This window comes from Homalodisca vitripennis, chromosome 7 (assembly GCF_021130785.1).
Source record: "Homalodisca vitripennis isolate AUS2020 chromosome 7, UT_GWSS_2.1, whole genome shotgun sequence".
NCBI lineage: Eukaryota > Metazoa > Arthropoda > Insecta > Hemiptera > Cicadellidae > Homalodisca > Homalodisca vitripennis.
In genome coordinates, this window is record NC_060213.1 from 88,088,560 (window position 1) to 88,232,738 (window position 144,179).

The 144,179-nt window shown below is 33.6% G+C and overlaps 7 protein-coding genes across 7 annotated transcripts; 4 read left to right on the forward strand and 3 right to left on the reverse strand.

The window, feature by feature from the left end:
* The first annotated feature begins 232 nt into the window (after nucleotides 1–232).
* Nucleotides 233–61,516, forward strand: LOC124366034 (nuclear cap-binding protein subunit 1). The gene is made up of 17 exons (XM_046822238.1): nucleotides 233–397; nucleotides 4,211–4,299; nucleotides 5,795–5,980; nucleotides 6,781–6,960; nucleotides 12,632–12,823; nucleotides 18,729–18,944; nucleotides 19,373–19,470; nucleotides 19,990–20,161; nucleotides 21,969–22,036; nucleotides 24,120–24,257; nucleotides 25,463–25,566; nucleotides 54,270–54,514; nucleotides 54,759–54,937; nucleotides 56,121–56,385; nucleotides 56,999–57,112; nucleotides 60,135–60,254; nucleotides 61,275–61,516. Exons 1-16 carry the CDS (start codon nucleotides 358–360, stop codon nucleotides 60,246–60,248), a joined length of 2,400 nt encoding a protein of 799 aa, XP_046678194.1. The 5' UTR covers nucleotides 233–357; the 3' UTR covers nucleotides 60,249–60,254; nucleotides 61,275–61,516.
* Nucleotides 28,703–40,485, reverse strand: LOC124366035. Its single transcript, XM_046822239.1, has 2 exons — nucleotides 40,333–40,485; nucleotides 28,703–30,246 (listed from the first exon to the last, which is right to left on the reverse strand). The coding sequence occupies exons 1-2, from the start codon at nucleotides 40,345–40,347 to the stop codon at nucleotides 29,212–29,214; spliced, it is 1,050 nt and encodes a 349-aa protein (XP_046678195.1). The 5' UTR covers nucleotides 40,348–40,485; the 3' UTR covers nucleotides 28,703–29,211.
* Nucleotides 61,517–63,613: 2,097 nt separating the features above from the next.
* Nucleotides 63,614–66,195, reverse strand: LOC124366568. Its single transcript, XM_046823161.1, has 2 exons — nucleotides 66,026–66,195; nucleotides 63,614–63,898 (listed from the first exon to the last, which is right to left on the reverse strand). Exons 1-2 carry the CDS (start codon nucleotides 66,122–66,124, stop codon nucleotides 63,662–63,664), a joined length of 336 nt encoding a protein of 111 aa, XP_046679117.1. The 5' UTR covers nucleotides 66,125–66,195; the 3' UTR covers nucleotides 63,614–63,661.
* A 15,167-nt stretch (nucleotides 66,196–81,362) lies between these two features.
* Nucleotides 81,363–82,582, forward strand: LOC124366799. The gene has a single exon (XM_046823401.1). The coding sequence runs from the start codon at nucleotides 81,749–81,751 to the stop codon at nucleotides 82,580–82,582; it is 834 nt and encodes a 277-aa protein (XP_046679357.1). The 5' UTR covers nucleotides 81,363–81,748.
* Nucleotides 82,583–83,721: 1,139 nt separating this feature from the next.
* LOC124366800 (uncharacterized membrane protein C14C4.07-like) lies at nucleotides 83,722–84,574 on the forward strand. Its single transcript, XM_046823402.1, has one exon. It carries the CDS (start codon nucleotides 83,741–83,743, stop codon nucleotides 84,572–84,574), a length of 834 nt encoding a protein of 277 aa, XP_046679358.1. The 5' UTR covers nucleotides 83,722–83,740.
* A 1,021-nt stretch (nucleotides 84,575–85,595) lies between these two features.
* On the forward strand, nucleotides 85,596–111,068 carry LOC124366036 (proton-coupled folate transporter-like). The gene is made up of 6 exons (XM_046822241.1): nucleotides 85,596–86,583; nucleotides 105,377–105,478; nucleotides 108,301–108,438; nucleotides 108,881–108,964; nucleotides 109,050–109,206; nucleotides 110,812–111,068. The coding sequence occupies exons 1-6, from the start codon at nucleotides 85,764–85,766 to the stop codon at nucleotides 110,876–110,878; spliced, it is 1,368 nt and encodes a 455-aa protein (XP_046678197.1). The 5' UTR covers nucleotides 85,596–85,763; the 3' UTR covers nucleotides 110,879–111,068.
* Nucleotides 111,069–118,978: 7,910 nt separating this feature from the next.
* LOC124366569 (loricrin) lies at nucleotides 118,979–126,180 on the reverse strand. Its single transcript, XM_046823162.1, has 2 exons — nucleotides 126,133–126,180; nucleotides 118,979–119,847 (listed from the first exon to the last, which is right to left on the reverse strand). The coding sequence occupies exons 1-2, from the start codon at nucleotides 126,148–126,150 to the stop codon at nucleotides 119,239–119,241; spliced, it is 627 nt and encodes a 208-aa protein (XP_046679118.1). The 5' UTR covers nucleotides 126,151–126,180; the 3' UTR covers nucleotides 118,979–119,238.
* Between the last annotated feature and the right edge of the window lie 17,999 nt (nucleotides 126,181–144,179).

A 144,179-nucleotide genomic window follows, 5' to 3' on the forward strand; every position in this document is an offset into this window, starting at 1 on the left:
ACAATTTTTAATGATTATATTTGGTGTGTATTATGATAGGTAATATTCGTATTAAAATGAACACTCAATTGAACCTCAATTGAAATTTAATGGAATTGGGTACAGTTTTATTTATGGAATACTACAATACACATTTTACGTAATAAAATAAAACGTGTGTTTTACACATATTCTATAATATATAAGATTTGGTATTAAGACTGCATTGGAGTTTCACAATTGATGAAAAGAAGAAGTTTCAGCAGTATGGCATCTCCCCCATCAGTTTGTTGACGCTCGACGTTGTCTCGTATTATATGCTTGTGTTGTAATTAAGTTAAAGCATTTTCGCGTGTTTTATTCTGTTAAGCATACAAGATGAGTCGGAGAAGACCTCATGAAGATGATGATGGTTACGGTATGTTTTGTGTACAATTTGCAAAAACATATATAGTTAGTTGTAAAATTAGAGGTTAGGTAGGCCATGATAGACCTCATTTCGGTTTTTAGAAATTTATTAAACTAATTAAATCATTTAACTATTAATTATTTTGAGCTACATTTTTACTGTTCAAACCTTATTTATATGAACAACTTTAAACCAAATATTAACATATTTAAATAGTCTACCATTTTTGCAAATGATTGTATGTAGCCTAATGATAGGGCTGAAATATGCAAATTTAACTAGATCTAAAGCATTTTACTTCAGGATAGTTTTGACATCAGATGAAATAAGGAACTAATTTTGGCTCAATGATATCTTAAATCTAAGAAGTGTGAATGTATAACTATCAATTTGGTATTTGTTTTGCCCTATTTAAAAAAAATTTCTGTACGCCTTTTATATTATAGCCTTATCATACTTGTTATCTAACTTGAAGTTTGAATTAATAAGTAGGTCTAAATGTTGGATGAATCTAGGGCCTAATCATTGGATAAATGTACGGGTAGGGTACAATAAGCGGACCCGGTTTTTTATATCGAAGAATGTAATCATCGATACCTAATATTCGCATCTCAAATCCTAGACTATCAATCGATATAAAGTATCTATAGTTCTCAATAACAATCATATGTTTTAAATTAAAATATGAATCTAATATTTACAGTGATCAAACAAATTATTATAACCAATATTAGGAAAACTGAATACGACCATATTTGCTCCTCTCACAGTTACAGTTATTTCTTTCTCACAAATTTCACATAATGGTTTTTTTTCCGCACGAGTCAAACACGTTGAAGTCATGAAAAACATGTCTTATCATCTTTCAATGCAATGCAATCAAAGCAATGTTGTGTAGTTTTCTAAAATTGACTGTCATTTTTAATAATCAAATGTTACTTATATGTAATTGAAATATTACATTAAGAGTATTATTTGAAAGTGTTTACAGCTATTGATATAGCCTAGATTATTTAATTAATTGTTAAAAATAATTAATCAGTATCGATTGATTATATCGATGGTTATGATTAAGTAATATCGTTTGCCAATTTCGATATAAAAAACCGGGTCCGCTTATCGTACCCTACCCAAATGTACAACTATTTCTACTTATACTACCCTATTGAGATGTAGGTGAGTAAGTTAGGTCACTCTGTCCCTCTTAGCTACTTGTTATTACACAATATATATATAGGTTTAGACAAGGTTATCATAAATATGATACTAGTAGTCTAGTACCAAAGTTAAAGATATCTTTTACGAGCACTGACGTGATCTGAGTGAATTTCACTACTATCTCGAGGGATGATTTTTCTTTTTTGCCAGAAGATTTCTGCTAATTAGTGCGTTGTTTGATTTGGAACATGATCTGAGGTCGGGAAAGTACCAATTAGAAATTCCTCTTGCCATTAGTGAGCGTTTCGATGGCGCCACCTCACGCTTCTGGCAAAATAAGAAAAACATCCCTCAAGATAGTATCTAAATTTAAGCTCAGATCACGTGAGCAGCCATTAACTTTTTATATTTATAACATGTATATATGTATTTACCTCCTTATATAGCCAGAATAACAAATAGTAGGTAGGGACATAATGCCCTCTTTCTCACTGATACCGCTTTCTTTTGGAAGGCATAATATAAGAACCGATTGTCATTATGATATGTAATTTTCATAGTAATTTAAGAAGTCTATTCTTTCTAATAATTTATTTTTTTAGGCCCCCAGTAAGAAAAACTCTTCCAAAAATTGTGGTTTATGGATAAAACCAAAGTACCATAAATACACATTTAGGTTTAACACTGTCACTGCAGATCTATCTGCACAGAGTGGTCTACATTGCTCTTAATTACCCAGTAGGTTACGCACAATGGCATTAGCCTTAATTAAGATATTAAATTAAGACATTGTATCAGAATGAACAGAAAATATTTTTCTTTTAAGCACATAAAGCAATTTTAAAGTCTTTATGTGCAAAGAATGAAGAATATTGTTCTCTTTCTCTTTCCTCTTTCAAAATATGGTTAGGTGAGTTTGTCATATTTTTAGCCTTCAAGCATTCATGATTACATCCTCTATCATTTTGCTATTTTCTATTGATAGGCCTAGTATCTTGAAGTATATTTTTGATTCAAAGCTTTCAAGGCAGACTCCCTTCCCAAATAATTTGTTGTATCTTTGGACTTTTATTGGTATTCTCACATAAGATGTAAATTATTCAAAATATCGAGTGTTGAAATTAATTTTCAGTTATAATAGGCATACACCATTTTACAAGTATTAAGGTAAGCTACTAAGATGACTAAAATCACATAAAACAAGACAATACAAGAATTATTGATAAAAAATAGAAAAAGTTACATATAAGAAAAAGAATTTTGGGGTGCACAAGCAAAAAAATCCTAATACTCTATCCTTGCGCTATATATGCGCTCCTGGATAAAGATCAATGTTGTGTGTATACAGTCCTTAGGAACTGTCGTCAGCGGTGCTCAGCGGTGCTCCATGTAGACGGTAATGTAAAAAGGATATAATACTTGCAATTTCTTGGATAAAATTGGTGATATCCATTAAGTGGTCATTAACAATGGCACATGATGAACAGTAACAAACTATTTTGAGTTGGTTAAAATCCACAATGAAAATTTTCTTGGTATTCAGTTCACAAAAGATGTAGATTTCTTCATCAGAATGTTCAATAACTTATGTCTATTCTTGAAGTTCAGTATTACATGAAGAATCAGTGGTATTGTTTAAATTGAAGCTCCTCAAGCCGTCCATGATTGAACAATATGCTGTTATTGCTGTTTGAAAAATTATGTAGAGTATTACCAATCAAAAGTTGCAATTAAATAGAAATCTTCTAAAACACCTATACGTACTGTATAGTAATTGCTGAACAACAAAACGCATAAGTATAATAGAAGTTAGTGATTTGATAGTGTATCTAATTAATAAGATCATCCTTAGAAAAAAATTGGAGTTTGAAAAACCCGGTTAAAAAGTAACAAAAGAGGTATTGCACAAATAAACGGAATGCCCTTTTACTTTATGACTCTAAAACCAATAAAGTTGTTCCTTGGACCAAGAGTAGAAACCTCTAGAATCTGAAGACTATGGGAGGTTTCTATCAGGAATTATTATTATACAGATAGACATTGATACGATCCAAGAAGTTCTTGTCAAGTCCTTAACAAACAATATTTTTACCACCAAAACAACCAAATCTGGTTTAAATTTACACACTATTTATAACATACAACAAATACTAACATAGATTTCACCATGTAGCACGATAAATTTGATACTTGTAAGTAAGTTTATATAGTTCATGTTATGTGGTGCATCTTTGCATAGATATTCTTGAGAGTCTTCTTTTAATATTGTTGTATACACTTTCTTGTTCAAACAATTCTTAAAACATTTTAATTTAGTTTTATAACATGAATAGAGAATGCCATCCAGTGGAATGTGTAACTGTTTTCTTTAATGGTGAAATCAGTTTATACTGTATACACCATTCAGCTTGAGTGGAATATAGGGAACGGTTGAGGAAAACAAATTTCTGGTGGAATCGTGCAGACATGGCAAAATAACAATGTAATGTTATTGTGCTGTATATTTCAGTTTGATAAATTGTGCCCAGTGTATAGATATTCCAGATAAAATGTAATTTAATGTAGATCTTATGTAATCTAAATTTAACAATACCTCTCAAACAAACCTGTAGACCAACCTCTGAAGCATCCACATGTGTGAATACTAAATTTTATGTCTTACAGATAGAGCATACAGAAAGAGAAGGAGGGTTTCAGAAAACCAAGAAATCGAAGATCGACTTGAATCCTTAATATTGCGTGTCGGTGAAAAGGTAAGGAATATAGACCTCATATACTGCTAAATAGATGCAATGATTTGAATACACTGAAAAAATTGCAAAATACCAAGTATCTTATCTTTTAATCGTCTTTCTTCTCTCTTTAGTGCCAGTATTTTCTTAAATGTTTAAGCTTGAGAATTAATGTCAGTACAATTATATAGTAATGTTTTGTTTTATCTAGAAGGCTCAACTTCCCTGATTAATTAAGTTACCTTTACTGTTGCTTTTGGAAACAGTAAGTAAAAAGGAAGGTTTTTGGTGTGAATTACAGTAAATCAGAACAAAAATTGTAATTTACACCAAAAACCTTCCTAGATACAGCTGTGAATGTGATACAGTAAATCAGAAAAAAATTGTATCACATTCACAGCTCAAAGCAAGTGTTTCCACTTCATGCAAAGTTCACAACCTACCTTTTTCTAGCATTTTCTATCAATAGCTCCTTTTACAGTGGCATAATAATGGAATAATAATTTTCTCTAATAAATAAGATAAAGTAAATTACAAAAGTTTATCACTTTAGAATTTTGAACGTGAATAAATTGAAATTATTTCGAACTTACATGTATGATTTTGAACATAAGTGTTCATTATCTAATATTCATTTTCAAAAAATTGCTTTAGTAGTCGGAATTATCTTTCAGCCAGCTAGGTACAGTGGTAGACTTATAAAAGTAATTTTTTAAATCAGCATGTTAAAACATAGATTCCATTTTAACATTTCGTACTATTAAACATTTAAACATAGATTTGTATTAGTATTGTTGTTTTTAGATTTGGAAAGTTGAAATTTGTAGATTTAAAAAGTGTTGGCAATCAAAGATTTAGGTACGTGATACGTAAGCTAAGGAGTTGGTTTCACCATTTACATTATCAAAGCAAATACAATGCAGTGAAAGAAAGAAACACTTTGGGATTCATCTTCACAGTGTTGGGCTGAAAAATTGAAGATCAGCACAGTACTTGTGTTGTAGTGATAGATGTCCTCGTAACTTGCTTATTATTTGTGAGAAACCGTGAGGATCTGCCCTGTGTACTTAACAAACAAAAGTACACAGGCAATCAAGATACAGGACACTCAGTTAGGTTTTTTTTGTTATGTTGATATAAGATTCCTATAGCATATGCCCCAGGCTTGCATAATAAGTTATCTATTAAGATTCTATAAATTCAAGATCATTTCATTATTAATTTTAAACAACTAATTTGTGATAGTAACATGTTTTACCACATTAGAAATGTAATGTTATAAAACAGTTTTCTAACAATGTTGAGATTTAAAGCACAGGGTTTAATTTAGGGTATGTCTTGATTAAAATGAATGTTTCGCATACCAACATCTGCATTGCACAAGTAATTTAAAAATACACGTGTTTTGACATAAGAATTAACTAAATAAATTTTCATATGACTTCTAAAAGATGCATTTAAGTCTGAAGTGGCACACAGATATTTGTACACTGATATTTTTCTTTTTTTTTTTCAGAGCACCTCATCTCTAGAAAGTAATCTTGAAGGACTAGCCAGTGTTTTGGAAGCTGATTTGTCCACCTTTAGGGCCAAAGTCTTGCGCATTCTCACTGATTGCGCAATTAAAATGCCTGAAAAATGCTCTATCTACACTACCCTAGTCGGTCTGCTGAATGCAAAGAATTACAATTTTGGAGGAGAGGTAATTAAATCTATACTTATTAGTAACCTAACATAGAATACCTTTGCTTACTTCTTACCCAAACCAATCCTTGATTATTCAATAACTCTGTTTAGTGGATTAAAAATTATATTCTATTTTATTTTGAAACAGAAAAAGGGCCTATTTTGTCATTCAATTACAAAGAGATTAGATGTGCTTATTTAAAATATACAAATATCTACACTTAGATATCTAGCTTGAATCATCAAAGTGTAGAGGTTTCTTTGAGTCAAAATAATTGTGATACTGTAAGCAAAATCGAATCAGTAATACTATTGTTGGAAATTAATTATGTTAATATAAACCATTTCGAGTATTGAAATTTTGAACTGATTGTTTTTAAGTTTATTATCTTAAAGTTACTAACCGCAAACTTATGGGTATAATTTAATAATAACTATTGTCAAAATACTTATTTAACGTGGCAGAGCAAGTACGTTTGTTCACCAATCTTTATTAAAATGAAGTTATGCTATTGTCGGTTGTACTACCACTCATACTTTGTACAGTTATGCAAATTTCCAATTTGAATATTGAAAGTCTTTTGCTAAATTTGACATTTTCATCTACTCTAATACAAGCTTTGGAGCTTGTATTACAGTATTAAAACAAATTACAGTAGTATTACAAAAGTAACAGCAAACTGGGTGGTTCTTAGTGAAACAAAATCTTAGTCATTGTTGTGGTTCATATAGGAATTAGTAGATCCATATTATTTTAAGTATAGTTTTGACATTGGCACAATAAGAATGAATTGTTTACTTGTTTGTGTTACACAGTTTGTTGAGCACATGGTGCGCACACTTAAGGATTCATTAAAAGCTTGCAATTGGGACGCAGCTCGTTATGCTCTGAGATTTCTGGCAGATCTTGTCAACTGCTACGTCATCGCTGCAAACTCTTTGCTACAGATGCTAGACAACTTATTGGATGTGGCCAAGGAAGATGGTGTGCCCAACGTGAGTACATTTTGGATGTCTAGGAACAAAATAATTTGTCTTGAGATAAGGTAGTCATATAAATATATGTAAATAAATTTTCTGAAGATAAGAAAGTAATTGTTTTACAATATGTATATGGATTAAAAGTTCTGGTAATGCGTGTTTTTAACAAAATATTACAAAAAAGGATATGTAATAAAACATTTCTATAGGCTAATAAAGAAACATGTCACTCCATTCAGCTGTTTTTATATTGGCCTGGTTACAAGATATTCCTAAATACTACTTTAAATGTACATACAATTACTTGTGGTATGATCAAATATACAGGGTGATTCATGAAGTTCTCCCCCTACTTCTACAGCACATTGTACTAGTAAAAATAATGAAAAAATGTTATATAAACATAGGTCCGAAAACGCTTCATTACACGAGTTACAGCTAGCAAAAGATTTCGCCTGAATTCCTGGGTAAAGAGTAAAATCTTCCATACTGAACTTTTGGAAAGGTTAATTAAGTAAGAATATCGTGGATTCTTATGTATTTTTACCTGATAAAGCTAATAAAATAGGTTTCAGAAAACTGTACCTGTAGTAGTTTTTGAGGGATTCAGGGTTAAATGCAAAAAATTGGGGCAAGAACAATGTTTTTTTAAGTTTGATGTACAATAACTTTGTTAAATTGGTAATAAATACATAAAATCAACAAACATAAATAAGTACCAAAAAATCGATTTTATTCAGTATAATACATTACTAGTTTTAAGCAAAAATTAATCAGGTTGGGCCCAACCGTACGCACCTTTTTATAATAGATGTTCGAAAATGAGGCCATCATTATAAATACATTTTGCAGCACGTTTGTGTATTGCTTTTGTTGCGTTTCTTAATTTTGTCAGGACTTCCCTGTATCTGCACAGCCGAATCCATATAATACGGGCAATTAATTCATCATGAGAATTCACTTTTGTCTTGTATACAATGTCTTTCATCCATCCCCAGATGCAAATAATCCAATGGAGATAGATCTGGTGATCTTGGTGGCCAAGAGTGAGGCCCCTCCACGACCAATACAGTGTCCAGGAAAATTGATGATTTAAGTAAGCAGAAACGGCACGTGAAAAGTGGGGAGGTGCTCCGTCATGCTGGAAGTACAAATTTTGTCTGAGATGTAAAGGAACATTCTCTAACAGCTGCGGGCAACTCTTCTTGAAGGAAATGCAAATAAAACTCAGCATTTAGGCGTCCAGGTAATATGAAAGGTCCAATCAGCCGATTGTGCAAAAGGCCACACCAGACATTGACGCTAAATCGGTGTTGAAAGTTCTGTTCTACTACCTCATGTGGATTTTCTTCTGCCCAATGAGTGTTCATTGTGCAAGTTATTGACACCATCCCGAGTGAATTGTGCCTCATCCGTAAACAAAATACGCTTGTAGAGTTGATTATAATATTCAAAAAGTTGCAAAACTCCAAGCGAAGCGGACCATCCCCCTAGCTGTAGATGTTGAACCTTTTGTTTATGAAACGGATATAAAATTTGTTTCGATTAAGTGACCTCCACACCGTTGACTGCGAAACTCCTATCCGCCTAGAAATACGTCGTGTACTTACACCTGGACTGCGATGAACAGCATTAATAACAATATCATCATCAAGTTGGACAGTTGTTCATAATTGGTTCTAGTACTTGGTAGTGATCCTGTTTCCCGAAGAGTACGAAAAGTTCCTGAAATTGTTTTTTGGTATCTGGAATCCTCCTATTAGGGTAACGTAGTTCATATTCTTCTACAGCAGCTCTAGCATTACCATTACAGTAACCCAAAATAAAAACCATATCAGCGTATTCCTCTGATGTAAATAAGTAAGGCATTTTTTTCGCTGAATAAACAATCGAATTATAACTCACAGAAAAATTTCATTTAATAACACGATTCACAGAACCCGATCTCCTGCTGTAGCTTGCAAAACACCACTAATACACAGTTCCTACGTAACAATACAGAATACCATTGTTGATCAGCTGTTATTCGTGCGTTACCAACTTAGAAAATTAATAAAACAAAAAACTGCATTTCGATGATTAGTAAACAATTATGGGAAAATGTTTGCTTCATTTATTTTCAAATATTTGATGTAAATTTTTATTTAAAATAAAATACAACGTAATAAAACATGATATTTTTATTTACAAACAAATTTATTTAACAGTTAATCTTGTTTTCTCAATTTATCTCATCATTAAGGAACAAACATTTTGTTTTTGTTTTATTTTAACTAAATACCGTACGGTATTTCTTTACAGGTAGTAATGTATTATACTGAATAAAATCCGATTTTTTTTGGTACTTATTTCTGTTTTATTTTAGACTTTTGATTATATCAATTTTTTCAGAATTAAATTCTCTACAATTAATGTTTGTTGATTTTATGTATTTATTACCAATTTAACACAGTTATTGTACATCAAACTTAAAAAAAACATTGTTTTCGTGCCCCGATTTTTTGCATTTAACCCTGAATCCCTCAAAAACTACTACAGGTACAGTTCTGAAACCTATTTTATTAGCTTTATGAGGTAAAAATACATAAGAATCCACGATATTTCTTACTTTTTCTTACCTTTCCAAAAGTTCAGTATGGCTTTATTTTACTCTTTACCCAGGAATTCAGGCGAAATCTTTTGCTACCTGTAACTCGCTAACGAAGCGTTTTCGGACCTATGTTTATATAACATTTTTTCATTATTTTTACTAGTACAATGTGGTGTAGAAGTGGGGGGAGAACTTCATGAATCACCCTGTATGTATTTTTTTCTATTTTTATTGTCTCCAGGAAAGGTATTTTAAATAGTTGTCACTTAAATATGTTTTAATAATTATTTAAAAAACCAATTGATCATTGACTGCAACACAAGTAACCACGTTGTAGGAGTAATCAGTTAACCTTTTCAGTGCCAGACATTATCCCTAGAGTATGAGCAAGAAATGCCAGGTATATCTCCATGTGTAGATGCAAGAAGTGCCAAGCAATAATTGGCTTTTTTAGCTGTTCACAAAAAAGATCATAGATTAATTATTTATTGATGAAAATGGATACTTTTTGTTTTGTTTTGCTCATAAATAATCACTTTAAATATAAACATCTATAATAACTTTACTAAATATGTATAACAAAAAAATAAATTAAGGAAAATAATACTTACATACATTTTTTGATGCATTTTTCAGTTTACTGTAAAAATATAATAAGTGAAAAATTCCTCACTCTGTAAGTAGTGTTACTTTTTAAACTTCCACATAGTTTGAAACATATATACAAAAATTTAAACTGTTATCTTTAAAAATAAAGTTTTTAGGATTGGTTTTAGAAATATTGCGAATCTTGATTTTCGCTCATTTCACTAAAAATTGTGTTGCACTTTATAAAAGAAGTGTATTTATACATAAAACTGTATCTGTAACTGTTCTTAAATCCAATTACACAATGAAAAACACTTAGCCTAGTCCTATATATTATACAGTTTTTAGAAAACTAGCTTGAAGATAAAAAAAATTAACACTTGTGAAATGATAAACAATATGGGTGAAGTCCCTTCTTACATGTTTTACAAGAAAAGGTAGCCTTCTTCCTTTTTCCTCCTGCCTGGGTACTTTTTTTTGCTACATACAGAGCATTTCAGTTCTTTTTTATTTGGCAGTTTATCTAAAAACATTGTCCAATTGCCATCACCACCACCGTTACTGGCTTCATTTCTCTGCCGGTTATTTCCAGGTAAATTGTATAGCACAGGCCTCCTTTCCTGGAGGGCCAGCCACTCTGTAGACAGTTCTTCTATAAGTGCCACAGTATATTCTAGCCTAGCAAGAGGTTTGATGATTCCTGTAGGCCTACATTACTTGGTCGACCTCTAGGCCTTTTTTTGTAGGTTAGGCCTAGGTCGTGTTTCAAACCCAAGTTCTACGTCTAGGGCATCATCATCAGATGATTAACAATCATTTTGTAAAGGTCTAAAGGACAAGTAATTTAGTCTAGACCTATCAGTTTGCGATGTTGAGGGCAAATTAGGATCGTAATCCGGATCGCTGTCTGTATTGTCCAAACCTACACTAGGAGACTCATCACTTTCACTCAAACTACTCACAGAACAATCACTCTCATCTTCCAACACTCTCCGTGATACAAATATGATAAAATACTTTTGACCAATTGTTTTTATTAAGGATTGGTCCTTTATAAATATATATATATATATATATATATATATATAACAAAATTGCGTCCGTTAAACCACTTTTTGTATTTTTTAGAATTTTTTTTCTACACGTCCGTGTAGTCGGACATTGCCTCTGCTTGCACATTTTGCGATCGTCCATGTAGTCGGATGTTGGCTCTTCTTGCACATTTCGTCGACGTCCTTCTAGTCGGACGTTGGCACTGAAAGGGTTAATAAAGAATGCATGTATGACATGTTTTTTTATCACAAGTAATGAATTTATTACATTGCTTTGATATAGGATCATTCCATGTCAATTCATCCAGGGACCAGGGGGTGTAACCCACCATCACAGATTTTAATGCAGTTTTGTATGTTTATTCTATCTGTGGATATAAGATAATCTCCAAAATTTGACAGTGCTTCATTGATTAGTTCCCAAGGTGTAAATTTTTGAAGTTTCAAGAAATATTGCTATTTTTGTACTGTTCAAAAATGTTTATAGACTACAATTTTTTTTAGACTATCATTTTACGATTTTTTTCTGAAATGTATATATTACTTTATTACTTTTAAATTTTTTTATATTGCTCAGAATTCATGCTGTTTTTAATTATACAGTTAATTTTTAGACAATAATTTTTCTTTAGGTGCAGATTTAAGTCTAAAGTATAAAAAGCTAATTTTTTTAAAAACCTACATGGCTGTACAAAAGAGTTCATTACTCATTCCTGTCCGCGGATTACTTATGATAAGTATACATAATTAGAATGAGAACCATAAGAGAAATTAAAAATTGTGAAAAGTATCAGTGGAATTTTTAGTGTAGAGGAACTTTTTAGTTATATAGTACTACACTACCAAACATGGCATATTAAATTATTTGTTTTGTGATCCTTAGTAAACATGGTTAGATAAAAGAAGACAATTATTTCTAAAATTATTTACATATAGTATTTACACCAATTAAAAATAAACCAATGCTTAGATCAGTATAAAGAGTCAACGAGAAGAGTTGATTCGATTTGATAAAACTCATAAAAAGTATAAAAAGGCTAAATAATTAATTTTATATAACAACCTTAATAAAACGATGAATAAATGAATAATGAATAAATGATTTATTTCCTAAAAAAAACATAAATATTAGTAGCAAGACAAAATCATATGAGTATTACAAAATGTATATTAACATAATATAAAATTCTGTTATGACAAATCAAATATAATTTTAATAGGAAAATAGGGTCCCAAAGGCAAAGCCTATTATTATGCCAATATTAAGCCAATAATGTTATTATTTAGGAGTCCACTTAGTATTAATAATAGGTATTATAGTATTAATATTAGTTTTTCTATGCTTCTTTAGATGTTTCAAATTTATAATAAATTCCTCCTTAGTCATTGAATTTGTAAGTTGTAAAATGAATTGAAGTGTTAAGAAGTCAGTATAATGAGTATTTATCTGATACAGGTGCGCAAGGACTGGTACGTGTACGCTGTGATGTCCTGCCTGCCATGGGTGGGCCGGGAGCTGTACGAGAAGAAGGAACAGGCTCTGGAGATGCTCATGACCAGTATTGAAGTGTATCTGAACAAGAGAGCGAAGAAGCACCAGGCAGCCTTGCGTGTCTGGAGCAGTGACACTCCTCATCCTCAAGAGGAGGTGGGAGGCTGTTTTGTACATTTTTCACTATGCTTAATAAATAAATATTTCTTGATTTTATTCTATTTTAAATTCTTATTTTTGTCAGCAAAAATATTGTGGGGGTTTAAAAGACTATGGTTTCTTAATACTTTTGCCAGTACATATTTTCTACCTATTGTTGCTAAACCAGTCAGTTATTAATTCTTCTTCTTTTGAGAGTTTGAGGATTATTTTTATTTAAAGCTTTTAGCTTTAAATATTGATGTAATAATAATTGACAAGCAGTATTTCGTATTTTATAGATGAAAGAAATTGATCAGAGCTACGTAACCTGCCATGTTTAAAAGCTTCTTAATATTTGATGAACATTTCTAAAAGATGCATATTTTTTTGGTTGGTTCATTAACTATAAATCTATTATAAATAAATGAATTTTATTTCTTTTAGTAAAAAGAACATAGCAATACATACATGTATACGTTTGAGAAATTAAACTGGCCACTTCACAAGTTGTGTGACCAGCATTGTAAAAAATATATATAAATCACAAATAAGAATCATTACAGTCTAGCATTATTTGAAAGTCTTTGTATCCACCCGTTGTAACATCTAATGGTAAATAATTCTGTTTAAAAAGTATAATACATCATTTAAAGTATAGAGACCATAATTGTGTAAAAACGTAAAGAGTATATATCTATAGTGGGTCATTCCATGTCAATTCAACCAGGGTCATTTCACCAAAACACCTCAGATTTTTATGAAACTTGGTACATTTGTTCTATATATAGAGATTAATAACACCACCAAATTTTAAATTTTTATCTCACATACTTTTTTAGTTATGGCACTTTAAAGTTTTGGTCGTTTCTCAGTTTTCCGAGCATTGGATAGTGCCCAGTAAAAACGTGTATTAGGATAGAAAAAAAAAAATTCTCATTCACTTATTTGGCACCCAATCTTGGTGAAATTTTTAAGGTAGGTTTATATAAGTATAAGGAAGTTAAAAAAAATATATAACATAACCCTAAGCTAAGCATAAAATATTATAAAAAAAAATATTTTTTGAACTTTTACAATTTAAAAAAACGGGAACATGGCTCAGCGTAAAATTAAATATCTCAAAAAGGGAATGAGATAATCAAGAATTTTTCCCCCCCTAAATTATCTATATGAAATGGGCTTTAATTTAATAAAATAAAAGTTTTGTGTATTTTCTTCCTTCTATTTATTGATACCATTGAAAGTGACATTATATTACTTACGAGCAATGTGAAGTTCGCCTGGTTTTCAATAAATGGGTATAGGCTTGTTAAACAAGGATAAATTACATTTTTATGTTTGGAAATCATAATTCACCCTTTCACTGTACTTATTTTAAGGCTTTGAAAGTTAATGAACCATTAGCTTTTCAATTAATTTTATGCACTCTGGTGAGAAATTGATATGTTCTTCAGTCGAGGTTGTGTGGAGGCTCAACCACTGCAAGGATGTGTGGAATCGGACACATCACATATATCATCTCGTTTTGGCCAGTAAAATGAGGGGGATGGTCCTGCTGGATGAAGAAATTTTACTGTAGCGTCTCCATCTTCCTTGGCAACATTTGTTATTATCCCAAAGAACCAAAGATTGTCGTATTTACAAGCAATGTAGCGTGAGGGGTACAAATCTTCTTCTCTTACATTTAAGGCCAACCCTCTCCTTAAATTGTACGTTAGGCTAGGATGTTCATCAGTACTAATTCGCCTTGCTTCTAATGTTCCTGAAGAGTCCAAGGGTCTAAAGTTTGTGAAAAACTTCTGGTACCTGGAAGAGTAATTAAGGTTTTCAAACGTGTTTCAAGCTGTCGGCGAACATCATCTGCGATTCTTTTGAAATGAAATGGAAAATTTATTTTGGATATGTTTGATTTACAAAACTCGTAAAAGGTAGCTGCTGTTTAGTATTTGATCTTGAAGAGGCCTTTGAAGACTTGCTTTTCTCGCCAACCTTTTAAACAGTTCCCCCCAATACCGTCACATTCAGTTTTGCCGTGGCTTGTAGCAAAGAAAGGACCATTGGCCTTTAATTTTGAAGTCTTTTTCATGAAGTGAAAGGTTCATGAAGTTGTATTTGTTCTTGTACTGTCCGGCGCAAACCGTCACTGTAATAGTGAACATCCGTGACATTGGGATAATTTTCCTTGACATACTCTAACAGGGTTTCTTGTATTTTATAAACCATACAAACATCATGATTTAAGTCATCGGAGATTACACAATGTGATGAGACTATTTTTTCCTCGTCAACAACACACATGTTAATAATTACTGGTTGAACAGTACAGGAGTCTGAGGTCCAATGATAACCCTGCACCTCATCTTGAATCACAAATGAGAAATTCTCACTAAAGTCCATTGATATAATGGCTTCGTTTGGCGCACAGTTATCCTTTAAGCTTTTAAAATAGCTGGACTGGCTTTTTTTGCAATATAAGAATGAGGGATCAGTTTTTCTATTTTTGTTGCCAACTCGTCAACAAATTCATCAATAGTTGAAGTTTGTGTTATCATCTGTGTCCTGTCTGTAGCTACCCACTGTTTGAATTCTATTCTATCATCTTCTTCATAGTTTTCAAACTTTGCTTGTAAGAATGTTGTCAGATTGTCTTTTGAGGGACATGTTTTCACATCGCCTTAACATGCAGTTTTGAGTTGGATTTTCACATAAAAGAAGATTTTGTAGATCTTTGTGACTCTCTTCCAGTTGTGCTGCATGTATTAAGAGCAACACATTTTGATGAATAGTACACACACAAACAGAGTGTGTTCCACTAGCACCAGCCCAGAACACACCATTTGGGACGAAGAGTACAAAACTTGGAGAACCCTATTTTTATGTCAGGATGTTCCCTTTTGAAGTTTGCAAATATTTCATTGAGGTTACTTAAAATTAATCTTTTCTTCTCATATTTTTTTTCTTTCCCAGGCTTACTACATCTTTCATACCTGGCAAAACTCTTGATTGCTCGTCGCTTTGATAAAAATTTGTGACCAACTCCACAACTTCAGGACTGAGTTTCTTTCATCTTTCTTGGTTCAGGTTCAGCCAAAAGTCCTTTTTCTTTGTACAATTTTTGTGCCTGTCTAGCAGAATAATCAGACACTTCAAAGGCATCTTTGATTTTTGTTCTCGACCAATTCAGTGATGCTGGAATCGTTAATAGTTGTATTTTCTTTTTTGATGAAAGTTTATTTACTTCACTTTTTATATTCTCAACAAGCAGGTCCATTTCATCTGCTTTTTGTTCAGCTGTTTTTTGCAATTTAGGTATTTTTGGTGGCAACTGAACATCTAAAACTGTTTCAATTTTCTTTTTTACATTTTTGATGCAGTTTTTCTAATTTATTTTGTGCATAACCAATTTTGGAGTTTTCATTCAACGCATGTAAATTTAAGAGGTGAAACAACCAATATCCGTTAAAGAGGAATTTAGAGAATCAATAGCCTCTTCTTTTTGTAACTGAGTTTCAGTTTCAGTCTGCAGTGTTAAAAAGATCATCATCATGTGATTCTTCTTCACAGTCATTTGGAGTAGAGAATATATTTTTTAGAGCAATTGGTGCACAACTTTTCCCCTGGTTTTACCTTTAAACCTTTTGTGATACAGGCCTGACTTTGCTGAATTACTTACAACTCTTAAGCCATTTTTAATGGGTTTCTTATGTTTTTTAAAAGGATCACAACAGACTTTTTGGAGGAATTCGTACTTGGTCAAAAATAAACTCTGTATGATGCAAACAAATGTTAATTATTTTCCTTATCATCTAATTCACTTCTTATTTTAATCAAGTTTGAGATTTTCTTCAGACAAATCACTAACATTTTCTAGCCCTTTTTTTGTAAACATAAGTTAATTTGTGGCATTCTGTCAGTTTTAATAGCCCTATACTACACTTATTGTCCATTTCTAATTGATTTAAAAGCAGGTTAAATTTCTCTTCTTTACAAAATGCATCATAAAACAACGAAAATTTCAAAAATTAAGTTCAAAAATTTGATCTATACAAGTATATGGAATATCATTAATCTTTGTATTAATATTAGGTTTTTTAAAGATTGGCACCTTAGTTAAAACTCAATTCAACACTCAGACACACACACTAACACAATATCATAAATCCAAAGAAAGGTAAACTACACCACTTTATAACCACCACAGCTTATAAACACTGTTACCTCTTGGGACACTAGTAACAGACTGGCTCATAAACTGTCAGATACACTGCCTAGAAAAGCAGCCTGTCATGACATGAAAACCTCGTGTTGCAACTTGCCCAGATTAGGAGGTAGAATATCTGCCTGTTTATTTCTGTAGTCTAATCTATTTAAACATGAATGTTGAAACATTGAACTTAGGTACAGTACTGTGTTAAACTAAGCTTATATAAATATTATAATAATTATAATGTTTATATAGAACATTATAATTATTAAAATGTTAAATTAAAATTATTAAAAATTTTATTTAATTTTCATTTAACAATCTGTAGCCATTGAGACTGGGTACAACCTCGCTTTGATTGTAATTAATATATTGTAACTTGCAATGGCCTTAGTTAATAGAAGGAAGAAAATACACAAAACTTTTTATTTTATTAAATTAAAGCCCACTTCATATAGATAATTTAGGGGGGAAAAAATTCTTGATTATCTCATTCCCTTTTTGAGATATTTAATTTTACGCTGAGCCATGTTCCCGTTTTTTTAAATTGTAAAAAGTTCAAAAAATATTTTTTTTATAATATTTTATGCTTAGCTTAGGTTATGTTATATATTTTTTTTAACTTCCTTATACTTATATAAACCTACCTTGAAAATTTCACCAAGATTGGGTGCCAAATAAGTGAATGAGAATTTTTTTTTCTATCCTATACACGTTTTACTGGGCACTATCCAATGCTCGGAAACTGAGAAACGACCAAACTTTAAAGTGCCATAACTAAAAAAAGTATGTGAGATAAAAATTTAAAATTTGGTGGTGTTATTAATCTCTAATATATAGAACAAATGTACCAAGTTTCATAAAAATCTGAGGTGTTTGGTGAAAAAATTATTTTTTTCTGGTTGAATTGATGTGGAATGACCCTAGTATAAAAATATAAACTGTTATACTTAGAAGCTTGTGAGGTAGCCTATGTCCTTTTGACAATAAAGCCAAGTGATTGTCATCCTGGAAAAATATTTCTCATTTCTTGCATTTTTTATGTGAAGCGGAAGTTGGTTAAAAAATTTCGGAGCCAAGTACTTAAAGGAATGATGGAAAATCGATTTATTTACTTTGGGTAGTTTAAAATATTTACTTTCAAAGCTTCTCGTACTGTAAAGATGATTTGGCATGACGTTTTTTCTATTTCCACTCCGAATAAAAAACAATCTCAGGACCTTAAAAATGAAAAGATACTGGATCGGTAAAATACGCAACTGCTGGTACAAAGGAAAAGAACTTGATAGTTGAGGTTTCTTAAGAATTATACGCAAGAAAAAGTTTTCAGTAGTTCTTAACTTAGCAATTAATGTTTTGTAAGTACCCCCCCCCCCAGCATTTACAAAAAAGGTATTGTTTCCCTTTTTAAGTACCCTTTGAAGTACTGTAGGTCAGTGTGTGGAAGTTAAAAAACAATGTAAGGTGTAATGTTGGCAGAGCACGTACTGATAAAAAGTGCTCCATTATTCTACTCATAATATGACAACTTGCATATTAAATTTATTTGTAATCCAATCAATCGCAGCTAAAAATCCAGCATAATACCTCTAAAGAGCATTCATGAACAAATAAACAAAAAGAAGGTCCTGACCATTACTCATTTTGAACAGTTCACCCTAACTGTCTTCTCCACAATGTAAGTAAATGCACTATTATCACTTAAATTACTTGCAGTATCTGGACTGCCTCTGGGCTCAGATCCGTAAATTACGCTCAGACAACTGGACCGAGAAGCACCTGGTCCGACCTTATTTGGCGTTTGACGGTGTGCTGTGTGAGGCTCTCCAACACAACATCCCCACCATCCTACCGCCACCTCATCACGACAGTCACACATACCCCATGCCCTGGGTCGTGTTTCGGATGTTCGACTACACCGACTGCCCTGAAGTAAGTGTAGCGCAAAATATATTCCAGAAATTTAAAAGTGATTTGATTAAGACTTTTGATATTTTGCTTTTACAGTTGCTTGAACTAACTAACTTTCAACCATAAAAGAGCATGATCGATATGTTTTTTGTTTAGGTCAGTAGATGTCTTTAAAATAAGTTATAATCTCCATCGCCAAAGTCCATTTTGACACCAAAAGTATTTCTAAATTTTAATAAATTTATTAATTAAATTAGATGATTGATTTCTTACATAAGTGACAAGTCACATTGTTGCTATACATTTCTCCAAACTAATCGGGACTTGATTGACAAGAAATGTAATATAGCCAATAATTTTTCTTGCAGCTAGATATAAGATTTAACTATGTGTTAAGAGGACTATGATATTGATGTGTCACATTTGATATATTTAATTATATTTTCAAGGGTCCAGTATTGCCAGGGGCTCACTCAATAGAGAGGTTTCTAATCGAGGAACATCTACATCAAATCGTTGAAATGTCCCATCTTGAGAGAAAAGACTGGTAAGTCCAAGTAAGGTTAAGACAATTTTAATGTAGTAAAAGAAGAAACTGACTGACTTGATAGTTAAGTTTGGACTAAAACATTGAATTGATTAATATTCCCCTCACTTAGACATGTTTTAATTAAGTTTAAAATAAAACATTAAATGAATCTTTATACCCTTCATTCATGTAAAGTTTACATAATTACAGTTTAATCTAGAAAGTGAGATTGATCATTATACAACCCACTCACATGCAGTTTCCCTATTTCAGTTAGTCCTGAAATAAAACATTTTATTGAAATAAAAAGTTAGATTGATCACTCTATACCCCCTCACTCACACGTTTCAATTCAGTTTGAAATAAAACATTAAATTGATGTTTATCCCCTTCATTCATAACAGTTTCCATAATTACAGTTAAGTTTAATCTAAAAAGAGGAATTGATCATTATACCCCCCACTCACATACAGTTTCCCTAAAATGTTAGATTGATCCCTATTCCCCTTTGCTCACATACTGTTTTAATTGTTTCAGTGCTGCTCATTTGTTGGCATTCCCGTATCGGGCCAACATCCCGCTGGACTACTGCATCGTAGAAGTGATCTTCAGCGAGTTGTTCCACCTGCCGACTCCCCGCTACCTGGAAGTCTTCTACGGCTCACTGCTGATAGAGTTGTGCAAGCTAGAACCAGGGACTATGCCTCAGGTAGCTAAACTGGCAGTCTAATTGTTCAGATTAATTGTTCTGCGTACATCCTAAATTGAAGAATTTAAAAAGTATTTAAATAATAATCAATTTTTTTAATGTGCAATTCTTTTTTATAGTTTCTGTACTGCAAAAACGTATAAGTATTAGGACAATTGTTTGTGGTAATAGTATAGAAGCCAAAGGCCAATTTGCATTGTATAAGTCTACAACCTAGTTTTTCTTAAAATTGTTTAAAAAAATATAAAATCAATTTTTTTCAGATCACGGTTTTTAGCTTGATACATACATATGATTAACTGTTAAATATATAAATAAACATTTAATCAGTGTCATTTGACAGACTCTGAAATTTGTAACTATCATTCTCTTTATCTTATATCTAGTTGTCTGACAGTTGTACAACTATTATTTACGTGTTTGACAATTGGTTTTAAGTGTAACTAGCTAGGAAAAATATAATTTGGAAAAATAATCATTACATATGTTTAACCCTCTCAATATCCTCCCATTCAGACTTCCACCAATTTGATGTGGCTCGCGATCTCTCTTAGAATAAATTCCTCTTATAGATTTAAGGAAAATCCAGGTTATGTTCTTATACAGTGCATATTGGCTCTCTGCTCCTGAATTATGAAGACCTTCATTGTTTGGGTCAAGAAGATTTCCATCACTGTTGGTACATTGACTGAACTTATTTTGTCATTTTGAAATACAAAGTTTGGATATTACATCTTAAACTTCATTAATTAATTACAAGGACCCTTCAACAGAAAGTAATCTCCGGTTTGTTATAATTAAAACTAAGAAGTAGATAAAAATATATAATTATGTACATTTGAAACTACACAATTTCTCTATTTTCAACAATTTCCATATAAATTTTATTATTTCTATAATTTATATGCACTAACTTAGAAATTCCTTCTACACAAAACTCTGCCACCTGTGTTGTGAGCCAGCTGGAAACTGTATCTTTGAGTTCCTCAACGTCATGAGTTTTACCACACAGCTTTGATTGTTCTCTGGTCTCCATAATTTATGTACTTAATCCATGTTTCTTAGCCTATTACAGTTCAGTTGAGGAATGATTGTTTTTCTGTCTCATTGCACATGAGAAAGTCAATATCAGAGCTGATTTGATGAGATTGGCTGTTTTGTGATTTTCCAACAGACTTTTCAGAACCCATTGAACACAGAATTGTCAGTAGCCTAACCTTTTTGTCGCTATCTCAGAATAAACCGTCTTGGAAATATGTGAGGATTGATAAAAATTGCTCTGAGATAGTGAATTGTCATTGATTGTGAAGAATCCTTTTGTTGATTTTATCAACAAGTTCATCGGAACCACAGAAAGCATGTCACTTTTAACTTCATCATGGACGTATGTTCGACCATTTTTAAAATATATACCCCATTCCCGAACTACTTCTTCACCTCATTTCATTCCATACACAGTGCAAATTGCTGAATACTGCTTAGATGTGAAAAATTGATAGCACATACTTCGACTTTAATAATAGAAAACTGTTTGAAGAGCTACAGAAAACTAACTAGTACTCGACAACTTTAATTTTACCATGGCAGAATGCCGACTAACACAATGGTCATGCTACCTCTTCCCTTCTCATATTATGAGGTTACTTTGCGAACAGCCCTTATATATTCATTAATGAAATTTCTATGTTTTATTAAGAGATGAGAGTTTTGATAGCATAGAAGATTAAAATAAACATACAAATGGGATATTTCGTACTTACTGGGCACTTTACCATCCAAAATATTTGAAAACTTTTTAATTTTGCAGGTACTTGCACAAGCAACTGAAATACTGTTCCTAAGGATTGATACAATGAACACAAGTTGCTTTGACAGGTAAGTTCATTTTTATATTAATATCACTAGTGTATGCATTTTATACTTATTTAATAATTATAAAAACAAATGTTTATAACTCGATTAATCCTTTTGCACTTGTCAGGCCATTAAGTTTGTCCCTTACTATTGATCTCTCACTCAGCTTGAATGAAATCTCAGTTAGTAGATTCTCAACTCCACTCAACAATTGCGTAACCGTATATGAACTAAATAAATGTTATAATGAAAATACTTTAATTTCACATGTTTGTAAAAATCTTAGAATTTCAACCATTAATTATTAATCTAATCACATCCTGTAGCCTAGTTTAAATTGAATAAATCCGATATCCACAATGCAATGAGATGTAACGAAATTAATGTGGTGTTTTATTGTAACAAATTTGGTAGTTATAAAACTACCTGCTCCATGGCTGTCGTGAATTCGTTGCAACAGTTCAGTGTCCGTTTGGTAAACACCTCTCTTTACAACTATTCTTTATTTTATGAATTTCTTTTTGTGGATTTCATAGTAAATATTTTCTATAGTAAACTGATCATATAAAATTAAAAGAAGGGTTTTTTTCTTTGCCCCAAAACTGCTCTTTACTAGTTGTCACTACTGCAGCATGGTGTGTATAGAATGCATAATTTCACTTGAAACACAAAATCTCAGCATGAAACGGACAGCAATGGCTGCGACTACAGGGTTTCTTCACTGAAAACAAAAGTTCACTCACAGGGTGAAGATTTTGGCCGAACAGAAGTGGTGACACGCTGCCTACAAGAATGTTTATCTAGGCATTCACACTTACCAAACATTCACCAGCGAACAATTGAATGTGTTTTAAGTAAGGAAATATTAGTTAAGTTCCATATTTGGCCAAGAGATTACAGCAGTTTACAGCTACGCTTGGATAAGGATTGATTTTTTTTAGCTGCACAATACAGTGGGCCCCATTTAGGGCCTGATGAGCTGAACGAGAAAATAGCAGGGCCATTAAGAGTGCATTAGTACACAGTTAATTTTAAATTTGTATTACTTTATAACCACACAGTAAAATCAAAATTGCAATAAAATAACTTATTAAACTAGCAAATTTTTGTGTAACAAGTAACTTCTTACATTACTTTCAATAGCCATATTGTTATATTACAGATATATTAAATAATAATTGTATTATTTTATTCCTGTACTACATTTATTATATTTTAATAGCCTAACACAATAATAACACAGTAAAATACAGAAACTGTCTGTAAATGAAAGCATAAACCTGATAATACACATATGCCAACAATGCTTTGACTGACTAAGCTGGCAAAACAGTTGGTAAAATACAATCACCTGATTTTCATATTTCTTTGTCAGAAATAAAAAAAAAAAAAAAAAAAAAAAAAAAAAACAATACTGCAGGTTGATTGATTCATTATAAAATATACAGTACTGTTTAAAATTTCTGGTCATACACTATTCACAGTATTTTCCTATATATACATTTATATACTGTCACTGTGTCTTAACTGTGTTTCAAACAAATCCTCAATAGAAATATAGAGATAGATTTGATATGCCATTTTGTTAGAAGATGCATTCATTGCAACTTTCATCATTAGTTTCTTATTATTATAAATATACTGTATGAGAGTGGTAATAGAAACAAAAAAATATTCCTCTATGTTAAGTATCTTCCACTCATGTTACACAGTGCAAATTTCTGTCAACTTCACACAATCAGCTGTTTATCATGTTACTAAAACATGATAAGGAAAGGGATCATTTTGAAATAGCACTATCTAGTAAAGTAGTTTCGTTCTTAAAATTGAAAACAAGCCCTCATCTGACAACTCCAATATTTATTTTTATTGAAAGTTGGTGACCCAACAATTGATTTGGGTTGTGGTAAGAATAGTGTTGCGCTGTGTGAAATAAAACTGATTCATTGAATTTATTTTAGAAAATATAACATTAATACACCACCACCGATTGTGCCGTCAGATGCTCAAAGTCTTATGTACAAATGTTTTTCATTTTTTGGTGTGAGTAGTTTGTATATAAATTTTTAAAATAGCTCCTTGAAGATTGTGTGATTGTTCCTAGGTTTGTCCATTGGTTCTCGTACCATTTGAGCAACTTCCAGTTCCGCTGGAGCTGGGACGATTGGAACTCTTGTCTGCGGTTGGACCCAGAACTGCCGCCACCCAAGTTCATCAAAGAGGTGTTACTCAAGTCTCTCAGGTTCGTAGATTAGAGTAGAGTTTACATTAGGTAAAGTCAGGATAAAGTATAGTTTTTAATACGATTCCAACTTTGTAAAACGTGCTGTTGCTTGTTGAAATTCCAATTCTAATTAAGAAAGAGTCGAATGAAGGCTTGAAAACTACTGATGATTCATCTACACCATCACAGTGCCAGATTAGAACTGAACGGTTTTGTTATAGAGACTGTACTGTATTAATATTCATTATAGGCCTAAGTATATATTTTTCAATGTAATATATTATAGGTAAAAGAAATAACACCTAAAACTAGAGTTTTTGAATAAATAATTATATTATTATTTTCCCAAAATCATTCAAAATTGTACATTTTTCATGTCCAGTTTTTGGAACATGAACCAAAGTGAAAAAAATTGTTTACATAAAATTTTGCCCTGGTCCTAAAAGAGTTAAAAAGTCAAAAGTTTTTACATTTTAGTTTGAACATTTAATTACAAATCCAACAATACCAAGCTTAAAACGTTAATTCGTTGAGAAATAAAGGAGATAATGTTTTTTTAACCCTCTCTCGGTCGAATTACCGTCAATCGCCTCACGCAGTACTGGATTGTATTGATTGGGCTGCTCAGTTACGAGAGAACACACTTATGTTTATATTATTTTAATAACTTTATTTGAACAAAACTATTATACAGTGTGTTCCAAATTTGATATACACTGAAGGGATCTTGGAAACTATAAGAGATACAGCAAAGACTAAGTGGACAAAGTTGTGTGTAATAACAATTTTAACAAATCATTGTGGTTAGTTCATTTTTTATACTATCGTTCACTCGGTGTGCTTAAATAACTTTTGGTCAAAATTTTATACTGTCACAGCTCTCTTATTAGTACTTATAATGGAATGTTTTTTTTACATGAAGTCTGCATGAAATTTTCTTTAGTTTTTAAATATTATAATGAAAGACTTTTTACAGTAGCTAAGAATATTATGATCACAATCTAACAATTTAATGTTATAATTAGCTCGTTAGAGCAGCTAAAATTAAAACAACCAATCATGGATATCACATAATGACAGTTGATATTGTTTAGTACTCAGCTTTTTAAAAGCGCATTATCTCGCTTATCTCTCAACCGATATTATTAAATCAGTATTTTATTAATTATTATTCCTGTGGAATATCTGTGCTTAATTAAATCGCTGATTTGGAATTTTTCCAGGCTGTCGTACTATCAGAGGATCAGAGAGATCGTCCCAGAAGCATATGAGGCTCTGGTCCCTGCCAAACCAGAACCCCACTACAAGTATGCTGGGGAGGGTGCTGGTAAGTCTGCACAAGTATACTTACTCCTGGATCAAAATGTATTTATATTCAAGTTTGAACATTAACCAGATACTAATCAGTAGAGCTACAATAATGGGAGTAACATTAAAATGTAGCTTTCATTTCCTCTCTTAGGACATGAAGCTTATAAATTGCACTTAGTCCTATAAGAACCTTAGCGCTGCTTCTGGAGTGAGAGGATATTCAGGATTGGTAAGGTTAGGGATTAGGGGCCGCCTCCTATTGAGATCCATGAGGAAGAATTAGGGCACTAAATCTCAAAGTCATGTCTCCCCGGAAGAAGGGGAGGCCAGCTCTGAAACAGCCTCTCCAGTCAAAGTAGGCAGGGGGGTGGCAGACCCTTGTTGAGGCTAGCAAGAATCTCTGAGGTTAGGGAACAAACCCCACCAACTCCAACAGTCATCTCCGACAGTAGGCTAGACCTATCGAATTGCCCTTGAACCTCAGAATCTCGAAATTTGCGGTTGGTTAGTGATGTGCCGCTCCTAGACATCCATAAAGTTGCCCAGATTTAAGTGACACATCGGTTTTTGCTGTGCCCAGTGGTAGGTTCAACTGGAAGGTATAAACCAGCCAGAAGTGATCCCTGCTGGGTTTAAAATTTAGCTTATTCATATGTTTTTAGTCGTTCAAAGCAAAATATTTACAAACAATACCTATTAGTTTTTATGTTGTTTATAACGGAAAAAGATATCGGCTTTTAATGATTTTCAACCAATCAGCAACTTTGAACATTCATAAATTGGTAATTTGTGATCCGATTAAAATCACATTTTTTATAGAAGTTAGGTACAAGTTTACTTTTAACTTGTTTTAATTTTCTTTTGTATTCTGTATAACACTACTCAATTAAATGGAAAATTTATTTTCTTGTGGTTGTTAGTACTGCCAATGAAAGTACTGAGCTATCTGACTCCCTTATTTTACCATTGTGGAGTAACCTATGTACTAAAAATATGTACACTTAACAGAATGAACGATGTATCAGTAGAAACCCAAGTGGAGTAATCTAGCATTACATGGTTGAAAATAATGTAAACTCTGTCTCTGTCTGGCAACATAGAAGTGTGTCTGGCCTTTCACGTCACCAATTCAGTGCATTTATGGCATCTTTGTTTGGTGATTTTTTTTTTAGTAAATAAACCACAAGTGAATGATTAGTTTAGTGGATAATGACAATTAATTTTGTAGACAAATAAAATATTTATTCAATGTGTGTACATGTTTACTCACATAATAATAATAAAATTAGTGTCTACTTACTCTGCTTATTAGCCTTTAAAACAAAATAGTATTTTTCTTTTTTTAGTTTAAAATTTAGTTTAAAATAGATCCAATAAAAATTTTTGGATCTATCTCATCAAATCTGTACATATGTGTACTCTTTCATAATAATGTGTTACAACAGAATTTAATGTTTATAAATATTTTTAATATGTTTTTATGTGATTTGTGTTTGAATCACAAGTTTTCTTCAATATACTGTATTTACTTATTTGTAAAGTATTATTATTACGTTATTAAAGAGAGAATTTTTAAAGTAAGGGTTTTTTTGTTGTTAAAAAACCAAACAATATTAAAAGAAAATTTGCTCTCGGGTTCTACATAATATGTCTTTTCATTTTGTATTTACATGTTTTGTTATTACAGGAGGACATTTTTAAAATAAGGAGTTTTATTTTTTTGTTTAAAACCTAAACAATATAAAAACAGCTCTACATATATTTCATCCTTTTGCCTACATAGTTGCCTTGTTTTGAATTTTAAATTCCTTTTTCAAACTTTTTCGCTGCCTGTTCTGGCAGCCAAGAGTTTACTAGTGTTGTGCAGTAGACTTCTGCATTGATTGTTCCTTGTGGCATGAACCAAAAGGTTTTCCACCAGCAAAACACCATGCCTATAACAAAAAGCTGTTCAGACCTGGGAAATGATGTATTCTTTGAATGGAAAGTTATGAATAATTTATCTTACCGCCCTGACCTTGCCCTAAGCGATTATCACCTTTTGCATCACTTGAAACATCATCTAATTTATTGGCTCGTTATTTGAGACGATGAATAAACTGAATGTGTTTTAAAACTTGAAAAGTGAACAGTGAGTCATTTTTACAGAATCTAATGCCACTATTTGGTAAGGTTGAATTAATAACAACGTAGGATGTTAAATAATTACGTTTATATTACAATATTTATTATAAAATAGTACTATAGTCTTTGTATGCATCTGAAAAGCTATGTCTGCTTGTTATAAGTGGTTTTGCGAGTAGTTTCCCTTCTTTCCCTGCAGCAGTTTTGAAAGAAACAGTTTTTGAGATTCTGTTTGCCACAATCGATACAGAATCTCCTGGGAACGTCAGTAACCTATACTGGATCTTTTGTTGTTTAGATTCTTGCGTCTCTGCATCTATGTTTTGAGGTATTTGTTTCTCCGCTGACGTTTCATTTTTTCTTCCAGTACTTTTTTCTGTGGTGGCTTCAATGGCAAAGAAGCTGTCTGTTAAAGAAGAGAAGAAATCACTGTCATCTGATGATTGGAAGTTTTCAGTTGTTGTCTCGTTGTTTACTTCTGTGATGCCCTCTGTAAAGTAATCGTTCAGAGTAGGGTCTGTTTGGAGGTGTTCTGTTTCAGTGTCTGATGAATTGGTATTTACTTCAGTTTCTGTCAGCTCAAATTCTGATGCGGTCACTCCTGTTGAGTTAAAAGTTGCAAGGATCTCCTTTGGGTTCTCGTTCAGTTCGTGAGGATATTTATTTGTTATTTTTTCTTCACCACTGGTATTTTCAGTCGTAATTTCAAAACCCATGAAAGATGATCTTATTTGATCATTCTCAGTTGTAAATTCTGTAAACAAACCAGCTGTTTCTATTTCCTCCATACCTTCAGTATTTGACTGGGTAGCTTCATTTTTTAAATTGATGTTATTGTTTATCTGTTCCTTAATGGATGGTTTCTTATTTCCCTTTTTGTTTTTTCAAACCAAATATTTCTTTTTGATACTCTGTTGTTGACTGATTAGGTTTTGGTGTTGCTGGAATTTTTGGTTTGATTTTCTCCCCAAAAGCTTTAATAGTTGTTCCATCATTTTCAGTTTCAGAGTCTTCGGGTGCTTTTGTGGGTATTTTTTGAAATAATATTGTTTGAGGTATTTCAGTTGTAGATGGTGTCTTTTTGGTTGTTATTTGAGGAATTTTGGTAGTTGTGGTCACTGGAACTTTGTAAGTTGGTCTTAATCCAACACCAGGATTAGGTTTTATTGGAATTTTAATTGGTGGTTTTGGTGTAACTGTGATTGCTGGCATTGGTGGGATTGTTGATGCAGGGGATGAACTTTCTGTTGTAGTATCTTCAATGGGATTAAAATCTCCAACTATGATCTGGAATGAAGGATTTGTGTTTCCTATCGGTGAATTCATTGGCAATTGCTCGTTAATAGAGTTTGGTGGGTTCAGTTTTGTGTTATGAAAATTTTCGTGAGGAAACTCGGGCATTGGTGATGTGTGCATTAAACCAGATTCACCCTCTGGATGGTAAAACGGATCAAGTTCAGAGTACTTTACAAATTCTGTTGAAGGCTTGAAGTTTTTAGTTGTGGTTGTTGTGTGATGAGGGGCCGCATTTGGTTGCTTATAATAGAGAACATAGCGGGGATCGTAGGAATATTCTGTCCTGTATGGGAGGAGGTGGACTAATTGGTCCTATAGAAGGGAGGAAACCTCTGTACTCCTGTGTTGGATGGTCTAAGTTCTGAGGAGGTGAAATTGACGGAAGGCTGTGTATTATGTGGTGAAACCCATGAGGTCCAGATGTGACAAATGGGCCAGATAAATGGTCAAAGTTGGGAATACTGGGAGGCTTTCTTTGGCCTGTTTCTACAATGATTCCAGGGTGGGGCTTTCTTGGAGGTGAAATAACCCAACCATTCTCTATTTTACCAGATTTTATCGGGGAATTATATAAAATTGATGTCGGCATAATGCGTCCTATACCGAACCCTTTATTTAGACCTGGAAAACGAAAATCCATTCTATCTATGCTTTTAAAATCACCCTTCTTTTTTGGCTGGATTGAAAACCTGTGCCCCTTCTGCCCTTTAAGGGATTTGTATTCAAAGGGATCTGGATTTAATTTTTTAAGCCCGTATTTTGTATTGTACTCATACATGTCTTCTGTTTGGCTACCAGCTACTGTAGGAAGTTTTACTCTAATCCATAAGGTGTAAGGGTTATCGGTTCTACGCACTCGCCATAAAGCTAACAAGGAGTTATTTTCGTTACACTGGTTTCTGAAACATTCAAATGTGGGTTTGTCAGTTTGATGAAATTCAAAATCAGGTTTGGTGCTGCTTTGAGATCTTACTAGTAGAGTTCCTGAGCGTATTTCTTCAGCAACATTCTCCAAAGAGGGATTTTCATCGATAATATACCTGGCCTCGCGGAGATGTCGCCAGAGTCTTTGGTCCCTGTCCAGTCTTCCATCTAGAGTCCCTGAAAAGTCCAGGTGGCGGATGATGCTCTGGTAGGTCGCCTCTCGCAGTGTGTCTTGCCAAAATTGTTGCTGATGAATCAGAGGAGAGAGCGAGTCTGAGCAGCATTTTGGCCGTCCATAAATGTCGAACTTTTGACTCCTGCTCAGTGCAAGTGAGGCGAGAAGAGTTAGAATCTGAAACAAAATTGAATAATTGTTAGATGACGAAATCAGTTATATGTTAGTTGTTTTCCTAGAAATGGTTTGGTTACTAATACAAACACATTTTCAGATCGGAAATGAAACAGTGACAGATGAACTTATATTTTTGGCTCCTTTAATTTGAAGTTGAGCCCAAGCTTTAATAAGTATCTCTCATATAATGTGGCTACGATATAAGAGGTAAGTATTCTCATTGCCTCATCAGGTGTCTTCATCTAGATTACACTTGATCTTGTAGTCTCTGATGTCGAAATGTTGTTTATTTTGAGCTTCTTTGTCACCATCTTCCTTTGAATTCTTCAGATTATTTATTCCAGATTCCAAGAGTGAGGTCTGTGACCACTTCTAATTTGAGATGCTGCATACGCGAAAGGTGAAATGGAGCTAGCAAAAACTCAACATTCGCAGTATCTCTCAAAATGAACATTAACAGAAATTTATAGCTCAGGCCAAATATCACCTTTGCAACTCTACTATTAATTTAGTGACTATTAGTGACAAACAATTTACTATTAGTTTTGTCTGATTAAAACATAACTCATCAGGTTGTAGCAAACATAAGTGTGTACACAATTCTTAAAATGTCATTAAAGTACTAGGTCACAATTAATTTATTGAAATAATAAAAAAAATGTATTTACTAAATAATAATCTTTGTGTCACCGGGCCATGTCTTTCTTTTGTACAACTTTTGAATTTTTGGGTATAATCTTGGCCCAGATAGCAAATTATAGGTTTTAATCCAATAAATTAAATATTTAGTCACTTAAAAACTAGACTCAGATCGTAAAGTAGGCACAAATGAAAATTAGTGTTAAATTATAGGGCTACGTATAGATGTAGTGCTATTATGGATCCTCCCAACAAATTATGTGTAGTGGGTGTGTGAGCCTGTGTTGCAATTTTGTTGTTTACGCTTAAAATTAATGTCAATACAGAGTTATTTTAGTTGTTTCTCTTACTGTCTTCAGCAGTACATATTCTTTTGTAGGGTAATTGTCTAACAGTTTTCCAAAGAAACTTAATTTTTCTTAACAAAGCAATAACATTTATTATAGGTTTGGACCCATTCACCTCATTAAAAAATTGTAAAGCTCTAGAACTAGTTTGTTAAATGAACATTTTGCACTTATTTTTTGACATAGAAAATGCATCCCACTACTTTACAAAATTTCACATGACACGTTTTACATGCAGATAATAAAACAATTTCCCACGTACCAAAAGAAATTCAAATTAAAATACTTACTGCAGTTACTTATTAAAATTGTATTGTACTGTTCATTATGAACACAATTATACCAAATACAGGTAGGTTTACAGTAAAAAACAATGGTTTTATAGATTTTAGAAAAATAGCTTGAAAAACTGGTGAAAACAGCTTGGCGTTTGAGGAAAATATTGAATGCAGTTAGAGGGTTTAGGTCCTTTTTAACATATAGGCCTATTCTTATTTCAAAAATACCTTAGCCTACGTTCCACTGGTTTCTACATTTGTGAAAAATTCCATCTTGGTCCCTAAAGTTGCATTACAGTAAACAAATAGGATTAATTGAAAAAATTAGTTAAATCTAAGCAACAGATCAATGTAAACATGACAGCACAACCATATGTTTAAGTTTTAACCACTATTTTCAATGTTTTCACATTTATAGTCTTGAAATTGTACTGTAAGCTTTATAATAATAATACTTCTTATTTCAGTATTTTCTGTAACCACTGTTAAGCGCAGTGTAAGAAAATATCCAGACAAGAAAAATTTGATTAAAAATATACTTTTAACTTTACATTTGAGCAAATATTAAATAAGCAGTGCTTGGTCGGTACTGTAATGCAGATATCAAACACAAAGCTAGTATCTAGCTTTTACTATTAATTTAAAGAGTGTTATAAAAACCATCTTAGTTGTCTTTTTTACGGAAGTAGGATTCTCAGACCTGTGTACTTATATTTCTTGATAAAGGAAACAAGGCAAAATCAAATATGGCACAAAAAAATACTAAGACCTCAGTAAATTACAATGGCCATAAATATACACATTTTGACATATTTTCTTGATCATAGCAACAAAGCAAACTCAACATTTCAATTTAATTAAAAAAACTTTATTCATTTGGTATACGCACAAATATATATATATATATATATATATATATATATATATATATATATATATATATATATATATATTAATAGTTCAGAATTTTAATTTATGTTCATACTAGATAACAAACAAAAATTAATACTTAAAAAATGGGATATATCACAGAAAATAGAGAAAATTACAAATAAAATTATTACAGTTAAATAGTTACAATTAAATAAGTTGCAATAAACAGTTACAATTTTTACAGTTTTGGGCACAAAACTATGAATTATGGAGTACCCTACTTCCAGAATCATCATATTATAATTAATCAAGGGAATATATGGCCTTGTTGATGAGAAACTTTTAAAATTTAATTTTAAATGTAGTCTCTGACTTAATTTCAATAAGAAAATAGTGATAAGATTTTGATCCAATATACTTCGGGTTTTTTTCAAAAGTTGTAAGATGTAGGGGCTTATTGCTACATTACTATGATTTCTTGTGAAATAGTTGTGATTATCTCCTATCAGTTCCAGTTTCTGAAGTTTGGTTTTGATTGATAAAATAGTTTCAAAAATATACATCCCATTAACCATCACTTTCTCCTTTAAAGTATTCTTTAATGGATGTTCTATTATGAAGATTAAAAAGGATTCTAATGGTTTTTTTCTGCATTTTATAATAGAATTTAGATTATTTACAGAAATGTCTTTGTAAATTGAGAATCTAAAAGATATTATTGAGTGAATGTACGAAAAATAAATAACCATTAAGGTTTTTATTCACACAGGTTTCTCAGTCTAATTAATGTATATAAACCTGATGAAATTTTTAAAAGTATTTTCTCTACAAGAATGTTCCATTTAAGAGTTTTTTTTTATTTCTAAACCCCAAAAATTTAAAACTATCCTTATTTTCAATTATTTTATTACTAATTGTGGTTATAGGATGACATTTGTTTGTAGTTTTCCGAGTTTGAAGATGAATTACATTTGTTTTCTCTGCGTTTAGGAGTAGGTTATTAGAATTTAAAAAGTAATTTAATAAATCTATGTCCGAATTTGTTTTGGTTTCTAGTTCGCCAATAGTGATTATATCCTATATAGCTTTATAAATAAATGAAAAGGTTAGCCATATATAAATCATTTGCAATAGTATACTAATTTAATTTTTCTGTTATAATCAATAAAAAAATTTTGATCCTCTCTAAGAAGAATATTTAAAATTCCGTTGTTTTTCATTTTATTTGTTTATTTGTAATTATCATTACTTTGTTTTATATTATTTTATTAGATGTGTGCAATCAAAATTTTAATCTTAAATTTCTTAAAATATTTGTTTCATTATGAAAAAAAATTGTAGGTATGATATTAAATAAAAATACTAGAATGACATGGTTTGAAAAGTTCAATTCTAACTCTGCTAATTAAAAAACCCAATAAGTGTAAATTTGTAATTAAAAGTAGTTCAGTATTTTTATGTCTTTTTTAAAGTTTAAACCATTTTTTTTTTGTTTTAAAGATTCATAAAAACTAAAATTTACACCATACTAATACAAGATATTTTATTAATATTCCTGTGATTAAATTCATCAAAGAATATTGAAAACTAAACTTTTTATTTAATATTTGATTGTATAAATTTAAGTATCAAACTAAACTTTCTTTCTGCAGTTATCTAAGGATTGCGTAATTTAATATAAAAATAAATTTCTACTGTTTATTTGTTAAATCCAATAATAGTTTATTTATTATCTTGTAGTAAAATATTATTTGTCTTTATTTATTGATTATTGTATATACTCAGTGTGTACATGAATTAAGTAATTCTCATACTAGCGTAACCAATTACAATGACCATTGTGCTTATGGCTGGTTGAACGTAACACAATTACTGATTATGTGACGTGATGTGATGCCGACAACCGGCAACAGTGTTCTGCATGTCATTGTGTCCGGAAGACAATAAATTGACAAAATCAGTATCAGAAAACAACCGAGCTCATCACAAGCGGGGAAGTAAATGACAATGTTGTGAAAGGAATTTTGAACGTATCACAAGAGATGAATCTAGCGATAATTTGTGAAAGGTGTGCTCTTGATGAGGTGACCACTGGCTATTCTCAGAGACACATGATGTAATCCGTAATGGCACATGTTCCAGTTTGTCAAATTAACACCTGGAATGGCTAGTTGACACTCACGGTTGCATGCCTGTCGAGCGGTTGGTGCTTCCTGGAAGGCATTTGGTAACAGAGAAGGTGTGCCCAGGAGGACTCCCGTATATAGTGAGTGGAAAAACTGGACTGATGAAATAACTGGTACTTTTCGCCAGGCACAGATTACCAAGTGAAACTTCCACAAGTGATCGACCTATTTTTATTTTCTTTCGTCTTATTAATAGTCCTAATGTAATTGCCCAGGAATGAAACTGTAATCAGATGAGAATAACAAAATAAGGTAATCGCTTTTGGAAGATATGTAAGGTAATGTGTGCCTATCGAGATATACTAATTTTCATTTCATCAGTTCAGTTTTCCACTCTCTCTACATGGGTTTAAAATCTTTCTAACAAATGCTTTTGAATAAACAAGTTTTACTTGTTTAAAAAATTTGCTTCTTGGATTTAAACAAATTCTGTTAATACAAATAGTATAAATAATAAATATATGATCTCCTGTATCTATAGCAAATTAAAAATTGCGCTGGTTTAAATAAGTGGTGGCTTTTTTTCACCGGGTATATTCCATGTCCTGTTTTGAATACAAGGCAAGTGAAAACGTTTCAGTACCAGTATGAGTCATTGCGGAGTGCCCTGATTGAATGATGACTTGCATTCTATTGATACAATCAATACCTCAATAGCTTTTTCATTTTGAAACATTTATTGTGGAGTCTTTACCTGTTTATCTTATTTATTGAATTGTGATTGAATAGAAATTTCTTATTTATAAATCTGTGTCTACATACAGAGCCTATCAAATTTTAAATAAAATATTTCCAATAAAGTGTTTTTTGATACTATTTGTATACTAACTAATAATTCATACTAATAATGTATGCACTCAAGCTCACTCAGTTTTGTTTTATTGTGGTAGCTTCATTTTCTAATTGATTCAATGCATTTAACTCAATCCAGAAAAAAAGTAGAGTGCATAAATAAAATTTTATTATTGATCAGTTTTATTATTGGCCTTTAAAACACTTGATTTATTTAAGGCCAAGCAAGCAGTTTATTGGTGAGAGATTCAAGGAACAGGTGAGGTATTTCTTGTACCCTTTCTCTGGCCATAGTCTCCCACATTAACATGGATTTCACTGAGCCGACCTTCAAGCCATAGTGTCGACAGTATGCTGTGCTGTTTAGCCCTTTTTGTGATTCCCAGAGATCAACATGTTGATAATTCATGTGACAATACCCTGACCCTGACCCGAGTCAACAAATTGGGTCCCACGGGGATGTCTTATATTCTGCAATGTTATGAATCAGTTATTTCAATTCATTCATTCATATATTTTACTAAAGTGCCTGATATTAAGGAATGAGGTAATCAGTGTAGAAAGGCATATTTATTTATAAGCTTAAGTAAATGAAATACTTCATATCATAATACATTCCAAAAAGTATTCCAAACAAAATTTTAAATGTTTTATAACCATACAAATATTTTGGGTTATTTTCTTCAAACGATTTTACTCAAATTTCTACTCAATTAGTGAAATCTAGGTGTTGAAATTTAATAAAATACCTTTAGAATGTTGTTAACTATTAAGTACTATTTTCAATTTTCATTTGAATATAATACTTAATTTAAAAACAAACACTCCAATAATTATTGAATTTCATTTTTATGATACCTTTTGTGTTAAAGGAACACATCATCAGGTCCATATAACTGAAATAAAAGTGGTTAAAGTAAGATTAAAACAAATGTAGTGCTGAAATAAAAATATATGTCATTAAAAATACACAGAGATAAAAATTAAAAGACGAGGAAGTATGTCTACTGTATATGAAAAAATTAACATTTAATTAGAATTAAGGCAGTAATGGTGAATTTTGGAAAGGCCCAGGTTTATTACTTACTAAATCATTTTGGTTCTTCTGTATTACAAATTTTTCAAAAGCATCAAAAAATTTTTTATTTTGGATTTCTTTTAATAATTTTACTTGTGAAAAGTAGTGTCCGGTAAAGTGTATGTTTTGCTTTGGCCGATCTTTCTTCTTTTTGATATTTCAGACATGCCTTATGTTCCTTGAGTTTCTTTTTTATCTTTCTTTTTGTTTGGCCAATGGCAATTATTGCTATTGTTATTTACAAATCCAACAATAAATAAGAAAGTATGGAATATTAGCCGTCGTCGTGAACGTGTTAAGTTCTGTTGCAACTTAGTTCAAATTATATGTGTGCTTCTTAGAAGATTACAATTTGGAATTAAATAAATAGGAATTTAAACAAACAAAATAGACCCTAACAAACTTCATTATGTGTAAACTTAATTGTTTGTGTAAAGTCAAATTTTTATAATACAAATAAAAGTGTGTATAACCACTTAAATTTAAAAACAAAATACAGGAAATAGCAAGAAAATATTTTGTTTTCTCCATCCTTTAAATTAATAAAAAGGGAATACTCCGTTTTGTTTATTTCAAAGATTCTTGAATAATGGATTTTACTGTAAATATTGAATTTGGTAGATGTAGCAAAAGAATAAAGATTAGAAAAGTGTGTGGTTACCTTTTTGTATGAGTTTATTTTGCTGTTTATATCTGCAGTTTATGCCATGTAGGAACCACATGTTCAAGGACTCCTTGATCAAAATGACTGCAATTCTCCCTTTCACCTCTATAGGGCACAGTACAGTAAGTCAGCCCTTCTAACCTTTAGCTCAGAAACCTTCCTACAAGCCGTGACACTATTATATTATTCACAAGAGGAAGCGAAGCACTATAGTATTGTGACCAATGTTGCATTGTTGAAAAATTCAACAACTATAGCATTTTAATTACATCCAAATTCAACGTTTATGGTTATATTCAGTACAAAGAAATAGATTGAAACAAAATTAAAAATCACAAAGAAATATTAATTGAAATGTGAAGCTCATGATATACTTAGCATTTTACGAAGAATCAATTCAGACAGATACTTCCAATTGATCAAAGATAGTTTAGTTCCAGTTTCATTAATACTCTTTAAAAAGTAGTAAAGCCCTTATTCAGGCAAATCATTAATTTTTTTACAAGAGAAAGTTATAGACAACCACAAAACATTGCCATACAATTGAAACTCTCCGTTCCTATACACTATATTAGAACTAGAATTCGTATAAAATGTGGGAAATATAATAACAATTAAAACTATCTATTCCTGTATGCTATATTAAGAAATTGAATTCATTTAAAATATGGTAAATATATTAATGTATGTAAAGTTATTGAAACAAGTTTTTCCACATGTTTAAAAAAAACAATTTGGCAAATTTTGTGAGCTAAAAGAATCATACTGCCCTCCCACTCTCCCAAATTGTTTTACATTTAGCATTCAAAATAATATCACTTTCTTCCTCCCCCATATAATAAATTTTATTTCAAAAATGAAGAATTCAGAAATAATTGTCAACATTTGTTTTGTGATTCACAACCGAAATCAAAATCATTTTTGACCAGGAATAAATTTAGTGAGACCCCAAAGGGCCTCCATCCCTAAATCAGCAGCTAAAACTAAAAACAATTGCTCCTATCTAACTATTTTACTAATAACAATAAATATTAAACTAAATTATACATGTCATGCATATATTTGTGGTAATATCTGTGGTAGGGTACAAGAAAATTGTACCAAAACAATTTGGAGCATTTAAATAGACACAAAAATGTTTTTAAATAGAATTGTTACATCATTTTTTATTGAATTAAATGAATAAAGCATTGGTGTATTAGAGAGGAAAGTGTCTTCTTAATCCATCATTTGCTATTATTCCATAGCAAAAGCTATTAATTAACTCAATAACCAATGGGAGCATGAGATGATGTACATTTGTTATAAGTATTTTAAATAATCGGGACTCCTGATTTAGGTCTCCTTATTGTTATGTGCTATATTGGTTACTGAAATCCAAACCAGGTGTCCAAAAGCCTCCCTTTCTTTTTATTGACAGAAATATATAAACTGACGTAATAAATAATTCATGCATTCATACATCTTGGTTGAATTTTACAACGTAGACGCCATTTTAAAGACCCTTGTAAAAAAGAACCAGAACCAGAGGTCTCTATCTCAATTTAGTGGCGGCCTGTCAAAATTTAATTAAAAATTTCCTTCCGGCTCAGTGGAAGAAGTAGATGGATTTTGTGACAAGTGAAAAAAATATTAATAGTTTATTCTCATAGAATTATATGTACTCAATACCATGAAAATCGTTTGAGTTTCAAAAAAGGTGTTTATAACGAGAAATGAAGAAGATGTTATAAGCAGTCCAGAACACATTTCTTTTTTCTCAAGATTCATAATTAACTGAGTTTGAATGTTATTAAAGTTTGAATGCTTACCATAATGGAATAAAACAACCTAAGAAAATGATGAACGAACTTAGTCAAGATATTTATGAGATCAACTTCTGTACAAAGTTTGAACTTGTTATCGCCGGTTCTTGGTAAATCTAAGTCTGTGGTACCTGTAGTTTGCTACTTGTAAGATTTATTATAATAATTAAGGCTAAAATATAATTAAATCCAGTGTTAGTCCTGGGGTGGCAAGGAGCCTTGTAAATTTTTCCAGGTAGCCTTTTGATGTCTTAATTGATTATCTGGTACGGTAATTGATTATCTTGAAAACTGTTCGACATACAAAAAAAATTGTTAATTACAAAATTTCGAGTATATGTTTCAAGCATTCCACATTACTTTTTTTCTAGGTGCACGAACAATGGAGTTGTGAATTTGGTTAAAGTTTTAATAGGGAGTGTTTTTTTACCTCAGGGTGTCATGTTTCGTGAGATTATGCAGAAATTTTTATTAAGTGCTACCATGAGAACATTTGTAATAGGCTGATTTTGCATTTAAAATCTACATAAAATACACTGAAAATCAAAACACATAAATGAATTACACATAAAGATTAAAATTCTAGAGTTGTTTGGTGGTGTGGAAGTCTTTGTGGCAACTGTTATATTCCAGTGTAAAGACATCAAAAGGCTACCTGGAAAAACTTACAAGGCTCCTTGCCACCCCAGGACTAACACTGGATTAGGAACCCCAATTTAATTACATTTTAGCCTTAATTATTATATTAAATCTTACAAGTAGAACTAGAGGTACCCCAGACTTAAACCGTCAGTCATACAATTGTTATGTAGAAATATTTTACTTAACTAAAAAAATAAATACTATTTATAATAGCACAACTATAAATAAACTGTTATGGTTTTCCTTAACCAAAATTTTATAGTACATTTGTTTATTAGTTTTCATTATTGCAATATATGCTGTATTTTCTTATGACCATATGTCCCATAAAATTTTATTTAGTTATAAGTGAGTTTTTACTACCTATTTTGTACATATCTTAGTAACTCAAACAATAACAGCAGTTGTTATAAACAAAAGAAAATCACAACAGCATCAACTTTGTGGTTGTAAATTTTGAAAAGCATTTATTAAATATAAAATTGACAGCCTAAACTAAATTGTAAAAGATCAATTAATTATAATTAATGTGGTACTGTGTAACTGGTATTTGTAAAAAAAAAGAAATTAGTATCATATGTTTACTCCTATACATACACATTTAAATTAATTTTGAAAAATTATTTTTATTAAAAAATTTATTTAAAAATTACAAAATTTTTTACTAGAGTATGAGTTGAAAATAATTTTAAAATTTAAATTAATGTACTTTATAACGGACTTTATTAATACTTAAACTGCACTTGATTAGCTAGGCAACATGCCGGATTGACTCGACTCACCTGTGCTGTGTACATTGTGGTGGTAATGGCCGCGCCCGCCGAACTCTGTGGCTGGAGTGGTCGGCCACATACACTCGCACTCACTCGCACAATGGAGGAAAGTGTCTGCCTGTCCGTCCGTCCGTCCGTCTGACAGGGTTTCCTAGTTTATGTCTCCTGTGGCTCCTTATCAGATATCCTCTCCCCGGCCGTCTCTTATCACCTCGTGATAGGTTAGTTGCTCCTACTCATCGTTTATCGCATTGCCTCTGCACAGGTGGAAACGGCTCGGCGATACGCGTTATCTACCGTCTTGGAGAGGGTGATCGATTGAGAGATTTATCCATCGACGCGATTTCTCTATTGGCTTCCGTTGGAATTGTTTCTTTTCATAATGCGTCTCGTATAATATGTGCAACAAAATTTTGAAGAAAAAACAATCCTGCGCCGGAAAGCGAAGCCCCCGTTACTAAACTGCTAATCAACAATGCATAAAGTTTTGGATTGAGCAAACTAATTATAAAGTTGGAGAAAACTAATTTCTTGTCTTATTTGACACGAAGTACTCGCATTTCAATCACTACACTGAAAAGCACACCGACCAATACGGATAACTTTTAATTTTGCAAGGCTATCTTCTCCAGACACATCACAAAATTAAACTGAAGAAGATAGCCTTGCTATCGAAAGGCCTAACAAAATTAAAAGTTATCCGTATTGGTTGGTGTGTTTTTCAGTGTAGTGATTGAATTAAGAATAGCCGATACAAGCTCCATCTTCATCATTACTTGCATATTGATAAAATCTCATATTCCTCGAATGGACAAAAACTGACAAGAGTAATCTGATCAACAATTTTTGAAAATTAAATAAATAAATTAGTCATTTTAACAGCTCGTTTTTTTCTAAAACAAAGGTCGGATATTGCATGATATGGCTATGTAATTTTGGGGATTTCATAACGTATAATATAAGCTTCATTCTATTTGTAGAATTACTCCGAACTTAAAGTAGAAAATGCCTCTGCAGTTTATATTAACCTCGGTAATTTCAGACCTCTATTGGATTTTGTACAACAACTCAAAAGTGTTGCCGCTAGGAGCAATTGAAAAATCAGTTAAGATTGTTGTTATGTATTGTAAGTAGAATACAATGTACAGAATATTATTCCCTGTTTTACCTACTTAAGCTATCCTACCGAATATAAGGTTATTTAATTTACCTTAAATAACCTTATACATGACCTATCCAGCAAGCAAATAAATAACGTAATCTAACCTAATCTAATCGGATTTATCCATAGTTAACCAATTCTACCATATTTTTCGTGATCATAATTATGTCTCCTGTAGCAAATTGGTATTGTTCTCCCATCCACCATCGTATCGATGTCCCTCTAACGTTTACTTAACGCTGGGAGATTAAATTAAACGTTTGGTTTAAGAATTAACTCCTTACATGAAAACTAAGGTGTTAATGTCGTGGCTTACATTGACAGTACTGGCCAAAGGAAATTTGTAAAATAACTTGTTAGTATTTTAAAACTGTCTACGTGTTATGAACTAAACTGGACATTTTTACATCTTGGGTGCTTAATTCTATATTTTAGTATTTGACTTCCGAAGAAGAGAGAAGTTCTTGAAAAGTCGTGTCTCATTCTTAGTTTTTATATAAGGAAAATAATCGTAGTCCTGGTATCCTTTTAAAATCCCTCGTAAATAATTAACTTTAAAAAAGAAGGCAAAAGTGGTTCTGGATAGCGATTAAAATTACTCTTGGAACTTTATGAAATGTTTAAAATGACACGGGCATACTACATAATGGTATTTGGCTATTTCAAAAAACCGTAATTTTTAAACACAAAATGTAAAATTTACGGACTAATGCTAAAAATTGGCTCAGACGTACACTTTGGTAATAAAAAAGGATATGTACGTCGTCTAAATGTAGCGCTATCTGTTCCATTGTTATTTATTTTTTTAATTTCAAACTCTTAGCCCGTTTAAGATAACTTCCGCAAAACCAAAAATGGTAGAAAATGTTTTTATCACTTCACGAGGAAATACAATATGTAATGTGGGACATCAAGACAGTTTTTTTTTACTAGAATCAAACAAAATTGATAATAATAAAAAAACATACCATTTCTCTAATAATCAAGAATATACTGTAAGAACTTCATATATATATATATATATATATATATATATATATATATATATATATATATATATATATATATATGCAACAGCTTTTATTTGGGTCTTATAGGACCCCTAAATTATATATTAAATGCCCTACATACCACAATTTTTATACAGTATACTGACAAATATATATTTAGTTTCTTCAGAATAGGTTAGTTTTTATCCTGGTCCCCAACCCAACCTCCCTAAACACTACCCTTTTTTATTTGTTTAAGTCTTAAATGGACCAAAAATTTGTTCAGAAATCTTTAAAACACTTTCATCCGAAAATGTAGTGCAATCCCTTTAGTACCGTAGTCTATTAATCGTGAAATTAATAGTATAATTATTATTTAAATTTCCCCCTAAATGTAGGTCTGGTACATTACACAGACCTCGACCTCAATGGTCCATTCCTAACTGAAATCACGAACTGGACCAAAAAGTCAACCAGAACCGATGTGACACGCCTTCGTACAGACGGCCGTGTTTGCGCGACGGCGGGAATCCGACCTCCCGTCCAGTACGGCGGACAGACAGCTGATCACGATTTCCCGCCAAATTTAGTAAAAATGGCGGGCAGAACGGATTTCTCCCGCGAGAGAGCCGCGGCCGCGTGATGTCACCTGCGCCGCATTAACATGTGACAGACGCAATGGGCAGTTAGCGACTTCTGTGACCGGGAGGGTCCGGTCCACGACTGGTGTCATGCCACAACCGTATTAGCGATGGTCACCATTCAAGTACTCTCGGACACGGCTCGGCTGTTACGTCAAACACGGGGCCCGCTATCCGCGTCGATTATCACAATCGCCAGCCACTCTTGTGTACATTTGTCATATCAACTCGGTTTCCAAATTCGCGCCCGGCCATTCGTGATTCCACAACCTCGGCTGAAATAATTTATACTCCAGTTAAATTTTATGTAATACTAGCAGTTACCCGCGGCTTCGCACGCTTTTTCTTAGGGTTTGCACCTATAAGAGCAATTCTGGTTCGAGTTAATTATATTTCCGACGCCAATTTTGATTCTTTGTTTGAAGTTTATTTTTCACGATGGAAGGATTGTGAAGGAAACAGGATTTTTTCGGACATTTGAAGAATTCGCACCTGAAGAAGAGATCAGATTGCAGATCTCGAAACGTAGTGTTACTGATTTTTTTGTTTCACTGAACGATGGCAAATGTCCGAAAAAAATTCTGTTTCCTTCGCCAAGGTTGACTTTGCTTCTTCCCACGATCAAGAAAATATGTTAAAAGTGTATATTTTGGTAATTTTAATTTACTCCGGTCTTGGTTTTTTTTATTCCAAAGCTGCTTTTTTTCTCTCTCCTGATCAAGAAAATATATATAAACTATATAAATACACAGTTCTGAGAAGCCCACTTTTGTCAAAAGACAACTTATGGTCTCATAACAGTCCTTAAAATGTATGTAAAAGTTAGACTACATTGTTTCTTATATCTGCATTGCTAGCAGTTACCCGCTACTTTGCACGCAATTTAGTAGCAGGCGTTGCACGTGGGTGATCACTGTTGGTTCGAGTAAATTATACTTCCGACGCCAATGTTGAGTTTGCTTTGTTCATTGTTGCCTAGATCAAGAAAATATCTCAAAAAGTTTATAATTATGGCCATTGTAATTTACATCGTTCGTAGTATGTTTTACTTCATAGTTGATTTTGTTTTGTTTTCCGATCAAGAAAATATACATCGCATATTAGAGAAGCCTATGTCTGTCAAAAAATAACTAAGATGGGTTGTATAAAAGTTGTATACAATGTATACAAGTTTTTAAATTTATAATAAAAGCTTTTAATACTTTAGAGAATGTACAGCTGGAATTGGTACATTATTTCAAAGGAACTGCCCACCGAAATTTCATCTAACACTGTTCTTTTCGACTGTTTCAAAGGGAGTCTTTAGAGTCAAATTCTGACCTTGTAATGTTTTAGGACATTTTCTAAGGTAGATTAGTACTTACCTAATTGCTGAAAACTAAATTCTTCGTCCTTAATAAAAATCTACTCTTTACACAATTTACTGGCTATAAATAAACAAATAAAAAATAAATAATCAATGTTTACACAGAACAGTTGATTACATTTGACAGGCTCATTCAATTAATGTTACACAACTTTAGAGACCAAGATGGCATTTTGTGCTACTTTAACGACCAGTTGGGCTCGGAGGGGTTTTCGAAATAAGAATAATATATTCATCCCAGGAACCGGAACAATGTTAATGTAAAATTTCAGTACAGTCGATTGAGTAGTTAAAGCGAGAAAACTAAACAAAACAAACAAGGCACTTTATCATTTATAATATTATTAGGATCCGAGAACCTGACATATTTCGGTTGTGTTTTCATTTATTTATTTATTGCGATTAACTATTAAAATGCATGGTTTTTGTTTTCCTGTGTGTTTTTTTTTTTTTTTTTTTTTTTTTTTTTCACTTTGGGTGGCTAACACTTCGACTCCAGGAAGTGTTGCAAGTGGTGAACTCTGAATTTCTGCCTAAACATTTTGCCTCTTGTATCTTACGAAATAACTTTCAGATAGGGTGTTTCATATTTTCACAGGAAACCAATGTCACCACCATCCTAGCACGGCATCACACCAATAAAGCTATTTGAAAACAGAAATGATTTGATTATTTTCAAAACGTTTTGTGAACTGATACCCACTGGAAAGTAAACCCGTCTAGTACGCTTAGTGAAGTTTTTGTCGACTGTGTATTCTTTTATTAGATAGGGGGGGACAATGGACGTCTCGGCATCTCGCAGCGAGACGACGGTCGCGGCTAAACGGAGGAGAAAAACGGGGAGAAAGTAAAGTACACTCGTGGGAGGCGGAGACCACTGCACGCTTCGTACGCTACATAGATGTATTAGTGTCGGTGCATCGTATGTACGGCACCCGTATTCAAAACTTACTTTAGACGAGTCAATTTCGAGTGTCACTGGGTAATATTTTAATAATTTAAGCGTAATTGAAAAAAATCTTTCTCCGCACATTTTCCAAACAGTCATGATCATAGAAAAAATTGAATGTATATATAGACCCTCGGTAACACAAAAACTGAGTTTGTAACGTAAATGATCTCCATTGTGGACTTCTTAATAAAAAAAACTGGCTGCATTATACGTGTTCAACATTAAAGATGTCTGTGACAAAACTGTCGTTTGGGACATAGATAATCCACATTGTGGACCTCTAAAAAAAATTAAAAACTGGCCTTAGCGTACGTGGTCAACATTGAGGAGAATCGTTGTAACAAAGCTTTGTTTGGAGCATAGATGGCCATGTGAAGGGACATGTGGTGGGTGCTCAAAATGGACCAGTCAGGAGCATAGTCTAAGCCTAAATAGGGACAGAAAGCAAAAGAATTCCATGGAAGCTAACCCATGGAAGGACTCAAAGTGGATTATCATGAGTGAACTAGTCGCGCGTGTTAGTCTATCAAGTAGTTAAGCTCGCTTAAGAGTATGCTTAGTTGCTTTTATGACTGTAGGTAGAGGAACGACCCTTACTTTTACCCTCTAAAGACCAATGTTAGTCCCCAAACACGTTTACACCCTTATTTTTGCCCATAGAATTATGGGAACTGTCTCATTTTTAGATACGTTTAATACGCATCCAAACTCTTTTTAATATGTCTTGTGAACTGTATATATTTTCTAAATATTCAAACGGTAAAGTATAAAGAGGGTTAAGCTTGTTTTATGAAAAAAATCAATAACAATATGGAAACATAATATAAAAAGGTGTTTGGATGCCATTGATTATATCATTTCAAATGAGACATCCAATATTTTGCGATTAAAAATTAGATCGTAGAAGTGTACAGCTTGCTCTTAATTGGGAAATTCTGTATAGATTGACAGTTTTATAGCTTTAGAAAGCAGGGTCATTTTCTGGACTGAGGTATTTAATTAACCACAATGGGCTCATTGATAGCACGTAATATTACTTTCGATTTACAATTTTGTGCTTGGTGAGGGAATAATATTTTGTTATAGAACCTTTACAATACGATCTAGTGAGAGTTTACAACGTGAAGAACTAACATGCTTTAGAATTTCAACTTTGTTTACCCAAATTATAGTATGAGATGTTTAAATGTATCTACGCTCGTTTCCGCCCTTAACCACTTGTAGCCTTTTTCAAATTACTTAGTCCTCTTAGAGATGGTCCTAGCTCACAGGTTTTACTTAACTGTGGTCTGAACAAACAACGTCTGATAGAACACGCATGACACGTGTGATGATCGCATTTAACACTCGTTGTCAACATGAATGTTGTGCAACAAAAGTTGGTGTAAATTAATTTGGTAACTAAACCAGTGTTATTTGTATATTTAACATTATTTTGTTCATGTACATCTGTTAGTCACCTTTTTCAAGATTTCGACAATTAATAGAAGTAGTAATGTAGGAACCGAGATTCAATGTACAAGCACACCACCTGATTTTCGATAGACAAATTTCCCATAAGGAAATCTCAGATTACCAACCGTCTTGACACGCAAATATGTTTCATTGGTGTCAGCTAACATACAGACACATAAAATTGCTACTTTATCTAGTTGTCTGATATTAATATAACTATTATTTATATGTCTGGCGGTTAGTCTGAAATGTATTTAACTAGGAAAATCATAATTTGAAAAAATTGTAATTTAATATTTTTTAACATTTTTGGTATCCTCTCATTTCGAGCTTCGTCAAAATTAGCAGGTGGACACGCGGAAAGATTGCCCTCACAAATAAATAGGGTTCTTCTTTGGACCAAGGGAAACTTTTGTACCAGGTTGCCAAGTATCTGAAGTTATGAACAGGTATAAACAGTTATAGGACGAATGAACGATACGTTTTAAAGGTCATATTGGGTAACTTTAGAAGTGTGTAACTTGTTCTGCAAGTTCAGATCACGTGAACGCCCGCAAGCACGGACTGAGTTCACGCAATAATAAGCTACAAAATGAGTTGTTCCAAAAGCTACGCCTGATTCGGAGGAAATCGCTGATTTGTTCCAAATCGATGTACAATACACCAATGTAGATTACTACAACGCCGAATATTCGTGTACATGACACAGCGGTGGATGGGTGGATGATCAGATGCAACTGTGAAAGGAAAGGTGGATAGGGATTGTTCCCAACATTGTCCCGGTTTCAAGGACACGTCAGCATTGGTGCCGACAAATATCGGCAAAATGCTTTGATCTTTACCGACAACTTTTGGGTGTTGTGTGCTATCCGAGAAACTGTCATATGTAGACAACAATACTCTACAGTTTCTCTGAAAGAAGTCAGTTTCACTGACAGCATTAGTTGCCACCTCTGTTGCTTTAGTTCCTACTGAGGCTGTGGTTTCCTAGACGCGTAATAGATGCGCTGCAGCTTAGATATGCTGCGGGTTATACCTCGGTCGGAAACGCAGCAGCCGCCGTCCAGTGGTTTCCTAGACTGCTTAGAATACATACGGTTGTGCGTAACATAACGTCAACGAACAAATTTCTGGCGGCTGCACTAATGCTATACAGTGATTTAGATCATGACATGGATATTGTGGTATTACAGCTTTGAAAAAGCGTGAATAGTGCAGTGAGATGTTGAAAAGAAGAGACAGTGAAGGTGTTTACAATTTGACTAAACATTTAATAGACAATGAAATTAAGTGTATTCACATCAATTGGAATCAAAAGACCCAAGAGTTCTGGGATCGTTGGCAGTTTCAAAACTGTGTAGCGTAGGTATCGATGGGAAACATGTCCGAATTTTACCTTCTGACAAGTCTGGAAGTCTTTTTCATAATTTTAAAGGATTTTTCTCAAGCGTTCTTTTTATTATGGTTTATGCTAACTGCAAATTTCTCCTCATTGATGTTGGATCCTATGGAAAGGAAGGAGATGCAGGAATCTTCCAAAAGTCAGTAATAGGATCTAAGGTGTCAAACGGCGAATATTTCCCTCCACCAAAACATTTGCCAGCATCAGACATCAAGCTTCCTCATGTTATTGTCGGTGATGAAGCATTCAGACTGGATAAACATGTGATGAAACCTTTCACCCAGAAACAAGCTGTGGCAGACTCCTCAAAGAGGAACTACAATTACGCCCTGTGCAGAGCCCGAAAGTAACGGAAAGTGCATTTGGAATCGTGTGTGTTGTGTTTAGAGTCTTTTTTACCCCAATTAATTTGAAACCTGAGACAGTAGATTTGGTCATATTTGTGTGTTGTTGCCTCCACAACATGTTAAAGAACAAGTTCATTGCTAACAACCCCCCAAACTCCTACACATGTCGTTGTGGATGAGGTCCCAACAAAGAACGTGATACCATTGGTTGGAACCGGCGGATTTGCCAAATCTGATGGTTTTAAAGTGAGGAGTATGTTCATGGAATATTTCAACAGTATTTATTACAAAAATACGTACAAGAATGGCAAAAACACAAGAAAACTACAAAGTGACGAACTTATGAGGGCCTCAAGGATGTTTTAGTTATAGTAGCAAACATGTTAATTTACAATGTAAAAAATATAATTATATGAACAAGTTCCTGATTTATTCAGCGAAATTCCTACTTCTTTCATATGACGTCCTTCTTTATATTACTTTTATAATCAGGATGACTAAACTTCCATAATATTTCGTTAGAAGAGACCAATTCAATCAACTCTTCGTCGTCAGTGTTTGAAATTTTTACCTTCTCGGCGACATTTCCCTCCAATTCTCATTTTGATATTGCACAATACATGTCTGTTACGCAGCGTATCTCAGAGTGCTCTGAAAGCAGTAAGCCAAATACGCAGCTATTGATGCGCGCGTACTTGATACGTTGCCTGGGAAACCGCTTATACGATACTCCATAAGACAAGTGTGCTGCGTCTTAGATACGCATACGCAGCGCATCTATTACGCGTCTAGGAAACCACAGCCTGAGTCAGGAGTGCAAGTCTCTGGGTATCGCGCTGCGTATCTGAGCAGGGCCGTACCTAAAGTTTTATTTCGGGGGAGGTAATAGAATTTACGTACATCATAACTATTGCATGTGACATACACAGTGTGGTGTGTGCTGTGCCAGTATTAATTCACAATTACAATGATTATTGCGAATTTATAATGTTTATAAATTAGAATAATTCATTCACTGTTCGAATTCACAAATTCATTCAATGCCATAGATGATACAATAAAAATTTGTGTAAAAGAAGTTTAATTTATTATATTCTTTTAACTTTTATATTTATTTTTTTCAATTTTACGTAATTTTAGCAATGCTTATCATTCTTATCCAATATTGTGAACAGACTGAACTGTACAAACATAGTAAGCCTAAACATGCAAGTACATTTAATTATACAATTTTTTTATATCATGTACAGGTAGCTGAGCTTCGGCAATTTTATCCCAAGAAGCTTATCAAGATTTGTAGACTGAACCACAGATTTGTTAACTGATTATTACGGATTGATATTCCCTTGGCTGTTTTACGGAATTGCATTTAGGAGACATATAACTACTCTCGTAGTATTGCCAATTAGGGATTGCAGCTGAAGGGCCAGGTAGTTGCTTTGCACGCACGCACCTCCACACTCACAAGCGCAGAGGGATGGAGAAAGTCTAGCCATCTGCCGTCACGGATTATTCAGTGACATCTTACACTCAAGACTAAGCAATTTTAGTGTATTGTACAGTGTTTAGTGTAATTTGTCTTATTTGATGTTAGTAATCTATACACACTAATCAAGTTACCATAAAATTACCAATAACAAAAATCTGGGTTTGATTTGGGATGTGCACTAGGTAAGAAATAAAGCTGAAATACATCCGGTCCTAATACCCTGTAATTGTGTATGGGGGGGAAGTGGTTGTATGTGTCGGTGTAAAACTACTTGAGCTCCAGCCGCAGTAACAATTTGCTAACAGTACAAAACACGCTTTGTTTTCAAACTACAAAATAGGGAGTTATAGTCATATTTGCAAGCCCTTGCCGTTTCTCCTGCAGGTCCCTCTTGTGTTCTGTTCGTTTGGGATAACACGAGCCTCTTCCGTACTGCGTCTCGGCCGCAATATTACTGTTTGAAGAACAACAGTAAGGTTGACATACCTCCACGTAAAACCACTTAAAGTTAGTTCTCATACAGCGGAGTAAAATGTTCTAACTCTCTAAGGTGTGAGATCGGACTCCGGTGTGACCCTGTTCACAATAAGTTCAAAAACAAGTAGAAATCCTGCTTCTGGAACGGCTAAGTTATGGCGTGGAAGAGTCCTGTCTCACTTAAGTCTGCTTGCTTTAGATGTTTATTTAAGGGGCTAGGTTATTGGTTAGTTTCTGTTATTGCACGACGTGCAATTATTGTGATTACACTGTATTTGTGCTATCGAACAATAAAGAATCGCTTGACTTTTGAGTTTAAATCGTCTTCTGGAACGGCTAAGTTATGGCGTGGAAGAGTCCTGTCTCACTTCAGTCTGCGTGCTTTAGATGTTTATTTAAGGGGCTAGGTTATTGGTTAGTTTCTGTTATTGCACGACGTGTAATTATGGTGATTACACTGTATTTGTGCTATCGAACAATAAAGAATCGCTTGACTTTTGAGTTTAAATCGTCTTCTGGAACGGCTAAGTTATGGCGTGGAAGAGTCCTGTCTCACTTCAGTCTGCTTGCTTTAGATGTTTATTTAAGGGGCTAGGTTATTGGTTAGTTTCTGGTATTGCACGACGTGTAATTGTTGTGATTACACTGTATTTGTGCTATCGAACAATAAAGAATCGCTTGACTTTTGAGTTTAAATCGTTATTCTGTTCTTATATCAAACCGAGTTAGCCAATCGGACCTGATTATCTTGGTGTGGACCTACCGTTACCCTTAGCCATACATAATTGACGGTATAAGAAAACAGGTCATTGCATTTCTCTTATAGGTTTAAAGCCAGGCTAAGTTCCATTACAGGAAAGATTTTGACATTGGCTCAGAGACCGAAACAAGTCAAGTGTGGCTTCCGTTATCGATAATTGAGTCGTCCGGAGATTGAATTGTTCACGGGGATACAGGAGACTTCCTTCGCTCGCGCTCTCTCTCCTGTAGTCGCGGTTCAGGGTCGCTCCACCTGTCTGCTGCAGCATGCTTGGGTCACTGCTCTGGCCGGATTCAGCAACTGAGTGAATCTTGTACAATGTGAAATTTACAAGAAATCTACTGTACACTGTGTAAAATTTAAGAATTTTAAATTTGGTCATGAATATTACACTGCTAACAGATTGAACTATTCATGTAAATATGATTGTATTTGCAACTTCGTATGAAATATGTTATTATTTTCATTTTAAATGCAATTATTTTAAAAGAATTTTTATCTCTGAAATCTTTCAAAACATTCTCATTTATATCCATCTAAAATTTTGGTATTGGAAAGTTTAATTATAAACTCCACTGAGTTCAGAAATCAAGCATTTGAAAGGTAAATTTTAATAGTTTTGCAGTTAAATTTTATGTTGTAATGATCCTTTCCAAACAAATTTTAGTTCAAGAATTAAGTCGATTTATAAAAAAGCAGTGTATTACAAAACATACATGTTCCGCTTGTGCCTGGTTGTTAGTATGAGATCATATCTCGATTTGATTAAAATGGACTTGTGCCAAAAAGCTTAACTCTAACTGACAAATTCTAAATAACAAACATGTAAATAATTAAACTACGATGGTATTAATACTATACCTGTATTTATTGAGCAGTAGTTAAAAACCCAATGGAATCTATCAGTAGTTTGGACAAACGATAGGAATAAATCTTCTCGACAAAATCTGAGGGAGGCTCTACTAATGTGCAAATAGTGCTTCGCTCTACTCGATTAAAATGTGAATAATAGATTTTTTTATAGATATACATTTCTTTCTCTACAATTTAGTTTCTAGTTGGGAGTACCAAGGAGAACGTTTTGTTCTAACGCCAATAAAACTTGTTTTAGCACAACAAAATCCAAAATAGACTAGCTGAACTGTTGCAACTTAACTCATTTTCTTTTGGTGGCTAAAGGACTTCGGAACTACCGTTACCAGTTACCGGATAGGTGGTTTGCTTGTGACAGAGAAACTCATAGAAGCCGTCCATGCGTAGTCGGTGTAGTTATTTTTTTCTGCTGTACACCACAGAAGAGAATGTTGGGTAAACTGTACGGAGGAGCCGAACCGAGTGCAGATGAGACCGGTGAGATTATCGTCGCGGGACCCGACCCCAGTATCCCGGGGGTTGCGCCACGCCGTGTCGCCAGTTGCGCTGCGCAGTATCCGCGGGTCAAGGCGCCTGCGCAGTGCGCTCTTGTCACGGTCACAGACTACACGTGGGACAGGCGCTACGGACCTGCGCCCGGCACCTCGCCAATTAGGATCAATTATATTGTTAACGAAGTTAGTCCGCGGAGGGGATTATTTCACTGGTGGGAGGCGAAAGGAAAACAATACTAAATGTTTATCGTTATTAACTCGGCAGACTGTAATGAGGCAACAAAAATTAATTAGAGGAGCTAAGTGTCTATTTTTGTGCAGTAATTCCTCTTAAAGGAAACTTTTTTACTGTATGTACTACTGAGACAGTAACTTTATGTATGTATTTAATTAAAGGATGAAAAGTGCTAACATAGTTAACAACAATATAAATTCTACCTACTTGGAAAATACATTAGGGGCAGTATTAGAAAAAATTGGGACCATGGACAAAAAACCAAGGACTATGTAGCTTGTATCCTCAGACTAATAACAATGAATCTGATTGATTTCTATTATGTATTTAAAGGGGTTTTTTACATCCACTGTTATAAAATACAAGTTTTTATGTCATACTTATTGTTTGTTATCTATATTTCAATAAACAATTTTGAATGAACAATAGAAAAAATACTGTGTTTATTGACAAATTTCCACTTTTTTAAAAGTCAGAAAAGTTTGGAAAACTAAAAATGTTAGAAATGGTTTTATGGATGATTTAATGCTTTATTCCTTTGTATATATTTACATTCCGAATACTTGTTTTCGAAATGGCATGCAAATATTTTTATATCAATTTTTAGAGTCATTGACAAAATATTAAGAACAAAATATTACACTCATAATGAAGAAAAACATTCGTAGAATAATTTATTTCAAACATACTACAATTTGGTATTTTAAAAACAAATAATTAATAAATACTTAAGTTGCCTATTGTTATGGTATGTGCAATTGTGTTAAAAAATACAATATTCTTAAGATTATTAAGAAACGATAACATTCCTTTAGAATAATCCATATTTTGTTCTCTCTTTTTTAGTAAGTTTTTGATTTGTTTACAGTTTGTTTAAAAAAAAATCCTTTTATAGAATATTTTCATTACATGATTGTATATGCAGAGAAAAGTCTTGCAGCTCTTATGAGATAGTTTGAAGTTTTTATTAATAAGTTAATATAAAATGGATTGCAATTATACTCTGTAATTCTGTGTTACCAATAGTGATTTTTATTTCTGTATTATCTTAAACATAGTTGAAATAGCTTGACACAAGAAAAACGTGTATATAGTATTTAGATCAAGAGAGTTATTTGAATTTTTATGACATTTGCCTAAGCCAAACTATGAATATGTTAATATTATTTATAATGTGTGTTTAATATGTCATGAATAATAAATAAAATAAAATTAATGAGTTTGAATTATTAGTGTGTTTAAATAAATATTATTTATCTTAAAAACTTTTTACATTCAGTAAAAGAGATGACAAACTGTTACAGCTGCTCTTCCTGGCACACAGACAGCCACTCAGCTCATAAATATCCTGAGGCAGAAGGCATCAGCGGAGGAAGTGCTGACACTGCTGAAGGATCTGCCGAACCCTCGTGAAGATGATGAGACACTCCCTGACTCACGCTTCAACCCGCTCAAGATCGACGTGTTTGTGCAGACACTGCTCCACCTGGGTGCCAAGAGCTTCAGTCATTCATTTGCCGCCATCTCCAAGTACCACTATGTCTTCAAGGTAGGTCTTGCTAATGATCATTTAATTATCTTATATTGTAGATCCAGGATGAGGTTGAAATAGTCATTTTCAATTTCTTAAAATCAATTTTAAATAAAAAGTTTAATTTTTCCTCCATCCACATCCAGGCAACTACTAGGGACGATTTTGGTATTGACTTTGGAGTTTTAAGATTTAGTGAGGAACTGATCATTTAGTGATTTTACATGGTTTTCAAAGTGTTAAATGTTCTGTTGGTGCACAGATTCTGGCAGAAAGTGAGGAGGCCCAGATCTGTATCTTACGCAGTCTGTACGAGCTGTGGCGAGACCACCAACAAATGATGTGCGTCCTCATCGACAAGATGCTCAAGACACAAATTCTCGAGTGCTCTGCAGTTGCCAACTGGATTTTCTCTAAAGAGATGACAGCTGAATTTACAAAGTGAGTGGTGACAATAAAATTATTAAGATTTGAGCCAAAATGTGTCAGGATTGCTACTTAATTAAGCTACCAGCATTTACGTGTTCTTTTTGATGAGTTTAACAATATGGTATGAATAAAATACTCAGTAACTATACAGATAAAAGTGACATTAACAACTAAAATTTTATACAAAGTTACAGGAATTGAGCAAATATATTTTGATATGTTGGTCTTAAAAACCACCACTGCCAACATGAAGTAGAATATTTACATTCTTTGCAGATGATTCGTAAGATGCACATAATATGTGGCATTTGATATATTTTAGTTTTGACAAACACACCTGAGCTAATGCTTGCATAATTTTGTTGGTATCAGATGTAAATAGAAACTTATAATACAATTGAAACTTATAGTTTTTACTATGATATTTTTATTTGTAATTCTATCAGTGTTTTCCATTGACTGGTTAGTTGTTCCGAGATTTATTTTGATTTTTAACTGTTTGAGCGTTACACCCAATGTGGTAGCAGCAGGAAGTAAGGTTCCTTGTCTCTAAAGGCATTTATAGACCATATACAACATTTTAATGTCAATCACTGCATGCACCAATGTATAAATATTCTAAAGTATTAAAACGTTTGTTTTATTAACTTGTATTTCCATTAATTGAATTTTTATTGAGGTTTTCTACTGGTAACCCATCAATGTGACATGTTAACCTCACCCTCCAGTACACAAAACAAGAAAATGGGCGGTAATTTGTGGTAAAGAACAATCTATTTAGCATTTCATGCTGCCAAGTAGGTCTATGGCGTAATAAACTATTTATCAAAGAAATAGATTTAGAAGACATTAGATGAGTCAGTAATGGTTACAATTAGTCACAGCGTAATCGGTATAACATTAGAACCTTGAACTTTTTGGGGTAGTTATACTTAGAAACAAAAACTTCATTGGTGTAGATGCTCTTTGGATGAGTGATTGATAATCCTTTTCTGCTGGTCATGGATTGTTGTCCAAAGGTGCTTTAAGCCATCGACCTATAGGTCATATTTTATAGAAAGTTTCTTACTATTAATATAACATACTGTTAATAGTATTCCTTCATTTGCCTAACATTGTATTACCTTGAATCAGTAATAATGTTATCAGAGCAATCCGTTATTTTATGTACAAATGCAATACTGATGCCTTTCAGGATGTATTTGTGGGAGATATTGCACCTGACAATACGCAAGATGTCTGCACATGTAAATCGTCTGGGCCGAGAGCTGGGGGAAGCACGGGAACGCGTGAGTGCACGTGGTGGTCACAGCAGCAGCAGTGAGGAGGACAATAGCTCAGACGAGGGAAGGAACGCGGCACGCGCAGACAAGCCCACCGAGGAGATGGTGGAGCGGATGGAGGAGAAGCTAGAAGCGGCACAGGCTGACCAGAAGAATCTATTTTTGATTATCTTCCAGGTGAGGAAACAACAATATAGTGTTTTAGGATAATAATTATAATAATAACTGAAAACTACTGTCCTTGAAGGACCTACATGAGTCTATTATCAAATCCTGTATATATTTCAAATGCCTCAACGTATATATTTTGTGGTTTAAACCTTTCTAGATGATTTATAAACAGAAATATAAATTGATAACACCGATTCAAAGTTAGTTGTGGCCAGTTAGGGGGAACACAGGTCAATCGGCCTGACACGTGTATAATTTTAACATTCTCAATTACGGAATGCTTTATATTTTTCTTATTATTTAACTTCATCCTCTTTGTTATCTGACCATGCTTGCAGTTTATGGAATAGCATAGAACCACTGTAATTAATTGGTGGTCATCTATTGTACCAAACTATTTTTTAAGGCCAGGGATGTTTATCAATATTACTGTCAACAATTCTTGGTAATCAATATGTATAGATAATAGAGAAGCCAGCACATTGATTCAGATGATTAGTTAGGTTAAGTAAATGAGAAAGACTAAACTATTTTCTGTTTTTTCTAAGTAAAAGCAAAAAAAAAGGGACAGAAGTAAAGTTATACACATTTAATAATAACTACTGAATGTTCTTTACAGAGGTTTATCATGATACTGTCAGAGCACTTAGTGAGAAGTGACACGGATGACCAAGACTACAACACTCCCTGGTACCGCTGGACCATTGGCAGGCTTCAGCAGGTCTTCTTGGCGGTGAGTAAATCTGCTTCAGAGTTTAAGTGATACAATATAACTAGATATGACTACTGTGTTAATAGAACAATAAACATGTTCGAGTTCATAATACCAATTAACTGCTTAAGTTTTTCATGTTGTAAAAAGTTTTAAACTTTAATAAAATCACCTATAAAGTTTTGAAATACTAGAATAGTTCTTATGCTAGATTTACAACATTTTGATGTGTGTTCAATGTAATCCTCTCCAGTATCAATGCAATTTCAGTACAGTATTCAGTTTACATGTATTTAAATCATCCAACCACTCTTTTTATAACGTAGTTAAAATTATCAGTAATCAAGTCACCATTGTCAGTTTTCCAGGAAATAGTGATGATTGCCAAAATGCTTTTTTTTAGAATAGCTACATAGCACGCTTATTAATATTGGATAAAGCGATTGATGTTCATTGATTTTGTCTTTTTCCCTCATAAACTGCAATGTTTGTGCAGCAGTGCAAGATGAGTCACACTCGTAATGCAGCATAACATTTATAATGTACGAATCGTGTTTAGCTTCTGATAAACATTGTTGAGTGTTCCAATTTGCTGCAACAATCTGCAGTCCTTTGATCTTCATAGCTTTCACTAGTAGTACTCCTATAAAAAAAGCCATAAGTTTGGTTTCAAACATCCATACGCAACTCTCTCTGAAAATTGCCACATCATAAATGGGGTGTAGGACTAATATTACTTGTGCCACTTCTAGAAATTGTCTGATGGCCCCCAGCATGAAGTATATAGAAGGTTCGTGGGCTAATTCTGATATGCGTCAGCTTTTTGTTGGTCTTTTAAACTACAAGGTGCTCAATGAGAAATAAATTTCCTCAATACTAGGGTTATTCCAAAAGTAGGTCCAGTTAAGAAAAAAAATAATAATATTTTCCAAAACAATTGTTTTATTTTATAATCCTTACATCTTTCTCTATTTTTTTCCCATCATTTCCATACTTATTTTAACATTTGTTACATTGTACAACAAGCTTTTGATAGCCTGAGTTATAGAAATCGGCCACCTGCGAAGATAACCTGTCTTTAACTGCTTCTTTCACTTCATCATCTGTGTCGAAGCGCTTGTCTCCAAGAAACTCCTTTAGGTAGTGGAACAAGTGGAAATCACTTGGCACTAAATCCGGACTGCATGGTGGTCCATCTGTTCCCATTGAAATTTATTGATTAGATTTTGTGTATCTTTTGCAGTATGGGGTCTGGCATTGTCATGCTACAACAACCCTTCAGACAATAAAAGACCACGTCACTTATTTTGCATTGCACGTCGAAGTTTAGTCAGGTAGCGCAGTAGGCGGCTTAATCGATCATTATCCCTCTTTCCATAAAGTCGACTTACAATACTCCATGTCTATCCCAAAACAATGTCACAATAACTTGGCGTGTTGAGATTGTCTGCTTTGCCTTGACCTTGACTGTTGACGACATATGACGCCATTCCATTGACTGCCGTTTAGACTCGGGGTTAAGTGAGAAACTTATGTCTCATACCCTGTGAAAATATGGTCTAAAAGACTGTCACCTTTCTTATGATATCGCTCTAAAAAAGCAAGAACAGAAGCCATTATTTTCAGTCGTTGGAAGTCAGTAAGTAGCCTGGGAACCCAACTGGCGCTCATTTTTCAAAAATTTAAATGTTTAGACACAATTCTGTAGAAAGTTGTTCTACTCACATTCTGGAAATCCATTTCTAAATCTGAAATGGTGAATCGTCCATCTTCAGGAATTTTTTCGTCAACCACATCAACCAAATAATCTGATATTATTGATGAGCAGCCAAAGCGTGGTTCATCGTGCACATTTTCCTGTCCATCATTAAAAGCTCACACCCACTTACGCACTTTACTGTCACTCACTATGTTAGGACCGTAAACTTCAGTAAGCTGCGGATGAATTTCTGCCGCTGAAATGTTTCTTGCAGACAGAAACCGTATCACTGCCCTTACTTCACAATCTGCGAGCTGATCAATTGTCTTAAATATTAGGAACTGACACTATAAACAGCACACAGCAACAGTAACAATGCTATTGGCAGCGCTTCACACGCAAGGCATGCCGGGGTCAGTGTGCATGCGTGTTTTGTTCTTGTTGCCAAATTGAAATACTTACAGGGAATTTTACCTTACTTTTGAAATAACCCTCATATCATGCTGCACGTCCAATCTTTATGAAAGCTTTGATCGTAGTGTAAGTGCAGCTCCTGTTCTTTTCAATCATAACTCATTCACAATCCACGTTTTCCTCAGTAACGATGGAATGTGATTTACCATAATGTTTTGCCATCATGAATGGACATGAACTCTGGGAGCTAGAATACCATCAAAGCAGTCATATGCGATGGTGCTCTAGATAAAGAACAAAATTATATTCTCTTTTTTGGCGATAAATTGGCTTTAAATTAAATAAAAGTAAACTGGTATATAATACTTATGATTTTATCTTGTTTTGGACAACTCAAGAAAGTTGTATACATCTCAGTTAAATCATGTTGTATGTTATAATTATTATAATTGCCATCATGAATTATATGTTTCAATATTCTGAAAGATATGTTTGGCACGTAGTCTTCTCATGTGTGTGACTTTTTCACTGTATATCTTTCTCTTGCCTGCCTATTAGTATTCTCTCTCTAGTATTTTTTTTTTTTTTTACTTTTCTTAGATCCAACCATTTCAGTCTATTCCTTAAATTCAGATATTAGCTAGCTTTATTCACTTCCTGCTTCTTGTAATTATTTCACTCTTCTTCATCCATAGTCTGTTCAGGTTTGACTTTATCTGTTACTCCAGTCGGGTTAGTAAATAAATCAATTATTTTGAGTTTTCCTGCCCTTCTTGCACTGCTTGTTCTTGATTTATTTATCATTTGTTCTCCTTTCCTCTAGCGGCTATATTAATATTTAAAGAATATCACTCTCTCGTCATCTATTGTATTGGTTGTTATGGCAAATCACTAGTGTAGCAACAAAGTAATCTGAGTGAATATTTCCAGCATCACGAGCAAGTTCAGAGGTACTCCGGGACCCTGGAAACTCTCCTGTTTACTCAGGACCTGGACCCTCACATCCTGGATGTGTTCCAACAGTTTGTGTCTCTCAGAGCTTAACTGAAGGTGAGTGGAGGCGAGATTTACCAGTTTCAACTTTGCTTTGTCACTTATTAGAAACTACATAGCTTTTGGTCTGAATTAACATTTAGAGTGCCTTTTACCACCCATAACACATTCATTTCACCAAATAAAGTCGAATTCCAATTGAAAAATTAGATTGTTTACATTAAAATGTTATGATAAGAATGAAACGTAATAACGTTTCATAATTCAACTTAAGCTGTTGACAGCTATAATTCAACAAACTTTCTGAAACATCTGTTTACATTGCTAATGAAAATAAAAAGATAATGGCGGGTGACTTATTATGCCAAAACATCGGGGGTGAATTTAAACGACCAGAACAGACCCATATTGACCGCAGCAACCTTTTAGTTGTACGATACACTTTCGTCATTGGGATAAAAAGGCTAACTCTTATTGTTATTGAAGCCATCGAAGAACTTCAATAATTTATCATGGAATGTGGGAGGGAAATACTAATCTTATAAAAACTGTTTCACTTTACGACTTCAGGATCCCAAACCTCTGTTCTTCAAACTTAAATCTAAATTGGATCAGGAGATTGGAATAGCTTTGAGTGACTGTCGATTATCTCTAGACTGTTTATTATGTCATAGAAAAACAATACATAGATATATTGTCCAGTTTTTCAACAGAAAATTGCGTGCGTAGCCGAGGGTAACTGCTAGTATGAAATAATTCTTTATATGGAGTTATAAGTTCAAGTGGAGGTGGATCCCTAACCACTACAAAACTCTACTTAAAAACTAAAGGTATTTAATTACTTCTAAGACAGGAAAATTAAGTCTTTTCTTATTTCTTGGGTTCATAAGCAAAAATACTAAGAATGTGAAACATTTGACGTTGTGTGTCTATTAATGTATATGGTTGCTTATTTGTTGTAGCATTATAAATGTAAATTTAAGAGAAACTTATAGCTTGTACATACTTTTGTATGAAAATCATGAATTAAAAAAATATTATTTAACAATGCAATACATAAATATTTTTTATTTGCAGATCTGCTTAGTCCATTGGTTGTGGAGGTTGTAAAACGAAGATAACCATGCGTGTACTTCAGAGTTTTACTAGCCAAAGCTTGGAGAAGGATTATTCTTTGTAAATAGCTAATCATTTACACCTTGGATAATTTATATTCAGAAGTTTATGTTACTTAAGTGAATTTCTTAATGGTTGGTTTGAAACCATTTTTATTTGTGTTATTTACTGATTGACGAATAAAATATTTTACATTGCCCGCAGTTATTATTGTATAAACTGTTAATATCTAGTCTGAAGAAACAAACTATTTAACCCTTCAAGTGGGGTATCGCATTTTGCATAAGGCCTATGTCACGCTGCAGCTCAATGAAAAGTGCCCGTATAGGACATGACACACTATCACGGCACAGAGATGGATACAAAACAGGACCGTTGAGGGTTAACGGACCGCCCATGGAGTTCATAACCAACTGATGGGCCCTCCCCTTGTCTTGGCTCCGTATGGGCCTAGCCGATATTTGTTTCATATGGGGCATGTCAAATGGATGTCGGACTGGCCTATCGATCGCTTCACGGTATAGCACAGCATATCCATTTTCTTTCGATATCCTGCTATCTCCATTTTAAAATTTATTATAAATTACTTATTATATTATATTTCTTATAACAATTATTAAGAAAATTCTAATATAGAGTTTTTACACTTTCGGCAGCCTTTATCTCAATTAGCAATAACTAGACATCTAAATATTAAACTTATATGTCTATAAATTATAATGGAAACAAAGTAATGCAGTTTCTGTATTTCAGATCTAATTTAAAAGTTCTCTTTTATCACTTTTTCAGCCTAATTTCCTTTTACAAGGAATAATATGAATCCTCCAAATAAGTAGTACAGTACTTATAGATAGAAAAGTTTAAATAATATGTATATTTTATTGTCACAAAAGGACAATTAATTAAATATTAAGTTATCTTGGCATTTAAAAATTTGTTTTATTGGTAAAACTGAAAGCCAGTTTTAATATTAAGGTTAAATATTCCACATGAAAAAATGTTGCATTACATTATTATACTGGTATCTATATGGGGCACCCTGGTAATCTTAATTTACTCTTTATTTGTCATAGTCACAATACTCTACAGGCAGGTGTGAGTTATAATAATGTATGACAACAGTTAATGTCACGAACACATTTCAGACGCACTTAAACATTTCGTGTTCATGTTCCCTCTTCAGCAGGCGTTCTTGAGTTCAGGCTAGAAGTTCATCAAAAGACCTGATTGATAGTCTATGGTAGTTGAAAAATTGTGTCCTTTGCTTATAAGATGCCCTCAATGTATCCTGATTTTTTTTGTTTTTTTCCTCCTCGAAACTACCTTAGCACAAATAGTTTTCTTGCTCCATGGTAAGTGAAGCCCAATCAGCATTGGCCCGTCCAACATAACCCATTCTCTGTGCCACAGGTGCCTGTGGCTCCTGTGTGACAGGCCTTGCATGTTTTATTCTGTGTGAATGTTGTATTGATTTTCATGAATATTTACAAATTGGCAAGTAGCTTATTGTAATGAATCTTAACCCTTTAAACGCCATAAGCGAATTAGTTCGCAAGCATTAAAATCCCTATAACGCCCAAGGCGTGTTATCCTGTAAACTACATTTTATAGGATTAGGGGTCATTATAGTTGTTAAATTTCCGATTAGATGGCAGGACATGTCAATGTTGCTGTCTACCACCATTTGTGAACGTCCAGACTGAACATCAAAGGAGTACCAACCAACAGCAGCTGTTCCTTTGTTATGTTCCATGCCAGTTGTACTTCTTGGGGGCCCTACAGCAAGTATACTCCGTCATTACTGGAAGCATGTTAGGCACTCTAGTTTTGTTGTTCCTGCTCAACGGCTTTTCATTTTTTTAAATTAACATATATTGCGTAATTTTGCACCAGTACAAAATTTCTTTAAAAGAATTTGGCATGCTAAAGGTTAGTGATACATGACATTGCAGATTGTTGCTTTAACCTAAAGCCTATCTATGTCATTATATACATTTTGCCTTTGACAGAACAAAAGAAATATTTAGTTTTAGTTTCCTTGTTTCTGCTTCATTGATAAGTAAGTTCATTATTATTCATTTGCCTTCAAGATAATTCTGTTAAACTATCTATTGAAGTTACAACTATCAATAGTTTTTTTAGCTGATTTTATGAAACCATTACTTATGGGTAAATCATTAGTTTCAGTAAACTGAATACCATTAACCATCATTAAATGTGATTACTAATAAAAATATGATAAGGTCCATTCAAAAGATTTTTAAACCCATCCTGCGGGTAATCCTTTAATAAAAACCGTATTTTGAGAAGAATTATTTTTATTTGGGAAAAGTTAACTCTAACCATGTTCAATCCTCATCCTCAGTCTGGTCATGTTTCCTTTTTTGTGGGTCCTGATGAAGGTGAGGATCCTTCCAGACAGGCTTTTGTCCTATCTGCTCCCTACGGAACACTTCCAGATCCAAGGGGATGAGCTCAGAGTCTCGCCTCCGAACTCGCCCCTGCCCAGCCTCTGACTCTTCCCACTGCAAGGGCCACTGTACATCCCCCTCCCTCGCTTGGGGTACATGTTTATGCTCCTTGTTCTAAAAATAGACTATGCATTACATTAATGTTATTACAGAACATGTTTTATTATTCCTGCTTAAGATCTCAGATGTCAAGTTGTGGATGAATATGAATTTAATTATTAGTAAAATATCTGGATATCCTATTTAATCTTCTTACATTGACATATCCTGAATATAATTAAGGGAAGCTATTATAAGTTTGATTTTTCTAAAACAGCAGTTCTCAACATCTAAGTCTTAACCCCCAAGAGGGTCCCAGGATGTGCCTGGGAGGGGGTTGTGAATCACAGGAAAAGAAATTTGTCATTGTTACAGTAATTTATTTTAAAAGTAGACATATAAATAGTACATAACTTTTTCTATTAAATTAAGGCAAAACTTGGGCTTGTTTGAAATTAATAAATTTTTGAATGTCTAGATTAATTTTTTTCAATATTATTTCAGTTTTCACAGTCAAACAATTTCTTTATTTGGTTGTTAAATTCACCATTACTGAACATTCTTGTTCACAGTTACAGGATAAGGCAATGGTAACATTTTCAATGGTAGTGGTTGTCAGTTCTGGGTATTCCTTTTTAACACAGCCAAAATTTGTTGAAGCAAACATTGCTAAACGTCAATTTCATTGCCACTGTTGGCTTGCTCATTATGTGGATTGAACACCCACAAATAACCACTAATAATTCTTCATTGGAATATAATATGTCAAGTTTTCAATTAAACTTCAAAATGAGATGATCGAAGTGTTTGGGTGTGGGATTTTGAATTTGAACCTGTAAATTAAACCACGATAGTGCCACAAGTCTTTTGTGGTAGGGTAGTCATCACATTGTTCTGTAGTCAAGCAGAAGACTTGCACAATTACTGCAGTCTCAAGTAGCTTATTTTAGGCACGCAAATAAATCAAAATCTTTTTATAAAACTATTGCAATTTTATTGTACTATATAAAATCACAGGTTTTGTTACTTGTCTTGTGTGCAATATTGTTGTTACAAGTAAAATATTACAACTGTTGTAGATTATATTTGATTTTTTAACATTATAATTCAGAGTAGATCGAAAAGATACAAAACCTAAAAGGGGGTCATAATGTCTAAAGGGTTAAGAACCGCTGTTCTAAGGACTTAAAGCACATTGGCTATCAATGTCCGCTCCTTGGAACTCAATTTTATCATGGGTAACTGTGTAATAAAGATGTAAGTAGGCATAACTGCCATCATTGGAGCGAAAACAATCCTCACTGGATGAGAAATAGCCATATTAAGATAACCCAAAAAGTGAACGTGTGGGCTGGGATAGTTGGAAATCACATTATAGGACCTTTGTAAACAATGACAATTTGAATGGGATTTTATATGAATTGGTGTTTGGAAATACAATAATAACAGCTTTCCGTACTGTGTTGGGTCAAAGTTATACCACAGTATGGTGTCAACAGGATGGGACAACACCTCATTATGCAATACAAGTACGTGAGCTGCTGGTTTCCAATCGTTGGATAGGATGTAGGGAAACAATAGAGTGGCCACCTAGATCACCAGATTTAAACCCTTTAGATTTCTTTTTATGGAATTATTTAAAACAGAGTTTACATAATTAAGCTTGTCAACATAAAAGAACTAATTCATCGCATGAATCAAGAAACTCAACAAATATCTCCAAAATGTTACTGGTTTCTATCACAGATTTGGATATTGCTGACACTTGGAGGGCATTTTGAACACTTACTTGATTTTAAATTTCACTGCAGTAAATTAGTGTTATCTTTAAGAAATAGAATAGTGTGTGTCATATTAATTTGCATAATTTAAGAGAAACCTTAAAACAGCACCATTTTGGATAGGGAAAACCTTTTGAGGTCCGGTTTGGGCATTGTGTTCTACTATAAAAAAAACCTTTAATTTGGTGTACATGAGATAAAATCCTGATAATTGCATAAAAAATTATATTTTATGGGTAATATTGATATACCAAATCTCATTGCTTTACAAGAAATGGTTAAAAAAATTATTAAACTAATTCAGGACTTTTCAAGTATACTGTATATGTTATTGAGTGTCTTCAGTTAACTTTGAGCCTCATTCAATTTTGCTTAATCAAGACATTAGCTATTATGATAGAAAACTTTATTTTCAACTTACCAAAGCTGAATGAGGAATCCTTCGAAGTCTAGGTTTTACTGAGCATGAATGGAAGTCTAAAAAGATAAGTATAAATATTATAACTAATTTTGTGTACATTATTATAAATTCTTTTATTATCTCTGATGAATTTTGAGTCTAATAATAGAAAAGAGTACTTTAGTTCAGAATTCCTGTCAGTTACTAGGAAACCATAATTTGTGATATTTTATTGAAGTTAAATCTTATAAGATTTTATACTGAGTGTTTCAGAATAAAGTGGTGTGTCAAGATTTTTCATGTAGTGGTAGACACTCCCAAATATCATATCTGAAATGAGACTAATAGTTGTACTTGCATACACTGCAAGAGAGAAAAGAATACTAAGACATTGCCGTTGAGGTAGGCCATCCATATTACACACTAGTAGTAGGTGAATCAGTGTAATTTGTGGTAATTACTGTTGCCAAAGGTCTCCAATGACAAAAATAATAAAGAACACTATTTCAATATTTTCCTTTCTCTGTTGCTGTGTTATGCTTATGTGACTCATGGTTCCTATCTACAAAATTATACTGAGGTATCATCTACCACCACACGAAAAATCTGCAGTTTATTCAAAGACATCCTATGTACATAAATAAGGCAGAAATATGATAATGCCCCTCCAGTAAGGTTATTACAAGCTCTTTTATTTTCTTTCGAATCAGCTCCTTAATTTATTATCCACTTTTGTTTCATGGATAATGCGGTCAAGTTCCGTTATTTCACCCCATGTTTTTTTTAAATCGCTACTATAGCCACGGAATTGATTGTTTGAGGTGAACTAATCATTTCAATTTATATTTCTGATCAGCCCCTCTAGAATTTTATATTTTACTGATAGGTACTATTTCGAGGGATGTTTTTCTTTTATTGACATCAGCGCGGGCTTCGGCAGGCACTCGTCTCATTTCGATAACAAGAACAGTCTGGGCATGCCTGATGCTGATAAGATAAGACTCGTCAAGGAAAACAAACAGTGTCTATCTAGTTTAGTACCTCCGTACTCATCTATGATCATAAATAGTTAAAACAATCAATTCCGTGGCTTTAGTAGCGATTTAAAAACATGGGGTGAAATAACGGAACCTGACCGATAATGCAATGAAAATTAAACTATAATTTTTCTGACAACTTGTAAAGAAAATGAACATATTGTGGTGTGATTATCTATTATTCTGCATTATGTTTTCCAGTATAGACCATTTTTTGGTAAATATTTAATTAATCAATATTATATTATAGTTAAATGGACAGTTTTCAAGTATTGATATTGCAATGTATATTCCCTGTATCTTTTTACCCTCACTTAGCCTAAATTCCATTGTCTTATGTAACTTATTTTGTAGATTGTTATAGAATAAACTCATGATAGCAAATTATTGAAAGAATTCTTAGAACTGTATTTGCAGAATCACTGATTTCAATTGGAACAGTGCTTGCAGATAAGTAATAAGCGTCTGTCACCGAATTTACTTTACTTACCTCTCGGCACATTCCTGACTCTTACACTGAAAATTCCATAGCTAGATACACCTTTCCTCTAACATTTACTCTTTCCCTCTTACGTTTTTAAGTTTGTGTTTCATTCAAATTCTTGTTTAAAATCTTTTTCACTTATTTAATTTTCTTGTACATTCCCCTTATAGACTTCTTCATTGACCTCCATTGGTATCCTTATCACAGGCTTCGTTGCTTTCAATCTACCATCCTTAACACCTTTATTTCTTACAGCTTCTTTGCACTCTCTCCGCTTTCTGACTTAGGCAATAATCGTTCCTGGTATTATCAACTGTTTTGATTTTCAATACTATATCTTATGGCCTTACCAACATCTTTAGGCTGTACTTTACATCTTTAATCTCCTCTCCCTCTTATTAATATGAACTTCGGAGCTGGTAACACCAGACCTCTCATACCTCACTTTTGGTACCGTACTCTCACTACTTCCTTTATGCTCCTTGTGATTTCGTTCATAGCTTCATATTCTTCAATTTTTCATAACTCCTCCCTAACAATCTGTCTATAAGTTTGTCTGTTCCTGATCGCTATCATTAGTTTTTCTAGAGTTTTTGTCTGATATTGATATTTTTGCCATGGCTTTTATACCAACTTGGGCAAATGAAACTAACACAGTGTCAATATTTCCAAGAGCTTCCTCTAATATTGATTCCCTTTCCTAATTTGTTATTTTTAACTTTGAGTTTAATTTTTTCATGTAGTTTATTTGGACTGCCTGTAATTGCCTTGTCAAGATTTAAACTGTTATAATACTCACGGCAGTCAAACCGGGCTCTTAGATCAACATTGCTGGGACACATAATGCAATCAAAAGAGTTTAGGTCACAGGTAGTAAATATAAAAATAACTAACACTCACACTGAGAAGTCAAATAGACAGTAAAAAAGGTCGAGAAAGCACGAATTCCAATGACAGTACAGAGTACACTGTCCTACTGTGAAATCATTGGTACGGGTGTGATGAGATGAAGTGGTACTGGACAGCAGCAACCAAGATCAAAAGGCGTGGGGGAGCACTTCAAGTTATATAGTCCTGGCCATATATACCACAGATTCAGGGGTGCACAGGTGGGGGGGGGGACAAACGAGACTTGTCCTCCTTCCCAAGAGCATTTTACTTCAAAATAACATTTAAAATAAAATTACCTAATAGTCCATTTTTCGACTAAAGTAACATTTCTGTTAGAATTTTGATATAATTCAAATAAATATACAGAGCGTACCAATATTTTTATTTACTATTCCTGGACCAAAGGCAAACGAAAATATCATGTTAAAACTTTCTAAATCTCAATAATTACCTGAATAGTTTTTCACTTAACTATTTTTAATTTGAGTCAAAGGATTAGAACGTGGCTGGATCCTTGGTATTACAAATAATTACAAAAAAAGACACATAAAATCGAGTGCAATGCCTAGGTGAGGGGCAAATTTGAGAGCTGTACTAGAAAGGGTTTATTTCGCTTATTTATTTATTTATTTTGTACAATAGCTACAGGAACATTATCCCAAAACAGCTATATTGAAAATACAAGTTAATAATAATTATTTACAATATAAATATACTATAAGTACGTATATGAAGAAACTAAATTACAAAATCATTATTAGGCTGAGTAAAAATTAACTGTTTCTGTTACAGCACGAGAAAAAATAAAAATATAATACAATACATAATAACAATTTAAAACTTTAACAAAACTAGGTTACTACCTTAAGTTTAAAAAATAATATTTAGCTTATTTACAAATGAATTAAAATTATTATTAAATATATCCAATTCATTTTTATACATGATTAACAACCTAATACCTTTAAAAAATGAAAAATTATAAAACTGCACTGTATTACAACGTGGTGTAAAAAAAACCAAAGAGGGTCTAAGATTATTTCTTGGGACATGCAGAAAAACCTTACCAACTAAAAAAGAACTATCAACTAAGTTATGTAAAATTTTATAAATGTATAAAATAATAGATCGGTTTCGTCTTGTTACCAAAGTTTCAAAAGAAAAAATACTTCTTAAGACAGTTGTTGACAGGTTTCGCTCACAAGAAACATGAAATCTTTTAAAATATAAATACCTTAGAAACTTGTTTTGAATTAGCTCCAGAGAAGCAATGCTATGTAATGAATAAGGGGTCCAAATTATTGCACAATACTCCAGCCTACTTCTTACGAATGCATTGTATAGTTTAATGACAGGATCAATTGAATGAAAAACATCGTGTTTCTAATTACAAAACCCAACATCCTATGGCATCCATTAATGATAAAATTAAGGTGATTTTCAAACGTAAGAGCCGAGTCAAAAATTACGCCAAGATCTTTATCATGAGTCACTAGTAGTAGCTTAGTGCCATTTATAGAGTATTCTGGTAGAGTTAAATATTTTTTCCTAGTATAAGTCATCGCAAAACACTTCTTTACATTTAAAAATAGGTTGTTCTCTAAGCACCAAAGGCTAAGTAAATTTAGCGTTGATTGCAGTTCAGCAACGTCGTGATTGTCTCGAATCTTTCTATATATTTTCAAATCATCGGCAAACAAAAGGCATTTAGACCGTGTTAAATAATTAGGAAGATCATTAATATATATCAAGAATAGTAATGGGCCTAAGTTAGATCCCTGGGGAATACCTGAAGTGCTAATGTACTTTTTAGACATAGTGTTAGACACCATAACAAACTGACAGCGAAGCTTTAAATAAGTCTCAACAAAACTAATAAAAGGCGGGGATAAATTAAAACAAGATAATTTACTTAACAAAATATCGTGATCTACTTTATCAAACGCCTTAGAAAAATCTGTATACACTACATCAACCCTGCCACCAGTATCCAATTCAGATGCTACGTCAAAAGAAAATTCCATTAGATTAGAGACTGTTGATTTACAAGGAAGAAAGCCATGCTGCTGGGGAGATATATCAGATTTTACGTTATAAAAAATATAGTTATAGAGAAGTGATTCAAATATCTTAGCAAATGTATTTAACAATGAAATCGGACGGTAATTTTCAATGTTTCCTGATTTAAAAATGGGAACCACCTTAGCTTCCTTCCATTTCTCCGGGAAAATACAGGTTTTTTAAAGATAGATTGAACAAATAGCACAAAGGATCACACAGCACCTCAGCACAACCCTTTACTATATATGTAGGAATACAGTCAGGTCCAGAAGATTTCTTTGATTTCAATTTTTTGATCGCTGCTAACACATCTAGAACTGTAAACAAAACCCCTTGGCTGTTTTCCCTATATAAGTTTTCAGTACTAATATTGTTAGGTTTACTTCCGGAGTTAACCGAGGAAACTGAAGAAAAAAATTATCAGTATTTATCAAGGGCCAGTTTAAAATGAGACATTCAGTAATTATCGGACATTAGGAACCCTCCCCCCCCCCCCCAACAGCATAGAGGTATGTAGGACGATCAAATGGATGAATGTACCACTACGGGGGATCTGGGGACTCCGTACCTACCAGTCAAGGTGGAGGTCAGGGAGTCTTTCTACAGAAAATTTGTTGACACTTTTATTCAAAATGTCAAGTGAGTTTTCAGAGAATATGTTATTATTCTGTTCTAAAAAACATATAGCATTTATTGAAAATTTCACTTTTTAGAGACCCTTCAGATACTAATCAGATAACAAAAAGCCAAGAAGAATTCGCTATTTTAGTGGAATTTTGAGAAGTTCTGTTAAATGGCCTATATCAAGATTTGCAGGTCATATCCCCAATATTTCACCTTGATTTTTCGGATTATAAAATGGACTTCAAGAGTAGCCTATGTATTTTACTTAGAAAAAAAATACGAGCATCTATTTCTATTAATTGTAATATGCATTGTGTACTAAAAATATAGGGATAAACGACACATTATTACATAGGGTATATTTAACTTATATAAAGTACAGAAATTATCATGTAAACAAAAATTACTGCCGAGCAGTAGACGCCCGCAAAGAGACGCGGCATAAGCTCGGTGCGGCGACTGAAAAACATGGACGTAGAAAAATAACTCAAGTTAAGTGTTATTTATGACTCGTTAATTTTATAATTACGCTATTTTTTTGGGTCAGTGGCGTACGCCACAGTCGACGATAACCTGGCCCAGAAAGCGACTTCCACTTCAATTCATCATGTTTACTCTTTTCAATTTCTAAATAAAGTCCACTGAAAGTTATTTTGCATAAAGACGGACACACAAAAGGACAGAAATCTAATCCTTGTCATCCACTGGTAGGAGAGACTCCGCTAAACGCTCAGCCAAACTTAGTATAGGCTAACGTGAAAATATAAATACTTAAGGGAAACCTTTATATTTTACTTCCAATAAATGTAAAGTAAGATTTCCTTGTATATATTCTATTCACATGTAGACACAAACCATATTCACTCAGGTCAAAAAACCATGTAAATAAATAAAAACTGCAATACCCCGTGACAAATATACTGATTTTCGGGTGGCAGATAGAAGGTCATTCATTATCCTAGGCATATGCAAACACTCTTAAGTAGGTATATACAAGTATGTTTATGTTCAAAATGCTCTAGTTCTTCGTAGCGTTAGTTTAAATTGAATTGATGATGAAATATTTTTACTGAACAGGCAGACAAGAAAGTGAGTTGTCACACTCAACAACCAAGGACGTAGCTACGTCCAAGGGATCCGGACCCCCCCCCATTTTAAATGTTTTCGATTACTTTTTTAGTAAGCGATTATTATTGAAATAATTCAATACTACTGACATGTACTGCTGAAATATCGTTGTCAACAAAGAAACGGGTTAAGAACTGTTTAAGGAAAAAATGGAGTCTTACTCTCTGTACTCGAGAAAATATTACTTGTCTGGACACCCCTCTAAACCTTTTCCTGACTACGTTCTTGTCAACAACACACAGTAATGTACCTTGCTATGAAGATGGCATTGCAGGTTACGCTAACACTTTTAATCTTTGTATGCAATAATGAAATTAAAGTAATTTCATCGGATATGTTGATAAGTTACTGAACAATTTCATGTGATTCTCGCACGATATATTCTGTTAATTTTGGTACAAATTTATTTATTCTACGATTTTTATCCTTGTTAACAGGCTACCTACAAGACCAATGTAGCCAGAATAATGTTTGGACAGAGATGAATCAGAATTCCCAATGGACCCATGTTTAGGAAAAACTTATGTCAAAATTTCAACCCTCAGTCAAATTGTTCAACTATTATCGTGCGTAGACAGATTTCTTTCATCACAAACTGGTTCAGCTAACAACCTACGAGCTCGTATCTACCTGAAACAAGTGGCCGGCGAGCCCGAACATTCAGTCCAATATTAATTTAAAAGACCGATATTTCCTTACTATGGTTATTACTTGCAGTTTCTTGTAAATATTTAACGATAGTAATAAATATTATTTATTCTTCATTTCTTAAAACACAATCAATATTGGATATTGCAAATAGAAAATGTCAGTCGGTAAATATGTAACACCCCAAAAATATAAAAGTAATTTGTATAATATAAGTAAACGAACTGTTACGTTACATAGAAAATATTAGCTACATAGACAAGAATAAGTTATATTGTTGTGTATATCCAACTATGGAATTTGGCTGAGCGTCATTAAAGCCTATCACAGAGTAAACTGACAATTTTGCTTTTGTCTCCTGAGATGTTAAACTTTTCTTTCTGTATTATTGTATGTCTGTCTGTATAAGCCCGCAGGCCATGAGAGCCCGGGAGAATGAAATGAGATATAGCCTATAAATTTTGCATGCAAATTAAACGAAGCCAGTTACGCAACACGATGTACATTAATACTACTACTGCTATTTTAAAACTATTCTATGTTCTATAATAAAATGAGATTGTAACAAAATTATGGAAAGCCCATATGTTTGCTTTGATTGAAGTATAATTTCGTGTAACAATTCATAATTTGTGAAATTATTCCTCGCGCTATTTTTAAAAGGTTTAGTTTTATAGCTTTGAGTTTATAAAAATACTAAAACTTTTGTTTACTAAATAACGTATAAGGTGATTTGCTTTTTTTTCATATTTGTGGTTTGTTCAGAAATTATGACTAATCATGCTTATTTGCAAGAAATAAGTTTTTACATTGCAGTTTTTGGGGAAAAGTACACGTTATGTGATAAATTAAATTGATATCAGTAAAAGATGTGTATATACACATTATGTTAATTTTGTATCATTCTTAAAATATGTTCTGTTGTACAAATAAAACCCAAAATGTAGTTGTGTTCTCAAAAGATCGTCTAAGAATTTGATGTTGGCAAAATTACTGTATAATCTTTTACTAATGTGGCCTTACAAATGCCATTTGTAGTTGTTTTCTACCCGTAGTTTGTAAAATAATCCTCACTTATTAAGTGAATGAAGTAAAAATTACATCTCCTAAAACGTGTTGGTCACTGAACGATTTTGGCTTTTGGAAGTTACCGACTAAAGAAAAGCGTGGCATCTTAAATAAATCAGCTTCCAGGAGTTCCAGCAATGGAAGAGGTTCCAGTCTCTGAAACCGAGCTCCTAACTTCTTAATATTCCAAGCCTCTGCGCTAGGTCTTGAGATGATGGTTCTTGACCCCTCCAGAGTCTTTCCGTTTCTGGAAAGTATTGACCATTGAAATTTAGTTGCCTCTGGAAGATTCTAGTATCCAGCTAATTGGAGTTAAGATTCTAACGTACACAATATTGTAGCTCCCAGCCATTCTGAGTTTGCTAGCCTTTGGAAGATTTTTTAAAGCCCCCATCCAGAATTCTGGAAGATGAAAGAATCTAGAAGATTCCTACAAGTTCTTGGACTCTAAGAAGTACGGCCTCCGAGACCTGCTGGTCTCTAGAAGTTTACTGCATCTGAAAAGCATTTATCTTTAGAAGGTTCTGACCATGAACATAGTCAAACTAAACTATTTATTTGGTATACTAAATATCAATTACACTAGGACTTTAAAAAAACGTATAAACAAGTAACTGTTGTCGAGCTGTAGATAAAGTGCATCCAATGAAATAATAATAGTCACAATACAACTTACTCTGCTGTTCGTTATAACCCCGTTGCTGAAATAACATATGGAGAGTTCAGAATCTGCTGATTTTTATGTTTGCAGCTCGAGCCGTTGTCATCCTGGCCTGTTGCAAAAATAACAGGGAGTATCTCGCAACACGTTGCGGGGATAACTGTTGCCGGTCGGCAACACTGTTGTTTATCCTGTTACATAAGACCATCACTACCGTGCAGTCTGTGCGTGGTGACCGACGCTTTCACACTCTGTATCATAAGTAGCCACCAGAATTTATAGAATATTTTCTTTGTTGTTTAACAATTGCTTTAATGAATAATTAATTCATATTAACTAGGGGTAGTTAGGGGCCGGTTAATTGTATCGGTCGACGACCATTTTCTAATTTATTTAAATATTATATAGATAGTTGTTATATTTTTATTTCTAATAAGTGATGATGACTGAGACTCTAGAAATTTAATTAATGCCCAGGTAACAAATAGGGGAGATAATTGAGTTTGGGTTAATGTTAATTAATTAATTGAAACAATTTGTTATAATAATGATGAAGCTGGCAGTGATGAGCGTGTGTCACCTGGGCAGTTGAAGCTTGGGTGAAACCACGGCAATCTGGGCATCACCTTGACACGATCCCTAATGAGGGCATCACAGTCTCAGATTGGAAGCTGACCGATCTAAGTTATTACAAACTTTTCTCGTCCAAGTGTTGTTTATCGTTATCGTTTGTGCCGTTATCTTTTTCAGTGGAGCCACCGAGTTTATTTGCTATGTAACCGTCGGTCACCTGCCGAAACTGTCTGTAATGTAGCCAAGTATGATTCTAAATTTGTTTTCTAGATTAGTAGTTGAAATGATAAATTGCTTCAAATTGATATATTTAAAGTTGCGTGCTGTATTAAACTAAAATAATGTTTTCTTGTAATAAATCATATATAAACTAAAATCTTGATAGGATCTTACTCGATTAAGTGAATATGAAACGGACTAAGTTAGTAATTTATGTAATAACATTCCAGTGCCACTTTATAGGATTTAGGACTTTAGCCGTTTATCTTTGATTACTCAAAATTCAATACATTCTACTGACCACAGTCCTTTCTTATAAGTTTGAATATACTCTTTAACAATACATTTCCCTCTGCATGTTCACAACATTAATTACTCCCTTTTCCTCCATATTTTTCTCGAGTAGAATGCAAATATTAATTTGTAGATTATATCATTAAACCAATAAATGAGATGTGTACAGTTTGTCAATATTTTATTTATTTTAAACTATTAAGATTATATTTTTAAGACATGTCATACTGCCTCGGTAAATTTCTACTCTTAAATTTATTCAAAAAGTTTAAGTAAAACACAAACATGTATAAAAAATCTAAAAAAACACAACAATATAATATAGTAGATTGAATTCATTGCAATCCTTGCATAAAATTATTAATTACCCCTTGCCTAGCATAGTTCATTTAGTATAAAATAGAAAAATGTTTATTTCCCATATAATATGTACTTATTTATTTTATTTCCACGCCAAATGAACTATTGGCATCACTGAAAAAGTAATTTATTGAGGTTTGCTTGACTGAGAACCCAAAATTAAGGTTTCGTTAGCCTAATTATGGAATATATCACATTTCATGATTAAACATTTCAATATTTAGCAACAAAGAGTAAATACGTATGTTTTATTTACTCTTAAGAAATGTTGTGCAATTGTAATAGTATACACCGGATATTATGAATTATAAATATTTACTAAGATCATATTTATTTTTTATTGATTTTAATTTCACAGCTTAAGTTTTATTTATTGCTAGCTGTTTCTCGGGGCTTCGCACGTTTTTGGTAAGCTTTGCCCGTGTATGAGCACTTCTGGTTCAAGTAAATTATATTTCCAACGCCGATGTATAGAGTTTGCCTTGATATCACAATCAAGAAAATCTGTTAACTTGTATTGTACATTTACATGTACTTAATTATAAAGTGGTCTAACACTCAAGCTTTAAGTTCAACCATAAAATTATTTAAAGACAAAGATACATTTTAATTGAGCGCCTTCAAATAGTGTTTGGATGTTTAATACATGTAAGTGTCTTGTAATTGCAGTTTATAATGTGCAGGCGCGTGGAAACATCTTTTGCAGCGCTGCCTGGTGCGAGTTTTCATCAAAGGGCATACATAGCATATAAACCTCCGTGGAAAAATACATACACATACACATTTTCATAATGATCGGTCTACTTTACGATTCTATAACAAGACAATTAAAAGACATACAGACACACACATATATATATATATATATATATATATATATATATATATATATATATATATATATATACGAGGGTACTCGTAACACTCCTCAGGTTGACTCTCTACAATCACATCCAAGTGATGGTCGGATTGTTTACAGGTTTTTTCCTAGATTTGTTAAAAGTTTCATTTTATTATTTATATTTTTCTAGCTAATGATATAACGTAATTGGTAAATATAGTAATTTTTTTTATATTTAAAATCTTGAATTGCGTTGCTTGGATCAAATTATGATGCAAAGTTCTTTAAGGCCATGCTCGTGACTAGACCGTTCAGTAACTCCCTTCATTTAAGCGTCAGGACAATACGGTCTAATGATGCAAGTTGTAGATATTCCTTAATTTAATTAATAATCTTGATCAAATTACATCAGCAGGCTAAATGTAAATACAGTATAGAGCAACTATTGGCCTACTTATGTTGCAAATAGTTTAGTCACTGTATTTTCCGAATTTATGTATACCTAGGTGAATGGTATTGCTGTTGCTTCTTGGTGAATGTCAGTATTGTTCGTTTTAATTTATTGACGATTTAATTTTGTCTTTGTATTCAAACTAAAGAATTACTATTCCAACATATCGTTACAATATTGTTGTAGTCCTCCTCCGTAGACTAATGGTTATAGTCTCGGCTTTCTAATCGAAAGATGACGAGTTCAAATCCCGGGGAGGTCCAAAAATGTAATAATAATAATAATAATAAATAAAAACCAGTGCACTTCGAAGCCAGCATAGCTGACGCTGAGGCTTAAATGAGAAAAAAATTAAAACATATTGTTGTATGTGTCTGCTATACAAATAAAATTAATTGTTTTCAACCCCATAAGGCTACTGTTATTGTACCAATCTACAGTTGTTCTGTCAGATTATTCAAAATTACGTCACCTGTCGTAATGATTTTGGTTCAAAAATATTTTTCATTTTATAAATACCAAATCCTCTCCAATCCTCTGTTTCTACTAACACCGTTCCCGTTGAAACAGATAAACAGACGATTCTAATTTAATCGGCGTCCGAGGCGATAAAATATCGTGTTAGGCATAATAAAAATATATCTTAGTTAGTTACAAAATATTATATCGAAGAAATATCAGAAAGTTGTGAAGTACAGCAGTGGCTAGTCTGTTGTCTATAAGAGGTTAGACAATTTTTATTGGAAAGTTCCGGTGATTTATTTTGAACACTTAACTGATTGCAGCTGATTAGTTGCAGGCGCCAGTACAACTAGCCACTGTTGTACTTCACATTTTTCTGTAATTGTATAGTACTTTATATTACACAACCCGGCATGATAGAGTATCGTTCACGTACAAATAAAATGAAATAAATCACCTTAAACTGCAAGTCACACCACGGCTAGCAAGTGACAGTGCAGTAAGTCCAACACGCGCCTACAACTAATCAGCTGCAACTAGCAGTGCATGAACAACGGCACGTCTAGTTCTCAAGGAAAACTTCAATATTTTCCTGAGCCGTTATTTGACTGGTACAAAAATAAAAATTGACGGTACAAAATGGTACAAAATTGGTACAAACATATGGTGTAGTTTATTTTAATTTACGACAAAGTTTTTTTTTTCAAAACGTAGACCTGTGAGCCGACTTTTAAATGGCTACCTTTTTAACCTTTTTCAGTGATTGGTACAACATTTTATTTTTGTGGCACAAAAGGTACAAAATTCTGATATAGTTTTTAAAATGATTTGTAATGGTCGGCTCACAGGTCTATACAGTTATTGTTTATGTAAAAACAACAAAATTAGAGATGAACATTCAACCCTTTACGAAGTAATAACTGCAAGTAACAACCAAAAACGTAAAAATGTACCTGAAACCAAGCACCAAAACAGGAAAAGCACAAGCAAAATTTCTAGACTGAACAAAGACAATCTCTTTAAGTTTGTCCTTGTCTTGACAATATGCTAGGTTTGAAGTATAATGCAGTTTTTGTTGTTGTTTATAATGGTTTTATTTCCAACCAATGTTTACAGTCCAAATAATTTTTGTCAAGTATTAATATGTTATTACAAATTTTTAAAAGTGGCAATTGAAATAATTTAAAACTAGTAGTTAGTAAAACAACGCTAATGTATTAATGTATTATTTGAACGAGCCTTTCGAAACCAAAGATTTCATCATAACGGGACTCTACAAATAATTATTTACATTAACTTTTAAATATTCAAATACTATATGGTGTATATATGCAAACACAAAAACATGTAAATATTTCAAATTCAAATTATTTATTTTTGAATAGATATATTATTTACATGTATATTTCAGACGTCAACGGTAAAAGTACGATAGAAGATAATTATAATATTTTCTAATACAATTCAAACAGATGGAGCTTAATACAAAATAAAAGTATGTGACACTTCCATTAATTCTTCCAAGGAGTAAAAACTCTCTGTCTACAATGTAATTTTTGTGTTTTCATAATGATTTACATTGGAATGTTTTTACTTCAGAAGGTAACATATTAAAGAACAAAACTCCCGCATTAGACACCTAACCCTCGGAGGAATTACTCTGTGGTAAGACGATGTGTGGGAATATGGATATCAGCCTGGTTGGAAACCTGTAATCCGTATTAACTTACTCGAGGTTTCGAAAATTCCTCAGGACATACAATATTGACTTAAAAATGTAAAGCCCAGTTAAAGCCCTAACTCCATATTCATTAAATCTATATATATAAAAATGAAACTGTTCGTGTGTAACAGCATCACTCACAAACGGCTGGACGGATTCGCCTAATTTTTTTTTTTAATTTGTTCGTCTTGATCTGTAGAAGGTTATAGGATACTTTTTATCCCTTTCCAGATTCAGGATTCCGCCCCACTGGTTACAGAAATACCCGTAAGAAATGCATTGCAGCAAACATATGTTATTAAGTGAAAGAGTCTTTTCAAATTTTTAATCAGCTGTTCTTTGTAAACATATATAATGCGACAAAAAATTGTTGTTATTTTTGGCAGTAACTAAGTAAACATAAATATTTTTGACGTTTCTATGTAAACAAACATTTTTTGACATTTACAACGTGTCACAAATGTCAAATTTTTGATAAACGTGATTTGATATCTTTTTTACAATTTCCAAGAACAGTGTTATTTTCCATCAGTAAAAGGTTTAAAAAAATAGGCAAGTATTTTTGTTTTCTCATGTAAATATTCTTTGAAGAATGTTTTTCTCAACATTTTTTTTTTTTAGAATTCCTTTGAGCAGTTTTTTGACGAATTTTATTGGAAAATAACATAATGCCGCCAAGAAAAAAAAGTGCTTTAAGCCGTCACAGCGCACGTGCGATAGCAACAAAACGAATTCGTAATAATCAAAGCAACGACCAGCGCGCAAAGGTAAACGAATTGAATCGAATACGAACATCAGCATCAAGAATGATGCTGTCGCAAGAAGAAAGAGAAACATCAAATTTGAATGATAGATTGAGAATGCAAAGTAATCGAGCGGTTGCAAACAGATCAGGCGATGCACGACTTCAACATGACATGTACAAACAAGCTTTTAATTACGATCCTTCAGCAGACTACAATCAACACCCAAAAATGAATATCGGTCACATGAATGTAACTTGCCCACATTGCCATGCACGGAAATTTCCAAACGAGGCACTAGGAATGTGTTGCAGCAACGGGAAGGTGTATCTGCTACCACTTCAAGAACCTCCTGAGCCACTTTTGTCTTTAACATCCGGAACAACTCCCGACTCTAAACGTTTTCTACAGGATATACGAAAGTACAACTCTTGCTTTCAGATGACATCTTTTGGGGCAACCAAAGTAGTGACACATGCGGGATACATGCCTACGATGTATTAGTAGAGCAATAAATTAATTGGAAAAACGTATAATAAAATTAGTATTTCTTTTCGATGCTTGATTGATGTAGCCCTCTCTACTGCCACGCGAGCGGAGCCGCGGGTTTAGGCTAGTAAACTTACTAAATGTGGTTAATGTACCGTTTTATTTATTAATGGCCGATTATTGTTTCATCCACACATATATGTGTATGGGTGAACATTTTCATGAAGAAACGTTTTTGACTCTGCAGGGTTCAAATAATTATTTCTATTAAAGTTATGTTTTATTTTTTTGGTTCATCATAATACTTTCGCCTATGTAATGCACTGGAGAGATGGTTAAAGTGGAACAAGTTATCGAAGGTTTAATTAAAAACATATTTTTAGATAATTATTTTTAAGCCCCTTAGAATAGGACACTTACTCACATAAAAAACCTAGCCATGACAGAAGTCAAATATATTATTTAATTTAAAATAAAAAAAACTATATTTAACCACAAGTTTTAGAATATTTTCAATAATATTATGACACTACAAGTGAACTACAAGAAACATATTTTCCTTAATTTTTAAGTATAATTATTCTCTTATTATCAGATGAATCACACTTGCAATATAATATGAACAACTTCCTGAATCGATAAGGGAATTGTTTGCAAAGGAGATATAAATTACAAAAAATTAAGTTTGCAATACCATTCTGAGTAAACCATTGCTGTATTGATGTAACTTCTAAAGTAGAAAAGACAACTGTACGCAACGTATTGTAAGCAGTTATCTTATCACAGGTGTGATAATGATGTCCTTCCATTGTTATAGTATTCGTTACAAGCGAATACAATCCACAAAAGTAGATTTAGCAATTTAGTATGGAAGTAAAGTTACTTACAAGATTAAGCTGAATTGTGGTAGATAAGCAAGAGGGAAATGATTAGATAAAAGTACATCGCCCTGTGAGTTGACAGTTGGACTCTCTTAGAGGGAACACGATGTTGTCCAATATTTTGACTTTACTGCGTACTGTCACCTTGGAACCATCAATGATGCTGTACTACACTGCCCTTGCCATGACTGCTGTGAACGGGCAGAACCTGCTTCTCCAGAAGGCCTGTCACCCTGGCGATACTCCTCCTTCCTCCACGACTTGTCAGGACGAGGTACATGCCCAACAGTGGACTACCCAGATCCAGACGTGGAAACAAATCATCGTCCTGTTTGGACCAGTCTTTTTCGTCCTCTTCGCCGGTCCGTGGAGCGACAACCATGGCAAGCGAAGGAAGCCACTCTTGTACCTCCCTCTCTGTGGACAGATCCTTTCCGATCTTCTCTGCATCGTCAACGTCTACTTCTGGAGTTGGTCACCAGTAATCGCAGCCCTGTCGGAGTCGATCCTTCCTTCCCTAACTGGCGGTAGAGCTTGCTTCCTAATCGGCGTGAACAGTTATGTATCCGATATAACTACAGACTCTTCCAGAACAATCAGACTGGGGGTTTGCACTGCAATTTACTTCCTCGGAACTCCGCTGGGAGCGTTTATTTACGGATTGGTCGTTCACACCATTGGCTTTTATGGTGTCTTCTCTGCTTGCGTTGTTTTAAATTTAGTAGCGCTTGTATACCTGTATTTGTTTGTGAGTGAAAACAAGTGTGATGGTGAGATCTGTGAATTAAACACATGGGAGGGCTTGCTTGATATGAGAAACATCGTTCAGTCGTTCAGGACAATTATCAGACCAAGGAAAGGCTGGAGAAGAGCTGTTATACTTATAATGATTGGAGTTGCACCTCTGACTATGGCTCCTTTGCAAGGTAAGATCAAATAGTTTTCACTGTAAATCTTAATTTGAAGTGTGTATGGATTGTAATATTATATTTTCCTTTGTGTATAAATTATACTCGTACTTCTGTCGAAACATATTCCGAACAATTGCTAGCAGGTCGCTAATTAACTCATGCAAGCAGGGTGTTTACAACTGAAGGCTTATATAGTCAGGATAACTGAGCACTCTTAGTTACTAATTATGCATGTGGAAGCATTTGACCTGATGTTTGTTCTGGTCATGGTCATAGAGGTTGGGATTAATTTTGGTATTTTCAGGCACCCTTTTTGGACCGGTTCTGTTTTTGGTTTTCAGGAGTGATAACCACAAAAAATACAGACAAATCCCTTATCGGCGTCCGCCAAATTCTCCACAGCACCCTGTACTTGATTGTATACGTTCCCTTTATGTAGGCTAATTGATATGGACCTCATGGAATATTGCCCCCTTAGTTGATAAATGAATGTCTTAAAGCGCTCTGCAAGCATCCGTTTCCCACGTCGACCAAAATGGACCCCATGCTCGTAAAATAAGGTCTCTGCAGAAAATGATTTATGTCTACATACACCAGGTGCCTCTTTCCTGTATAGTCCGTACTACCTTAGCGATGATGTTATTCTGTAGGTAATATACAATCATTAAGTGCAGGTTTGTCATACCGGTAAGGCATGTTATTCACTACAATGTTAGTTTGTAAGTTGCTGGAGAGTAGCAACTTTATTCCTTGATGGATTGTAATCCGTTTTGGTTCCTTGCCAACAACATCATTGGATGCTGATAGCAATATAATATAGCAGTTTTCATTAAAGTTATCTATCAATTGCATACCATCGTTAACAGCACGTCTTATTTTGGCACCAAGCTTAGCGTAAGCAAAAACCTCAAGCAACTCCTTTAAATTAGAAGAAAACTCTTTGCCCTGATTATCCGCTAGGACAACCACGTATTGTTAGCAATTATCTTATCACAGGTGTGATAATGATGTCCTTCCATTGTTATAGTATTTGTTACAAGCCTTAAAAGTAGATTTAGCAAATTAGTGTGGAAGTAAAATTAATTACAAGATTAAGCTGAATTGTGGTAGATAAGCCAGACTGAAATGATTAGATAAAAGTACATCGGCCTGTGAGTTGACAGTTGGACTCTCTTAGAGGGAACACGATGTTGAACAATATTTTGAATTTACTGCGTACTATCACCTTGGAACCATCAATGATGCTGTACTACACTGCCTGTGCCATGACTTTTGGAAACGGGCAGAACTTGCTACTCCAGAAGATATGTCACCCTGGCGATTCTCATCCTTCCACTGCGACTTGTCAGGACGAGGTACATGCCCAACAGTTGTCTACACAGCTCCAGACGTGGAAACAAATCATCGTCCTGTTTGGACCAGTCTTTTTCGTCCTCTTCGCCGGTCCGTGGAGCGACAACCATGGCAAGCGAAGGAAGCCACTCTTGTACCTCCCTCTCTGTGGACAGATTCTTTCAGATCTCCTCTGCATCGTCAACGTCTACTTCTGGAGTTGGTCACCAGTAATCGCAACCCTGTCAGAGTCGATCCTACCTTCACTAACTGGAGGCCAAGCTTGTTTTCTAATCGGCGTGAACAGTTACATATCCGATATAACTACAGACTCTTCCAGAACAATCCGATTGGGGCTTTGCACTGCAATTTACTTCCTCGGAACTCCGCTGGGAGCGTTTATTTACGGATTGGTTGTTCACACCATTGGCTTTTATGGTGTCTTTTCTGTTTGCGTTGTTCTAAATTTAGTAGCGCTTGTTTACCTGTATTTGTTTGTGATTGAAAACAAGTGTGATGGTGAGATCTGTGAATTAAACACATGGGAGGGCTTGCTTGATATGAGAAACATCGTTCAGTCGTTCAGGACAATTATCAGACCAAGGAAAGGCTGGAGAAGAGCTGTTATACTTATAATGATTGGAGTTGCACCTCTGACTATGGCTCCTTTGCAAGGTAAGATCAAATAGTTTTCACTGTAAATCTTAATTTGAAGTGTGTATGGATTGTAATATTATATTTTCCTTGGTGTATAAATGATACTTCTGTTGTAGCCTAAAATATTCCGAACAATTGCTAGCAGGTCGCTAATTAACTTATGCAAGCAGGGTGTTTACAACTGTAGGCTTATATAGTCAGGATAACTGAGCACTCTTAGTTACTAATTATGCATGTGGAAGCATTTGACCTGATGTTTGTTCTGGTCATGGTCATAGAGGTTGGGATTTATTTTGGTGTTTTCAGGAAGCATGTGATCACCCTTTTTGGGCCAGTTGTGTTTTTGGTTTTCAGGAGTGAAAACCACAAAAAGCACAGAAAACCCCCTTATCGACGACCGCCTAATTCTCCACAGCACCCAGTACTTGATTGTATAGGTTCCCTATATGTAATTGATATGGACCTCATGGAATATTGTCCTCTTAGTTGATAAATCAATGTCTTAATGCGCTCTGCAAGCACCCGTTTCCCACGTCGACCAAAATGGACCCCATGCTCGTAAAATAAGGTCTCTGCAGAAAATGATTTATGTCTACATACAACAGGTGCCTATTTCCTGTATAGTCCGTACTACCTTAGCGATGATGTTATTCTGTAGGTAATATACCATCATTAAGTGCAGGTTTGTCATACCGGTAAGGCATGTTGTTCACTACAATGTTAGTTTGTAAGTTGCTGGAGAGTAGCAACTTTATTCCTTGATGGATTGTAATCCGTTTTGGTTCCTTGCCAACAACATCATTGGATGCTGCTAGCAATATAATATAGCAGTTTTCATTAAAGTTAGCCTATCTATCAATTGCTTACCATCGTTAACAGCATTTCTTATTTTGGCACCAAGCTTAGCGTAAGCAAAAACCTTATAGTCATTTTCCAACTCCTTTACATTGGAAGGAAACTCTTTGCCCCGACTATCTGCTAGGATAACCACGTATTGTTAGTAATTATCTTATCACAGGTGTGATAATGATGTCCTTCCATTATTATAGTATTCGTTACAAGCCAATACAATCCATAAAAGTAGGCTTAGCAAATTATTGTGGAAGTAAAATTAATTACAATATTAAGCTGAATTGTGGTAGATATGCAAGACTGAAATATTATTAGATAAAAGTACATCGGCCTGTGAGTTGACAGTTGGACTCTCTTAGAAGGAACACGATGTTGCCCAATATTTTGACTTTACTGCGTACTGTCACCTTGGAACCATCAATGATGCTGTACTACACTGCCTGTGCCATGACTTTTGTAAACGGGCAGAACTTGCTACTACAGAAGATATGTCACCCTGGCGATTCTCATCCTTCCACTGCGACTTGTCAGGACGAGGTACATGCCCAACAGTTGTCTACACAGATCCAGACGTGGAAACAAATCATCGTAGTGTTCGGACCAGTCTTTTTCGTCCTCTTCGCTGGTCCGTGGAGCGATAACCATGGCAAGCGAAGGAAGCCACTCTTGTACCTCCCTCTCTGTGGACAGATTCTTTCAGATCTCCTCTGCATCGTCAACGTCTACTTCTGGAGTTGGTCACCAGTAATCGCAGCCCTGTCGGACTCGATCCTTCCTTCCTTAACTGGCGGTCTTGCTTGTTTTCTAATCGGCGTGAACAGTTATGTATCCGATATAACTACAGACTCTTCCAGAACAATCCGATTGGGGCTTTGCACTGCAATTTACTTCCTCGGAACTACGCTGGGAGCGTTTATTTACGGATTGGTCGTTCACACCATTGGATTTTATGGTGTCTTCTCTGTTTGCGTTGTTCTAAATTTAGTAGCGCTTGTTTACCTGTATTTATTTGTGAGTGAAAACAAGTGTGATGGTGAGATCTGTGAATTAAACACATTGGAGGGCTTGCTTGATATGAGAAACATCGTTCAGTCGTTCAGGACAATTATCAGACCAAGGAAAGGCTGGAGAAGAGCTGTTATACTTATAATGATTGGAGTTGCACCTCTGACTATGGCTCCTTTGCAAGGTAAGATCAAATAGTTTTCACTGTAAATCTTAATTTGAAGTGTGTATGGATTGTAATATCTTTTCCTTGTTGTATAAATGATACTTCTGTCGAAAAATATTCCGAACAATTGCTAGCAGGTCGCTAATTAACTTATGCAAGCAGGGTGTTTACAACTGTAGGCTTATATAGTCAGGATAACTGAGCACTCTTAGTTACTAATTATGCATATGGAAGCATTTGACCTGATGTTTGTTCTGGTCATGGTCATAGAGGTTGGGATTTATTTTGGTTTTTTACAAATAAAACTAAATGCAATTATGAAACAAAATAGCTTAGATGCAACTGAAATTAACTAATACAATCAATCTCTGTATTTACAATAGGAAAACAATATTGCTTTATGAAATATAAAATTATCAATAATCTTTTCATTTATCTACTATAATAGAAGAAAGTAAAAGTCTCAGTAAACCTTTATTGCGTTATTTATCGTAGTATAGCTATAGAGAGACGTTTCCAACAGATTTTCAGTAAATATAATTAATTTTAATGTGGTCAACTACTTTTATACAGGTTGGCCAAGGGGTCTGAGTGCCCGGCCGAGGCTGTACTAGCCATCTGCGAAACATTGACCTTACCTACGCGCGTCATTTTGTGATTGATTTAAAAGAACTGGATTATTGAAACACCTTTTATTTCAATATCACCATTAGGCAACTGAAGAAATCAGTAATTAATCCAGTTCTTGCTTCTTGGGTTATGAGAAATTCCCCTAGAAAGGATGGATTCCAGGGGAAAGCCCAATCAATATTCTTGGAAAAGACGCTCCTCTTCCCCGGCCGCCCGTAAGGCTCCCGTCCGGCCCGCGCGCACAGATCGCTCAGCCCATCCGAAGTGTTGTGATTTCTAACTAAATAAATAGGCGAAATGTTTACAATAATGTATGTCATTACTATTGTAATTCGTGAATTCCTGAAATAACAAATAAAAATACCAATAATATCCTTATGTATAATGCAACATTCCTGTTCAGTGTTCTTAGAAGATCTGAGATATTTTATAATAGTTTCAATAGGCCTACATAGTAATTTCATACTTTGTTCTGATTAAAACTCAATTGTTCATAAACACAACAAATTATTCCAATTTAATACTTTTTAAATAATAATTAAACTAATAAATAGTTCAAAATTGTGTTCATACAATATCTTTTCAACCCTCCATAGAGTTTGCCTTCTAAACAAAATAAAATGTATTTTTCAAAGATATAAATTAATTCATTTAAAATAAGTATGATTTAATTGTAAAGATTTCTAATTACCAAAAATGTGGATGAAGATTTGCAATACAGAACTATAATATATTCACAGAGAGTATTAGTTGGCTATTTTGAATTTTTCTTAGTAATAAATAATACTCTTTCTTTTTTTTAACTTTTTCTCCAATCATTGTGCTGTGGTATTGGATCTTTCTTACTTTACAAAGTACTGTATAAGCACTTCACCTTGTTTTTCATAAAACCGGTACAGAAATGTTTCCTAAGATTGAAATCGGTTGTAAGCCACGCTAATTTTGGCGGAGGTCAAAATGGGAGGGTATCGAAAGGGTTAAGAACACTATTATTCATTTTTTCTCACATTTTATTTTTCCTACCTAGATACACTTAAAACCGCTTGTCAGAAACATAAATAACAGTTATAATAAGTAATAGTTATTGTCAGACAGCTGGATAAAGAGGTTGAACGGTACCACTTTAATGTTCTTTATAATATAAATTTATATTATATTATATCAAGAATCAAGAATAATTTATTTTCCTCAAATGTAAACAATAAAAAGCTTACAATAATTCCATTTTATACCAAAAATTTACCCACACAAAGGGAAAACAATAGGGCCTCAAAGGCAAGCCTGTTATGAGGTTCCTACATATTTAATAGCATAACCTGCTGTCATCAGAATTAAATAGTGGTATTGTACTCTTTAGATATAATCAGTGCAGTCTTAAATAACAATTTGTCTTTGTAAAACTCAAACTAGGCACATACAGATGAATACAATTTACATAACAATACAATACAAACAATTTATATAACAGATACAATGACCAAAAAACAATAAATAATACTTTTATCACCTAAGAAGTTATATTTAATTCAGCAGATCTTCTATGTTGCTTATGGTAAACAGCCATTTTAAAATGCCCTTCTTAAATTTGTTAAAACTTCTTACACTTTTTAAATCATATGGTAGCAAGTTGTACATTTTTGGTGCAATAAACATATAATTTTTTTTGTAAAAGGTTGTGAATGGTCTAGGGACATAAATATTTGTCCTACTTCTTAATCTACTTCTAAACATATTCAAATTTTTTTGGGGAATTACAAAAAAAATGTGTGTGTGTGTGTGTGTGTGTGTGTGTGTGTGTGTGTGTGTGTGTGTGTGTGTGTGATAATATGTTTATTTTTTTGGGGTATTTATTATATACTTTATAATATAAATTTATGTACTATTATATACGTTATATTATAACTTAGTTAGCTGACACTGATTTAAGATTTATTTATATGTCTGACAGATGGTTTTAAGTGAGTCATTCTAAGAAAAATATTATTTGAGAAAATAATTGTAGTTTTTTTATTCTAACTGGCTCTTGACTGCTGAACTATAAGTACGAGACTTTAAAAATAGCATCTTCCCTATTTTTTTTAATCAAAGAAAGATCATCTTGTAATGTTGTTGGTGGCACCATCCTGCTTATTAGATTTATGAAATGTGTATTTAATTAATTGCTTTCTACTATATGTTAATGATTAAATGTTACTACCTATTTTCCATTAATGACATTAAAACAGTGTTTATTGAAGACCTCTGAATTATTTTTGTTGATTACATTTAAAATGTAAACAGATAAAGAATTATTATATCCCCAGGTGAAGTTTGGCCAAAAAGGACCCCCCTGTGCTAGAATATAGGAAACAACACTCATCAATACAATAACAATAAGAAATAGAAAATAATAAAGTTTTATTATTTTTAATCTATTCAGTGAATGTTTAGGACTATTTTGCCATTGGAAAGACTCCCATCAGATACTGTCTGGTAGAAAAAGTTCTCATAAGTTAACATTTTATTTTAAAGTGAGTGGAAATGTATTCTTTTATTTGAAGGAACTCACATACAATTGTACTTAACATCAAAATAGTAATGTGTAGGATAATCACAAAAACCACTACTATATCAAATATGTAATAGGTTTAAGTCACTTTGCTATTACACTCTGAGAAATATAATAATAGTGTATTTTAGTTATAGTATAGAAAGTAGTTTTATATTTTTTATATTCAGTTGACTGTTTTTATTTGTTAGAAAAAAGGAATTTTTAACACTTTTATTTAAAACTCGTGCAAAATGGCACTATTCAATTTGCTCACATTTTAACTTTCCTTTGTGTAAAAAAGACAACTGTCCTTGTCCTTTCAATACATCCTACATACCTGACAATAATAGAGATTAGACTGCAGTCAAAAAACACTATTCTCAAGGCTATCAGGAAGATATGTGGAGTGATTATACCTCGTTACGCTAAGTGTCGGTCTTCACTCCATTTTCATATTGAACAGCCAGATATGATAAGGGGATCACTTACATTTAAATTGACACACTATTCAATGGAATGACAAGTGTGTTGACGGAATTACATTGTCAGTTTACATTGTCTGTTGTTGATGCTTTAACTTATTGTCTTCGCTCTGAAAACTTTCAACAATCAGAATCTGTTGCTTCTGTTGGCGCCTGCATTTTTGAAAAATCAGTTCCTACCACATCAATTTGTCAAGACAAGGTGGATTCTCAGGAATGGGTCACCTAAATCCAGACATGAAAGCAGGTGTTCACCCTTTTTGGCCAGTTCCGTTTTTGGGTTTCAGGAGTGACAATCACAAAAAGCAAAGAAAACCCCTTATTTAAACCCCTTGTGTTTTGCCTCTCCGTGGGCACCTTATCTTTAACCTTCTTAGTACCTCCAATGTCTTTTTTTGGGAAGGGTCTCCAGAAATTGTGAACTAAAGAATTTTCCAGACATTTACCATTGTCAGTTGCAAAAAATAATCAGTATCACTAAGTTTTGAGATCTGCAATCTGATCTTTTCCTCAGGTGGAAGAGATCTAGGTTAAACTAAACAGCTTTGTGATACGCATAAGTCAGGATTAACAACAACCATCTTGTATCTCAAATCCATTGACACGATCTCTAAAACGTGCACTTAATGAAAACGAAATACCAACTATCAAAACTGGACTAAAGAATACAGGTTTGCAATAGGTCTGCACTGAATTAATTATTAAATGACTAACAGTTACCCGCGATTCCAAATGCAATTTTCAAAATGGTAAGTCATAGCTTTCTCAGTGAAAGCATTTAAGATGTAATATGACAGAGTCCTACAATTCTTTTAAACTTAAGTAGACATGTCATGTACATATTATTTCAGTATCCATGGTTGAGAGATTCAAAACGTAAATAAAATTTTGATTGGTTCTATTTTAGGTTTTGTTGTATGAATATAAACACAAGTCTAAAACATAATTCAATAAGGTAAATGTGTCAAATTCCATCTTTTTAGATTAATTTTCTATCTAAGGTATTTCAAGTCATATAGTTGTGTTTGGCTTATGCCCTGATCAAGAAAATATATACCAACAAAATCTGACTTCGATTAAAAGACGTCTACTTTTGGCTATTTTAATTTACTATCTGTCTAAGATTTTTCAAATGCTACAGTGATGGTTTACTATTTGTCCTGATAAAGAAATTAATACAACTTTAATACAACATTAATACAAATTAATGTGCAAATTAAAAGGAACTGCGGACTAAAAAAGTCAGATACAACCAATTAAATTCACTTCCATCAATTTATTCATGGTTCCACAGTTGAGTTTATGTTGTTGCTCTAACCAAGAAAATAAACACATATGTGGGTTTTGAAAACCAATAGATTTAAAAGCGTTTATTTGTGGTCTGCATTGTTTCTGGAGCTAAAACAAAATATTGATTTTGACCCTGATCAAGAAAATATGTGTATAGATAAGGTTAAAAAGACTACTATAGTTGAATTGAAATGCATCTATTTCTGTCGCTTGTATTTTGCTTCTGATACAAGGGGAAGAGTGTGCCATCCCTTGGCTCTTTCTTTGACTGCAGTTAAATTGTTAACAACTGGTTTTGATAACCTTATGTACAAAATATTCACAGCTTTTTCCATCAAGGTGAGTTTTGAGTGTTTAAATATTATTTTCAATGCATTAGATTTGTCACTGGTTCAATCTAAAATACAAATTTAATAGTACCTTTGTCTTTTCGATTTGTATAACAATATTGATTAAAGTGTGTAATTATTCAATATTTTCTAAAATTTAAATATAAACAAATGTTTTTGCCACTTTGGTCAACTTTAGCTGAAAGTGTCAACAGCTGTTTAGGGTCAGTTAACTTTGGATTATGTGTTGTAAATATTATTATATTTATTATTTTCCATAATTAATAAATATTTTGAGAAACTTTTCCAATGTTTCTCACATTTTAAACCTTCCTTTGACATCTAAAAATATTTAAAAACCAAAATTAGCCAAATCGGTCCAGCCATAATCAATTTTTAGTGAGACTAACAATAGTCATTAAATTTTTGTATATAAAGATGATTTCCAGGACAGAAACAATATGGCGACAAAAAGGAAACAGGATTGAGCCTTTTTTTATTTGTTAATTATTGATTAAATTCCCAATACCATACTGTGAATCTGCATTGGTTTATTACAAATCTCTAATTTGTTTGATACTTAGGTGTCCTTGTTAGCTCAGAATTGTAATTTATCAGAATTGGTAATCAAAATCAATTTGCATAATTTCCAGAAATCAATTCTTCCAGCTATTAAGGCTGGCATTTTGTTTCTCATCAGATCCAATAGCCACATATCCAACATTACAACAGAAAAATCAAGAACTGTTTCTCTTGGAATATGTATTGCATTATTTATTTTAACTCCCATCGGAGCTTTTCTCTTCATACTGATTCCAAAAATAGTAGCCTTTCTAAGTGTTTTCAGTCTCTGCGTAGTTATAAATGTTGTGGCCCCTTGTGTATCTGATGTTTTAAAATAAGAAAATAAAGCTAAGAAATCCCCAAAACAATAATTGGAACAGTTTAATAATTAAATAATTGAGAATGATTGCTCTTCTGGAGTCGAAACTCAATGTCTGAAATGGTGTTATTGACATGGATATTCCCTGACAATTGTTGAAAGTGGTGTTTAAATCTAGATCAAGATTTCTTAGAACTGTAGTAAAATTGTTGGTTTAATTGCTTCAGTTAACAATGCAAAGGTAGCCTATCTGTAATTGTGTTAAATAGATTGATAGACTGAATTGTTTTAAAGTTTTGTACCTATGTATTTTATTCTATCAACATAAAAGTGGACAAAACTGTATACTATGGTCTATGGAATGTTATATGCAAGGATAGTGTCAATGGAGACTGCTAAAATTAATAATGTGGTCACAACTAGAAAATCAATCAGATTAAAATTGACTTCGGAGAGAATTGGTAAAACTGGGCAATTTGACACTTCACTTGGAGGAGCTGTGATTTATATGAAACAGGTGAACTGTAACTTGCAGCAACTTGATTATGGAATTTTAGTTACTTCCTGTTCTCTAAACATGTTTTTGTTAGTGCAATATATTTTTAAAGGATTACTGAGTTTTTGAGTTTATAGTTAATGTGTGTGTATGATAAACATTATCTAATGAGAAATATAGAAAAATACAAACATAGCATATTAATAAAATCTTACTGTCGGTTTTGTTGAATACGTTTATTTAATTGTTTACTGATGAATTTATGATAAAATGTGTCATATTTAATTCAATAGAAAGCAAAATCATATGCCACAGGATGGGGAAAAATGTTGTCTACTGAAACTGTTTTAGTATTTAAAACAGAAGACTAAATGATACTTAAAAGAGTACTAAGATTGATACATGATTCAAAACAAAGTTAGTAGTTAGTTATGCAATGCAATGAAACTTTTCGAAACTTTGTTATATTGATTAAATGAACAACATATGGTTAATAAATTGTTCTATACAAAGTGCATAGTATTTTTGGTTTAAATAATTCATAGAGCCACAAGAGTCAAAGTTGTGAGAAACACAGTTTTAGTCCTAGAGCTTGGGCTCTTCAGGATTAAAACTAGAATTCTTTTGTTTACAAATTCAATAAAAGAAAAGCAAAATTAAACTATCATTTTATTTTTTAATGGTATTGCTTCCATAAAACATTGCCATTGTATAAGTTATAAATAATAATCTTTAACTATTTTTAATTGGATATTCTAAAATAAACTGAAGTTAACATTTTGTAAGACCATCAGAATAATTTATGTTCTTAGCTAAGTATATTAAAGGTTTTAGATATTATTAAAAATTGCATTATTAATCTTAATACAGCTTAATTATCTTGTTAAAATAGTGTCCATTAGTGCTCAGATGTATAAACATAATACAGTGTAGTAATTTTGAAACAGACAGATATTTATAAATATTTATATTTATCCATGTGTGTATTATGTGAATGAATATGAAAATATTCTTAATCTCTTTTCAAAACACAAATGTCTGAAATATTCTATAATACTGCCATTGGAAAAAATTAATTTACTCATTACTATTTTGTTAATATTTTAAACTAACGTTATTAAGTATTATAATATAATTCATCAAAACATTAGAAGTATAAGGATAAATTTTGACCTATTCATTGTAGACTTGATTGCTAAAGGTAACATACCGGATATAATTATACTATCTGAAATGTGGATAAATTCTAATGAAATAAATTTATACGAAATTCCTGACTTTATAATGATAGCATAATGATGCAATAATGATTATAGAGCGGGTGGTGTAGCTATTTATGTACCTAAAGAACGGCATAAGTGTAAATACAACTGAGGTGCATTTAACGACAGCTGATGCAGTAGGTATAATTATAACACTCTTCAATACAGATATCCATATTTTAGCGCTATATAGATTGCAATTTTTATCAGTGGACTCTTTTATTACTGATTTAACATCTTATTTGAGGGATTGTAGTAAAACTAAGAACATGTTAATTGTAGGGGATTTAAATATTAATATTTTAGAGAACACAGTTGCAACAGACAGTTATAAAATGGTAATGGCGGTAAATGGTTTTGAATGTCTGTTAAATGATCCAACGAGAATAACAGCAGATACAGCAACATGCATCGATCATGTCTTTGCGAGGGTTTCACGTGTAGACATGATGTCTGTGGAGGCAGACGTTGAGCATACAGGCATAACTGACCACTCTTTAGTACGCGTGTGTATGGGAGTGTGTGAGAGTGAGGCTAGAGGCGGTGGCGGTGGCCTTGCCTCCCCCGCCCCCGCCCTGGCTTATAGAACTGATTGCGATAAGCTCAATCGTCTGTTGGTCTGTGCGGACTGGGCTGATGTGTATCGCCAATCAGATGCGTCATCTGCTTTCGATTGTTTCTTTCACACTTTCGTTTGTTTTATTTCTCAATGTAAAATCCCTATACAGAATCAAACTAAGAATAAGAAACTTAAGCCTTGGATAAATGAATCACTCTGCTTAAAAATAAAGAGAAGGAATTTACTTTTTAAAATTTTAAAGACACCCGAGTAACGAAAAATTAAATAAATATTACTTAATATTTAGGAATGATTTGCAAAAGGAAATTAGAAAAGTAAAAAACGAATATTATTTTAATAAATTTGATAAATGTAAGGGTAATTCTAGAGCTACTTGGAATATTGTTAATGAAGTAACTGAGCAAAAGAAAGAAAATAATAGGATAGTGTGTTTAGAGGTGGGCGATAGGATTGAACAAGACTGTAGAATAGTGGCAAATGAATTTAATTCTTATTTTCTCAATATAGTAGACAATCTCGATTTAGGCAGTACTCCGCCTATTGGGTTCTCTTCGCTGATATTGAAAGACTATTTTCCGGTAACCAATCAACTGAGTTCAATAATTATCTGTCCCGTCTTACCACAGAATGTTGAAAGTGTAATAAAATCTCTAAAAAATAATACAGCTCCAGGAATTGATGGAATTATTTCTTTTTTATTAAAACAGGTTTATTGTAATATATTACAAATTCTAACTTATTTAATTAATTTAAGTTTTCAGACTGGGGTTTTTCCTGAGCGTCTGAAAACTGCAGTAGTCATACCCATATACAAAACAGGCTCGAATAAAAAATGCAGCAACTTCAGGCCTATATCTTTGCTTTCATGTTTTTCTAAAGTATACAAAAAAACTATGAAGCAAAGATTGGTTAAGTTTTTAGAAAACAACAATTTTTTTAGCATGAATCAATTTGGTTTCAGGGAAGGGATGAATACTGAAAGTGCTGTGTCAAATTTTATAGGTGATATCTATAATGGAATCAATGAAAACAAATGTGTCTGCGGGTTGTTTTTAGATATAAGAAAGGCTTTCGACACTGTTGATCATGGTATTCTGTTAGACAAATTGTATAAAAGTGGGATAAGGGGTGTTTGTCTGAATTTTTTTTTTTTTTTTTTTTTTTTTTCCTTCTGAGGGAAGAGGACACTTTGTCCCTTTGTGCCTTCAGTGCAGCCCTGACTATCAGAAAGTATTAGGTATAATAATCCTTTTGTCCCCAACTGTGTGAGTCTTCTAGAAACATGAATCTATTGCCATGACCTCCGCCTGAAAAACTGAGGCATGTCTTCCTAGGGGCACAGCCATGTCAACTCCAGGTCCATGTATTCCATATCCTGCCCTTAGAGTCTAGGACGTGAAACCATCGTTGTAAAAACTTCAGGACTCCTTTTTTAGGGTAGGCCTCCCTTTTAATCCATTCCTCTCTACTTCCGATAGAGGACCGTATATGGTTTTTCAAAGGAGTATTTCTTAACCATAGTATCAGATACTTTGGTTAGCATTTTCAGCCTCAGGAAAATTTTCCAATATCTTCATGTGACCTTCTAGGGAGGTAGCATTTTATTACCTTTGTTCCTAGAAGCTTCATTGCGCTCATCACAGCCTGTTCTCATCACTTCCTGGCCAAGAGGAGTATAACCCAGAACCGCTTCCATTGCTAGTGTTGGGCAGGAGCTCATTGCTCCCGTGATGCTTAAGCAAGCTAACCTCTGGAGACTCTGTAGCCTTTCTTGCATCTGTTGTTTTGTTCGACCTTCGGGGCCACCACACTAGAGCAGCATATGTGACCATTGGTTTTACTATGGTTTCATAAATCCCAATATATCATTTTGGGTTTAAGTCCCCATTTAAATCCAAAGAGTCTCTTACAGGCCCCAAGGGCCATTATTGCTTTGGATGTCTTGTTTCTAATATGGGAGTTCCAAGTGAGCTTCTCATCCAGGATTAAACCCAGATACTTCACTTCTTTTGTTTGGTTAATGCTGATTCCCTCCAGGGACCGGTTTTGCTAGCTGGAATTTCCTTTTCCTGGTAAAGGTAATCATATTAGTTTTTGATGGGTTGATCCGCAGACCTTCCCCATGACACCAGTTGCTTATGAAGTTCAGTTCTGTTTGTATTAGGCGTTCCAGCCTGCCTATGTTTTTCCCTTTAATCATAAGCACTAGGTCCGTCCGCATAGCATAGTAGCCTTATCCCCTCTTCTCTGCTTTTCTTAGGAGATCATCCACTACCATCGCCCACAGGAGAGTGGAGATAAGACTCCCCCCTGGGGGCAGCCTCTTTGGGCCGTGATCGCAGCCGATTCATCCCCGTACTTGGCTTTCACCTGTCTGCTTTTTAGGAGGGCTACTATCCATTTGACTACGTCTGGGGAAACTCCAAAACGTTCCATCGCAGTCTTCATGGATTGATATGCTACTCGGTCGAAAGCTCCTTTTCAATGTCCATAAAGACGCTGACTAGGGCTTCCTTTTTTCGAAGGTATTCTCCACCTCTCTCACTAAACTGTGGAGAGCAGTGGTGGTTGATTTTCCTTCTATGTATGCGTGTTGTGTGGGGACTAAGTGGGTGTTCCAGTAATATTACGTCCCTTATGTGTCTATTTATTATTTTTTCCATAGTTTTCACCATGAAGGAGGTTAGGCTTATGGGTCTGTACGAACTGGGTTTTGTTTGGATCCCTGTCATTTTTTCGCAAGAACACCACTAGTGCTATCCTCCAGTTCTTTGGTATATATCCTAGGGCGAAACTGCTTCTAAATAGAATGCTAAGGGTATTTAATAGAATATCCAGCCCCTCTTGAAGAAGGGCTGGAAAAATTCCATCCGCCCCAGGATATTTAAATGGCTTGAACGATCTTATCGCCCATTTAATTCTTTTGTGTGTGAATAGTCTGTTAGACAACTGTCTGGCTTTTGCCACCTCCCGACTGGATCCCCCCCCATATAGAGAATAAGTATCCTCATTACGAGTTAGCTGACCCCCCGGGAAGTGTGTCTCCAGAAGTAGTTCTAAGGTCTCCTTCCTGTTTCATTGTTAGGTCTCCATTGTCCTTTACTAGAGTCCCCATAGGATTTGTATGCTCCGTTTGGAGAGTTTTTTGAAGCCTGGATTGCCTCGGGAAGACTGTTAATATTTTTGCAGAAATTCCTCCAGGTTCTTCTTTTATTCGTTCTAAGTTCTTTTTTATATTCATTTTGGGGCCTGTAGATAAGGGTTTGTCTTAAATGGTTCAGGAGTTATTTACTAGAAACATAACAGTGTGTTAAAATAAATTCGTACATCAGTGAAATGGATATAAAAGGCAAGGGGTTCCTCAGGGCTCTGTTCTGGGAGCAACCCTTTTCATAATTTATATAAATGATCTATGTAATGCCAGATTTCAAGGAAAAGTTACATCATATGCCGATGACACTGCCCTTTGCTATGTTGGTAGAAGTTGGGATCTGGTTCAATCGTCAATGCAAAACGATCTTAAGGCAATTCAATGGTGGTTTACCTATAATAATATGCTGTTAAGTGCAGAGAAAACCAAGTACGTAAATTTTAATGTAAAGAAGAACATTATTTTTCATATTAATCTGGAATATAAGTAAGCTAACTGTCTTATTTACCAGGGAGTTTGTGGGACAGGTAAATGTGCTGTTGTGGAAAGAGCGGAATACATTAAGTATTTAGGAATTCATCTTGACGAAAGAATAAACTGGAAAATTCATATTAATAAATTAAAAAACAATTTAAACAATATTTTGAGATACTTTTATTTTTACGAGAAATGTGTAATGAAACATTGTTACGAATGTTAGCCTATATTTTGCTTTGGTCCAAAGTAGATTAGAATATGGAATAGTTTTTTGGGGAGGGACATATTTTTCAAACATTAAGCCATTATACATTCTGCAAAAACATTTCATAAGATTAATATCCTTTAAAAATAGAACTGAGTTTTCACGTCCTCTTTTTGAACATTTAAAAATACTTCCATTACAGTACATGTTTGTCTACAATGTAATGAAACTTTTCTATAAAAAGAATGGTAGCATGCCTCGTGATAATAATGCATACAAGCATAGACTTAGGAATAGAAATGCATTTTTTGTCCCAAAACCTTGTACAACCTTTTTTACGAAATCCTACATTTTTGTTGCACCTAGGATTTATAATAAATTACCGGAGAGTATTAAAACTTCTAAAAATGTAAATATATTCGTAAAAAGACTTTAAAATTGGTTATTTAGTATAAAAGAGATTAAAACACTGCTAGAGATTCCTGGATGAGTAAATTAAAGTTGTAGTAGCAAAAATTGCAGCAGGGTATTGTTATTTTTAAAATTGTTCGATTTCTTATATTTCAATATTCGTAGTAGCTGTATTAATATTATTTTATTGTTATATGTATATATGTATGTATGTGTGTACCTATGTATGTACATATGGATATGTGTGTGAATGTATATTTTACAAGGAGTTATTTTATTTTACATTATATGGCACAATTTAACCATATTAAATAGATGCGTGTTTTGTTTTGATTGCTTATGAGTGAGAAGTTTAATTTTATGTTTTTGTAATTCTGAAGCTGGATTCTTGTAAACCATTTGTAAAAATACATTGATGGAACCTCAAAACAGGCTTAGCCTCGGAGGCCCTATTATTTCCTCATATATATTAATGTCATATTTTTATTTTGTTTTAAAACTATAAATTAAACTGGCATTTAATTGAATTTAAGTTTATTTTTAAGTAGGACTTATGTAGCCTAAAAAACCTGGCAACAAGACATTTGAGTTTTAGTTTTAGTTTTGAATTTTTTCTATGTAATAATGAATAACTTGTAAATGTTTATTGTATTTTGAGAAAATAAATATATTCTATTCTATTCTAAAGAAAGTAAATATTCAAGAAAAGGTAAGACTGTTGCGTCTTCACTTTTTGAGCACCAATGACTTTAATCCGTACCTACCATTCTTTTACACAAGTGGTATATAATTGATAGTAATAAGGGAAAATTGTCTAAGGAAAAAATTACCAAACCCATATTTGTGTAAAATTTCTTTTTCATTATAAAGTTATTGTCATGGTTACTAAAAATCAAACAATTATATTTTGTCAAATTGTAGTCTAATGTTTCCATTCTAGTTTATACCATTTTAATTGTCTTATTTTTTATTACTCATAAAAATACACAATAGTTTTAGTGGCAATGGTAGGATATTAGTCATTAAAGTTGGTGGTTTTTTGGAATATTTGCAATGTCAGCTGCATTCTTTGAAAATTTATGTTGGTTTGACCAAAGGTTCAGAGGTACTTTCTTTGTTTCATGAGTAATATTGACACAAGAAGGGCAGGTTCTTACGAGTGATTCAATATCCTTGTCCATATTCCTCTTAGATCAAGCCAGTGCCTTCATCTTGACTATGCCATGGAGAGTTTATGTTTATTAAAGTTCTTGTAATACATACTGCAATAAAGACTACCGAATAACAACCCACTGACTTTCCAAAATCACACTTGTAGAGTAAATATTCCACAGAGTCTTCCAGTTTTTAGTTCCTTCATAAATGTTGATTTATACCTATCCTAATGTCCTTAGAGTCGGACGGTCGCTGGACCTTCCGTCTCATTCGAGAGCTTCAATTCTGGATAGATCATGGCCACGGGGAGATAGATTTCTACCTGTGTCAGTTCCTGACGGGGCACGGTTACTTTAGGAAGTACCTCTACAGGATGGGAAAAGTCAGGTCGCCTCGGTGTGCTTACTGTACATGTCCTTAGAGCAATGGGTTTTGTTTTGTAGAACTGAGAAAATTAGTTGAATTCTCTTGAATAATGAGGAGCATGTATTCTTGCTTCAGTTTCACTGGCGATTGTGAGAAGGAATCAGCTACTTGATTTGAGATTTAGCACAATACTTTATTGTGTAATGAAACTGGTGTAGTAACCACCTATATAAAGGCCAAAGCACTAACTCATTCATTCAACACCAACTCTTCAATTTACGAATGTCATAGATAGTAAAAATTTGAAACACATGTACCTCATGGACTGAAATGGAAAAAAAACTAAAGCATGTACATGAAGATTAACTGTCATACTTAGGGCTTGAAAAGGGGTTGCAACTTCTAGATCTATATTTTGTTTTCCAACTTCTTGTTTTCCTAGAAAATTGAACACATATGTGTATTATCTCCTTAAAAAACTACAGGCACCGGAAATACCTAAGACTGAAAGTTGATTACAATGGATGGAAGTAGTCACTTTTTGATCGAAGTAAACTCTTCAGACCTTTATATGTATATATTTATTTCTTGATCAGTACAAGACAAACACTAAAACGGCAACAGCAATACGCACTATAGATCAGAAGTAGATTGCAATGTCCGTAAAAGCCTTTTTAACTGAAGAAGACTTAAACTTATATATCTGTATATGTTCTTGATTGAAGCAACAATGCAAACGCTTCTACATCATCCAGAATTACTAAGACCAAAAGAACATCACAAGTGCTGAAAGTAGACACTTTTTGACTAATGTGAGCCTCTCAGATCTAGTATAGACATATTTTTTTCTTGGAACCAATGCAAAATCTACTACAGCATGTGAATAGTAATTAATTCGACCGAAAATGCTTCTTCACATACTAAACCTGAAATAAGAACTTATGGAAATTGTGTTTAACCTTTGATCATTTTAATAATGAACACTGACATAATATTTATCTTAAATACGGTACCTTATGTAGAATCTAGGAGCATTGGAAAAAAGGGTTTATCGTACTATCACTAGTATAAACAAATTCAACATTTTCCAATATATAATTTTTATTCTGTGCAAGGCCTTTCTGAATCAAAGATTCTAGCAGAATATTATTCTTTGCTTCAAACTAACTAAAACCTAATGTGTTTATTTTTAAATGTTTCGATTGTTGTTTTTCATTTTGTATGTAAATGTCCATTTCAATTGCTACTGAGAACTGTTGTTATCTGATGTTCTCTGTTGGTTGAACATATTAATCAGGGCTTTTTGGGATTTGGTATGGGTACACTTCTGGACTGCGCCCGGAGCCTGGTGGACTTATTGCCGAGCCGCTAGTGGGTACTCCAGCTTGCACTACCCTGACACTGGGATCTGCTCCTAGCCGTGCCGCCTTACACCTACCACTACCGCACCGCGGATCCGCTCTTCCGCGCCACGGTCTGGACCGGACGTAGTAGACCTTTTGTGTTGTGACTCCCAGTTGGTGAGTACAGACTTGGATTATTTCACAGAGTGCTCTTATGGATTAGTGAGTCGGACGCGGACTGATGTCTAATTCTGGACCAGGAGCCTTTGTATTGTGGAAGGAGCCCTTAAAATTTGGTTCAACGCTACCCTCCAGACGTTAACTGCACACCTTAGTGCATTATAGTGTATCTTTAGTATATTTACTTGTGTCGTCTATTATTTACATGTCTAGGCCATTTATTGCATGTGTTTATTGTATTTATTTATGTATGTTGAATGTTGTTTTGAGGAAGTGGAGCGCTCCCTACCATAAATAGAGTTCATTTAGCCATTTGTAATTCTCTCTAATAAGTGGTAACATTGTATCTTCGCTATATTTGTTGTTGATTATTTTCTGTCTAAAGCATTTACTTACTGTAAGGCTGGATTACTTGTGATAATGTCATACAATTCCTGCACATAAATAATTAGTTTAATTGTAAACATTTGAGTGTTTTGTTTCTTTTGTTCAGTCCTAGTAACTGGATTTAGATAACCTCGCATAAGTATTAGGGGTCTATATTTAACCTTATATTCAGAATATTTCAATACAACTATCTGTGTAGTCCAAAGGCCTGGTTGACAAAAAAAAAAAATAGCTTTAGTGTATGGTAGTAGGGAGCCTGATTGGTACTTTCCTTGGAGCAGGAGTACTCTTCCTTGTTGGAGCCCTGCCTGTTACCTGTCCTACAACAAGGTGGCGCCCTTTCCCTCATCGAGCAACCTTAAAGAAGAAGAAGTACTAATCGTAGGTTACCCTTTACCCTTACGGCGCGCTGTCAAGGACCACCCCCTTTCTCCACTGAGTGATACCGGACATTTGCACAATTCCCCTAGGGGAGAACGTTGCAAAATGCACGTGTGAAGTGCCTGATGATGGAATCTTTGATTCAGAAAGACCTTGCACAGAATAAAAATTATATATTGGAAAATGTTGAATTTGTTTATACTAGTGATAGTACGATAAACGGTACCTTATGTTGACTTCCAATTTAAATTATTGGAGGGTTTCATCGTATTCTTTCATAAAGATTACGGTCTGAGAATTCTGACCTAAAAAGTCCAAGTGATAAATTTATTGTTGGAGCTATTCATTAAAAATATTATGGAATGTTGCAGAGAAATTTGTGTATTTTGTAGGTACTCTTGTACACTGTTTCACTGTCCATCTTCAGGATATGTTTGTTATGCCATTAAAAAGTATATGCCTATTATATATCTGTTATTCAATATGAAATTGTGTGCGAAGCCTCAGGTAACTGCTAGTAATGTACGAGATGATCAATCTCAGATTTTGTTTTGGATTAATGTGGATTTATTTCAACCTATATAAATAGTGACAGATGAAAATATAGCTGTAACCTCGTTATCCAAATGACAAATTTTGTTCAGCTGATGTCAGTTTCAATGTACCGTACCCTCAATGTTATGACTCAAAATATCTGAAAATTCCTACGCACTAGCATTGGATTCTAAGGCCAGAAGTAATTTTTGTAATTATATGACTAGCACTTCTTTTTCCAGCAATTCTTCTTTTATTGCCTGGATTACTTGTGCACACGTACCAAAGTAATATGAACAAGGATATCAAGTCTATGGTTAGAACCTGTCTTGCTTGTATCAACCATGAAGCAGAGAAAGTGCCTTTAAACTCTTGCAAGAAACTAACAGAGATTCTGCAAAGAATATGGAATGCTGACTTTGCGGGACCAATTGAAGGAAAAATTTCTCATTGTTGTTGATGCTACACCAAATGAGTAGCTGAAGTATCCTTAAAATAGTGATGTTGATGACTACTATCTCATCTCGACATAAAATGCATCGTATTCCTATTGTTATGGAGGTTGACAATGCTTCCTTATTCATGCCAGAAGAGTTTGAATCTTTCTATCAAACATCAGGAAATGAACATTGGACATAGGCTTCAAAAATCTGAGAGAACAGAGCAAACAATTAAAAGAATACTCATTGTGCTCTTGGCAGAAAATCTTAAACAAGTGAGCAAGAAAAGTTGTCACATTTTGTTTCAATACTGGAACACTCAAGTAAGTGATGGAAAATCTCTTGTGGAACTTTTTGTTAGACAAACTTTGCATTCTAAATAAAATATTCCGAAAACAACCGATACATTGAAAACAGAACCTCTCTTGAGAAAAATAAGAGAGTCGGATATTGGATAATTTTTTCTATGCAAACGTCACAATAAACCAGACAGATTGAAAGTTGGAAAATTTTTCAAGAGATTTGGATGAATTAAAAATGGTATGGTAGATTAAACAGTAGTATTCAGATAAGAGAAATGTCAATTAATTAAAATACTTTGCTAGTTAGATCGACATGATGATGTGTCATAAAACAAATTAAAGAAGAATACAGTACTAAAATAGTTCTTTGTTTAAGGTTTGTTATCGAAGATGGATTATTTCAAAGGATAATAGGATTTAGGACATAAGGCATTCTTATGTCTTTGTTACTACAATAGTGACATTTAATTTTCCATCGGTTCAATTGACTCCAACTGAGTAGACCTACACCACCAATTCAAAAAAGACACATTCACTGATTCCGATCCTACACCTATATTCAGATAACCTAATTGGATGACAATCTCAAACTAGATCAACTAACCAAACGTGAAAATATACTATGGTCTTTAATGAGAAAAACCAGTTCAACATTTGAATTTGTAAAGACATTTTATACTAAAATCCCTGTAAATCATCACAGTATCGTGTGCTGTGTTGTGTGCACACTGTGTAATATCATTTGTTGTTATAATGTTGTCATGGTTACTTCCGCAGATTTATAAATGACTTAATGATGTGTTAGTTGTTATAAGCAGTTACAGGTATAAATTCATTGTGGTATTTAAATTGTCATCCTTAACAGATTTTATTGTCTGATAAACATATTTTTGCAATTATTTAAATCTTATTCCTTGATGGAATTGATAATCACACTACTGACAACAATATTTACAATAAATCCATGATGATTTATACAGACATTGTATTTTTCTAGGTGAATACACTGTGTTGTACTACTTTTTGAGATACAATTACCAATGGGATGAGGCTGACTATGGGTTTTACTCTGCTTACAAATTCATCATTATTTTCTTTGGTATGTATCTTTTAACAGTATTCTTAGCTTGTAATTTGCCAAAATGTATGCTTGCTTGCATTCCAATGAAGTTAACTTCAACACTTCTATTTTTGGTAATAAAATAATTAACTTATCAGTTTAATGATATAATCAATACCCGTACACATTCAAAAACATTTTAGTTTTTTTCATTATTTTCATTGGTTGTTTAAATAAAAATTAGTACTTTCTAATTGGACATTTATATATTCTAAAAGTACACAATTACAAAAACTCGTAAGTGTTTGTTTGAATATTTAAGTTTTGCTAGAATAAATGTAAACACAATAGGAAACTTTAAAAAATTTAGCAAAAAAAGCGGTATGAAATTTTTTTAAGCTTAATATAAGAAAAAACCATTTATTGAAACTAATATAATCAAAGGCAAAACCATAAAAGTCAGGATCCATCACTACAGCTATAATTGGAAACTCCAACACATCTTTTTTCATTAGTGAATACTTTGAAAATTTTAATTATAGAACTAGATGCCATAAAAACTCCATGGCAGACATGTAGATTATTATATGACTAATTATTGTGTATTAAATTTTAGACTAACTTAGTTCAGACTAATTGAATCAAGGATAGAATTTTATGTGATAATACACTTTATTGATAATAAACTGATAAATACATGAACATGCATGATTTTTCTGGAAGGAAAATCGTGATACTTTCCAGCCTGATTATATTAATTGACCTAGGGTTGAGTCAAAAGTAAAACTATTTTTATACTAAGGTTATTTTTTAATGGGCTGGTAAGAGTAAGTAAATTAAAGCAAATATATACAACAATATAGACAATATAGCAGTATAGAGAAATAAGGAGCACTATTTAAATCTGGTTAATTTTCAATCAAAATGGGAATGTCTTTGAATTTAGATGGGATTCTACATCTTACAACAATTATTCTACATTCATTTTATAAAGATATAATTTTGAGTTGCACATTATGTTAAGCTATATTTCTTTGTTTTTCCGTAAAAAGCAGAGCCTGTCCTATTTTTAGGTCAACAATACTGAAAAAAGTGTTGCAGTCTTTATTTCATGAGGTTTTATTGAGATTAACTGATAATAGAATAATAAAAGATACTGTACACAATTGCAGGGCGATTAGCATAAAATGAAGAGAATTATTTTTAAATTGAGGTGGGTTTACAATACCTTATTTCAGAGGACTATTACAGCATTCTACTCCTATTACTAATATGAGTTCGATTCCACACCTTCGAGAACTGGAAACATCCTGGGAGAGCGATCAAAGGGTTGAAGAGATGTTAGCACTGAGAGCATGACTAAACAAATGAGGACCACAACAGCTGCTGTAGTCATGCACAGAAGTCTTCCAATGAGTCTTTGTAGCAAAACTTGCAAAATTCACTGTTTAAAAGGAGTGAAATATTTTTAAACCTGAAAATCACACTTACATGAAAGGGGTTTGAAAATTGTAACACTGTTGATTAAATTGTAAAGGGAGAATACTGTTCTTACAAGAGGGAACCTATTCATACCACCTAATATAGTGGGTTTAGTAATTGCTTATAGCAGATTCATGATAGCTGGACATCTGTTAAGGACTAAGTGGTGGCTTCAGTATACCTATTTATTTGCAGGTATTGCTCTCTATTGGGGTACAAAATGTCTGAACCTATTTTTCTCTCACTCTGTTTTCCTATGAGGAAAGCGTTACTATTGGCTCAAACTAATTTTTATTAAATTAAATATATATATATATATATATATATCTATATATATATATATATCGTATGGGGGACAAAGGCAGCTATCCATAAATAAATAAATTAAAAATTACAATTATTGTAATTTTGCACAAATGGGGGGTGAAGTTGTTCGCGTCCGTAGCTTGCTACACGTGCTCCCTGGGTAACGCTAAACGAACAGCAATTTTTGGTAGCTGGACCGTCATTCTTGTGATCTCCCAGTTATGGCAGCTATCGAAGATTAAATTAAATAACATTAAGTTAATTAAATCAATTACAATTTTTCTAATTTAGTGAAATATTTTTAAACCTGGAAATCACACTTACATGGCTAGCCAAAATATATTAACATTATTTAGTGAATAATCCCGTCATAAATAGAATTTAAACCTGCAGTATCCTAACTCAGATCCACAATCTGACGCTTTAGTCTGTGGCCACCAGCTCTCCCAAAGATTTACCATTCTGATAAGCATGGTGGTTGATTAAAATTTTTTATCTATATATTTCTGGAAACGCAAACTGCAAGAGGTTTGGAATCCTGAGGCCTCAGGAACCTAAAATTTAAATCAGCTAATTCTCTTGTGTCTTCAGTCTCTTAGTTTTACAAGTTTTCTGAGTTCTCTTACAAGAAACTTTTTCCTTATAGGCTGGCTGTACTGTTGGCCATCCTGATTATCCATCTTAATGCTTTTTAACTTTCCATTAATTTTATAGGGTATTCAGAAAAATTTCAATCTATGTAGTACTTTATCGCTTAATATTTAGACAGTATACACTTTATGCTGTGATAAAAAAATAAGGACAAGGGCATTAGGTTTATCATTGATTTTCCAGTAAAATTCTGAAGATCATTTTACTTCAGCCTTTTCTTGATTTACTGATATTGCGTACTATCTATTATTATGTAGGATTTAGAATCCCTCCTAGGATTTTAGGCTTGGGATGATTTCCCATTAATTTTTACTCAGCTGATCTGTCAAACATATGGATGTGCATATATATATATTACATGAAATATTTATTATTACATTAATTAATAAATATACCTTCTTGTATAAGCATCTATCAAACAGGAACGCTGGTGACACTGGGGGTATTCTCTCGGCTGCTGAGTATCCCAGATGCAGTGATCGGTGTGATATCTTGTGTCACCCTCATCATCGCATCTCTGGGCTACACGTTCTCTACTGCTGCGTGGGAAATGTTCCTTTGTAAGCAACTTAAACATGCTTTCTCTTGCTTATAAATACATTTTAGAGATTGCAATTCTGAGGTTATTTTTCACTAAGTCACGTTTAGATCTTTATTCACATTTTACTACCTTTGCTTGCTTTAAAATCTGTATTTTTTATTCACTTATCGAATATGGATAGTCTTTTGTTGGTAATAATTTGTTATTTACAATTGGGTCTTTCTCTCATGTTCATGAACAGGTTGAATTTTAATAAGCAATTATTTAAAATTAGATGTCAATATTTTGTAATATTGCATTTATTTTCATATTCGTGCTTTTACTTAAAAAGAAATCCTTGTTACTTCCAATTGGTATATATAAAGGATATATGAAACCTCAAAAACTTTCTCGGCTACCATTACTTTTAACTTTTAAATATATATTCTGGTTTTTATTTTGTTGTCATTAATTGTTTACAGATTCAGTTGTGGATTTTACTCATGGAGCTGGACTTGCCGTAGTCGCTTCAATTGTCTCTAAGAGTGTAGACCACACAGAATTAGGTACTTTTTCAACTAATTTAACTATTAATTGTTTTTTAACTAGAGGTGTGGATTTATAATATTTTTTAAATGCTTTCTGTATCAGGTCAGGTGAACGGCATTTTGGGCGTGGCAGATGCTCTGTTTCCACTCATCAACCTTCCACTCTACTCACAAGTGTACAATCACACTTTCGTCAACATGCCAGGAGCTTTCTTCCTCCTTAGTGCCATTTATGGAGCAATTGCTCTTGTTATATTCGGGTAAGTATGGGAGTTCTGTAAGAGTGTTTAGTAATCTAAAAAATGTATATAGATTTCTCTTATCAAATAATTTAACCCAACCAAATTACTTATGAGTGATAAAAATACAAAAAAGACTTTTTAGAACGATTTTTAAGATGGAAGTTATTGCTAAGCATTTGAAATATAGTAGAAATAAATTTGAACTAAAATTGATTAGGACAAATGTTTTGACCTAATAACTGAAATATATTTTTTTTTGTTTCTGAGAGATGGGTAAAAACTTAATTATAAAAGATTGCTCCTTATACCTTTACCTAGCATACACACAAAATCTTATAAGAACCAATTAAATTTTATAAAGTCCATTCCTCTTACTCCTGTCATACGTAATAGATGAGCACAAAAAGTCACTTTGTATAAACACACAATTAATTTTTTGTGAAATTGATAGGTGAATTTTCCTTATGTTTTGGATCTCTTCAGATGAACATGACTCTAGAATCTAGGAGTCAAGTCTGTGACAGCGTTTGATTCACTAAGAGGAAGGTGAACAGCCCTAAGGATATCAGAGAACAGGAGCCATCAAATCTGATGGGCTTCTGTAAAAGTCTCAGATTCTGAGGTCCTAAACTTTACGTAAGGGAGGTGCAAAGGTCCTTTTAGGACTACGTGCGGAGACTTTTGTCTCTTTTCGTCTAGACAAAAAAAGAGGAAGATGAACTGTAGCTAAACACAATATTCACATTAAACTGTTTGGTTAGAAGCGGTTCACTTACCTACCATATACCCCAGACTCGCTGCACTAGGCTAGGCCCATATAGCCCCATCGACTGTCAATTGTTTTTGCACATAACCTTTTGCATGAGCTTTTGCAGTAAGCATTTCAAATATGATAAAAAACTCACTAAATGGACTACAGGAGGTGGCTGTCTTTACAAGTGGGGTGTTTCTTTGCAGATTTAGATAAGCCCCCCACCAGTGGCGTAGCTACCTGGGGTGGCACCCTGTGTGGAAGTTGGTTGTGTCACCCCATTAAAAGTAAAAAGTGTGAGTACAAGTGGCGAATCCCCCACGACAGCATCAGGCTCTTTTGCGGGAATCCCCGAATTATACATAGAGCTGAGCTAGTGCTAGTGGAGGAATCCCCACAAAAGAAATTTTTGTGCTAGCTAATTTTTTGTTTATTTGTACATTGCGGCCCACCCCCGCCACCCCCCCCCTTTGCTACACCACTGCCCCCCACCCACTGTAAAATGTATTTGAACAAAGGTGAAACTTTGTAGAAATATAGTTTAACATACAATATTTTATGTAAAATTCAGATTATCTTAAAATACTTATGTTGTGTTACAATTTTAAAACATTACTTAGTTCCCAGAAGGGTGAATTATGTTATAAAGATAATATAATGCCCATTCTCTATCCATTAAAAATATAAGAAAGTGATATCAAAGTTTAAACATTTTAAAATATGGTTTCTAGTTAAATATTCATAAAAATATTTTTACAGCTCTAAATTTGATATGTATAAGAGTGTGTTAACACCTTCCCTACAGTTTACTAAGGCCGTCATGTGAAGTCAATAAAATTGTGTTGTACTCAAACATTTTCTGTTGTTTGCAGAGTGGTGTATTTTATACAAAGAATGCAGCATTCACAAGAAACTTTCCAGGAAAGCTCAAAACTTTGAAATCCCTAAAAGATTTTAAAATAAATGAATACCAATGATTTTTGCTGAATTAACTCAAATTTCCATCAGAAGTGCTCATCTAAAACAAGAGGCTGTTGTCGAAAGAGAGTGGTGTTGAACAGATATAATTTTAAATGAAATTTACTTATTTAATGTTATGGTAAACATTTTATAAAGAAATCAAAATATTTACAAGTAAAAGCAGTTGTTTTCATTACTTTTAGAAAATATTTAAAGTTTATTAATTAACCTTTAGAATAATTGGTATTATATACTTGTGATTAAAAAAGTTAAGCAATGTACATTTTAAAAATAAAATATAAACCAATTCATTGGTATTTATTAACTAATACTGGCTAATAGACACTTTTGCTTGCTAAGAACTGAACTTTCTTAAAAAAGCTTTAGGTATAATGAGATGGTCTTGTTCATTTAATATACCTAGTTAACAAATTTTATCCAAAGGTTTTACCAACAATTTTTCACAATTAAGCAAGAATATTTTTACGAACTACAACACACTACAGTCTAGAGTATAGTATTGTTCTGAAATTTTCAACACATTCACCATGTCATAGAACAGTTGTTTAACTACAAGGAGGATAAGAGGATAGAACCATAGAACCCCTAAGGGCAAAATGGAAACGGATAGACAGACAAAAGTTAAGGTTTCTAGTCCCTTGAATTATACGCTTTGCTATCGCTCAACCAATTATTGATATATCTACACATTATGCTTTCAGTTTGACTGACATATGCGCCTGCAACTTACTGACTGCCACCTTGTAAACGTGACTGTACATAAATAGCCTATGTATGGTAAGAAGGCTAAACACAATATACAAAGTATTTGAAATATACTTTGTAAATGATTAAATGGATTCAAATAGAAAAAAATCCTTTAACTCTAGAGTTCTTGTAACTATTTTTCAAGCGTTTGTCTGTCTGTTTTTGATTTTCATTAAATATTCATGACTAGAGAACTGGTTGGATTATAGTGTTGTAGTTTGGAATGGATATCACTATTATAAAACAATCTTCTAAAAATTAATTTTTCTGGTTTCAATCCAAAACGTCAATTGTATAAAATCTGTAATGCCTGATTTCTCGGAACTCAATGTAAGTAAAGAATTGCCAAGAAACAAGAATCAAACCAAAAGAAACATAATATTTATTACTTTTTAATAAGTGTATGCTGAACAATAAATGTTGGTTGTGGTTCCGTATGGAATGTTGTAACTCATTTAAGTATTTACTCAGCGACCGTAGACGCTGTTGTGAGTCTAGTCGAACAGATGGTAGAGGGTCACAATTGCACACTAAATGTGTTTCTCGACTTATCACAAGCATTTGACTTGTTGGCTATAAAAGATTACTTGACAAACTTGGCATTTTTCATGGTATCAGAGGTATGCCTCTTCAAAGGCTTAGCTCATGTCTTAGCCATTGAACAAAGTTGTCCAAATATCAGACAAAATCTTTGAACCGATTCAACTGAGCTACGGTGTCCCTCAAGGATCAATACTTAATCAATTCTGTTTCTTGTCAATGTAAATGTCACAGTCATCGCTACGGTATGGAAGACTTGTACAGTATGCTGAGGACACAACACTTTGCCTTAGTAATAATTCCAAAATAATTCTGGAACAACAAGCTTTTATTGACACAAATATTTGTGTTAAAGAATTCATCAGCCTAAATCTCAAAGCCAATTCCTCAAAATCAAATGTCCTGACTTTCGTTTTGCGATCGGCAGATCCAAACGACGGACCGACCGTCTTATTGGATGATTCCCTGCTGGATGAAGTCGATAGTTCCTTGGAACATTCCTGAAAAATGGATTGACTTGGAACGTCCTCATAGATTATGTATGCTCTACATTGTCCTTAGGCATTTATGTTCTGAGGTCCTTAGCCAAATAGTGTCCTACTCAGGTCGTATTACAGCTTGACATATTCCCATCTCACCTACGGCTTATTGTTGTGGGGAGCTAGCGCAAATAGCCAGTACCACAGAGCGTTCAAAAAGCAAAAGCAAGCAATACATAAGCATAATCGCACATCTAAAGTTCAGATAATCTTGTAAGGAAACTTTAAAAAACTGCAACTGTTGACTCTTTACAGCCTCTATATATTAGGGACAACTTTATTTTGCATGTCTAAATGTACCATGACAAGTGGTCGAGACATACATGCGTATGAAACAAGAGGCAGAGATATTTACAGAACCGACAGACACAAGACTGTGATTTACGAACACTTTTCCTCACATGCAGGAGTTCGTTTTGTCACCAAGTTGCCATTATCAATTAAAAAGTTCCTAGATGCACAAAAACGCTTTGTAGCGTCCCACGTGTTTTATAGTGCTGACGAGTTTATGACAAATGACTAGGTGACTGCACAATCATTATACTGACAACCGACACTGGAAGTTGGAAAATAGGCAAAAGTGAATGTTGTATGAGTGAGAGCATTGTAAGTTTGACTGGGGTTTTGATATGGTGTGGTTGATTTAATAATTTCGTATAGTACTTTGACGATTGATATACATTTTTTTATGTTCTGGCAAAATAAAATATTTGATTTGATTTGAAGTGTGAATTTAATAAACGCAATTAAAAAATTGTCAACAGGCTACATTTTGTCACCTGTTTAAAAACAGCGAATATTCAAAATGTAGAAAGTCTTGTATTTGAAAAAAATTAAAATAATGAAGAGTCTTTAAAACACAAAACATATCAAAACAAAAATTGGTTTGTAGTTAGAAATTTTCCGAGATTGAAACTAGCGATGTCCGATACCAACAAGTAAAGGAACTTCATTTTAGCTGCTCGAGTCATCCACCTTTAAATGCAGCATTGAACATGTTCAGGCTTCGATTGTTCTATTTGTGTGTCTGGAAATCCTTCTAGTTCTTTCAGGAGAAAAAAACGCTTGTCAGTAAGTTTTGATTGTGAAAATGACGTAAGAAGTACGGAGACAATACATAGGTTAAATAATGGTAGTGTTGTTTTTCGATAAGTAAATTATTACACAATGCATGAATAGAATAATGGTATTATTTATCACATACAAATACAATTATTAATATATGATTAATAATAATGATAATGCTGTCAGGAAGACTTAACTTTCAACCTTTTCCCATTACACATACTTGATACAGTATTGTGCAGTACATAAACTTAACAAATAAAACAGGTTTAAACTGAACAATAGTAAATTAAAAGTATTTGCAACAAATTAATCCATAGCAACAATACAAATTTAAAATAACAAACATGCAAGGGTGGAGCCGCTATAATTGAGTTAGAACGACTTAATAGAAAAACAGGCTAAAATTAGCGTAATAAATTAATTAAATAACAGCAAAAGTATTCTAAGAACAATTTGATGAGAAGATATGTGAAATTACTTATACCGTTTTTTACATGAGGCATAATATAGTTTTTGATACGCGATGCTCTTATAACCCTAACGTGCCAGGTCGTGCGTGGAGGTTTTAAATGTACAAAACTGAAAAATAATAAACGAAATAGTATGAAAACAAAGCAATAACTTAGTTTTATGTGAACTTGTAGAGTATAGAAGTGAAACTGCATCCAGTGGGCCAAACACTTATTATATTAATAACCAACAATTTAGCATAAGATTTGTGGTCTTTATCTAGAAACGTCAGTTCCACTATCTCACGAATGACAAGGAATGGTTATTTTATTTTTAGAAATCCTGTTCAAAAACATTTCTCAATTTTGCATCATAGTATTTTGGTTCTATATTTAAAGACCGTACCTACTTATTTGTTTGAGTAGGTTCTAGACTTTTAAATTGTGTTTTGGTAAAATCAGTCACTTCCTGTTCTATGTCGTACATAACCTAGAATGTTGAATATGGAAACAATAAAACCATCTTTGTAATGTTCATTGCAGTAAGTGGCAAGATATTAACAAAAAGGTTGAAATATCCCCCCCCCTCTAAATTTGTGACTACTAAAAGTGGGTGGAAGCAGAATATGAATTATTATATTATCTGTTTTTATACTAGTCCTGTGAAAATTTTCACGTTTACTAGCCTTTTATAAAGAAGTTGTATCAAGGCGTGTGTACAACGTAGCGGCCGCAAAGCTCTATTGGCTTGCATCATAAGTGGCCCATCAATTAAGAATAAATGTCATGAAAAAGAAATTAAATACTGAGAAAGTTATAAAAAAGTGAAGATTTAATTTGAATACCACAAAGTCTGAAGGGAATACACAGAAGAAATTTCACAGGGCAATTATTATAAAGATTCTGATGGTGTCACAAATAATCCGATGACAGCATTATTGTTTGAACAAGCTCCCCACAAAATCACTCCGTAGGAAAGATGTGAATAGATCAGGCATTAATACGCCGCCATCAGCACCTGAATTGGGCAGTATTTGGCTAAAGATCTTAAAGCATAGACACCAAACGCTAATTTTGAACAAACTGAATCAATGTGAACATTCTATGTCAAACCTCGATCAAGGTATATTCTAAGGAATTTGGAGGGGTACACTTTTTCTAATGTGGAGTCTCCCAGCATGATGGAAGGCCCATACCAAAAGTCAATTAATCGCAGGGTGAAATTCAGAAAATTAGATTTTGCAGAATTTGTTCTGAGGTTGAGGAGGCTATAAAAGTGTTAGACACAGTTGTTAAGGTCAACAAAAGCTTTTTGTTCCAAAACTTCTTTTGATTTTTCGTTACGAGTCGTTTCTTCAGCATACTGTACGAGATTCCCGTACAGAAGTGATGACTCGATGTCATTGACATAGACCAGAAAATAGATTGGACTGAGGATGGAGCCTTGGGGAACTCCATATCTCAAATCCATTGGACTTTAAAGGTGATTTATAATTTGGACAGTCTGTATTCTATGGCTTAGAAATGATTTAATCCACAACAGGAGCACACCTCGAATGCCATGAGATTCCAGTTTGTCAAGAAGTGTATTATGGTCTACAAAGACAATAATAACAATGTGCAAAATGTCAATTTACGAATGTTCAAATGACAATGTTTACAGTACGTTGTAATAGTAGATAATTAATTAATACTCAAATGAAAGTACCACACTTGCAAATGTTTATAACTAAATACAAGCACACATTTGACAGCTTATAGCGTTAGTTTTGACATCTTCAGCAATGCAATATGAAATTCAATAATAAAGTATTGAATCAAACGTGTATGTTATTGTATACTAAATTAAAACCCTAATTATATGGTCATGCCAAGTATTTTTAAGTACAAAACATTTAACGAAGTTTTGGTTATCAAATTAAAATGTTTGCAGTATGTGGTAATAATCGATAATTAATTAATTAATACATACTCAAAGGAAAGTGCTAAACAGGCAAATAGTTAAACATACCCACAAATTTGACACTTTTTCAAATGATAGAAACTGTATTTCAAATATTTATATCCAAATAAGCAGTTATTCAACAGTCAGGTAAGAAGAAATGAATGCAGCTTCGAAACAGTCGGTTTTGATTGCAATCAGTCTGAGGTAAGAATTACGGTTACTGATGTATCCAAGTATTAATACAAACAAGATCAAGTTTCAATGAACAAAGATTAGTTAAAAATATTAAAAAATGAATAATTATAGGTAAATCTATAATATCATACATATGATAAAACAATAAATACGCTCACAGTATATAAGGACTCCAGAACATTGCAACCTAAGAAGCTAAAATTGTTCTTATAAACTTACGTTTGGTAATTTCCCAATAACGAATGATTTAGTAAACTAGTATAAGTAGGTCTTGTGAGGGTGAACGTCTTGATTCGCAGGTGGAAATCCTAAAGAAATTTATGGAATCTAATATTGAGAGGATACAATTCAGTGATGAAAATTGTGAACACCCATTTGAGGTAGGAAGCGTGGTGTACCTGAAGGCAAATTATGTACGTAAGAAAATAAATCAGTTCTGAGCATACAAAAAATGGCTGACAGATATAAGTGGCCATTTAAAATTGGTTATAAACTTAAAGAAGTGATATTTATACTACAGAATTTGAAACAACGAACATCTGTCCGCAGATGTAACTGAAGTATCTTTAAAATTAAATAATACACTCAAAGGAAACTTGAATGTTTACGTAATGAAGGTTTAATCACCCTTAAGGTGCAACCTCGTGTCGTCGTGACCGGAAGGGCACCTTTCCAGAGCACGTATTAGAATATTGTTTACCGTGGATCCGCCACTAGATTTTCTCTATCCAAGCCTGACCAGTTATAACGATATTAATAATGTATAGGCCCTACATGATTTCGAGAATTTCCCTAACTATGGGGTCCAGATTGCAAACGGGCTGACTGGGCATATATTCAGGGCGGTTAATTTTCTGGGGCAGCGCTGGAGCGGGAAAATTAAAGAAATTGAAAATTGGTTTTGGTTTTGGTTGAAATTGTTGCTAGTAGTTTTAATTTTAAAATATTAACATATTGATGTTTCAACAAATTTAAAAATATTGTTTAGATATTGATAGTAAAAAAGTAAAGTTTTAAAAATAGTTTAGATTTAATTCTTTATGTTTCTTGAAATGTTTAACCTTAACTATACATATGTATAAAATTTTAAATTGGACTAAACATTAACACGCTTTTGTTTGGCTTGTGTTCTCTTATGACAAGAAGTTGAGGAACCCTTCATTGCACTTAGTCCAAAGGGTGAGAGGCTTCCAAAGTGACAGGATATTCAGGATGGGTACAGTCTGGGATAGGGGCCGCCTCCTGTCGAGAAACCATGAGGTGGGATAGCGGACATATCGAAATATCGTGCGGACAGTTAGACAGAAAGAAAAGAAATAAAATTATTCTAGCCCCACGAGAAAATAGGCTTTTCTTACTCTCAGCCAATTAGAATATTAATTTCTTTTAGTAAATATATAATACTTAAGTTATTCCGAAAAGGTAATTTATTTTAAATAAAAAAAACTTTAACACGTTTATCGTGTTTATTTAATGTCAAAATACTGTAGATAAAAAATAATAAATTCTTAATTTGACAAATATTTCTGCTAGGATAGCACAATTACAGTAGCAAAAAGTAATTATAATTAAATAGGTATTCGCAGAGTCAAGAAAATAATTCGTATTAGTTGCGGAGTATACTGCCTTAAAATGTTTATATAGCCAGATTTTTAGTGAATAGTTCTATATTTAGAAGTTATGAGCCAAACAGGCATTAATTTGAATGATTTCAATAAACACTTATTGGAATATATTGTATACTATTCTAATTATACAACCCATTCGAGCTTTATCTCTCATTTGCGACCAGAATTGGAAACCTCATTTCTTAGCTGACCTCAAATTGTAACACAGCCATATAGTTTTTTTAATAATGATCTATTCAATATCTCGTTTTTAGCGATAACTTATTTTTTTGTCATCCTTAGATCCTTTATATATATCCTATACTCACTTAACATGAAAATGATATTGTCAATTGTATTTCAATACTTCCAAGAAATAAAAACTGAATAATATATACTATATTATTTTAGAGAATGATAAACATACATCTCCTTCCAAGTATTAAATGTCTTCCTCACCAGTCAATTCTATTCCTTCAGGAGTTGTGGAAGAAAGACCTCTTTACAGTTTTTGTAATGAGTTTGTTGCAATTATTTTGTGTATTGTTCGATAATTGTTAAACTGTTTATTGAAAGTTACAAACATTTTTGCTAGCGTGACAATCCAGGAGGTATTTGATATGGAAATTCTTTTTTTTTAGTAATACAAGAGCATGTATATTAGCACATGGCAATCTAAATGTGCGTAATAAAACAGATAGTTGAGAGTAGTGCTCATAGAAGATATGCTCATAAACTGTGTATTACATCTGAGTATAAATGTATTCAGTAATATTACAAAATAGATACAGTTGATCTATTTTGGCCATACAAGAAGTCATGTGTTAGTAAATGTGTTGTGTTGTGTATGTATGTCTGATATAATGTTTCTTATTACAATGTAAGACACTAAGCACTTATATTTATTACTAAATAATTGTTCATTGCACTTTTTACAAAGCGCATAAGGGGTAAAAGAACAACAAATGTTTCACGGTGGCAAAATGTATTCGTTTTATGTTGTTTTTTCGTATTTTTTTTGTGTTTTTTATAAAAACAATAACTTTTATACAAAATAATAATATAGGGTACCGAGTCTGTACAGAATCATGCTGACTTTGACTAAAAAAAATAAAAATAACAACAAACAACAGAAAAGTCGCCTTCTGTAAAAACTCGGTGGACGAAGATGAGATGACCCGCGTTATCCTAATCGATGAGGTGATATGTACAATAGCCGAGGGTGTGTTTAGTAGGAGGGGACGCCGTATGAGCCTGAGGGCCTGGATGGAACACCGTAGGAGCCAGAGGGAGCTGAGGGGTAGCTGTATCCGCCGCCACCACCGCCGCCGGAAGACTGCTCGTACTGGGCGACTTGCAGAGCTTGCTTGACTCCTTCCAGATCGACTCCGACGACTCGGCTGATGTATTGTGTTGAGGGGACACCGTAGCTGGAGGAAGGCACGCCGTAGGATGAAGAGGGAACACCGTAGGATGAGCTGGGGTAGCCGCCGCCGCCGCCGCTGTAGCCGCCGCCTCCAGAGTAACCACCGCCTCCGCTGTAGGAGACCCCGGAAGAGGCTTCGTCCTTCAGGATGATCTGACGGACCTTCTCCAGCAGTTCCTGGTCCACATACTGTCCCTCGTTGGTGGAAGGACCGACTCCTACTTGGATGTAGCCGCCACCCCCGCTGTATCCGCCCCCTCCGCTGTAACCACCCCCGCCGCTGTACCCGCCACTGGCGTAGCCACCACCGGAAGCGTAAACTCCGCCTCCACCGCCTCCCGGCCTGCTATAGCTGTAGCCGCCTCCAAGAGGAGCTTCGGCCACCGCTACGGCCAGGGTCGCTGCAAAACACTGCAACAATACGAGTTATTGATTAGATCACAAAGTAATATTAATTGATTATCAAAAATTAATTTGTCAAGGAATTAAAAAAATATAATATAATGATCTCATTAAGTTGTGCAGTATATGAACTAAAACTCTTAAGCGTAAGATCAAAGTAGAGATACATAAATATATGGAATGCCATTACAAATTAACACAAATTAAATACAAAACTTAAAATTAAAAACGAAAAGAGGAAGAATTTACAAATAAGGTCCATATAAATTAATGACACCCGGAAACTAACCAACAAAAACTGCCTCTCCATTACAATCCGGAGAAATCAAGGTTTCTTCTCCAGTTCGACGAAGGACAGATCGATAAAAAACCCTTGGAAAGAAAACTTTCTTCCAGTTGCGTAACTAATATAAATTCCCGATAATGTGGGGGCAATCAAGGACTCGAGCCCGACTCCGGTAATCGGATGACCTCCGGGTGACTCTGCCCGCGGGTTAGTTACACAACCACCCGGTCACTTTCTACAAGACCGGTTTTCGAAAGCGTTATGCAACCGGCAGCATCTCACATAAATCCATTAACATGAAAAATAAGGTCGTAAAACGATACCAGCTTTTTATTACCGCGTAATGAGCGCCTTCCCAGACCCGTTGTGTAAGTCATTGTCCCGGCTCATTACGTGGGCTGTCTCTGACCGTTTGTTATGGACTCTTCTGATTGTTATCTTATCTCAAACTGCCCTGTGATGATAAGGTTCTAAGAAAAGGGGTTTACAAGAGATAAGCAAATACGCAGAGGTAAGTGTCTCGAAATTATCTTCTCTTGTTAAAGTTCAGCACATGCATGAAATATATGACTAACAAGTAACGTTTAGGTAGAATAATGATTAAAATTTTTGGTTTCTATTTTAAGGAAAGCCTTAGGAAAGTCGTGGTAAGACGAATCAGGCCTGGAAACTAATTAGTAGCATCACAATTTGATTAAGACTGCTAATTTTAAATTGTGCAACCCGGACTAATATAATCACCGAGTATATTGATGCATCACACTTAAAATTTCAGGACCAATGCATAATAGCGTCGTATTCTCACAGTTTGTGCTTGAAGGAGGTGGCAATAAAATTCGAAATGGTAATCACTGACCGGAGAGTTAAAGCGAAATATTTTAAGGTTCACTGGAGAGCGCAAGAACCGTAAAATGCTGCGGAACCTGAGTTGGTTTAGTCACGCTATACCGATTTTCTCACAGACTCTGGAGTACATGATGGAGTAAGTAAATTACATGGTCTAGCGTGTCCGGAACACTTGTGACGATGAAACAGTGTGTAACATTTATTTCGTTTTGTTTGACCGATTTCACAACCACTTCTGTAAGCTGCACAGATTTCTTAGCTATGGATATTTATTTTGTTTTTATTATTTAAATCTATGCTTAGAACGCTGGATTTGTGCAGTTCGAATGATGCACATGCAGGGGAGGGTCCTGATACAATAGTAATAGTTCTTGTGCAATCAGAAATATCAAATCTTATTTTCAAGGCAATTTAAGAATATTGACAGAAAGTAAATTAATTTTGAACTCACTTCAATCAGTTTGTAGTTAATATTACTAAAGCATTGGTAAAACTGGAGTACAATCAAAATATTTCTCTGAATTACACATTTTAAAATGACGTACTATCTAACAAAACAATACAAATAACTATTTGGGTGCAATTGAGATTGATCTAAAAGTAGCCAACAATCATAAACAATCAACTGGTTCCGTCATTGCTAGCTAACAATTTACCACATAGGTATCTAACCTTCTTCACTGGCTGAATGTCGAGGAACTGCTGGAAACAACTGAAGGTAGATACGAAATGTTCTCGTCTAATTAAATCAACAAGCAGAGCAGGAAAGTTATACCAACAAGAAGAACTGATTGCTCCAACTCGAGTAGAAAGTGGAGGCAAAAACAACACCGATGCAGAGCCGGTTATCAGCATGCATCAAGTGAGCATGTTTCATAACACACAGTAATCACTGATCTCACTATTTCCTGTGGCGTTCTGTACCAGTGGTGGGCGGAAGTGGGCCTGTTCCTCAGCGGGAAATCACTGTATCACAGCTGTTCTTGAAGTATTGTACCATTGTTGTTCACAACGATAGCCTGTCTCCTCGGCTAATAGGGAAAGCGTGCAAGTGTTGTATAAGCACAGATCGTTGTGCAAAGCCCAATACGTTAACAATAGTAACCACGATTTGAGTGTGCCACGCGTTGTGCAAAACGGTTTGGCATTCAATGGTACGTTTCGAAATGGGTTTCACGCGTGTCTTTAGGATTATTGACAGGTGATCGAACCGATTTAGTTGGTGGCTGGAAAGTTTTAGATAACTGATTTTCTCACCAGAGTTCAACACGTTATAAATAGATGTCTCTCAACACATTTTGCTGCAGTGATATTAAAATTATTTTCGATCTCTGGTAATTTATTACTTTCAAAAATGTACGGTTTGTAGACAGAAATGGAACCTTAAAATTAACATCACCACGATTACCTATTTAGTTAAATATTTATGTTCCCTTTTGTTTGAGATGTGTACGATAGAAGTAAATTAGATGTAGTTTGAACCCAAAATGATTTGTTCGTATATCTATTTATTCGTCCTTTTTAGAATACTCAAAATATCACCAAAAAACGTGTTGAAGACCAAATAAAATGTGCAAAATATATTAACAGCCACACGAAACAAAATATTCACAGGTTGTGCTCAGGTTAACATTTACACACTACATTTAATCCTTCGTGAAAATATCAATAGCATTTTATATGAAACTAAATATTAAAACTAATTTGAGATTTATTTTGTCGAAAAATACTTGCAGATTTTTCAGTCCGAGCAACAATCAAATGGTACTTGAAACACGTTTGGAGGGTTAAAAATATGGTGTCAATTCTTCGGGTCTAATTTTATTTACATCAAAATTTCTCCTGTTGCTTTGTGAATTTCCCTCCATTCGAAAGCCGAGCGAACACCCTGACAAAAGAAATTCTTGGTATTGCATTCTCCAGTGCATCATCAATATCAAACCGCAATCAGTGGTGAAAGGCGAGACCGGTACACGATATGCAGCATGCAATCATCTTCACTTTCTCTCATATGAGATGCGGCACGGTTGGCGCGGCGCCATGCCAGTCAGCTGAGCGCCATATCTCACGTGACGTCACGGCTGATTATCAGCTGATTGCCGTCGCCAGTCAGCTGTAGCGGGCCGCGTCATTGCCCGCGCGCCCGCTGCCTACTAATCAGCTGACTTGACTCACTATGTACGTGAGATCACCATCACACTGATGAGAATGAGGTCGTGTCAAATCACCCCCGAAATTTATATTTCTTTCATAAATATAAAGCAAAGCTTACGCACTGCTGCCAACTTTAATCACATTTAAATCTAAATTTCAGTCACGTATGTAGTTGAAATTATTGTTACGGAATACTACAAAGTTAATTTTGGACTCTTTCCCGATTTCATATATTATTCTTTTCCCTAAAATTACCAAAGTACATGATCTTGGATTAAAGCAATGAATTACTTTGGATGAAGTTAATGTGATTAATGACGAAATATGTATCAGTATACCCCGTATCTGAAGTGAACTCCTCCAAGCTTTGCTGGTTGAAAGGAAGAATACATTTTAGCGTACCCAGTACATTTCAGACGGTTTGATTGGTAAAAGGGATAACAACCAATTTTTGTGAGTGAAAAGAACGAATGTGATAGGCAGTGTTATACATTCTCCAGAGGTAAGTTTAGAAATTCTAGGAATATGATATAGTCATTGTTTTAACTACTTCAAAACAATTGACAAGTATGTGCAGTTTGATTCAATTCTATAAACAAATTAACGAAAACGGCCATAAGTAGCAAAAATTTTGATTTCTGGATTACACATTTTCTATACAGTATTTTTACACCAATTGATTAACGAAGTCGTAGTTTGAATGTGCCCGTATTATAGAGTACTATACAAATTATCTTAGTATAAATTTATCACAACGCTTTGAAATATGCAAATTCCTAAACTTTTGCTAGATATTCTTTTTTTAAATATGCATTCTTCATTCTTTACAATGATTTACTAAAGCACATTGATTTAAAAACTTCGTTAATACTCGTTAACATAAAATTTACGTTTTATTAGGTTGTTTTCTATTGAAAAGATTGTTTTTTTTTATTTATTAGTATTTAGCATTATATCAATTTAGCCGAACTATATATGAATAGCTTGTTTGTTTATGTGTTTCATTTCACCTCTATACCACTGTCAGACTTCAAGTATGTGTAGCGCGTTGGACTCCTTTCTATGATCAATATCTTCTCACGATCACGTTCTTTCTAAATGGACCTGCTACTAAACCCGTTACATAAGAGAGCGGGAAGCAAGGAGGCGTTTAGATATCGATAATAGAAAGCGAGTTATCCGTAACTCGTTGATCGCCAGAGTCTAGAAAGTGAGGGAAAGGTTTCTCACACTCGGCCCTTCAGTTCATAGTTCACGGCAGTCAAGGGTCGTATACAGCATGTAGTGGGTCGTAAACATACTGGTATGCAAGGGAATCTGCATTTGCTTTACGGTCAGCAATGAGTTATTTTACTTGTTATTTCTGGTATTACTGGTTATTTTATACTGGGAGAGTTTTTTTGCGTTATGGAACTGGATCGGATCTTTCTTGTCTTAATATTAATTAAGTGTAGAGTAAATTTGGTATGATAATAGGCCTACGGTCTAAAACTAAGAACTTACAAGGAACTTAAAATAATATTTTGGTGATTATTTGGTGGCTAAAAAAGAAAATCGAGTTTTATAAGGGTCCTGAATTACGCGCACAAGAGTTTCATGGTAATACATGGACAAAATTAATACTAGTGTGCAAGGAAGCACACTAAACTTCTCTAACTATCTGGGAACTATCCAAAATAAACAATAATGGCAACAACTAGATTATAGAGTTTTGAGTGCCCACTTAAACTGATTACAAATTTGAAGGTAACGAATTCGAAATGTTTGACAATCAGTTTTGTTTCAATAAAAAACAAAATTAAATAGAGAAGAGACTTGATAAATTGCGCTAGGTCATAAGTTAGTTAAAGAATTCACAATATAACATTAAGATAGCAACATGCACGTGGCTATTTAAGAATAAATGTAATGAATTTTGCTCTTCTACTCATTAAAAGAAAATGCTTGTGCCATAAAACATTATATTCTTGTCCAAATATTCCAAAAGTGCTGAAAACTTTACATCTCGACAACATTCTTATTGTGTTCGCTTACGAAATGATGGCGGCAAATCAACATTTACTCATGAACATGATATCACATGTTTCAAACAACCATAACTCACGTCAAATTCTTATTATTGTAAAAGAAGAGAGATTAAAGGACTATTGTCCGTCTGTGAATTGAAAGAAACAGTAACAAGATAATATTTCAAGAACGGCATTCGCTTTTCAACAAAAAATAATCATTTTAGTCAACAAATCGCTCAAAACAACATTGGAATATTGAAAATATCAGTTTCTGAAATTTGCACAGTGTCAGTTTGATACTGTACAGAATTTATTTTCTAAACAGCTGTTATTGTTTGAACCTCTGCGTGGTCGCAGCATAATGATTTAGTAATAACTTCCATGATTTGAAAGTATGGAAATACAACCTAAATAACACAAATTACTAATATCTTTAGAGACTTTTGTTAGTAAATAACAATTAAAAAGAAGTCAGTAATTTTTTCAACATTTAGAAAAGTATAAAGAATCTACTCTTCTTTAGAATTCTTAACCTTAATAGGAGAGTTGAGCATGAGGAAACTGTTACCAAAATCTTTGAGAGTATGCGTAATGGATCTATCATAACAATACATAGATAGGGCTAATCGAAGTTTTTGAGTAAAAGCTATAGCACAAATGGTCTGAACCAAAACTAAAATCAATTTTGAAAATATCTGAACTGACTGTATTACTTTGACAAAAGTCGGTACTATTTCCTGCCACATGCATAAACTTGGAAATTAAAAAAGAAACTCAAAAACAATTTTCGAATTCGGAACAAATAAAAAGCAACACTGTGAAGAAGTTGAACGACTTGTTGACCAAAAAGCTATTTAAACCGAATATGTAAAAATGCGCTGGAAACCGACGAAACTTTTCATAACCGCACTTTGAGGAGGGAACACTTTCCGGAGACTTGAACGGTCGAGTTACTGAAGTCCAGCACTACACTACCACTAAGGTATCCACGGCACTCACCAAAGCGAAGGTCTTCATTTCACCTACTGGTGGTCTTCAGGCTTCCACCAGACGACTATGTCTGCTAGCCGGTCGTCGGTCGCTATATACCCGCTGTCCCTTCTCCGTGGGCCAAGCCGCCGCCACCGCCGTCGCCCCGCGCCGCTCCTCGCTTGGGAAGGATTCATTCACTTTTGTTTTCATAATACTGCTGATTAAGATGCTTCCCAACGTATCGTATCCTTCCTGGTCGCCGCTGGCCTCCTGAATGCAGGAATACCATAGTTAAAACAAATGGACGTTGATTTAGCATAACGTCAAGTAGCCTATATACCGATTTCAACTATCAGTTCGTCACAATTATTCACTTATAGCCTACTGCATGACTATTAAATCAACAATATGTTACTTCTAAAGTCATCATAATTCATCATATTTCACCATCTACAAAAAACTGAGTTTCTTTTAAGAATAATTACATGTTTTCCTATTATGGAGGATGCGTTCTTTTACAATGCTGGAATGTTGTCTCTTCAGCGTTGGTTAATCACAAGTACAATTCTAAAGATATACAGGTTATTTGTATAGGCTATGTTGCTATCCGTCTTATGGTAGTCTTAAAATTCATGATCAAAAGAGAACAAATGAAGGGGATGGTTTTATGTATATCCCAAATACATAATCTTTCTTTATTTGCTGAAATGAACGAACTTCAAATATACGTAGTTCCCGCCTAACAAACACATGATATAGTTACAATATATGTGAGTAGTGGCTATAAAGGCATTACAATTGGATTTTTTTTATTTTATTGCATAATGTTTTCAAAGATAGGGTTTGTCTTATTTTTTTAGATAGCTATTTAATATGTTGTGAGGATCTTTGTTATAATTTAGATAAATATGTAATTCTTCTTTCGTGTTTATTGAAAATTATATATATATATATATATATATATATATATATATATATATATATATATATATATATATATATATGTATGTATACAATCTGTTTAGTTTTCTGTCTATTGTTATACTAAGTCAAAAATACTTCTGTGGAGTGGTGAACGGGTGGTCCACTAACCATTTCTTAAGCTTTCTTCGAACTTTTTTTCAGTATTCTATCGTTCTGTGGCAATAGGTTGTACAGCTTTCAGTTTCTTTAAAAAAGGGGTTTTTGACATAAAGGACTATGCAGTGTACAAAATATGACCGATGTCTGGTGTTACAGGTTAGCTTCGAAGGTTCGAAGGCAAGACAGATATCCCATACCTGTATATGACCCTATCAGAGCAAAGTAGGCAGTCTTTACAGCAGCGATATTGTTAGCTATAACTTCTGTCCATTTCATCGTTTCATAGATATAACTCCTGAGCAAAATATTTAGCCAGATTATGTTTGTGGTTCGACTATGGAAAGTCATTGCTTATTGTAATCACAAATAGTTACGCTTCACGTTTTAGGATATGCATTATTACAAGAGCTTGTTTGCCTGATGAATCATATTCGACTGTATCAATTTATTAACTATATCGGTTTGATTTTGCAAATGATGTTGTAAAATTTGTGTGTATTTTTTCTGTATCGCCACATATTAGTTTAGTGTCATCTATACATCGTCGTTTCTGTTCTGATGTACTCAAACACGTCTGTGAAAAGAGGATATACCAAATTGGGTCAAGAACTGATCTTATGGCACTCCTCACCTTACTGGAAGGGGACTTGATCTGTGGTTGTAACGTACTCATTTCTCCTGGTAAACCTCCAAAACTTATGCTCTATTTCTAAGATAACTGCTTCCTTTTATTCAATAACTTGATTTGCCTTTAATCTCAAACATTAGTTTCTGAATTATGAGGTCAAACGCCTTAGAGCAGTCTAAGAAAACAACCATTACATCTTTTTATACTTGCAGATAACCTGCTACAGGTTTTATTAACTTGATATATACAGTGTTAGTACATCCTCCTTTCATAAACCCAATCTAGTTCGTGTTCATAGTTTTTCGTGCTCTAGGTGTGTTAATATTCTAGTGATGTTGTATTCTGAATCTTAACCATAAGAAAAGGTATATAAAACGTTAAATTGGTCTACAAGGTTCTAGTTTGCTTGCAGTACTATTCTTATGTTTTGAATACGAGGAAATCGTATTTTTATCCAGTTTTATGTTTAAAAAAATGTGACCTTGTTCAAACGTGTTATTATTTATAAATGTCATGGGTGTTGCAACTTGGTATACCTAGGGTTTCAAGGCTTTGATGGATTTTCATCCCAACTGATAATAATTTTAAAAGTCGTGTATTGAGGATAGAATATACACGTATATGGACATGGGACGAAATATCATCAGTGGTTTGGTGATTATGAACAAAATAAGATGTACGCTTTGTGAACACCGAATATGCGAGTACTTTCAAACTGCCCATAAAGCCACTGGGAGTAAAAGTGGCTCATGATTGGCTATGATGGACTATTATGAGGAATTCATAAGGAATACAAGTAGCCACTTGTTGTACAAGTACCTTTCAGCTACTCACAGTAGGCATTGGGTTCATCGATAACACGAGTATCTTCAAGCTGCCCATAAAGCCACGGTGAGTAAAAGTACCTCTCAACTACTCATGATAGTCGTTCACGAATATTACATTATGAGCAGGTGCAGTAAAGTGTTTGTACTTTCAGTCTTTTATGGACAGCTGACAGTTACTTGCACTCTCACTGAATATTATTAGCAACTGTGAGGTACTATAATCTCAGTAACCATGGTGGGAAACTGGAAGATTCGTAAATTCCCAATGGCAATTATGGGTAGTTGAAAGCTACTCTCTCTAGTTATTTTTATGAGGAGATATGAGGAATTTGAACTCCTAGTGCAACTAGGAGCAAACTAGGCAACTAGGTGTGTTTTATGGGCAGCTTGAAGGTATTCGTATCCCAATAACTACAATAGGTAGCTGAGAAATACTTGTACTATCAATGGCTACTTGCACTCCTCATGAGCAGTTATGAGGTACTTATACCACCGGCACCTTTGTGAGAAAATTGAAGGTACTCATATTCTTAGTAATCCCAACGGCTACTATGGGTAGCTGAACAGTACTTGTACTGTGGCTACTTGTATTCCTCATGACTATTATGAGCAGTTATGAGGTACTTATACCCCCGGCACCTTTGTGAGAAAATTGAAGGTACTCATATTCTCAGTAATCCCAACGGCTACTATGGGTAGCTGAACAGTACTTGTACTGTGGCTACTTGTATTCCTCATGACTATTATGAGCAGTTATGAGGTACTTATACCCCCGGCACCTTTGTGAGAAAATTGAAGGTACTCATATTCTCAGTAATCCCAACGGCTACTATGGGTAGCTGAACAGTACTTGTACTGTGGCTACTTGTATTCCTCATGAATACTATGAGTAACTTTTACTCCTAGTGGCTTTATGGACAGCTTGAAAGTACTGGTATTCTCGATGTTCCTAATGCTTACTACGGTTAGCTGAAAGATACTTGTACAAATAGTTGCTACTTTTTACACAAGTGTGTCAATGCTGCTCTCTATAGTAAACACAAGTACAAGTATCTCTAGGCGTCAGCTCATAATAATACAATGGGAATAAAACAACCTCACTGATACTCCTTAGAAAAAATACGGGGAATACAAAACACCTCACAGTAGTTACTAATAATGGCTCGTGGTAAAAATTATCTCATAACGATTACTCATAATAGTTACTGGGAACTCAAGTACTACATATAATAAACTTCAGCTATAACTACTGACAATTAAGTACTAACACCAGTTACTCATAAAATGTACTGTAAGTACACGAACCTCACAATATCTGCTCAAATAAGTGTGTGCGAATGGAAGTACCTCAAACTAGGTGGTTGTAATATACCTGTTGGGAATACGAGCACCGCACAGAATTTGCAAAACACTTACTATGGAGCCTTCTAGAACTTAACAGCCGTGGTTCTAATAGTCACAGTCAATGAGAATACATTACCTCTTCCCAGCTTCTCATGATATTGTACTTCAAATTAAAATATCACTTGAACTACAACCAAGTAAGGTTGTGTATATGGTTTGTGTTTGGTTTTACAGTTAGTGTACACGGACGCATAGCAACTGCGTCTGGAATACATGTACCTCACAGCAGCTGCTCATAATAGTTGGCTAGGCTCATCACTGGAGGGTCTAGACATTTTTTCTGTATGTCTGTTTGCTTATCTGTCCGTTCGTCTATCTGTCCCTCTCCACGATATATCGTGAACGTACTACATAGTTAACGTCATGTTTCAGTATGGAGTGTATCCTTCTGGAGATTTAGCTGAGCGTCATTGTAGTTTATCACTCAGTACACTGGAATATTAGGCATTTAAATTGTAAATGTCTTTTTCAAAATACGTAACCAGATTTAGTTTATTAAGCAACTTGCTCGGATTTTCTCTGCCACAATATAAACATTTCTCAGAAGTTCTGTGGAGAATTTTTTAAGTGTAGGCTTTATTTTAGTCATATCTGTGACCAACAGAATACTTATTATAGCAAAGAAGGTTTGTCGCAATAATACCAATGACATTCGTTGAATTTATATTGTATACATAAGCATGAATGAACTGCAATTCAATTGTAAATGCACCAATTTAATAAACATAGTAGTAAGATAAAATAACATGCCCATGACCTTGTATAGTGGAAGTTGAAGTTTATCGTAAGATAAGAGTCACGCAAGAACGCACGTGGCCTCTTATTGGATGGTTGATCGCTAAGCCATGCTGTGGTTGCTGACATGCCAGCCTATCAGGGAAATATGATGTTTTTGTCGATGTAATTGAAAAGTTTATATATAAGAATGACTGAACTGTAATAACATTTTTAATGCACCAATTTTACAAACATAATAGTAAGAGAAAATTTAACAAACATAGCAGTACGAGAAAATAACAAGTCCATAACCTTGTATAGTGGGAGTAGCGGTATGTCGTAAAATCAGAGTCACGCAAGAACGCGCATGGTCACTTATTGGATGGTTGACCGCTGAAGGATGCTGTCGTTGCTGACATGCCAGCCTACTAGGGGAATATGATGTTTTTCTCGATATAAATGGAAAGTTTATACATAAGCACGAGTGAAATGTAATTACATTTTTAATGCACCAATGGGGCAAACACAATAGAATAGAAAAACATGCCCATGACCTTGTATAGGGGGAGTAGCGGTTATTGCAAAATAAGAGTCACGCACGAGCGCGCTTGGCCACTTCTCGGATGGTTGATCGTAGAGCGAACCTGTTGATGATATGACAGCCTACCAGGGAACTATGATATATTTATATCGGGATCCATGGAAATTTGATATAGATGTACGAGTGAACTGTAAAGGAAATGTAAATGCCTCAATGGGACAATTAATCTAATATGAGAAAATAACACGTCAATGTCCTTGTATAGGGAAGTAGTTGTTATATAAAAAGTCACTTAATAGATGGTTGATTGCTGAGCAATCCTGTCTGTCCTTGCTAATTTGCCTGTAACTATCAGGAAAATATGATATTTTTATGTCGGATTCCATGGAAAGTTTATACATAAACATGACTAAACTGTAAAAGAATTTAAAATTCCTTAATAGGACACACTTAGTAGTATGAGAAAATGACGTTCCCATGGCTTTATATAGTGGAAATAGCGGTTATCGCAAGATAAGAGTCACGCATGAATGCACATGGCTACTTCTCGGATGGTTGACCGCTGAGCGATCCTTTCGTTGCTGATATGACTGCCAAAGAAGAAAATATTTTTTGCGTCGGCGTAAATGGAAAGTTTATACGTAAGCATGAGTTTCCAACAAATAAGTTTCTTTATGACTGTTAAAATCATTTTCAACTTTTACAACGTCCACCAGGTTGATATTATTACTAAAGTAATTGTTCAGTTAAAGCATAAATAAAATATCAATTTAACATAATATATAAACAAAATACGTAGACCTTGACTAATGTATGAATTGATCCAAATATGTAAAGGTTACGTCAAAGTTGCAGATATATTTACGTCACATCATAAATAGATTTGTTATAAGCGTTGACACATTTTCAATCATTATAGAGACACGCTTGGTTTCTATATATATATATATATATATATATATATATATATATATATATATATATATATATATATATATATATATATATACATATACGATTCTCTTCGTCAGCACATGACCGAGAAACATTGTTTCCTATTTCACGTTAAGAACAAAAAGCATTTAAACTTTCAAATGTCCCATCAAATTTACTAAAGTTACTCTTGAAAGAAACGACCAGTCGTCAGCGAAAGGATCTGAAGTTAATTTCAAAACTAATTAATTAAAATGAAGATGTCTCTAATTAGAATAAAGAAACTGTAAGCAACATTAGAACCCTAAAGTTCTCCTCGGTTTTCTCCATTGTCTTCTTAATGTCTACTCATATTTGGAGCTAGTACAGTATATTACTATTTATTGTAGTGTTACTATAACATGTTCCTTGTTAACAACATACTTAGAGGAGATTTTGGTTGTTATTTTAACACTGAAATAATTTGTGAAACCTTAAACAAGAAACAGAATTTCAAAAGTAATTTCAATCTTTTATAACTGAGGAACATTAATTAGTCCTTTCTAATTTTCAACCGTCTACTAGATATTCCGAAATACTAGAAATGATATAAAACAATAGCTCATAGATACATCTGCTTCATATATGTATATATATATATATATATATATATATATATATATATATATATATATATATCAATTTGCGTTTTGGTTTAGCATTTTTATCACTACTTTTAACTTTTTAAATTAGGATTGAAAACGATGATTTTAAGGGGCATTTATTCTATAATACAATTCAAAAACATAGTGTATTTTATCTCTTATACAACAACTCTGTATATAAAAATACAAAACTTACGATAAAATATGTATGGATTTCTAATTACTTCGTAGAAATGGTAAGAAAACTCATTACCATGGAAATGCTTAGCTAAAAATGGTAAAATGTCTAAGTTAAGATATGGAATTTACTATTGCATTTGTTTATTTTATTATGAACACTATTTGAAGTGCTATTTCCATTATTTATACAAAGTGTATTGTAAATGCTGAAGTAGATACAAAATATACTGTAAATGTTTCGGGAAGGAAACTGAGGCATTACTATAGACAATCAGGACCATTTGCCTCATTGGTCACAAAATCAATGAAGATTTTCGTGCAGTTTATGCAACCTGGTGTTTGAAACCACCGGCCATTGAACCATGTTTTCCAACTACTGTCTCTGAGTATTCAGTAAACCACCTATATGGTAATTTTCTATTTAATTGAAGTGATTAAAGGTCTTTGGTATCTTTTGGCTACTAGAATTACAGTGCTATTGCTCCAACTAAGCTTCTAGGAGTAACCACTGTATAAGAGTCTTGTGTTTTAATTAACGTAATATCTGAGAACTACTGATTACTATATTGATAAAAAACTGTAACCGGTTATGCCAGAGTTCTTTCTTTGTCTCTTCTTTTAGTATTCAGTATATGATTATATATGTTCATTAGCCTATGAAAGCTTCTAATCTCTTTGACCTCTTTGTTTCTGGGAGCTTCCGGGCTCTACAAGCTTCTAAAGTTTTAGAAGTTTTAGGTAAGTAGCAGTTTTTGAATGAATGCGTGCGTGTCTTATTTATAGTATTGTATGTAAATATGTATAGTTACATTAATTATAGATTTTTTTAAAGCTAAGATTCTTTTAACGTACAAGGTAAATAAATAGATTTAGTTATATAATATGTTAGTTTAATTTTTTTACAAGGTTAAGTAGTAGATAGGACTTACAGTCCTAACTTCGCCTCTAATAAAGAACATTTTTAATTTCATTTCATTTTCATTTCAGTTTTTGATCTCTGTAATCCTTGATGCTTCCGAACCCTAAAATATACGGTTCTTTAGAAGACCCCATCCGGTGATGTATTATACATTATTTACAAGCAGCAAACGGATTACGGTCAACTTTTGAATGGGAGTAAACTCACAAGTAACCGGACATGTTTGATAATGTTTGAAATATTCGGATATTAAACGACTTTTACCCGTAAATTCTGTGCTGATCAAAAACCATATTTTAAAACATAGAATTTGTATTACGTTGTCTCTACTTTAAAGTCCACTATTTGTTTACCAAAACAGTGTAATATTACATGCTTATAAAACGTTGCAAACAACCATATAATATCGTAAGTGCGTTTTGTGTAAAATACAAATTAAATCATAATAAACATATTTATAATATACTAATTTTAATTTTAATGGAAAAGTATTCCAAAAGATGTATTAACCATGAAATTACGTCAAGGTACGTAGATAAAAAAAATCACTATGCCACTTTCACAGAATTTACTTTCATTATAACAGAAGTAAACCCTGTCTGCCCACTAGATAGCAACTGGTATCGAAAGAGAAACATGATGACAGACACCAGTAGTAGATCTCCCAACAAATAGTGTCCTGGATCTTAAAGGATATCCTGGAATTCTGAGGCCAACATGAAAGTTGAGATTTGAGCTCGCACGGGGTATCTTGTGGTAAAAACACAAATCCACCGGAAGATAACGGTTCTCATTCTTTCCTTTCAACAAGTTGGTATTGTCTCATGAAACTTGAAAGCAATCCAAGAAAGAAACCTCCTCTGAACTCCCTCAACAGTACTACGAATGTATCTCTTATCTCTATTCCAGATGACAGAGGCATTTTCTAGATTACATCTCACAAGTGATTTTTACAACATCAGTCAGGTCAAAGAGAGTGATACTCTTTTCTATGAAAGTTGGGAGACACTTTATACACTTAATAAGATCAATACTGCGTTTTACTTGAGTTACTGTAAAATCAACATGCTGAGACATTAACAACTTGGAATCAAGCAATACACCAATGAAGTATGAAAAAATTATATTTCGCACCACAAACTAGCCATAAATACAAAAAAAGAGAGAGAGAGAGAGATGTATTTACCTACTGAGTAAAATATGTCACCATAGTCTTCGTGAGGTTCAAGGGTATCACATTATCCATAGCTCACTGAGCATTCCTATTACATGAAGATTGATGGAGATAATAATAATCAGTACTGAGGATTGGCAATGATATTTTGATGTGATCAGTATAAAGATGAACGTTGCAATCCATCACCGATGTTATTATATCTTTGATGGAAAGATGAAAGAGTAGTGGACCAAAATTTGACCCTTGTAGTATCCCGAAGGATGCAATGAAACAGTCAGCCTTCACATCCCCAAAGAAAAAGTCAACGTTGCAGATATGATTGTATCCAAAAAACAAGAATAGAGAAACCAAAAGCAGATAGTCCTTAATAAAACAAACCTAATGGTTCTTTTGATGATGGGGTAGCTTATTAAAAGGTTTCTGGAAGTCGAAATATACGGCATCAACTTGCTATGGACTCACTGGACTAACAACATTAAAAGAGTAGCCAGATTATATATTTTAAAATTTTTACTTTAAGGCCATGATGATTAAGGGAAAGAAGATGGAATATTTTCTCATAAATACATTTTAACATAAACCAAAATAGGGCCACCAAAAAAGTTAGAGTGGAACCTCGGACCTTTTGCGGAATTGATGTGAATGAAGCAACCTTTCGCTCACTAGGGCAAAACCCTGTTGCTAAACTCTATTAAAGAGTGAAGTTACGATGGGTGCAATAGTCTCAGTGGGGAGGGGGGATTATCCCTTTGGTAATAAAAGCGGAAATTCCATCAACACCGGCAGAATTCCTCACTTTTAACCTCTTGATAACAGTAATGACATCCTCAACGTTCAATGGAGAAAATTTTGAAGACTCCAAGACTATCACTGGCACCAGAGTACAATTCTTCCTGTACATTCACATCAACAGGTTGATACACTGAGGAAAAGTACTTCCCGAATCAGGTATCAAGTAACTTTGGACCAGATATAATGGGCATCAATAGTCACTGCAGGGACATAAGTAGGATATCTCCTAAACCAGTTCACATACTTTCAAATGTTATCTGGATTAGATGTCATTTCGTTCTCAACATTCTGGGTAAATATTTTCTGACAAAGAACTAGTTCTGCTTTGTCGTCTATTTTGAAGCAGGAGAACATTTTATACTCGTTACGTGCTCAAGCCCTCTTGAATTTTCTAAGGACTTTTCTTCTGCTTAAATAGATCAACGAGATAAGGAGAAACCCATTTAGAAAACTTAATGATAACATTACGTAAACCTAGTTTTGTATTCTCCTACCTTCTCTTCGTTTTAACAATAAAAACGTTAAGACTCAAAACGCAAAGCATTTCACAAATATAAATTGTGATTTTATATTTATAACTTTAAACTTATAGCTTATAACTTTATAACTTAGTGAAAATTTAATGAGGCTGTGCTATTAATTGCTAATAAAAGGATTACGCCTTTTAGTAATCTTATATTTTTGATTTGATGTTTAGTTATTATTTTGTTATTATTATGTTTTTAAATCTAGCAATTGTAATTGTTTAAGAACAAGAAATCTTGTTGTTCATGAACCCGATAGAAATATTGTTTTCTGAGAAACAAATGAATCTTTAGCCAAGATAGTTTATTTAAGTTGGATGATAGAATATCAAAAGGATTGAATGTACCGAATAAAACTTGCATAGCACATAGTTTCTAGTTTTGTACACTTCCGAAGACTAGTTATTTACGAGTGCGTGATTACAGGTTTATGAGTGTTAGCCAATAAGAAGAAGAGACAAATTGACTATTTTAGACAAATAGGCGTTTTCCTGAAAATAGAGTGTTTTTGCTTTTCATCCTGTTATCTGACATTGATATAACTGTGCTTGAGGCCCTCTATGAGCAACCTTGACTTACAGTCCCGATTTCATACATACATATAGAAGATATTTGTCAGATCCACTGAAGGCGGAGTCCGCCGATAACGATTTAACTGCCAATTGGCCTGTCAAAATTGATTATCAACTGTCTGACCTTCACGTTTTTCAGTATTCTTGAGAACTTGGACGTTAACTAAATACAATCTTAGACCATTTTGCCGATGAACATTCATCACATAAATCCATTTTAATGATGATATTAACGGGCCAGTTGCATTACTTTTATATCATATAATGAACGAAAACCCGTGATTTCTTCTTCGTGTTTACTGGTCTTTGGATTTATTGTATTCTGTACCGAACAAAATCATCGTTATTAAATTCACACATACATACACTCGCTCACAAGTCATATTACTTACTTCTTATTATATTCAGAAAATTTTCGTACAATTAGTTTAGTATACAACACTTTCTCCATATGTTATTTATCCATATGTTATATTATCCATTATAAAGATTTTTTATAATTTTTACAAGGAGAATCTCTGAACTTCACAAAAAAGCGTGAACTTAACAAAATACACCATAATAAACAAAATTTCCATAAACCGGGAGAGTTGTAACCAGTCGAAATTCAAACCACCAACATCAAATTAGTAATCTCAATAAAATCCTGGTTCAGTGCCTTTGTGAGGAGAATATAAAAATTTGAACACGTTGAGCTCATCACCATCTTAAAAAATGTCATGTCAGAAACTCGATCTTTATGACGTCAGTTGCATCTCCAGATGTTGCAAAGGCACTTGGTAGTATGAATCGCTTTGCCATTGCTCGATAGAGCACAGCCCTATTCTATGGCTGAAGATCTTTTCATCTTCGAAGAATCAGAAGGTTCTCAGAAAACTCTGGATTACATTTTTACAGGTGGGGCTTGTCTATACACTAAAATAACACAATTTCTTTTTGGCTGAGATAATTTTTCCCTTGAGAGAACTTCTATGATGACAAAAAAAGTTTTTCATTATCTTTCAACTAGAAATAACTGGAGTTTAAAATAGAAAGTTAAAGACTTTGTGTTATTAGGCCCAAATAAATTCAGAAATAAATAAAAATGTAAATTTTTGCTGTATCTAAATGATTTATAACTTCTGAGAGTAAATTTTTAATAGCTTAAGAAAATTACATCTATTTGTAAAACTTTTGCATCAAAATTAATTTGTTGTAGGAAAAACATATTAATCCTCTAGTTATATTTTATACTATAAAACTTTGGTATCCTAAACTTCAATGGTTTTTCTTTAGGCCTGATTAAAATGCCACTAAATTATGCTTAAAACGTTTACCACTAGTTTAGGAATAATACAATTTTTTCTATCTGTCTTCTCTTAGGAAATATATTATAAAGGGTCATGACCAGAATGTTTAAATTAAAATAAAAAAAGGGTTATCAACCTAAAAGCGATTGCACCACTTAAGTGTAGTATTTTGTATATTGTCCCGGCCAGAAATATTATGAATATCAAACTGGTAACATAAAAATTGGAGTATAGTATTAATTTAGTGTAAACTTTAAGGTCGAATCAGGAGAAAATTACGTGTGTGGAACCTTTATTTCGATTGCAGAACAAAATATGACCCTAGCAGGTGTTGAAAACCCATTTCTCGTACTTTTCAAAATGTTTACTTTGTAAAAAGTTTTGGGAAATTTGAATTTTTTTGTACAGTACAGTATAGCAGGATGGTTTGTTTTGATATGGATTTCTCCTTATGATTTTAACCATTATTAATAATAAAATTTAAATTTTAATGGGCTTAGCAATATTTAAATAGAAAAAGTTTGGGTTCCCAATGACGCTCTATTTTGATATCATAATGTTTAACCAATGTTGCCGAGACAACAACTAACTAATGAGGATGAGGTACGAGAATACGTACGAGTGTAATGTTACAGAATAGCGTGAATGAAATTACGGGAAACAGTAAGTAATCATAAGTAACAATTATAATACTAAAAACAAATTAGTATGAAATAAAAGTTCCAATCCAAAGGAAAAATCAGTTTTAAAACCTTTGACATGATTTCACTGATCATAAAATATTATCTAAAACTCCCATTTAAAATTGACACAAAAACATGCAAACCAGGTTTGACAGAGGAGTTATGTAAACAGTTTAGACCGAGAACTGAACCTTGCGGAATACCGTATTGCGGTCCTTTCTAGTATCATCCACTGAATAAGGACAGTACCTGATTGACAAGAGGCTTTGAATATGACAGTTTCACAAGGTTGCTTCATTGCTGATGACGTAACTGAGATTGTCCGGTTTGAATACACCGAGGACGCGTGACTCGCGGAGGCTCAGGTTCAGTAACACGGGAGGAAGTCATGTTTGGCAGCGCTATCAGATGAGTTTGGCAGGATCGGTGGATTGATAGTGACACACCGCGGTATACAATGGGGTCGTGTAGACGCTTCTGTGTAACGAGGCCGTTGTATAATCATTCTATTTTGTGCCCCTTCTCTTTAAGTTGTTCATGGTTATAGCTAAAGCTAAAGTATAACTTTTAACATAGTACGTGTGATTAAAAGACAGTTACTACTAGTTAATTAGCTATATAGAAGCAATCGGTGTGTTTTGATAATCTAAAAAACACACACAAAAATATTTGAATAATCTCCATTCTGGTTTACATTACCGTTTTTTTTTTGTATTTTTTTTATTATACATTATCCGTTTCAAAAATTAATTTTATCTATTTTGAGAAACAAGATGAATTCATATATATATATATATATATATATATATATATATACGGGTAAAACATATACATATTTAGTGCATAGAAAACAATTTTCGCTCCTATATTTCAATATACAAATAAAATCAAGAAAATTACAAATTACATTGAATTGAAAGATACAGATTTAAATAACTAATTTGAAATTTCGTTAAAACTGCATAAAGAAAATTGAAATCATAAAAATATATTTTCAGAAGACATCTGAAAGAGAAACAGTTCAAATTCCATAAACTACGAAGGGTTGTTTGTATTAAATGCGAGGTTTATGAAATAAAACCTACATTCATATACAAACCAAAGTAATGAATACAAACTTATTTGACAATATTTTAAGATCAATAAATGTAATCAAGTTGAATAACCCTTGTTGCATAGCGTGCAGTCAGATTTAGAGACAATAAAAGTCAAATATTATTGTATTATATTGATTGTTACTTTTAATACTACAATATAAGACTTGATTCTCACTACAGGTAAAGGTTCCTATCATATTGAATATTTTAAGACGGTAGTTATATCCATCTTGTTACCTAACACCACTCTGATGGTTCTATTGCATCACGGATGAGTTAGATACACTTGGCGATTTTATAGCCTCTTATCGTAGTTGTCAGTAACTCGCTACCTCTTCGAATCACCACTCGTTGGGTGGAGATTATCTCTTGTCATTATTAGGATAATAAATCTCATTCAACACTCCTCAATAGAACATCACTGACTGAACACTCAAAGATTCTGTAACAATTCCAAAACTGGATCAGTAAACCGATAGGTCTGTAATTGTATACTACTGTCTAATTCTTTTGCTTCAACTTCAACCAATCTTGAACCCTTTCATTGGTCTGAATTCCCAACCATATTGCGTGACAAACATACACGCTCCACTGAATCACCCTGGTCAGAAGTGGTCTCACGTATGGCAGTAAATCATCAGCTGTTTGAGGAAGAGTGAGGGGGACCTTGGGGATGAGAACAAAAAGTAAGAGGGACCTTGACACAGATGAAGCTACATGTATAGACTGGTCCAGTCAGCGTCCACTTTCACATTCTCTGGCCTCCGACCTCAGTCGGTGCTGCAGCAGTCTCCGGCTCTTTGAGCCTCCAGTCGTAAGAGGATCTGCAGATTATCAGAAGATGTTGGATATTTTCCCCTTGCACATCCTTCATGGTATGGGTTTCTGGATGTTGCAAAGAAGCGACACTTTCAGTTGTTCAGATATGTAGGTAAAAGTCAGTTATGTTGCAAGGAAATATGAGTCGTTACATAACCGGTGGCAAGTTATGACACTTATTTGGCTTGAAAATATGTCCATTCATCTTGTAAATTAAGATCGAAATTTTCACCAATTAATTTTTGAAATCATTTACAAAGTGATTGTTGAGTGTAGCCTAGCTCCAGTTCACCTTTCTCTTAGTGCAGCTTTTGGAATCTGATGCTTCAACAGACTTGACTCTGGGAATCTGGAGTCATGGACAACTGGATTACCATATTACAATGAATTGACTCCTTTACACTATTACTGCTATTTGTTGAGAAGTATTGCGTTTATGTGGAATAGCGTTTAATTTTACAACTAAAGTAGTGACATTTTTAAATTGGTATGGTTGAGTAGCAGTATAATGTAGCACTTCTGGAGAATTTTATCACACAAACGGGCATAACCTAGTTTTTCTTCAATTAATTTCCTTTAGTTGGACATTGTTGGACTGGTCATAAATTTACAAACAAAAATTATTATTTGTAGTTTTTGTGATTCTGGTGGTTCTATAAAGTGAAGGTTTTTAAATAGTTGGCATATTGAAAGTAGATATATAAGGAATATGCTTTGCTTAGGCCTTTCATGTTATAATGACTCATTCAAAATTTAGCTCAACACATTAAAATGTTGAGATGGTTAGGTGGCCAGAAAAGATGGTTAGGTGGAAAAACAAAATAGGATGTGAGGATAAGCAAGTAAGCTACATTTGAACATGTTAAATATGGTATTCTTAATTCACGATGACCCAAGTGAAAATAATGTATGAAACATTATTACACTGTTTCTGAAAGACCATATACAGAAAAGTTTAATATATCGATGCTTTACGCCATAGCGATTTCATTAACCCTAATCGCCATGAGTGGTCAATGGAAAATCTTTAATGCCATCGAAAGTTAATATTAATATCTTTTTAAGGGTAAATATGAATAGAAAACAATATACAAAAAAATAAGATTATGAAAGTCGTATGACAACGATTTAAAGATTTGTATTATGAAATAATAAATAGGCCTTATAATTATTTCACTAATAATATGTTTAAGAGAATCCTAAATGAATTTGAATTTACATAATATAAATGTATAATTTATTGGAGATTATTTGAAAAACTTTCTTTCAAGGCCCCGTCTTTAATGATCACATAACATTCCTATTTGGAGAACATCAATTAATACATAAATACTTAATAGCAAATTCTATTATAGTTCGTGTTTTGTATACTTCATTTATAAAATGATAAACTTATATAGTACTACATATTTAAAAACTTGAATGGTAGCTACTTTCTGTTGTAAGTTAATCTGAGTATTACGTTGGTGAGCAGAAAGTTTATCGGTAAAAATAAACAAGATTTTAATAAACATTACAAGCAAACGTATGTTAGCGAACTCATGTTATATTTCAAAAATATTAGAAGACAGGTGTATACCTGTAAGAGCTCGAGGTGATACAGTTTGTTTCGACTTAACTATAACTTACAGATTACAGTATATCAGAGTGTACAGGTTTCTAGAATATTGATATAAATCCAAGATTAAGGACTTAACATTTATCGAGTTTTTAGTTGGATACTCGTAATATTTAATGATCTACGATTTCAAGTTTTAATACGTACAAAATTTATTTCACATGATTGGGATAGTTTGATTTTGGAGCTGAATATAAATTCTCCTGTAATATTATTGACGTATATATTACAACACATTTAATTGATCTCGTACTATAAAGAATCGTATTTATTCATTCACAAGAGCCTATTTATATGCCAAGTTTGAAGTTCAAATTTTATTTCCACACGTCATTAGTTCAAATTATTATGATCTTAACAATTGAATGGTTCTTGACCAATACTTCCATTTAATATTCTCTATTGACTTATCGCAGAATGTATAGCATAAAAGATTGAAATTTAGAAATAAAACCACTATAAAGTATATTTGAATTTAGCAAAGTAAAGGAATGCAATTAGTTTATAAAATATAATAAATACTAATAATTAATTACAAGTGATGTGTAAATGTTTTCAATTGAGCAATTTTAACATATTAAAACACATACTGACTTCACACATTTAGCTAATAACGTATTTAATTCGTGTCACACATAATTCATCTTCAAACTCAATCTTGATCATAACGTGAAAAGGCAGCTAATTAAACATTCACAAACATTTTATCAGGGTGTATTGTTGTCATCTTTGCGATGTGTTGTAAACATCCTCTGAAGGCCGGAGATGACATTTTCCGTCAAACCTCACATCCTCTTCCGGTTCCGAGCGCCGACCACGAATGACGGAACATCAAAGCCATCGCTGGTGACATTGCAATAAGAAGCCCCACTATTCAGGTGTAATGGAAGGATAGTGAGATCCGTCATCCTCACGTCACGAGTAATGACATGATTTCCGTTCCATTGCCCATTACACTTTCCATTCGTCTAATTAATTGGCAGGATACATCATTGTAAGAGATTTCAAATGCTCTTGTATTCTTCTTTTCCTAACATAATTAGAATTTATAGGGTTAACTTAAATATTACTACATAATTAGTTAACAAGGAAAACATAAATATTGTGTATGCACTTGTATAATACATACATCTTTGATTCTGTACCGCATGTGGGCTGCGGTATTAACCACATTTACATTTGCTAACATTATTTAGGACTACACATTCTGGTTCCGTAACTTCTGTTACTGTGATTATGATGTCTGTTTATGTCACGATCTTTAATCATGCATCACCATCGTGATATAAAATATACCCTTTGTGAACATCGTACATCAAGAGTGTTGAAAAATGAAGTAATTACTACGGGGCAATTGTACGCTGCTTGAATTCCGTACTGGTGTAATTCCGGAGTCAACCGTTTCCATCGCCTCTATTACTGCTGACACGTATCGATTGTCTCTATTACTGTTGACATGTTTCCATTGCCTCTATTACTGTTGACACGTTTATATCGCCTCTATTACTGTTGACACGTTTCCATCGCCTCTATTACTGTTGACACGTTTACATCGCCTCTATTATTGTTGACAGGTTTCCATCGCCTCTATTAGGGCTTGTTCACATGAGCGCGACGTGTCGCGCGA

Coding starts and splice junctions, on each gene's coding strand:
- LOC124366799 (XM_046823401.1), top strand. CDS start 81,749: ATGTTGTCCAATATTTTGACTTTACTGCGTACTGTCACCTTGGAACCA.
- LOC124366568 (XM_046823161.1), bottom strand. CDS start 66,124: ATGTACACAAAATTAGTTATAATATTTATACTTATCTTTTTAGACTTC. Junction 63,899..66,025: donor GGATTCCTCATTCAGCTTTG/GTAAGTTGAAAA, acceptor GTCTATTTTTAG/AACAAGGAGCATAAACATGT.
- LOC124366036 (XM_046822241.1), top strand. CDS start 85,764: ATGTTGCCCAATATTTTGACTTTACTGCGTACTGTCACCTTGGAACCA. Junction 105,479..108,300: donor ATTCATCATTATTTTCTTTG/GTATGTATCTTT, acceptor TCTATCAAACAG/GAACGCTGGTGACACTGGGG. Junction 108,965..109,049: donor TGTAGACCACACAGAATTAG/GTACTTTTTCAA, acceptor TTTCTGTATCAG/GTCAGGTGAACGGCATTTTG.
- LOC124366034 (XM_046822238.1), top strand. CDS start 358: ATGAGTCGGAGAAGACCTCATGAAGATGATGATGGTTACG. Junction 5,981..6,780: donor ATTACAATTTTGGAGGAGAG/GTAATTAAATCT, acceptor TGTGTTACACAG/TTTGTTGAGCACATGGTGCG. Junction 24,258..25,462: donor GTGTTACTCAAGTCTCTCAG/GTTCGTAGATTA, acceptor GAATTTTTCCAG/GCTGTCGTACTATCAGAGGA.
- LOC124366800 (XM_046823402.1), top strand. CDS start 83,741: ATGTTGAACAATATTTTGAATTTACTGCGTACTATCACCTTGGAACCA.